Genomic DNA, 102420 nt, shown 5'->3' on the forward strand with positions numbered 1-102420 from the left:
AGCCTCTCAACCCCACCCACTCTGTAAAATACATTATTTTTGTGATGAAATAAAACGCATCCAACTCTGACCGCCGCTTATTTCCAGGTTGTCTGCGGTGGCTTGACGTGGATGCATTTTATTTCATGACAAAAATAATGTATTTTACAGAGTGGGTGGGGTGCTGAGAGGTTTCCCACCGAGGAGAATAGACTTTCAACAACGCAAAACTACCTTTGGTTAGGTGAGTAGCAAAGTAGTTTAGTTTATTTTGACTGAAGTTGAGCCCTCAAACAAGAAATCCTTGTCTAGTCTTTGAGTCACCCGCCTGTCAGAGCATCAGTGAGAATCGCTGACGCTCTGGACCAGAACTACACGTCCCAGACTCTTCTCACTTCTGGCTCCCAAACTGTAGAACGAACTTGCACCTCAGTCTTCCTTTTTCAATTATATTTATTGTATCCTCACCTGTATTACGTGATGTGCATGTTGTTTACATTTATGTTCATACAGGTGCTGTTGAAGCCTTCCACAGTGCTCAAATGCATGCGATTCTGCGCTTCCTGTCCTACATCGCAGTCCTGTCTACATCGCCTTCAGAAGAGATGCGGAAGAAGTGGAACTTACAGTTCCAACCTGGCAGCACACACAATCTTGATGCATACATCGAAATGATCTTGTTTAAAAAATATTAGACTACTAACACTACTCTAACCCCTCTTGCAAATTTAGTTTTGCCTCTGTTGAGAATTGATAGACTGTCATTTGATGGCCGGAGAGTATTGTGAGCTTGTTATTGAAATAAGTCAAATTGGGAAACAAGATGAGAATAGTGTGAGAATAATTGTTCCAATTCGTAGGACTAGGGAGCAAAATAATTATACTTTATCAAGAAGCGTGCCCTTCTGCAGACTAAGTTTCTGCTAAATTATATCAGCTAACAAGGAAGCTGTTCAAACCTTCCCTAATCCATCCAGGACAACGCTCCACAGGTCCTAGCTCTGGTCCATAGCGTTAGTGGAGTTCTCCCTAACGTTATGTTCCTCTACCTTCCGCTCCGGCTTGGCAAAACTGGAAAGCCGTCTCGTCTGGTCCCAAAATAACAAAAACTGTTTCGCCCATCACCAAACCAAAGGTATCAGTGGGGAGTGAAAGTTTACTCTCCTTGGTAGACGCAGTCTGGGCCCCCACCACGCACACTTAATACATTTCAAGGGTGAAATGATGAATATTCCACCGGATGGAGACACTCTTTATGGTTCCAACGTCGTAGAGCTGAATAACACCCAACGAGACTAATGCTCTGTTAAAAAAATAGAAATTATGTCTCCATCTGTTGGAATATTTTTCATTTCGCCCTAGAAATATATTTTAAGCGTGTGGTGGGGGCTCAGATTGCGTTCACTAAGTAGAGTAAGCTTTCAACACCCCACTGATACCTTTGGTTTGGTGAGGGGCGAAACAGTTTTTGTTATATTCTGACCAGACGAGACGGCTTTCCGGTTTTGCCAAGCCGGAGCGAAGTTAGGGAGAACTCCACTAACGCTATGGACCAGAGCTAGTGAGCTACACAGGTCCCAGACTCCACCTTAGCCCTTGCAGGCTTATGCAAAGGTTAAAATGTAATTTAGATAACATGGTATGGAACCTATGCCAGGTTCATTTGTAGACCTGGCATTGTGTGTATACTTTCAATGTAAAAATGTTTTTGATATATTATACTATTTAGACTGACCCTTACCTGTGCTATTTGAAGTGCATGTTGTGTACATTTATATGTTCATACACGTACCTTAATACATGCAGAGATCCTACTCATCCTACACTGGCATGAGAGAACGAGGCATGCTTGCAGTCAACACATTTTGTCCATGTCTTTGTCAGTAGTATCTATGAAGCTACCTTCCTTCTGTAAAGATACATCCATTCCATTCTACCTGTCCTTTGTATGACAGCACAAACTCTTAGAACAATAACTGTTTCAATTTCAGGTGGACTCCACACACCAAAAAGGCATACTACAGGCGAACAAAGAATCACATTGTGAATAAAAACAATATAGGCTATTACATTGTCATGAGCTTTTTTGGTTTAATCCTTGCAAACTGTCATATTTTAGATGTCATTCAAGTCTTTTTTTATGCCTGCCTTTATCACCCATTATTTGCTGGACTAGAGCAGTGGTTCTTAACCTTTTCAAGCCGTGACCCCCAAAGCAACTGAACTGGGGACCCCCACCCTGATAAGCACTTAGACTGTAGGAGTTGAGGTACAGTATTACATCCGCTTGTTTCCGTTCCACAGATAAATATTGTGAAACTAGCCGATCTACAAGCTCAAACTCCCAGACTCAAAGGTTGAGAACCACTGGACTACAGTAATGCTCTGAAACAGAAGTACTTGCCACTGTGTTTGTTAAACTGCACAGGCTACAATCGACAATTTGATTGTACTGTGTTTACTGTGTTACAAATAGCAGGTTCACACAGCACTCAATACAGTAAAAACAGAAAAGAAGGAAAATCAAATGTATTGAATCTATTTTATTATATATTATGACAAGGGAAGGATCCGATATTTTCACATCTCTATGCATTTGTTATGTATAATACAATATAATGATGCCAGGGTAAGAAGACGTCGACTCTCCACTTGCGACGACTCTCCAGGACACTCCAAACGATACTGCAGTGCCTGCAGTGAGAAGAAGAAAAGACTGTAACATGTTGCATTGTCTCTGTCACTCACAAAGGGTTCATCGCCATACCAGCTTAGCAATTAGTCACTTATCTCCCAGACTCCCTCCCCAGTCAGAGTTGTGCAGGATGTAATTTGCTGCAAATTAGGTGACTTCATTTAATTGACCATGTTTAAAATATATATTTGAAATAAAAATCCTGTCTCTCACACTTCTGCTAGTGTGCCCACCCTCCCCTGTGCCAATGTTGGCACTCGTGCCTAAGGTTACCTACCCCTGGTGTACATTTTTGTCATGCACATACAAATATTAAATATTACAAAAATATTACCAGAGACAGATCTGCTAGACCTAAATAGTAGCCTACTAGTGCTCTCTATTTTTTGAGAGCAGTGGTGTAAGCAGTACTTGTAAAATGTTGTACTTTGTACTGTATTTGTACTTTGAATATTTCCAGCTTTTAGTACTTGTACTCCATTACAATTATTTGAAAATGTCAGTTACTTTGCACATAAATGATTATATTATAAAACCTAATTAATCAACTTTAGCCCTATTTTATACCCACTTACCCAGGCTATCTGAAAATAGATGATCTACAAGCTCACAATGCGTTGATGCGATGTGTTGTGAGTTTGTGGATCTGCCATTTTCAAACATTTTGTACTTTTAAAGTATATTTTGATGCCAGTACTTTTACTTCTTACAGAACGTTTCTATATTGCAGTATTGATAGCCTACTTTTACTCAAGTATCTTTGTCCTTTTTCCATCTCTGTCAGAGTGTACAAATGGAACCAAATGGACACGTAGGAGGTACTAGAAAATAAAAGGTTTGAGAACCACAGTACTAGTGGACTCCTAATGTGAAATACTAGTAAAATCAGTGCCATCATACATATTCTAAAGAAAACGTACAGGCTTTACATTCAGTAATTGGGATTAAAATAAGAACGTGTATGCCAGGACACATTGATGATGACACACATACACAAACAAGTTATACATGAATGAAACATACCATTGTGTTTCGGTTGTCTCCTCCAGTTCAATTTAGGGATCCTAGCAGCAAGAAGTAGTAGTATTCTGCCCAACAAAGGTGGGCAGAATAACTTGGGTGCAGAGAATGGTCATACAACAGTGTGTCTGCATGATGTTAGCGTAGTGGAGTCCCAGCTGGCAGACGCACGTCTTTTCTCTCTGGTTCCCGTCGCTGTTTTTTTTTCTTCTTTTTTTTCCTTCTTCTAATCTAATGTATAGCCTACTCCAGTTCATATAAAAAGTAGTTCTAACGAAGATTCTGCCAGCAAGTCCCTATGTCAGTAGAAAACGTGTCTGAAACAACCATACTGTTTGTTGTTGTTGTGTTAATGCTAGCTAGTGTTGAGGGGGGGCTACGGCAACCGCACCGGGTCAAATCCCATTGTAGTTTCAGTAGCTTACGGACCATCGTCTAGCTACGTCATAGCTTCGGGAACCCAGGCTTTCCATTGGCCAAAATAGTCTATGACGTAGCTAGACGATGGACCCCTAGCGGCCACAGAACAGTAATGTAAGGAAATAGACGCATTTTAGCATGAACATAGCTGACTAAAAGAACACAGACTTGGTTGAAAACCGGCGAACTACTCCTTTAAGTACAGTAATTAAGTAGGCCTACATGTACTTATTTACTTTACACCACTGGCACACAGTAACCAACAAGCTGTAAAGGAAAGAAGTAGGCTAGTCTGCCAAGGTATCAGAGAGAATGCTTGGCAAAACCATAGAGTTATAGGGCAAAACAAAACATTAGCTATAGCTAATGCTAAGCTACTGTAATATTACATTATAAATCTTGAAACAACCTAACAAAGTAACCTAAAGCTAATGCATGAACCAATACATTAATCAAAATACAAAATGACTATACCTCTGCACTTGACATGGCCTGTGTGTCTGCTCACTGTGCTCAATGCTTCCCAACTAGCCTTATTCACGGCCCGCCCACCTACTTCCGTTTCTCAGTTTTCCCCAAGTGGGTTTGGCTGCAGACCACAGCAGATTAGGGGGCGGATTGTGTGAGGGATGCTATTGGATAGTATGTTAGGGGGCGGATTGTGTGAGGGATGCTATTGGATAGTATGAGAATGACTCAATCCGCCCCCTGGAATCTCAATCCACCCCCTATGACGTTGCACGGACGGGGCACCCTCCTGATGGAGGAAGTTCCCACTTTGCTCTGGAGAGTTTTTCAAAGGAGGGAGGGGGGGAGAGAGCCAGGGAGCCTGGAGCTCGGAGCTCCAGGGCCCAGGGGCCGGCCCCTCGCCGCTCGAGGCCGACCTGGGGGCACTCTCGGTGGGGCAGGCCGGCGACGGCGCTGCCCCCCCGGCCCTGGAGCTCCGGAGGTGGTCGAGTATGCTGGTGCTGGGCGGAAAGTGGCCCAGATGGGTGTCTCTACTCGGGTTTGGGATGCAAAAGGTGGTCCCTGGTTCTCTGGAGGTCCCGGGGACCCCCTGAGCTTGTCTCCCCTGCCCCTGCCTTTTAGTGTTAGTCAGTGCTTAAAGTGGGCACTGAGCCAGGGAGCCTGGAGCTCGGAGCTCCAGAGCACCAGGGCCGACCCTCCACACCCTCTAGGCCGACTAGGGGCTCCCTCCTCGGCCACACTCCACCCAGCGCCGGCCTCTATACCAGCAAGCTCCATGGGGACCTGTGGATATTCTGGACTTAGAAAAAATCTCGCATCTATAGCAGATACCCAAGCTCGCCAAACGCTTTAGGCTCCTATTCAACCGCCCTTTGGGCCTCGCGCTCGAGCCTGGTACCGTCGGAACCGGCTCGCCGCCCCGCACACGATGGTGCCATCGCGGACCCCCGCGGACCCCCAGGGCCGGCGCCAGGCCCCGAAAACCGGGCCTGGCGACCTCCAGGGACCACCGGGGACCACCAGCGGCGGTCCCCGGTGGTCCCTGGCGGGCCTCCGAGCACCGCCGCCCGGGGACCCCCTCCAGGGACCCCCCGGGCCCACCAGCCGTTTTTCTTCTAAGTCCAGCAGGACTCTGAAACATTTCCCTCACAAGCCGTTTTTCTTCTAAGTCCAGCAGGACTCAGAAGAAAAACGGCTTATCAGTTTTCTTCTAAGTCCAGCAGGACTCTGAAACATTTCCCTCACCAGACTTCCGCCCCGTCCGTGCAACGTCATAGGGGGTGGATTGAGATTCCAGGGGGCGGATTGAGTCATTCTCATACTATCCAATAGCATCCCTCACACAATCCGCCCCCCTAATCTGTGGTCTGCAGCCAGACATGTCTCGTTTTCCCCGGGTGCTGACTTCAATTTAGAAGGGGAAACTATACTGGACTTAAAGCCAACAAATCATTATTTCTAACAGTAAAGTAAATTATAGTGCTTTGTGCCGTTTAGTATCTTGTGTTCTTGATCATGCTAGCCGTATTTTATACTTTACTATTCGGAAATTGCATTAAATTTGCGATTTCTGTGCTAACTCCATAGGCTATGGTAGGATTTACCCCTTCAAAATGTGACTTCAGCACCCGTGGGATGCTTAGTGGGCGGGCCGTGAATTAGGCTAACACGTCAGACGTTCCGTTTCAATAAATAACACCAGGCGGCAGGCGGCGTTTTTCTTCCCTTGAACCTCCAACCTGGCAACACGCTACTGACATGCTATGCAGCATTCGGCCACTAGGGGCGCGCTTTCCTCATTACATAAAATGTAAATATTGAATATATATAAAAAATAGAAGAGATCATTTTTTTTTTTACTATTGCTCCTTTGAGTAAATGTACTTAGTTACTTTACTCCACTGGTAAAAAGAGAAAACAGCAGACACGCTCACATTTTGTAGATATGTGCCATTTTCGCTTTGCTAAAGTGGTAAACAAAAGCAGTTAGCCTACTGCTGCATGTCTACAGAAGCTAACCTTAGCTAGCTAACCTGAATTTAGTTTATTTAATACACAATATATCCTTGAGAGGACTTTTTACTTTGTTGTTTTTGTTGGTTTAAACTTTAAACTTGAACGTTTATCAGCGCCTTGATGGGGGCGTACACGATCACATTCACGCGACTTGAACGTGATCGTGACGTGGGTAGTAGCCAATCACAGACGTTGTTTTTCTCCACGAGCTTAAATTTTAAAAATAAACACGTTGGCGAGTATAAATCCGGCTGCCCGCTGCCAGTTGTTTAGTTGCTAATGATGGTGATGATGGAGAACACACGGAAGCAGCTCGACTCGGGAGACGTTGAGACATTAACCAACATGGATCAAATCTTCCAGTTAGACAAGCAGATGCAGATGCAGGAGTTCGATAACTTCAAGTTTGGCGTTCCGGATTCTTTCAAGTTGGAGGTTGAGAACTTTCAGCAGCCTGAGGAATCAGAGGAATCAGACGTTGCCTACGCTGAAGAGGTCAGTTGTGTGCTTCACAAGGAGTTGCTGCCTCAGGTGGTGCCCCCTTTGACAGACGACCAAAAGATGGAGATGGAGAAGAAGAGGAAGTCAGTCAAGTCAGCCAAGAAGATGCAGTTCATCATGGCTGAACTGTTAGAAACTGAGAAAGCCTACACCCGAGACCTGAAGGCGTGCCTGGATACATACTTGTGGGAGATGACCAGTGGAGTGCTGGAGGACATACCTGTTGGCATCCTCAACAAGGAACACGTTGTCTTTGGCAACATCCAGGATATCTGTTACTTCCACAGCAACATTTTCATGGAGGAGTTGGTCAACTGTCAGCTACCTGATGATGTGGGACAGTGCTTTGTGACCTGGGCTGACAAGTTCAACATGTATGTGAGTTACTTCATGAACAAACCTCACTCCAGTCAGCTTATTCGGGAACATGCTGGAAGCTACTTTGACCACATCCAGCTGAAACATGGTCTGGACAGGGCCAGTTCTATTGACACCTTCCTCATCAAGCCAGTACAGAGGCTCACCAAGTACCAGCTCCTGCTAAAGGACCTACTGTGTTGCTGTGATGAGGGAGAGGGAGGAGATATTAAGGCTGGCCTGGAGGTGATGTTGCGTTTTCTCAAGAAAGCAAATGATGCCATGACCATCGCCTTGCTGGAGGGTTGTGATGATGTGGATGTCCAGGGGGACTTGATGCTTCATGGCCGTGTTCAGGTGTGGAACCCCAACTCTGTCCTCCATAACGTCCGCACGTCTCTCAAGCGGAATAGTCACTACCGCCACCTGTTCCTCTTTGAGAGGTCACTGATCTTCTGCAAGGAGATCAAAGACTCCACTGACAGAACCAGATACCAGTACAGCAATAAAGTACTGACTGGTGACTTATGGGTGACTGAACACAATGAAGGGGACCCCGGTACGTTCATTCTGTGGGCAGGATCAGGAAGGACTCCACCCTTTCACAAGACTCTACTTAAAGCCTCCAGTGTGAAAGAGAAACAGAAGTGGATGAGTAACATCTGGGAGGTGAGCCAGGACAGAATGAAGTCACCTCTTCACCTGGAGGACACACCAGCACTGTCCAAACCCCCCAGGAACAGGACAGGACAGATAGCCAATCTGCAGCCCCAGGCCTGGCTCTTCTCCCGACACTCCAGCCAACCAGGTCAGAGGTTTTATGGATCACTGTGGAAATGGCTGACCAGCCGCAGTAGCAGACGAAATTAGCAATTCATTGACTGAAACACTTGTATATACTGTATATAATTACATTTGATTGTTGTATTGTATTATGCATTCTATATGGTCTTATTACCAGTGATTAATATTGTTTTCATTGTATTATTGTTTATTAATGTCATTATTTATAGTATTGTTGTATATAGTTGTGGTGATGGCAGTAAATAAACCAAGTTCAGTGAACTTGCCAGACTACACATTAAAACCCTGAATCTTAATTGAACTCCACCCATAGGGGTACATTTGCACCTGTATGACCCAGAGGGTCCTGTACATGTATTGCTAAAGTACATGGATTATAATTTCTGTAGTGCAGTAGTGGAAGAAGTACTCTGATTCTTTACTGGAGTAAAAGTAGTAATACCATAATGTGGAGGTACAAGTATACTTATTACAAGTAAAAGTCCTGTAATCAAGCTCACAACATCACAATGCAAGGCGCTGTGAGCTTGTAGATCAGCTATTTTTGAATAGCCAAAGTATAATATAGGGCTTAATTGGGCATGTTTTGTAATTATAATTTAAATCTGCAGAGCAACTAAATTTAGTAAAGCTGTCTGTCAAGTAATTGTAATGGCGTAATAGGTACCATATTTGATGGTACAGTATCTTCCACTTATTAGATTATTTCTCATTCTTATTATTTGAAACCTGTTGGTCACAATACTTTGTGATATATTTCGGCTATGGTGTAATTTTGACAAAATAGTTTTATTATTAAACAAACAACAAATCAAAATATCAATCAGCATCAATTAATCAATGAGTATAATAATAATATGACTGCTGTGATTCTTCAATTCCCTGCAGTTTCATTTATTGAAGGAAATCAGCTCAAGTTAGAAATCTACATTTCCTTACACAGGACGCTCAAGAAAACTGGACGTGCACCGTGGTCGACGACCCCCAGAATCCCTGGGTGATACTGGGGAGGGAGCCAGTGAAGGATGCCTCACCGGGAGAAGCATCCCAACAGCCACAGGTGAGTTGGTTTCCGTGTTTGACCGACGATTCAAACCGACTCCTCTTTTTCTCCTTCCCCAGTGCAGGTCACCACCAGGAAGAAGGTTACCGTTGTAAAGAAGAGCGAGGACCCATGATGGAGTAGTGGAAGTATGTAGGCTACATACATCTCTGTCACTTGTTCACTTCTCATGGTTCTCATGGGTTTGTTATTTTTAAATCATACATTTTTCTTGACCACAAATGTTTAAGAATGTTTTATTAGATATGATAGCATGTTGTATAAATAGAATGCTAGGTTCATTGTTTACCTGGAATTTCTTTGAGGCACTACATCAGGGTTCCCCAATTCGTTTTCCCCAAGGGCCGAATTATGTCTAGGGTACCAAGCCGGGGGGCCACAACATTGCAGGGGGCGACAGTGGCGTTCCCGCTACTCCAGCGAAAGTTCAGATATCGTCGTTGTCAGGTGAAAATCTTGTATGTCCAAAACCGTTTGTTTTGCATTTGTCATTTTAAAAATGATTTAAACTAGTGAAAACAGCCGATCTACAAGCACACAACGCCTCACACCGCGAGGCGTTGTGTGCTTGTAGATTTGCTGTTTTCACTGCTTTTGTGCGATGGCCTTGTATGCTTTGCAAAAGAACGTACAAATTTGGAGATACAAGCTTTCCACCCGACAAAGACGATACACTAGTGTTGTTGCTGCTCTTATACCACCATTATTACTGGGGTTGGTGTGGGCCAGACAGTAGCCCCCCGCGGGCCGCAAATGGCCTGCAGGCCGCCTATTGGGGAACCCTGCACTACATTGTTCTCTCTGTACTGTATTTATGTGACCATTTAACTTTAGTTTGCTTATTCCCATCTCACACTTTCTTGCAGGATGCAAGGCTTCCTCCAATACATCTGCCAAAGCACGGCGTTGGGCGAGCACGGGAGGCCAAAACTAAAAACCTGCAATGGAGAATGCCTGCCAACAGGAAAGGCCACCAACAGCCAAACACCACTTTCTGGTAAGTACACATTTATTACAGATCCAGATCTCTTTTTTCCCCCCTCTGCATTAAATCTCTTCATCAAAATTAGCCAATCTACAAGTTCCCAACGTGACACGTTGTGAGCATGCAGAATTTCTATTTTTCCTGAAAGCTTGCCCCATGCTCATCAGGACACTCAATACGGACACTCATTCATCCACACAAAGCCAGACATAGGAGCGGTTAGTACCGCTCAAACATTGTGTTGTTTGTTGAAGTGAACTGATTGACCAGTGATATGCAGGGTTCCCACGGTCATGGAATTCCTGGAAATATTTTGAAATTAGAAAAATATTTTTCCAGTACTGGAAAAGTTTTGGAATTGATCAAGGGTCCTGGAAGGTCCTGGAAAAAAATAGCTATGCATTGTCTTTGGTTATTGATTTTGTTAATACCTCTGAAATGACAAATTAAACATGGGCCAAATTGTCAAATATTAGAGGCAGAAATTGTGAAAATAGCCGATCTACATGCTCACAACGCCTGGCAACGTGAGGCGTTGTGAGCATGTAGATCTGCTATTTTCACAATAGAACCGTGTTGTACAAAATGTAATGCCTCAACTCTTAGTGCTCGTCAGGGTGGGGGGGTCCCCAGTTAAAACATGATTATTTCTGGGGTCACGGCCTGAAAAGGTTGAGAGCCACTGGCATACACTACCTGTCTTTGGGCATAAGCGACCTGTTATTGAGCTGAATTATTGTTATATAGTCCTGGAAATTGGGTTAAGTATTCTGGAAAAGTTTTGGAAATTAATTGGTAAAGATTTGTGGGAACCCTGGATATGGTATATGTGTGTAGCCTACATTTACCACCACCAACCTCCACCACAGGATGGTCCGGAGGCAAAATGTGCATATCGTCGTTGTCGAGTGGAAACCTTGTACAGTATGTCCAAGACCTTTCGTTTTGTATTTATCGTTTTAAAAATGAACTAAACTAGTGAAAATAGCAGATCTACAAGCACACAACGCCTCGCACCATGAGTCGTTGTGTGCTTGTAGATCTGCTGTTTTCACTACTTTTGTGCGACGGCCTTGTATGATGAAGCAGGGCTTTACTTTGCGAGATACGAGTTTTCTGCTTGACAGTGACGATATGTAGGTTCACTATAAGCAACATAGTTAATAGTTAACATTGTACTCAAATGGTGTATTCCAACAATGTGTCAATCACCCAATGCTCTAATTTGTTATTCATTTTATACTACAAATCAAAATTAAAAATTATCCTTGATATTTCTTTCTGTTTTTATTTCATTAAGGAGAGAGCTTACCGAAGTATACAGGCACCAGAAAAAAACATTATGTGATAGCCATAAGTATTATTGTTATGTATTGTATCTGCACATCTTGATCAAATTAAAATAAATAATAATGTAATAAGTATACAATAGCTTAAACGTTGAGTTGTAGTTATAAAATGAATAACTATTTTGTTTGAATACGTAATATGTAACTATCGTACTCTATGTATGCTTTATTCATGTGGTTTTAGTTAGCATGCTATTTATGTATTGTAGTGGAGACAGGGCTGGACATTGATACTAACACCTGTGTTTCTTCTCCAGGCATAGAGACCACCTTCTGCCTGCATCGCATTCGCCACCAAGAGACCTTGACCCTGCCGGCGATGAAGGTCGTCTGCCTTCAATCTTTCCTTCAATCATCGCTCAGCCTCTCCAGAATCTCCAACTACCTCGGGACTTCAGTACGTTTGTTTTGAGCCACACTGGCATTGATGGACAGTAACCACGGATGCTTACTTGTGTAGTGTACTCGAGTACTTTCTTTTTTTTTCTTCTTTTTTTTTTTGCCTGCACTCTTCTTTCACTCCACTATTTAAAACTGAAATGTTTTACTTTTACAGTTCTAGGAAGGGACTATTGGGACCCAATCATACAAAAATATATTTGAATTAACAACTTATGCTCCTTTTCCAAGACAATTTACACACATTCACAAAGAGTTGGGAGCTTTTGATCTGCTATTTTCACTATTTCTGAAAATGTACTATTTATATAGTTTGATTCTTTAAATGTTTTGGTATGCATTGGTCTTAAAAGAGAATGTACTTTGTAATTTGTACTTTTGAATACCGGTACTTAGTAGAATATTAGTAGCCTATTTACTTCACTACAAGGTTTAGATATTTTTGTTAAGTTCTTATCGGACACCACTGCGAGATGGGTCCTAGTCTTAGACAACCAGTCACCCTTTATTTTACAGTAATGTAAGTAATGCTTTCCTCTTTTGTTTTAAATGCATTTCAACAGTATAGTCATGTTTTGTACAGAAAGTATGCTGTCATTATTACACTCTAATCATCTTGACACATTCTTTGTTTATGAAACGGTTCAACGTTTTATTTTAAATCACAGCAGGAGACAAAGGTAAGAGTTTGTTACAACGTGCTCTCTTTGATGTATCTCCCAAGAATGTGTGTCCTCCATAGAGGTAATATGTTAAATAAATGGATTGACATATCCAAAAGGATACAACAGCTCTGGACCTTGAATTCCTCATGCACGTGTCTTGACTGAAGTCAACAGTTGCTCCTTGCAGTATAGTACAGGGGTTAAAGTTCTCAGTCCTGGGGACTGATTTCAGTCTTGAGGATTCCATAGGGGCTATGGATCAGTCCATGGCGTGAATGACAAAGTCGTCAAAACGCTTGTCAAGTGATCTCCAAACTAAAAAGCATTTATAATTTCAAGATATGACTTTTTTGACTTGAAGGAGAGAAAAAAAAGCACCAGAGGGGACTTTGGAATAGTGGCACTGGCGTTCGTGTTACATATAAGACAAACACACTTGGAATGGGAAACGGTGTGGGGAAAAAGGTCTTCATCCCATTGTAATTACGGTACTACAGACTCTTGAAAACAATGCCTTGCATTGGGTGGTTTGGTCAGTTTATCTGGGCTTAATTAAAATCTGATCATCTCAGATAAAGTATATTGGGGTAGTATCAAAACAAGCAACTCATTTTCTGTATTAAGTGTGTTGGAAGCAATTGTCCCACATTTGATTGCTAGACTATTCATAAGCAAACCTCAACTCACTAACCATCATGAATATTCATGTCATAGTTCATACTACTGATTGCAATGACTGCTGTATCCTAAAATCACAAGACACTCAATAAAAAATTCATTCAAAATATTTTATTGCAATTTTATCACTGCCTGAACAATGTGATTACTAACTAAAAAACGTAGCAAACACCTTGAGTAACAGAGATTCAGAGTTCTAAACTAGTACTACTACTTGGGGAGTTTCTGGTCAGATGATTGCAAACTAGTGCAATGAAAATTGGCTTTTCAACGTGAATAATAATACATCTTATTTATAAAGCGCCTTTCAGGGCACTCAAGGTCGCCGAACAACAATTTAAAAACAACAGAAATCACAGTTTAAGAACAAGGAAAAATGGTTTGCAGCAGAGCAACATCAGTCATATGCCTGTCTAAACAGGTGGGTTTTGAGATGGGTTTGAAATGTGGTGACTGAATTGCAGTTTCTGATGGCAGGGGGGAGGGAGTTCCAGAGACGAGGGGCAGAACGACTGAAGGCTCGTAACCCCATGTAGACCAGGGGATAATACTGATTATCTTTTACCTTTTTTTCCCTGTAATGTAAAGTTAAAGTTCCAGTTCCATATACCTTGACATGACATTCATAATGTGTGTGTATTGGTATAAATGTATATGGGCTAATACTGTAAAGATATAGTCTACAGTCAGATACACTTCCTTCCAAAACAGTAGCAGTACAGAAGTGCTGCTGGTAGCCAGCAAAAAAGCAACAAGATTGTGGTATAAAAGTGACCCTCCAACTTGTGAGCAGTGGCTGTGCATTGTGGAGGAAATATATGTGATGGAGAAATTTACACACAAACTCAGGATACAAGAAGAACTGTTCCTTGAGAAAAGGGAGAAATGGACTGAATATAAAACCCAACAGAATGACACCACAAATGTCTGACATGGACTAAAATGTGATAACCAAATGATGTAATAATGTTGATAAAAAAAAATTAAAAAATGGAAAAACCTTTGCAGAGTGAAAGTGTGCTTAAAGGACAGTCTCTCTCCAAACCATCAACATGCAAGGCAACAGTTATTTAAGCACAATACAATATTCTCTATGCACAGCAGCCATATTGGAAAGAAATGGGCTTCAGGGACACTCATGGTTCCTTTAGGAGGTTTCAAATATGGCCCTTACGGATGTGTAACTCAGGTACAATTGGTTCCATTGGTACACTCAGAGTTATGGGGGTCCTTGAAATTAAAATGTTTGAGAACCACTAAATGGAACAGAACCTGAGATAGTCGGGGGCCTTAAGGGAAGAAAATGTACATTTCCTGCAAATCAGTCTAAAAGCGCCCAATTTTGCACAGATGTAGCCCAGTACATGCTCATGATGAAGCTAGGGCGCCCGAGTTTGCAACCTTTGGGGTCACCACAGTGGCCAAATCAAGTTGGGCTCCTATCGACTTTCTATACAGGAGGAAAATACCCAGAGAAAAAAATCAGCTTTAAGTAGGATGTGAGGGTTCTAACTAGAGGTTTGTCATGATTCTGAATCCATTGCCTTTGTTTTGCACAAAAAACATTCCTTGTGCTACAAATGGCCCCACAAAACGATGGTTTAGTGATGAGTCATCATCTTTTCACAGTTTTGTGGGTGTTTTGTGGGGCCACCTCTTTGACAATAACGATGGGACCACAATTCTTATATGAGACGATTCTAAGATGACCCAATGTTATTCTCATAGAAAATGAACTTCCGTGACCCAGGGGATGAACCAGTGACGTCAGTACTCTATTAAGACCAGAGGTTGATTCTACAAAAGCCTAATAAAACGGTTTTCAGAAAAAACCTATGTTATATATCGTTGTTAGGCAGAAACCGTACCTCCATATTATTTTAGTTTTGTTTTCCATAAAATTAGCAGATTGCAAGCTTTTAGATCTGCTACTTTAGAATTATAATCCTGAGAAGTTTTGGACATGAGGTTTCCACCCATAGATGCTTTACCAGTTTTAATGGTTAATTAGTGTACTGTACGTGGTAAGACCTGTGAAGGAAATTAGTAAGGTCTCTGGGAGTGGGACATATCATCTGTAGGGCTGTGTGCTCTCTGGGGGCGTACAGTATGGATGATCTTCTCCTCTGTCACCACTGGGGTTTTCCGACATTAAAACAAAGACATGCATACTTGTTAACTGACATCTCCAAGTTTAAAACATCGCTACACTAAATTACACTAAATAATAAGTACACCGGATCCATTGTAACACAGGTTCTTTCCTTTCCTAAAAATTAAGTATTCTGGAGTTAAAATGCGTCCACCCGACAGCAACAATATCATATAATAAACTCAATAGTTATTACAGTGATAATATATCGAATTATCAGTACACATTTAATGCAAAAATAAAGAATGGCAATACCTCTAATGAACGTGGAAAAAATATCTTTCTCACATTTCAACTTAGTTAAAAGAGGTGTAGCATAAAATGTGTAAATGTGCAACTCTTAGATCCTATTTTTAATATCCAACCCTTGACAGCCATTCATTCAAATAGAAAAGCAGCTGTATTGAAAATCCTTTTTTTTCACACAATGCAGGACAACAGGAGGCAGCAGGACATGCTATTGAAAACGAGTGCTTCCAAACTCTAACACTTAAACAATAATCACCGTATCAAATTTTTTTGTCAAATACCAAGAGGATAATTAAAGGAGTAGTTCACCCCCAAAATGACTTTTTTTCTATTGATTAGTCACGCCATGGAGAGTAGAGTTCAATAATATTTTTAGTTTTTTGTCGCATTCCTAAGACAAAAATGTGATAACAATAAATGTACCCCCATTCGTTCCGGATGGGGACCCGTTTCGAAAAACGGGTCCCCATCCGGAATCAATGGGGGTAAATTTACTCGAATCAAATTTTTGTCTTAGGAATGTGACAAAAACCAACAAATATTATTGAACTCTACTCTCCATGGCGTGACTAATCAATAGAAAAAAAGTAATTTTGGGGGTGAACTACTCCTTTAAAGCTTTCCACACAGCTGCATGTTGGTGAGTTAAACGTTGTTTAATACAATCAGAATCTGACTTTTCTGTTTGCATATATGGGCTGTCAAGGGTTGGTATAACTCTATGGCCTATTCCAGATATAGGCTAAAAATAGGATCTAAGAGTTTCTTGCGGCTAGCCTTACATCACACACTCTTATGTTGGAGGAATCCTCTGAAAGCACGGGAGGCCAAGCATTTCTTCTGTTTTGGCTGTTTCTAAACACATTAACAGTATACATTAAGGTTTTCTTTAAAGTTCAAGTACATACATACCTCCCTCTGAAGACACTGCAGGACATTGGTCAGGTTCAACCTCTTGAACGAGTACGGGTACAAGTACAAAGTCATCTGCTCCGGGGACGGAGTCATCATAGACCAGACTCGGCAAGTTCATGATGGTGGAACACATGTGCAGTAACACTGGGCTCTTGGGGTCTTGGGGCAGGCATTGATGGTCCTAATCTCAGACAGTGCAGAAGGCATGGAGCCTCTTTTAGCTACACCTGTAAACATTTAAAGACATTAACATCTAAAGCCACTTTGTGGAGCAGCTGTTACAGACATAATGGCCTGTTTTATAAAATGTTCATTGAATGCATCTGACATTGGATCATCAAGTTGTTACCTCTGGGATCTGAAGAGCTTTGTGATTGGCTGTCACAACTCTCAAGAGCCGAAGCCGAGGGACATGTTCGCGGAAAAGCCTGGAAGAATATATTGGAAGATAATTGTGTGAAAATGGACAACACAGCTCTAGCTCTGGTCCATCGTGTCACCTCCCGGTGACGCTCTGACAGACCCGTCGGGAAATGGCTAGACCCCAGTATCTGAGCCCCTCCGAGCGCTCAACATCAGTCAAAATAAACAAAACTATTTCACTACTCACCAAACCAAAGGTAGTTTTGCGTTGTTGAAACTCTATTCTCCACGGTGGTGAACCCCTCAGCACCCCGCCTACTCTGTAAAATACATTATTTTTGTCATGAAATAAAACGCACCCACCTCGAGCCACCTAGCGGCCACCGCAGATACAATGGTTCACAACCCTGAAATAAGCGGCGGTCGAGTTGGATGCACTTTATTTCATGCCAAAAATAGTGTATTTTGCAGAGTGGGTGGGGTGCTGAGGGGTTCACCACCGCGGAGAATATAGTTTCAACAACGCAAAACTACCTTTGGTTTGGTGAGTAGTGAAATAGTTTTGTTTATTTTGACTGATGTTGAGCGCTCGGAGGGGCTCAGATACTGGGGTCTAGCCATTTCCCGACGGGTCTGTCAGAGCGTCACCGGGAGGTGACACGATGGACCAGAGCTAACGCAGCTCCTGCTAAGGCCATGGCTATACGGACCTGGATTTTTCGTATATCCTGTTTTTTCAGATATCCACATAGAAAAATATCTAGGTCCACACGAGAAAGATATCTATGTCTAAAATAATCTGAGTCCCCAGACCTCCAATGGGGGACAAGCACACACAGTAAAGTCTTAAGAGATATCCGGGTACCGTGTCTACACGGATCCAGTGAATCGGATAGTTTTCAATGTCTTCACTTATTTATCCGGTTTAAAAAATATCCAGCTTCGCGGCCGAACTATCCAGCTTCATGTGGCTGCAGCCCCAACAGCACAAAAAATGAATAGCTTCAGAAATATCCAGCTCCGTGTAGCCATGGCCTAAACCACTTGAACACACCCATTCTGGGGGGAACATTGCTAAAAATGGCAGATCGACAAGCTCACAGTGAGCTGCAATGCAACAAGTTGAGAACTTATATGTAATATTTTAGGCAAAGAAAGTTGGTGTAGATGGAAGAAAGCGGCCCATGTAGGGAAGTCTAGAGCAGGGGTCAGCAACCTTTTTGAAATGAAGTGCCATGTTTTTATTTTCTAGATAGTCAGTGTGCCATGTCAACATACATTTTAATGACACGCCATCAAAGATTCAGACACATTTTGAGTGTCAGGAAATTGTTATAATGATCATTAGACTCAAGCAATAAGTAACCCATCTATCTCCCGACTCCATCCCCCAAGTTCAGGGTTTTAGTGAATGTAGAATTATGTGCAGGATGTAATTTGTGCAAATTATGTGACTTAATTTAATTGACCACATTTAAAACAACATGTGATTTTAAAATAAAAACCCTCTCTCTCACACTTCTGCCAGTGTGCCAGTGATCACCCTCCCCTGTGCCATTGTTGGCACCCGTGCCTAAGGTTGCCTACCCCTGGTCTAGAGGGTTTAGGTGGTTACCTTTACACATTTCTGCCAGGAAGAGTTGCAGAGGGAACTGAATCACTGTTAATTGAGACAGACTGAATCAGCATGGCACTGCTGGTCTAGACTGACCTCTGAGAATATCCCCATCCTGGTTGGGGTAAAAGGCCAGTTTGAAGATGTGGTTCATAATGCTGCGTTCGATAGGCATCTGGACATCTTGCAACTGGTCCTTGCTAGTATACTGCCAGATGGCATCACGGACCATGGCACCATACAGGTAGTGCAGAAAACCCTCCACTGCTGCAGTCTTGTCATCAGCCGCTGTGCATCCCTGGAAGGCTGTGGGGGGAGGCAGGGAACAATGCAGTGAGCAATCAGTCTGTTGATTACCTTTAAAAATATATATAAAATAGAGAGAAAGTAGCCTATCTACAAGCTCACAATGCGCCGTATTGTGAGTTTGTAGATCGGCTATTTTCACTACTTTTGTGCAACACTTGTATGACGAAGTAGGGCAGTGTCTCTCAAATGGGGGTACGTGTTCCCCTAGGGGTACGCAGGGCTACCGCAGGGGGTACGTCAGAAAAACTAGAAAATGTGAATTTGTACTTTACTATTATGGTTAATGATAAAACATTGACAGAGTTTGTGTGAACCTGCTCATCTGTACATTTCTAAACCAAATAACATCAATACATTTACTAGTAGTAACAGTTATTGAATAGAAAGCCGTATTTATTTGCCATTATGCTGTTTTATTTTGAACATATTGGCATCGGAACTGGACTTTTGATGTCAATTTTTCAGTAGTCAGGGGAACATGGCTTCAGAAATCAGTATAAGGGGGTACTCCAGCCAAAAAAGATTGAGAACCACTGAAGTAGGGCATTCATTTATGAATACATAGCACGTTGAATACAAGGTTTCTGCCTGAGAGCAAGAATTAGAGAGGGTATGTGTACAAAAGAGAGGTCAGCATCAGATCAGCCTGTGTCGCCTCTACATAAGAATGTGAATGATGGCTGCATATATGCTGTGTTGTGAATCCACTATAGCCATTTGAAATGTGATGTCATTTTCTGTTCTGCTTGTCCTGCTTCCAAATGTGTAGGAGAAATCCTTACATTAGAATTACTCCAAGGAAAACAGTAAAATAGGCTACACTATACAGTACATAATAGCCTATCCTTTTGAAGACCAGCTTATTGCTGTTGATCTTGTTTGATCCAACAGATGTCTTGTATTATCATCTAAAATACTCTGCAGCACTGCAAATGAGAGAGGTGAACAAACAACAATAAATTCAACTTCCTCGCACAGTGATAAATAAACGTGCATAAAAACCATTGCAGTCCTACACACTTCCCGGCTTGATGGTGGTGATGTGTGTAATGTGTGCATGGCATGCAAAAACGACTTCCAAACTCAATTAATTCACTGAAAGTTTCGTCAGAAAGTCATGTTAGATTGCTTACATTCATGGTTATTTTCCAGTAGGCAACCTTATGTCCATTGCGAGTCCAGTCACAGAGGCTGACTGTGGCCATAAGGTGCTCTTTTCCCATAGTACATAACAAGACCTGGGTTAAACAAATCCTCTCTTAACCCTAATAAAACATAACCATCTCAACATAATGCATTTTTATGCATTTCTGACTAAAAGCCCAATGTATGCCAGGTCCATTCCAATATAATATCAAACTTATCCGCCAAAAGTTATTCGCGACCTACCTGTTGTTGTGAAGGGGGGAAAATACCTTATACAAAGCATTCACCATTCAAGCTTCTAGCGCCCTCTACTGTTGACCAGTGGTCACTACTCTGGAAGAAGCAAATGATCGGCGCAAATCCTACAAAAATACATTATTAATTATTAATTATAATTGTTACGTTTTTGGAAAATAGTATAGATCTACGAGGACATTTTGTGAACAAATAATAACAATAATAAGTACGTTCTTGCAAGTTTGGGAAACAGTGTTGGACCAGCGAGGATGTAACGATGTAACCTCGCGATACCAGGCTTTCTCACGCTGCTCGGCAGCGGACCAATAGGGACAGCGCTCGAGCATCCTTCCGGTTTAAACAGGTGTTCTTCGGATGATAACGTTAGAACGTTCAGTGCTCATCTGGACTTTATTGAGAACAGACGTGCATCTTAGCGGCTCCACCAGAGACGTTACTGACGAACCACTGCTGACTGCTTGTTTACATCGACGCCTGTCGTCCATCTGTTGCTGTTGTTTCACCGGTCATTTCAACTTTTAATTTGATATTTTTAAACATTTGATAATTATTTTTGGATCCCTAGTCTTCAGCTTGACCAACTGAACTGAGGTAAGTAAGTGTGCTCTTCTTAACGACACACACACACACACACACACACACACACACACACACGGACGTTGACGTTAATTTACACCGTGAGAGGCTTGTTTGCAACAGTTGTGGGTCATTTTCAACCTGTTTCGGTTTGAGTACACTGTTGTAGTTGTTTGCATAATTGCATTTGTAATCACTAACTCGGTCATCCTGTCGCTTTTTGAAATTAAGTGATACATTTGTGGTTTACATTTGCGGTTTACATTTGTTGTGGTGATTAACGTTTGACTGAGAGACGGGAAGCCGTTGTCGTTTAAATCACTGACTCATCCTGTCGCTTGGTGACGGTGGAGAGCAACGTTAACAACACTGCGCTGATCTGTGAAGACCAACGCTACCAAGAGCCTAACAACTACATTCACAGCACTTTGAAGAAGTACTTGACAATGAAGAACACCCAGCCACAGGACGCAGTCGCTGCCTACTCAAGGCTCCATGAACAACATCCATGCCAGCCTCTTCTGACAGACGACCAGAAAGTCGAGCTGCGCGACCGCAACTGCAACATGGAGGTCAACAAGAGGAAGGGGAAGGCAGCCCGGAAGATGAAGTTCATCATGGCCGAGTTGTTGCAGTCAGAGAAGGCCTACGTGAGAGATCTGCGTGGTCTGGAGACTTACTGGTGGGAGATGGCCAGTGGGCTTGAGGAGGTACCTGCAGGCATCCGCAACAAGCAACACATCATCTTTGGTAACATCCAGGAGATATATGACTTTCATAGCAATATTTTCCTGGGTGAGTTGACCAACTGTGAGGTACCAGAGGATGTGGGACGCTGCTTTGCTACCTGGGCTGATGAGTTTCACATGTATGTGAACTACTGTAAGAACAAAGTTGACTCCAGTCAACTCATACTGGAACACGCTGGAACCTTCTTTGATGACATCCGGCAGAAACATGGCCTGGGCTTCGCTAGTTCCATCGACTCCTACCTCATCAAGCCTGTGCAGAGAATCACCAAGTACCAGCTACTGCTCAAGGACTTGCTGTCTTGCTGTGAGGATGGAGAGGGAGGAGAGCTTGCGGATGCTCTTGAGTTGATGCTGAGTGTGCCTAAGAAGGCGAATGATGCCATGAACATCGCCATGTTGGACGGTTTTGATGACAACATGGATGTCCAGGGGGACTTGATTGTTCATGGCAGTTTCCAGGTGTGGAACCCCAAGACTCTAATCCGGAAGGTTCGCAACCACCATGTGTTCCTGTTCCAGAACTCGCTGGTCTTCAGCAAGGAGGTCAGGGACTCAGCTGGCAGAACTAAGTACAGGTATGTGAATAAAGTACTGACATCAGAGTTGGGGGTGACAGAGCACATTCGAGAAGACCCCTGTAAGTTTGCTCTGTGGGCAGGAAGGACCCCCGCCTCTCACAACCATACTGTACTTAAGGCATCCAGCTTGAAGGCCAAACAGGAGTGGGTTAAGAACATCCAGGAGAGAATGACACCCCTGAAGGAGCCTCTTCACCTGCAGCCTCAGGCCTCGCTGCAGTCCAGCCGTCCAGGTCCGATGCTGTGGAAATGGCTGACCAGCTGCGTACGGAGACCCAGCCGGTGACAGTTCTGGGCTCGCCAGGGAGATCCTATTTCTTAATATGCAGAAAGTTTGTGGGAAAGATCCCTCAGGATGTGGGTGAAGGCAGAGCTTAAATACAAAGTCTTTGAAGAGTGTAGGACTCAGCGAGGAGCCGAGTCTGGATAGCGGGAGCTGCTGAGACCGGGTTAGTGGAGTTGAGGCTTGCTGGAGTTTCCTCCTTGATGTCCATGTAGGGTCAGAGGTCGGTGTGTGGCGAACGGGTAAGAAACCACATGCATAAATGCATCTGTCTGTCTTGTCAGTCGTGTACCACACAGGAGGTTCCCCGGACTGGAGGTGGAGGTCCCCCCCCAGTCAAAGTTGGTCAGTCGAGCCTATCTCCTGATCGCTACTGTTGCGTGTGGACGCGCTTCTAGAAAGGGGAACGACTAACACAGGCTATTTGTGTAACCTGAGCTGAGGTAAGAACATTTACTTTTTTATGTTACCTTTATATGGTTTAAAGTTTAACATGAAGTAGTAATTGTCATATATTAGAAATAGTTTTTGTGAAGATAAGGGGAAAAAATCAACAAAAATCTGTCTGTTTGTTGTGGACTGTGCTGGAGTTTCCCTGGACTGGAGGTGGATGTCCCCCCCAGTTGAAGTTGGTCAGTCGAGCCTCCCTCCTGATCGCTCCTGGTGCGTGTGGAAGCGCTTCCAGAAAGGGAACGACTCTGAGGTAAGCATGTTTACTTTTTGTCTGTTTCTTTATATGGTTTAGGTTTTTTAACATCAAGTTGTTGTAGTCAATTTAGGATGCACCACTTGTAGGGGAGGCGTCATCAGTTTGTGATGTTGCTTGTGTGTCGTTAAATGCTAATGTTAAATTTAAAAATGCTGATGCTAATGTTAAATGACGCACACACTTAAAATGTCTTCTAGTTATTATTTTATTATTCTCAAGAGGGGACTTTGAAAGTTTGAACGTGTAGAGGACGCCTCAGTGCATTGTGATGATAGCATTGTTTATAATGTTGATGTTGATAGGTTGTTTAAGGTTAAGTTAAAGGGTGGTTGTTGACTTTTGTTCCTGTTGGCTGACTAGGCCTACTTGGTATTAGAAATAATTGTTTAAGATCTCATTATCATTTTTATAGCACTGAATTTCACCACTTTATAGGGTTTAGATTTTTAACTTTTTAACTAAGTAATAATGGTAGGTATTAGAAATATATGTATAGTTGTTGTTGTTGTTGTTGTTGTACCAAAAAAAATGAAAAAACCTATAAAAAAGAAAAACTAAAACTAACCAAAAAAAAAAGTGTCTGTCTATCTAATGTATTTTCACAGGTTTCTACTGACGTGGCTTCATCCTCTCCCTTTGGGGAGTCTGTCCTGCGTGCAGTATGTGTCATCACCACTCTGTTGGCCTGGCGGGCTCGCTCGAGCCGCCCTTCAACCCTGTGATGGTGACTGGCCTTGGCGTCTTGCGGGGCCAGGCTTTAGGTAGCGTCTTGCACCTGAGCCTGTCTATGGAGCACCAGGGTGTGGTAGAGATAAAAGCACTCTTCCCACCACCGCAGCAGTAACTGCGATGCCTCCAGCTTGGCCTGGCGCTCCATCAATCTAAACACAATTGGCCGTGTTTAGACAATTTACAATTGAGCATTTAGCAGACGCTCTTAACCCAGAGCAACTTAAAATTGGGGTGGAAAGCTGGCTGGATCAAGTGACCGTTCTTTTTGCTGCACTGCAGAAGCTACTGGCAAGTGTATATGGGAGGATGCACACAGTAGTTTATACATCCCCAGCGGTGGAGGTGTTGGTGCAGCAACAAGGACTGAAAGGACACTTGGGGACAGTTGGGAATTGACAACGACTAAATTGGGACTCCTCCGATGGATTGCCGCCGTGTAGTGGCGGGGGAGCTTAAATGACCCAATGACCCAAGCTTCTGGCAGGTGCTACCATCATGCCGGACAGCTCAAAGGGTATTAGGGATCAGACCAAGAGCAATCCATTGATAAAACTAACATGTTACAGAAATCACCACAAGAAACCAAAGCACTCCAGCAGACGTCCAAGGAGATGCCAGCCACAACAACTGTTGTGCAAGGTTGTATCCCCTCCAAAAGAATCCTTTAGAGATGGAGCCTGGTATGTAAGGACTATTATATAAACTGTTATATGACTCATTATACCAATATTCCCTTAGTATTGTTGATGGTGTGCAGACCACCAGAGCTCTGCTGTGAAGGAAACTGAGGTAACACTTTACTTAAAGGTCTATAATGCACTCATTTAAATAACTGGTTATAAATGTTTACAATTATGCATAACAACATATAAGCTTAGTGGAACAGCACGTTGTATTTTTCATTTCAAGGACCTCCAAATTGGCATGCATTTGGCTGCGAACCCTCATCTGAAAAGATTTCTGCCAAGGACCCCCATACATTTACGGTATTTATTAAAAAAAAATAACCTTTTCTCAAAACGGCAGATCTAAGCTCACAATACGTTGTGGTGTGAGCTTGTAGATCGGTTATTTTCAAACAGCCAATGTATTTAGGGTTAAAGCTATTTAAACTGTTTGTGATGCTAATATGAACTAATGTAGCTGGGGAGCCGTTTCAAGGATTCCTGGGGGTCCCCGGAGAACACTTTGAAAACCACTTCATTGTCTGCACTACCTTACAGTCCAAAATGTAGATCAGGCTCAGACTTTCATTGGTAACTAAATGAGTAAATGTCCTGGTTTTCTGTTCACACCACAGGCTAGAGGAGACCAACTGGAGGAGACAAAAAGAAAACGTCTCACTGAGCTGACCTCCACCCAGCAAAAGCTGTAGCCTACAACCGCACTGCAGACCAGGTGAGAGTGGGCAGCCGCCTATGGCTTTTAGCACTGTAGATTTAACTGACTGGGTTGCAGAGAAGAAAGGGGCAGTCAAGTGTAAAATGATCCTAAAGATTAGTAGGCGTTGGAGTATGTTATGAACTCTGGCGATTCTGTCTTGGAATGGAACAGCAGGCCTATTAAAGCAGATTTCTTTATACAAACTTTTTTCTTTTTCTTTTTTCACTTCAGTTTTCTCTTGATAAGAACAATCTCAATCGCTATAAAGAAAACTATGTTTGTTCACTACTGAGACATGTTGAAACTGAAAGGATGCAGTTGTATACATGAGCCCTGCTTCATCATACAAGACTGTCGCACAAAACTAGTGAAAACAGCCGATCTACATGCAAGGCGTTATGTGCTTGTAGATCGGCTGTTTTTACTAGTTTTGTGCATTTTATAGATTATAAATACAAAAGGTTTCCACCCGACAACGACGATATGCTATAAATTTAAGGTGATGGGAGTGAAAATTTTAATGTAGGGGTGCCTCGGATTAAAACAATATTTATGGGGTGCCCTGAGACAAAAAAGTTTGGGAACCCCTGATGTAGAGGATAGCGCTGTAGTCAAATGACCCTCATCTTGTGTTGTTAGATTGTGTTGCATTGCTTTTACCCTTTGCCTTTCAGTCCCCCCTCCCCTTTCACTCGATCATGTCCTTGCCTCCCCATCCATCTATCCACTTAACCATATTCTTTCCTTCCTCTCTGTCTGTTGTGCTCCAGGCTCCAGATCCTCTCAGTTCTCTCAAGGCGATGGCTGAAAGAGCAGTGCTAAGATCTCATCTGGATGAAGAGATCCCACGCTTACACCTACCAGACAGAGATCATCAGCCATCATCATCATCACACTCTGGGTACATTCTGTGGAGTCCTACTAGCAGACAGGGGTCAGCTAGGGCTGTCACAATTATTACATAAATAAATATATCGGAAATAGACGATCTACAAGCTCACAACGCGTCGCATCGTGACACGTTGTGAGCTTGTAGGTCGGCTATTTCCACTATCAATGTTCATTTTTAAGTATAAAGTTGTCAAATATGTCAGTATTGTCTATTTAGGTTGTGTCATGTCTACCATGTGCAACTTCAGTTCAAAGCCTAAAAGCCAAACAGAAATGTAATTGTCAACGACAAAAACACAATTGAATCGTTAATCGGAATTATTTGAGTGACAATTAATCGTCATGTAAAATGTCATTATCGTGACAGACTTGGGGTCAGCATGCATCCCTCACGTGTAACTCGGTATTAGCCAGTTGTCAAATAAGTGTGTGTCTCATTCAATGTGTAGTGATTTATGGCCGTTTTATTATCTCAAATCACTTTTCTGTGTGACACTAAACTGCTATGTGTGCACTGAACGTGAGGTGTAACGGTATGTCCTATGGTAATCTGTTAATCTGCTTTATGGTAATGTTGTACAACCAAATTAATGTCATCATTAATCTTTTGCCAGTATGGTTGTACACAGTACCTCTGTGGAAAACATAAACAACAGTCTATGCTGTTTTTAATGTGCTGCTTCACAAGATATTGTTTTTTAATCCGTTGAAAAATTTGTTTTGGGGCTTTTATGCCCTTATTGATAAGACAGTAGACTGACAGGAAATGGGGGGAGAGACAGACTGAGAGTGACATGAGGTCGTCCGGATCAGGAATCGAACCGGCGACGCCACCAGGCATCCATGCCTATGTGGCAATGCCTAAGTGGTATGCACCAGTAGGCCAGCGGGCACCCTTATTCTTTTATGAAGTGATTGATGTAAAAGAAGACTAAATGGGTTCAGATGGCTTTTGCCTTTCTGTGAGAGACATGTTGTCCTGCATTCATTCATCTAACATCACTTTTCTGTGTGTCTCTTATGTTTAAAGTGGACACTGTGAGGAAAGAGGACTGCTCATCGTGACTGGAGAACCCACTGCTTAACCCGCCTCTGTTTCCTTAGAACTCACCATTGCTCCCACTGCACACATGGACAACTTGGGTACTTCTATTCTCCTTTTTACTTTTAAGACTGAGAATTAAGACTGCTCAGTCTTACATTTATTTTCTTTTTTGGTTCAAGGGGCAGGTTGGATCTTTTGAAGGTTCTATAATCTGACAGTCCATGGGTCAATGTCATTTTGTATAGGCATATAAAGTTTCCTTTTCATGTAATGCTTAGCTACTCGGTTCTGAATTTGATTGTTCATTGGACTATGATATATTATTATTATTAGCATAAGTACTGCTTACATAGTGGCACTGAGAAGCATGACACTACATTTGATCTCCCGTCTCCCAGTTGTGTAAAGTTACTAAGTACATTTACTCAAGTGCTGTTCTTAAATATAATTTTGAGGTATTTCTACTTTAGTGGAGTATTTTCAATACTTTTACTTATACTCCACTACATCTCTGAGGAAAGTATCATACTTTTACTCCACTACTACTTAACTACTTGAAAACATAGTTAATAGTTACTTTTTAGATTTGTATTACTAAACATACATTAACCATTTAAGCTCTATATTTCGGCTGAAAACCGCTGATCTACCAGCTCACAATGCTTCACATCGCAGTGCGTTGTGAGCTTGTGATCTGCCATTTTATACATTTTGAAAACTTGAAATGGGACATTCTGCATATTGACAACTTTTACTTTTGGTACTTTAAGTATATTTCGATGCCAATACTTTTGAACTTGAGTAAACTACGTTTTTGAATATTAGACTTTTACTTGTAACAGTATTTTCTACATTGTGTTAAATCCTAGTTGTGACCTTTTAAGCCGTGTATAATTCATTGTACGACAGATATTAAAACATCCATTCCACAGGTTCACATCTTGTCTCTAGTTGCAACGTTTTGTGACCCTGTATATCAGCTATTGTAGCTACATTAGAACATTCTTTAAAAGGTTTGCCTACAATGATATGCCCAAAATAGAGAGGCCAAGTTGAAGGGGTTAGAATAGAATATACTGTTGATCACGTGTAACAAAAACAAACGTTTCAGTATTACTCGTATTGGCTCCAAGATTATTGGACTTCCCACACTTTCTGGTAGCCTTTGGAACAGACTGTAAAGCTGAATATCCCTGTGGGACGAATGGACTTTATTACTTATAACTGCTGCTGCTGTTTTAAGCTGCACTGCAATATTTTTCACCCACTGTTTTACGTGTAATTCATGTGCTGTGACAATAAAGTTCTATAGACGATAAAGACTTATTATTAACCAAGAAGTATTTCATGTTGTTTGCCTTGTATTGATTTGATCATTATTCATGTTTCATTATTACAAGCAGACTGTTGACATAATGATCTCAATTGTATCGTGTATGATATGTTTATGATATGTGCTCACGTATTGTATGAATTATTTTGAAGTGCATGTCCGGAATTGCTTGTTACAAGGACATAATGTGACTTGTATTTGATGAGTGAGTGAATAAACCTGCCTCCGTTACATTCTTGACTGAGTTCCAGCAACAGCTGATGCCTCCCTGTGAATTCTTTATTCTATATTATTCCTCTGTCAGTTTCATATTATTTCACTTTAGTATTTCTGGTCTACACGTGTTAACTGTCAACAGAGACAATAGTACTCTTCATGTGTTGTATCATATTCATGCCTTCCAGACATTTTTTACAATATTGTTGTTGTATGTTAAAGGTTAAAACGAGCATGTATTAATAGTATGTATCATTCTCACGTACCCCCATTTGAGAAACACTGCCCAGGCATTGACACTAAGGCTTGCCCACCTGCCCCTGGCAGGTAAATAAAATGTCAGGGCAGGTGAAGTTGGCTTTCAGGTTGCCCGATAGGGCAAGTGCTCATTTGAGAGGGGACACAAATGTCTATAAACACAGCACGAGATATCTGTCTAAACACCTGAACGTGGCCAGTGCGCTGTGTCTTCTGGTCTGTGGAATGTAAAATAAGAGCACTATTTACCTATAATGTGCTGTTTTATTTATTTTTTACTGTTGCTACATTTAAAAATATAAAATAACAAGTGTGAACCCATAGACATTCAATCATAGCTAAAGTATTTGGTATTTGGATTTGGAGGTATTGAGGTATGACATTTTATCGCACAGGCCCAGAAAGTAAAGAAATAAGTGTTAAATTGAGCGGTAATTAAAATCGTACCTATCATTTTATAAAGGACAATTTACTTTTCGGGCAAGTGGGCATTACCTTCGGGCAAGTAGAACATGACCTGTACTTGCCCGATGGGCAAGTGCCTCTGAGACCTTAGTGTCAACCCCTGCTGCCTTATAGGACCTCTTATCGGCCTGTTATAGCACCACTGTGGCTGATTTGAATAATGTAGGGTGATATTTCTTCCTTTTCCTAGTAGTGGGACTGTGTGTGCAAAGTTTCATGGCAATTGGACTCTCTAGGTCAGGGGTGCCCACACTTTTTTGACTTGAAGGAGAGAAAAAAAAAGCACCAGAGGGGACTTTGGAAATTGGAATAGTGGCACTGGCGTTCATGTTACATATAAGACAAACACACTTGGAATGGGAAACGGTGTGGGAAAAAGGTCTTCATCCCATTGTAATTACTACCGACTCTTGAAAACAAAGCCTTGCATTGGGGGGTTTGGTCAGTTTATCTGGGCTTAATTAAAATCTGATCATCTCAGATAAAGTATATTGGGTTATTGATTTTGTTAATACCTCTGAAATGACAAATTAAACATTGGCCAAATTGTCAAATATTAGAGGCAGAAATTGTGAAAATAGTTGCGAGGCGTTGTGAGCATGTAGATCTGCTATTTTCACAATAAAACCGCGTTCTACAGGAATTCCTCTTCAAATATGATTATTTCAGGGGTCACGGCCTGAAAAAGTTGAAAACCACTGGCATACACTACCTGTCTTTGGGCATTGCACATAGGAGTAAGCGACTCGTTATTGAGCTAAATTATTGTTATATAGTCCTGGAAATCGGGTTAAATGTTCTGGAAAAGTTTTGGAAATGAATTGGTAAAGATGTGTGGGAACCCTGAACTATGTAGTGCTATTGTTTACATCAAAGGCAGATTTCTTTTTTTTTTTTATAAATATACTGTATACAGGTCTTAAGTCACCAGAAAGAGAGGCCCTTTACTTTTATAAATGTAATGTTTTTATTCATATATACATGAATATATTAATCTATAACCAAGAAAGGAGAGAATGTACAATGCAAAACAAAATATCTATATACAAATCAATAAATAAGGACATAATTGCTGACAGTTCCATGTACTACATTGTTTTTGTGGTTTTGGGAGAGTTAGGAAAAAGTAAAACAAAGATAGACTGCAGTTATAAAAGTTTAAAATCCTTGTTAAAATGGAAATGGCACCAGAGCACAGTTCAGGAAAACACAAAGCAAGCTGGTTTCCAGTTTCTTTCTCTTCTTACACCCAGCTTTTATGATCAAACTCAAAAAGAATATTCAAATTATCATGGTCATTTATTTCAATACAGAGTACTATGAATAGCTCACAACAGGCCATTCCACCCCATCATCAACCTCTTACGTAAAGACATATGCCTGCATGATAATGAAATTAATTTCAATGTGCACATAGCAATGTTTATGTTCTTAAAAACTGGCGTGGAATAATAGCACACTCAAGGTAGTCGTTTCCAAATCATGGCTTAAAAGTTTGTGTGTGGGGTTACTGGATTCTCCATGGGGTAACAACAACACTGTCTTTCTGACTTTTCATCAACGGGTACTACATTTCTTTATTAGTGTTCAGATTTTTCTTATTTCTTTTCTTTAGAGAAAATGTGACAAAACAGTAAACATACAAATATTTTAATATTATTTTTCTTTTTTCAGTGTGAAAGGCAGAGGGCACATAAATCAAAGCGACCCTGCCCTCCGTTCTTTTGGCACATGAAGGGTAAAGCCCATTTGCCTTTTTATTCCCCTACTGCAGGGGTCTTCAACGTTTTCAGGCCAAGGACCCCTTGGCTGAGAGAGAGATGAAGCAGGGACCCCCAGATTCCATACAGTTTCGTTTGAACAATCATCACTTTGTGTTATCAGATATTTAACCACTTGAACCGCCAATACTTAATAAACTTGACCTTTCACTCTGTACTTAAGTGTGCTCTTTTTCCCCTCTACACCAAACCTCTTTGCAGAAAATAGCTGATTTTACAAGCTTTACAAGGTTGTAGATCTGCCATTTTTGGCTAAAGTTCTCAGAATATGGACGTTAGGGTTCAAGTGGTTAATATAAAAAAGGAGAACATTTTTTTCTATCACACAAAGATTTGAAGGACCCCCTGTAGTAACTCTGAGGACCCCCTGTTGAAGACCCCTGCCGTACTGCCTGTAAACAACTAGTCCAACAACTACTAATTTATTCTATGTGAGTGAGGATGGGTTTACATTAATTCACTATTGACACCATTACGGGAACAAGAAATTATTGTTCACACAGTGCTCAACATAACGTGCCAATCAGAATGATGGGCAAAGCGAATGAGTCAAAGGTGACGGTCACAGTGTTTCAAACAGCAAAGGATTAAAGCACACCACAATGACACACCCACACAGCAGAGAGAGCCAATGATGTTGTTCGTTTCCCTGCTGCTTAATTGCCACCATATTGCTTTCACACGTTCTGCTTTTTATCAAGTTGGTTTGTTCAATCGATCATAGGAGGATAAACATGCAGGTTAAACAAAACAAAAAAAAGAAAAGGCATACATGGTTTTTGCAGTGCAATATACGTAGGTGACTAGTGTTTTTGTTACCATGATATGAAAAAAAAAAAAAACGCGCACGCACACACATACACATACTTTAATCAACGACATCACAATGTTATTTATTTTATGTAATTGTAGTGAGAACAATTTGTTCCCCTCTCGTGGAGTTTGGCAGCTATATTGGGCATTCATCAGGCAGTTGTGAACCACAAGGCGAAGAGTTCCTACACATTCCCCCATTTCCTCCTAGACTTCAGTTTACGTGACATTTCCACACTTTTCCCAGACCTGCTTAGTGACCCTATAAGCATAAAGACATTCTTTAACCCATTTAGGCCTAGAATTATTGAACGCTTTAACCAGTGAAAAATAGCAGATATACAAGCTCACAGCGCGCTGCGAGCTTGTAGATCTGCTATTCTTTGAAAAAGTCGTGAAAATGTGTGCAAATCTTTGAATATATGTATTTCCAAAGCGAATGTTGGCAACTCAAATTTTGCCTCTGGGTGGTCCCTGGAACTAGATATTTTGAGATGTGGGTCCGTGGCCAAATGCATATCATTTTGGGGGTCCTTCACATGAAAAAGTTTGAGAACCACTGACATAGTAGTCTCTCAAGAACAGACTAACTGAGCTCCAGTTAAGTGAAAAGGACCTTTTCTTTGACGATGGCTGGCCAGATTGCTGACATAGAAACAGGGTTTTTCAAAAAATCTTAGAAGGATTCAAAAGACACTTATAGAATCGGGTCAAAATTAAGATTTTCACGATTTTTCAAAAATAGCAGATCTACAAGCTCGCAGCGTGGCACTCGGTGCCGCGCTGTGAGCTTGTATATCTGCTATTTTTCCTTAGTTAAAGCATTCAATAATTCTAGGCCTAAATTTTAATGACCCTATAAGCATAAAGACATTCTTTAACTACATGAACCCTAGTGTCCATATGACTCCCGTATTAATGGGCATGTCATAATAGGCAAGATCTACCGATCTGCTATAAGAGATTTGGTATAGAGGGGGGGAAAAAAGCAGATCTACAAGCTCAAATTGTATGGCATTGTGAGCAACTATTTCCAAAAATAGCGGAGCACTATTCTCGAAACATTTATAACATTTCCGTCTATAATAACATGCCCAAAATCAAGGTAAATAGGAGGTAGGGACATCACGTGACAACGGGGATGCGCCATGTCCGGCCATGAAGCTCACCATGGGTGCCAGTATCGCGAGACTATCCACCGTTTCCTGTCTGGGAACCAAATCTCGCGATACTTCAGAGACAGAAACGATTATTATTTACTGTTATTATTATTTCATTATGCACTGTGCACATCAAAAAGCAAGTGATACTTTGATATATTTTCTTTTATATTCCCTAAACAGATTATATGACAAACGTCTCAGTCGTTCATAAATAGTGTTTCTTCCAGGTTTGTTCATGAGGTGATCTCAGCTGATCTAGCCAGCTCCATTCACTGTCATGAATTTCATCACACTTCCGGTGCGAGTTCTGGCACCCATGGCCGGACATGGCGCATCCCTGTTGTCACGTGATGTCCCTACCTCCTATTTACCTTGCCCAAAATAGGGACACCAGGGTGAAAGTGATTAACTAGTGCTCAAGGTAAGTCTACACGTTCCCACTCCCGTACACCAAATTACTAATAGTAATATCATACTACCCACAACGGTCACATATTGCCTTCATTTGAATCCCAAGGTGCATCAACGTGAACAATGCTGCGCTCCCAGCGCAGTGCCGTTTAAAAAGACATGCATACTGTCATAGTATGTGTTGTCATGTACTGCGGGAAAGAATAAATGCAGTGCTGATGTATAAGTGCAGTTTTGTACGACCTCTTTGAGAAAGTAATAATTAGCAGCACCATATCAGAGCAGAGAAGTAAGTTGCAAAAAACATGTACAAAGCAAAAAAGAGTTACTATATGATGATTCTATTAACAAAAATGTGTATGGTACATTGCAAATTAATATACTGCAAAGTGGGTGATAATTGAAATGATTATATACACACAATTTTGCTGCCTTTTTGTTCTCGTCTCGGACATGTCTCGTCACCAGCTGACCCCAGGTCCGTTACCACATCTTTTCTGTGTAGTGTAGTGGTTATGATAAAAAAAAAAACTAAAGAAGAACGTAAGAACAGTGGCATGGGAGTCATGGCTGTTCCAAATGGATTCCGACTCCATTTTATACTTGGTTTTTCTTACACTTGAAATAGCACTGACCACTTAACTTGACCTATTTTTTGAACATGGCAGCTCTTGACGTAAACTGTTCAAGCTTATAATAGCTTCTCGACCCATGGTGCCATTGCTCCGCTTGTGGAAAGCGCCACATCACCAGAGTCCTGGCACAAGTAGTGTTCTGTGGGTTTCCCGTGTGCGTGGCGGCTCCTGTGCACTGGCTCGTTGACACAATGTTAAAGGAGAGCGTAAATGATTAAGTGTTCAGTGTTGTTCCCACGACGTGTCCCGTTGAACCATGACAAGCATGGCCCGAAAACCAGGAACTCGGGAAGGGTGAGAAGGGAAAACGAAGCTTCTGCTTGAGCTCTCCTGAACGCAGGAGCAACCGGCTGAGAAGAAGAAGATCTCAGCCTTTTTTAAGTACGGGAATCAGGTCCTGTTGACATAGCTTTTGTTAGTAAGCGCTAGCGAACTCCTTAGCTCCTGGATAGTCCACACAGGTAGGTTGTCCTTGGTCCTGTTTTCCGGCTCCTCTGAGCTCTTTCCCCTTCTCTCTCTATAATTCCATACTCTCATCCTTCAGGTTAGTCAGACTCCAAAGGGGGGGCGAAGAAGACATAGCCAGCAGACCTGAAGATAAAGTTGCGTTTTTTTTAGGGGAATGGGGGAATTGTGGGGATGTGGGGGTTCAGCCCCCCTCAGAAGATCCCTTTAGCAATTTTCAGCCCCTTCTGTTTCATGCGAGGCAGTGTTGAACTGGCCACGTTCTTGGCTCGCATCGGCCTGGCCGTGCCTCGCTTTTTCAGCACAAAGTCATAGTTGGCAGTGGAGTTCATGGCATAGAACACGTTGGCGTTGTCTGGGATCCGCAGCTCTGCAAAGCGAGAAAGAAACCTTTTTAGGCCGTGACCCCCAAAATAAACATATTTGAACTGGGGACCCCCACCCTGACAAGCACTTGGAATTGTAGGTATTACATTTAATGTGACTTGGTTCCACAGATAAATATTGTGAAAATAGCAGATCTACATGCTCACAACGCCTCGCAGCACAAGGCGTTGTGAGCATGTAGATCGGCTATTTTCACAATGTTCACTTACTTAATACTTAATTACTTGCTTACTTAATATTTGACAGTTTGGCATTAAAACATCTTGAAAGTCCTTAAATTGTCACTTTATAAATGTGCAGATACCCTGTATACACTTAAAGGGATATTACACTTTCAAAAAAACTTTTAGGTCTAATCAGGCTTGTATGAACACCCTGAACAGTTTTTAATTTGCTTCATTCAGTATTTAGATATTTGATGTAAATGTTACCAGCTCCAACACGCCCAGGCCCTCTCCACATACACACCCATTGTAACTTCAAACTCCATTTTAACCATGATAGATTCATTAAAAACACACATTATTTTTTCTGGTGACTCATAATACCCTCCTAATACGTGAGCAGACCGTGTTTTTTCAATAACCTTTTTCTTTTATTTTTAATAATTCTTTGGGAAAATGGAAAACATTAAATACAATAATATTTTATTGAAAATAAATGAAAAAAGTTATTGAAAAAACACGGTCTGCTCACGTATTAGGAGGGTATTATGAGTCACCAGAAAAAATAATGTGTGTTTTTAATGAATCTATCATGGTTAAAATGGAGTTTGAAGTTACAATGGGTGTGTATGTGGAGAGGGCCTGGGCGTGTTGGAGCTGGTAACATTTACATCAAATATCTAAATACTGAATGAAGCAAATTAAAAACTGTTCAGGGTGTTCATACAAGCCTGATTAGACCTAAAAGTTTTTTTTGAAAGTGTAATATCCCTTTAAGTAGGTTTGTTTACTGTTGAGTGAGATTTTTTATTTTTACATTAAGCTAATCATCTGGGGACCCCACAAAATAATTTGGGGACCCCAAGTTTGAGAACCACTGTGTTAAAGCATTGAGAGAGACAACAGGTTACAAATATCCTCAGTAATGGATAGGAAAATAACAGTGTGTTATCACATCTTGACAAAGCAAAAAGATAGCAAATACCAAATAACTGCACTGTGGTTTTTTACAGAATATCAAAGATAAAATTTTACAACAGGCCTTTATTGTGATTGATTGGTGGAATTACTCCTCTAGGACAGTGTTTCACAACCACTGTGGCTGGGGACCTTTGGTGTGCCCCTGAGAGGGGTCAAGTGTGCCCCTTGAAACTGCTTGAAAGACAGTATTGTATTTATCATTTTAAAAATGATTTAAACTAGTGAAAATAGCCGATCTACAAGCACACAACGCCTCGCGGTGCGAGGCGTTGTGTGCTTGTAGATCTGCTGTTTTCACTACTGTTGTGCGACAGCGTTATTGTATGATGAAGCAGGGCTTTACTTTGCGAAGAAACGTACAAATTTGAAACTTGGAAATACAAGGTTTCTTCCCGACAGTGACAATATTTACACCCCCATATTATGTTCTTGTGCCCATGGATTCTTGGGACATGAAAAGTGTGCCCATGCAGAAAAAAGTTGAGAAACACTGCTCTAGGAGATACTTCAATGGTTTCCTGTGTAAATAAGCCAAGTGCCTTCCTAGGATCTCCTTTTAGTTGACCTTGTACCATTGAACTGTACCGTCATGAAACTGTACCCTTTTCTATGCAAACTTCTAATAAAGTCTTCAATCAATCAATCAATCAGGCGTTAAGCACTACCTTTGTCTTCGGCGATTTTCTGCATCAATTCATAGTCCTCCGTTTTCTCGCGCTCCAAGTTGTGTTTGATCATGGCCTTCCTGATGACTGCTGGCGTCTTGTCCTGACTCGTCACCTGAATGGCAGAAACATTAAGCAGTTTTTAATGAATCTGAATAAGTTATCCTCTTGAAGGCAGTACAAAAAGCCCAGAATCACAAAAAATTTGTCAATGTTATTTCATTCTTAATTAATTCCAGATTTATTCATTTTTACTAATCCTCCAGCACATACCGATAGCTTTGTTTCGTGGTGTTTGATTGAATACGGACTGTGCCTTGCCCGTTTGTTCTGTAAATAATAAAACTACGACATCAGTCTTCTCTGCGCTATATCCTTCTGTATTCATCTCCCACACACACTCACAGGGGTTAAAGCCAAAAAAAATCCCAAGACTGAAATGTATTTTCAGACCATGTCGAAATGTGATTTTTGAAACATTTGGGGTGTTTTCCTGAAGTTCTGAACTGCCTTCACTGAATGTGTGTGTGCCATGCTTCATTTTATTAGAAGTATCTTCTGAAGTTCTGTTGTATTCTATGCTAGTCCGTCGTAATGACTGATTTTACACTTGATTGCGAGCTGAAAATAGCATGCAACACCTGAGAGCAACCAAACATAGAATGACTCTCTTCTCCACTAGTCCCTCCCTAAGGTTTTAGTCTAGTTTTTATTTTGTTGACAAAATTGTCAATACATTTAGTCTCCGTTTTAGTCGTCACAGCTTCGTTTTTTGTTCGTTTTTATTTAGTTGTCGTCAGGGAAAAAAATGCAGTCGACAAAACATTTTTCGTCATAGTTTTCGTCAACAAAATCAACACTGGAACGTTAACCCCCTGCACTCACCAGTATGCTCTTGTACAGGTTTCCGTTCTCCACGTCCAGGCTGACGCGGATGATGCAGCAGTCGTCCACCTGCTGGTTGTACAGCGGCAGGGACAGCGTGGAGTAGTTGGACACGGCCGACACCGACCGCTTGTGGGAGCGCTGCGACGCCGACAGGGGGGTGGAGGAGGAGACGGAGGAGGAGGAGGCACTGCTGGAGCCCGAGCCCGACCCGCCCGAGCCCATGCCCGAGGTGTCGAGGGACGACAGGGACGTACATTCCCAGAACTGGAGGGGAGGACACAGGAGAGGGAGGTTGGAACGGTCCGTTTTCCACGAAGCGGCCACTCTACCTCCCGAGCCATTGCAAGCCGTGTGCAGCTGATTGTGTGAACATTTTCAAAAGTTAGACCCCAAAGAGAGCATATACAGGTACATGAAAAGAAGAGAGCAGACATGCACATCCCTAACCCGAGTTGGGCAGGTGCTGAGCGACGACTATACTGGAAAGAAAGAAAAACGCGTCAAAATGTGCTTTAGTGGAGGGGTTTTCAAAGTGGGTGAAGGGGCACCCTGGGGTGCCACGACGGCAGTCCAGGGGTGCCGAGAGATAATTTGATAATGTTTGGAATTTATTTGGATACTTAAAAATATATTTAGTCTCATTTTAAACTTGAAGTACAAAGTTATTTTCAGTCAGTTCTAACCAAAATGGCTAGTATCTTGTTTTCCTTGCAACATAATCGCGAAAATATACTATAATAATATAAGGTGCTGGGAGTGAAAATTAGGAATATACTGTAGAGGTGCCTCGGATGAAAAATATATTTATAGGGGTGCCCCGAGCCAAAAAAGTTTGGGAACCCCTGCTTTAGTGCACCAAAAATAAGTGCCATTTCGAGCACACGGCTCTTCTTCAGACAGTTACAGCTGTCACTGTGTGCTCGAAACGCAAGTGTTTTTCTTTCTTTCCAGTATATACTGTATACACACACATACTGTATACTGTATATATATGTGTGTGTGTGAGTAATTTATTCTAACAATAACTTGCAGCAATCATTGTATAACTGAATCTGCTAGATAAGATTCAGTTATACAAGAATAGAAAAAATAATACAATAGTAAAAATAAGAAAAAGAAAGACAAATTAGCTTAAAAGCTGCACTTTGTAACTTTTTTAATGTTGTCAATTTTAAATTTTGTCCAATTTGTATGGTACAGTACTGTTATGTTAATACAATAAAAGCTATGCAATTGGGGTGGGTTTTGTCTTCCCGCTCTTCTATTGAGACAAACAAAGGTCAGGTCTCACTTAGACACAGGATCTGACACAATCCCCAATATCAAGCAGGCTGGCTCTATTAGCTCAATGGTAAAAATGTCAGCACTTACGCAGGAAACCGGGTTCAAATCCGGGGTAGAAGAAGAGGAAAGTTACATAGTGCAGCTTGTGCCACATTGCTTCTTTGAATTAAGGTCCTTTCCCACTGGGCCGCGATAACGATAAAAAAAAATATCGTTTTCAATTGAAGTGGATGGTAGTGTCCACACCGCAACGATAAAGCCGCCATAATTGATATGAACGATAGAACGCTAGGGCATTAACGAAAGTTGGAAAAAAATAAAATAAAAATGTATTGTGAAAATATTTGCGAGGCGTTGTGAGCATGTAGAACGGCTATTTTCACAATTTCTGCCTCTATATATTTGACAATTTGGCCAATGTTTAATTTGTCATTTTAGGGGTATTAAAAAGTCCTTAAATTGGCACTTTAGAAATGTGAAGATAACCCTCTATACACTTAAACATTATGTTGGTTTGTTTACAGTTGAGTGAGAAAACAATGTTTCACATTAAGTTAATCATCTGGGGACCCTCCAAAATAATTGGGGGGGTCGTGTGTGATATGATGACGTCATCAAACGATAAAGTCGACTTCAACTCAACTTTTTTACCGAGTCGAGTCGACTTGCAAAAATGACAAGTCGTTAATGCCCTAGTAGCCTCGGAAACCCAGACTTTTATTTTTGCCCTAGTGAACGCCGACATATCGTTATCGCTATCTTTATCACGCCCAGTGGGAAAGGGCCTTTAGCCTGGACAGTGGGAAAAGTGGAAAAGCATGAAAGTAAGCTACCGTAGAGGTGGTGTCGGCTACCTGGGCCTCTCTCCCCAAAGCAGAGACAGAATGTTTTACTGAGGGTGTGGAGGTCTAGAAACAGAGGGAAGGGGAAAAGAGAGACAGTCAAACCCAAAGCCCAAAGGGAGAACAACTGCGTTCAGAATGATAGTGGCCACATCACTGTATAGGGGCGAGTGGGGTAAAGTGAGACACATTTCCCATGAACGCTGGATGTTTCCTAACAATGGAAATGATCGGGTGTCAGATCACTTTACCTCAAAGCATTTGTCTCACTTTACCCCACGGCCACATTTTGGGGAAAAAGGATATCTCTTAGCAATTCAGGGTATCTTCAGCTAGCATCTATTACATGGATTTATATGTTGGTAGTTCATCAATTCAACATGTGTGATATAAGTTTTTCTACCTGAATCAATTTGCTTTGACACAACAGCTGAATAAGTTGACGGCAAGAAAACGTATTTTTACATGCAAAAAACATATTTTTGTGACCTACCACTTTTTGTGGTCACATGTTCAGATACTGGATTCTGATTGGCTTAAAACAGTGGTAAATCAGTCAACAACCTTGAGTTGGCTCATGGACCCCGCCCACTGTTGTGTCGCAGTTGTATGCAACTAAATAACCTTGCAAGTTACAACTGTGTTTTCTTTCATTTATATGGTAGAAGTGGTAGAAAAGCAATTTACCATTCGAAGGTCGTTGGCTGATTTACCACTGTTTCAGGGTTGTTTGGCACTCAGCTTCGCCTCGTGCCACAACCCTGAAACAGTGGTAAATCAGCCAACAACCCACTCCCTCTCATGGTAAATGGCTTACTTACCACATCACCATGAGGTCCTCCCCTTCATGGCAAGGTGGAATTGGAGGGGCTTGAAAATATAATGGTCACATGACCACAAATGTGTTCCATTGCCTAGATACAGTGGGTGTCTCACATTACCCCACTCTCCCCTACTGCATGTCCGACGACAATGAAACTAGAAGACTACTACCTGTCCTGGGGTAACCATTTGCTCCACAATAACAAACGAGTGAGACACAGAAAGGCTACTATATCGTCACTGTCGGGCAGAAACCCTGTATCTCCAAGTTTCAAATTTGTATGTTTTTTTCACAAAGTTAAGCCCTGCTTCATCGTATAAAGTCGTCGCACAAAGGTAGTGAAAACAGCTGATCTACAAGCACACAACGCCTCGCGTATTGGGCTTGTAGATCGGCTGTTTTCACTAGTTTTTAAAATGATAAATACAAAACAAACGGTTTTGGACCTACAAGGTTTCCACCCGACAACGACGATATACAATTTGCTTATGATGGATGATGCTGCGGTCAGCATCTCGGGTAATTGGTTATTGACATTACTGGTGTGAAAGCCGGTATTTCTGTCCTGTTCGGGGCCCCAGACAATACATCCCCAGGGCCATTCCCGAGTCAAAGTGGACGGCCGTGCTCACACAGACTATAAAAATAACACAATGGTGAAACGATATAGTTATCGTTATCTTTACAGCTATGGTGCCCGGTGGGAATGAATGGCGCTATATATTGTCGTTGTCGGGTGAAAACCTTGTATGTCCAAAACCGTTCATTTTGCATTTTCCATTTTAAAAATGATTTAACTAGTGAAAACAGACGATCTACAAGCACACAACGCCTCGCGGTGCGAGGCATTGTGTGCTTGTAGATCTGCTGTTTTCACTACTTTTGTGCGACGGCCTTGTACGCTGAAGCAGGGCTTTACTTTGCGAAAGAACGTACAAATTTGAAACTTGGAGATACGAGGTTTCCAACCGACAACGATGATATTCTTGTAAAGACGGAAGGAAGAGGAAGAGCCTTCCAGGAAAGGGAAAGGCTGAAAACTAATGGCTTTTAATGGCCGCGATCTCTCGCGCCGCGCTTCCTTCTTTTCCTCGTGGTCTCACCTTCCTCTCGTGTCCCTCGGGCGAGTCGGACAGGAAGCTGGCGTTGACGTCCTCCAGGTCGGACCCGCTGGAGCTGACGGAGGTGACGCTGAGGGCGTCGCCGCTGTCGCCCCCGCCACCGCCGCCCCCGCCGCCCCCTTGGTACGGCCTGTAGTGGGAGTGGTCAAAGGACTTGGAGTGGTGAGAGCCTGACGCACCGCTCGAGCCGGCCTCTGTCAGCTGACGACTAGAGAGAGAGAGAGAGAGAGAGAGACGTAGAAATGGGAGAGGAAAAAACGTGGGGATTCGTGAGAAGTTGGTTTGCGCAGTACTGGTTATGTTGAGGTTAATCTTCTGTTGGATATTATGATTTGAATATTAGGACTATTGACATAAAATGGGCACGCCCAGTGCTCAAAAGTGTGTGTCTACGTATGAGGAAATAAGATTTTGGTATTCATGATTTGCTTAGAATAAAGATGAATAAATAGTCTCTTAACCCGTTTAGACCAAAGGCTGATTCTAAAAAAAGTCTTCTAAATATTGACCTACAGTAGGTTTTCTGGCCTAGGTTTTCAAGACGTGAATCCAAAAATGGGTTCCCGTCTTGAAATAGTATAGTTACAAAATGGTTCCAGTCCAAAAATGGGTCAAAGGCCTGTCCGTAGTATCTCCGAAATGTTCGGTGAGTTGCGATTTCCAACATGCAAATTCAGTGTAATGCTTTTCAGAAGTCTCGAGTGATATCACTTTGTAGTCAAACCGGACTTCTTGACCGAAAAGTTTGGTTTCGGTCAAAGTATGGACAGGCCTTTAGACTACGGTACTATTTAGATTTTTCGGCCGTAGAGCAACACCATAAGGACTTTGGTGTGCGTAGCATTCTCGTGCACTGGGTCAGACATATACAGCACAAAGAAATCTCATCAATTGTCCATTCCTGTCATGGCGATTTGACCAGGCCGAGAACCTCCCGCAGGTCTATGACATATGACACTTACTCGCTCCACCGCTTCATGATGCCCCCGTTCTTCTTGGCCCGCAGGGTGTTGCTGGCCGACTCTGACAAAGGCTCGATCTCACAGGACAGATTGTAGCTGTGGGAAAACAACGCGTCACGTCAGATGATGTTTGAAGATACGGCATGGAGAACATTAGAATATTGACATCAGGAATAGAACAACCCCTTGAGACGCCGAGTCTCGTTTTTCGAAGGGGGAGCGCAAAGACATTAGACGTGTTCTGGAAGCGAAAGGTGACGTGGTCTGATACTCTTTAACCCATTTAGAATCGGGTACACATTATTGTGTATCATTATTTTATGCTTTAACTATTGAAAAATAGCAGATATACAAGCTCACAGCGCGGCACCGAGTGCCGCGCTGTGAGCTTGTAGATCTGCTATTTTTGAAAAATCATGAAAATTAGAATTTTGACCCGATTCTATACGTGTCTTTTGGTCCTTTTCACTTAAATGGAGCTCAGTTAGTCTGTTCTTGAGAGACTACTATGTCAGTGGTTCTCAAACCTTTTCATGTGAAGGACCCCCAAAATGATATGTATTTTGCCACAGAACCCCATCTCAAAATATTTAGTTCCAGGGACCACCCAGAAGCAAAATTTTAGTTAAAAACTTTCGCTTTGAAAATACATACATTCAAAGATTTGCACACATTTTCACGACTTTTTCAAAAATAGCAGATCTACAAGCTCGCAGCCGCGCTGCGAGCTTGTATATCTGCTATTTTCCACTGGTTAAAGCATTCAATAATTCTAGGCCTAAATGGGTTTAACAGCTAGTTAAAGCCAAAGAAAAAAAGGTCAAACTGTGCTCAGATTAGAGGAGGTATACTGCCACTCCATATTGAAACAGGTCATTATGTTGGGTTAGATGAAGAAGAGCGTATCTGCCAAATGTGTAATCTTAATGAAATAGAAAATGAGTATCATTTTGTTCTGTATTGTCCCATTTATTCGAGATCCAGAGGAGAGTTGTTTAATAACATTGACGGGGTTTATATGTTGGATATCAGTGACTCACAACTTATTAACTGTCTATTCGAAAAACATGTATTTAAACTGGCAAACTATCTTGAGAAAGCTTGGGACTTGTACAACCAGTAGGGGTTAAGTACTGTACCATATGTTCTGTTTTGCTTTTACTTTTGATGTATATAAAAAAATATATATTTACGAATATTGTAACCTTAACCGCAAAGTTGTCATATAATCCCATGAGGGATGGGCCACGAGGTGGTATGACACTTAAATAACAGAATTCATTCATTCATTCATTCGCTAGTGCCGCGTGTCCTGCCTAAGTGTCCCTGACACGTATCCCCCTCCTACACGCTGTCTCTGGATACCTTGCAGGCTTGTGCAAAGGCTAAAATGTAATTCAGATAGCATGTTATGTAGGTCATTGTTGATCTGATCTGGTGTGTATAGTTTCAATGTACATATTATTGATCCTTTGGCTATTATATTCTGTTAGGCTGATGCTAGGTTCTCAGTTTACCTGTGATCCGAGATTCTACTATTTTTTCTTTTTTATATAATTTTTATCACATGATTTTGTAACCCATTTTCACCCAGTGCCAATTGCCTATGTAATCCTGGGCTCTGCTCTCCCTCTGCCGCGCCTGGGGAGACAACGGACTGACCTCAATCATGCTTCCTTCTATACATGAGGAGTTGCTTCTTTTCACCTGACAGGGGGGTTTTCCCCGGTTTTGGACATAGCGCGTGGAAGGAACACGTTATTCCAACCAGTTTCTTTCCCTTCCATCAGGCGCCCCGGCTGGCCAGGGGGAGGCATTACAGAGACCAGGATTATTGCATGTTTTTGTGAGGGTATCAACCCTAGGAGACACGGGGAGAACATGCAAACTCCACACAGAAAGGCCCTATCGCCAACCCCACCTAGGGTGTGGGCGCTGATGACGTGGAGGAGGGAACACGCCCACAACATCCCCCGGCGGGAATCGAACCGAGGACAAATAGAAAAATAGAAGAAGTATAAATCATGATACTATTATTCATAGTTAAATAATAAACTACAATTGAATTAGAAGGAGAAACAACATTTACTGTTGTGTTTAATGATGACACTTGGAGAAACTTGTTGTGAGCCTGATAGTTGCCAACCCAAATTACATGGTACCAGGCAACTGTTATCTGTTTGAATGTTGTTTGAATGTAAGTTATTGACATGAAAACTGGACTGAAATGTTATGGCCACAGTGTTGTGAGGTTATATTCTTGAAAAGGGGGGTTATCATATACCGCTAGCTATATGGTTTTATTTGCAGTAGGGAAAATGTTGTTGTCGGGTAAAGGGGGTACTTGAATTCAAAAATCAGCGAAAATGTGTGCAAGTCTTTGAATATATGTATTTTCAAAGCGAACGTTTGAAACTCAAATTTTGCTTCTGGGTGGTCCCTGGAAGTAAATATTTTGAGATGGGGGTCCGTGGCCAAATAAATATCATTTTGGGGGTCCTTCACATGAAAAGGTTTGAGAACCACTGACATAGTAGTCTCTCAAGAACAGACTAACTGAGCTCCAGTTAAGTGAAAAGGACCTTTTCTTTGACGATGGCTGGCCAGATTGCTGACATATAGAAACATAGGTTTTTCAAAAAAACCTTAGAAGGATTCAAAAGACACTTATAGAATCGGGTCAAAATTCTAATTTTCACGATTTTTCAAAAATAGCAGATCTACAAGCTCGCAGCTCGGCACTCGGTGCCGCGTTGTGAGCTTGTATATCTGCTATTTTTTCAATAGTTAAAGCATAAAATAATGATACACAATAATATGTACCCGTTCTAAATGGGTTAATTCTAAGTATAAAATACGCTGTTCAAATCAAAGCGGAGGGCGAGACTGACCTCTCTGCTTCAGTGAGTTTCTCCACGCCTGAGAACCACTCTCTGAAATGGCTGTCCTGAGTGAAGCTGTAGTTGTTGGAAGCCAGCTGCAGCAACTTGATCTGTGCTATCACCTCAAACTCCTGCAGAGGACAGGCACGCAGAGAACACACATTACAGCTTTGTCTTTCTGGTTTGTTTCAAAGTTAGACATTTCTATCATAAGCCCCTTGGACTGTTCTTTCATTCAAACCTGTGTCGTTGTTTTATCATCTTTTGTTTACCATCAATATTAAATCTCTTACTATGATTAGGGCTGTCACTCAAATAATAACGATTTAAGTGTGTTTTTGTCGTTGACAATTACATTTCTGTTTGGCTTGTAGGCTTTGAAGTTGCACATGGCAGATGTGACACATAACCTAAATATACAAAGAAATGAAGGACATATTTGACAACTTTACACTTTAAAAAGAAAATTGATAGTGGAAATAGCCGATCTACAAGCTCACAGCGCGTCGCATCGTATTTTTTAGATGTTTGAACATGTATAAACATTTTTCAACATGTAAATGATTATGACGATTGTCCCAAAATAATTGTGATTATGTCAAATAATTGCGATTAGACGATTATGTAATAATTGTGACAGCCCTAACTATGGTGATTATAGATGGGGTGTTTAAATGATTAACAAAATACACCAAAAGGAATCACAATCTGGTCATGACTAGATAAACAGATCTTTTTATTTGAATAAATAGGAGATATTTAAAATACTGCCTATAATTGTAACTCATACGAAACAACTCATACGAGACAAAGTGACCATTAGCAGTTTTCAAACTGGATTCAACTCATTGATTAGTTCTACAAGTGCTTCCTTCTAACATGGTAAGTGCACACGTTTAAAAGAAAAGCCCAAACGGCCTTCCCTAATGTCAGTACATAAAGTAATCATAAATAAACAATAAAGCAGCAGAACCTACCTTTCGTCTCTTCTCAAAGTTAATCAGGCCTCCCTGCAACACAGAACGGCAGACAGTTAGAATCACGTAGCGTTAAATATGTATCACACAGTAAAATCCTCAGTGTCAATTTATCCATTTGTAACTCAAGAGGGTACAAATCGTACATGTGTAAGGGACACTTATGGGTCCTTCAAAGCGGATTTCAAAACCCAGTCTGTAGTATTATCTAATTCAGTGTTTCTCAACCTTTTTTCTGCATGGGCGCACTTTTCATGTCCCAAGAATCCATGGGCACACCAACATAACACAGGGGTGTAAATATCGTCACTGTCGGGAAGAAACCTTGTATCTCCAAGTTCCAAATGTGTACGTTTCTTCGCAAAGTAAAGCCCTGCTTCATCATACAAGGCTGTCACACAACAGTAGTGAAAACAGCAGATCTACAAGCACACAACGCCTCGCACCGCGAGGCGTCCGCCATCTGACCGTCCGTCTGTATGCTGACATCACTGATACTAAACAGTGATCGCCACCATGGTAACAGCCGCATGCTGAAACAATGCCCAACTGACATCAACAATGCCCAACTGACATCACTGACTGACATCACTACAGTGCCCACATTTGGAGATGACGCCACAGACTGGCCTGGACACGGAACACCATATATGGGCATAAAAGAGTGCCAGCCAGACAGACGGATACAACGGGTATTGCACAACTGGACATCAATGGTGACCATTCTGCCCAACGGGCAACCGTCTGGTTTCTCCAACATTACTTCTGAGACTCCTACATTCAATCCCTCATATCGTCGCTGTCGGGCAGAAACCTCATATCTCCAAGTTTCAAATTTGTAATTTTTCTCGCAAAGCAAAGACCTGCATCATCATACAAGGCCGTCGCACAAAAGTAGTGAAAACAGCAGATCTACAAGCACACAACGCCTCGCTGTGTGCTTGTAGATCGGCTGTTTTCACTAGTTTAAATCATTTTTAAAATGATAAATACAAAACAAACGGTGTTGGACATCCAAAGTACAACAACAATATATTGTAGGCTATGTGCACACCCCCGGGCACAGGACTAGCTATTGTTATTCTAAATGTGTCTTACCTCAGAGTAATCCTTCATAGCTGTGTCCATCATGACCAGGTCAGTGAGGAAGGTCCCCAGATAAGGAATGGTCCCCTGCATTACTCCCTGGGAACAGAGAAACCATGCAAGATTAAGAACACGTTGTAATGGTGACATGACTGAAAACAATACGCGGTTGGTGATTTGGGAGATGTAGTTTATTCTGTTGCGCTCATTGTATGTCTTTATAAGGATATATAATATGTTACTGTAATACACGCCCAAGACACGGCCAATTTACATCAAAGTGGGGAAGATAAATATCTTAGCCCTATGGAAACTAGCATAAAGACTCTTCTGTGGAATACATTTGCCTGCAATGGATTGACTTGCCACTAGATGGGGCTGCTGAAGGAAAGACTTGATAATGCATCTAGTCTGGTCCTAATGCATTGCATTCTGTTGGCATGCAGTGGTAATTAACTTGAGACATTTATTGTTGGAGCTGTGTGAAGCACAGGCTCCCTATACGTGGCTGTGTGGGTCTGTGTGTCTGTCTGTCTGTCTGTGTGTGTGTCTGTGTGTATGTAGCCTGAACTTCCTAAACTTCGGCACGCCACTAGTCCCACAGTTTTGCCACCACACACTCGCGCCATATGTCAAATCGACCGGCTTACTCGGGAATCGTGGGCTATTACTTTTCTAAGAGAAAGGTTCTATAGTTTAATTGATATTAATTTATTAGTGAATTAATTTTCCCCATTGACTTATAATGGGAATTGCAAAAACTCACATTCAATTATTTGTCTCTCGCAAACCATAGGGGCTAGAGTTTCAAGACTTGGAGAGGAGGTTCATAATGATTTCAAGGATTAAATAAAAAATAATTGTGTCATTTGGCCGCATGGTGGCGCCATAACACCCCACTTTACGTTTTGGCCTGTAACTCTTGAACCGTAGGTCGGAAAATTAAAAATATTTTTTCCCTGGATTCCTTGGGTCATGACGCATCTCCCCATATAGGCCACGCCCATTTGCGCCATGATAGATTTTCCGCCATCTTGAATTTTCTCCAAAACACACTTTTTGCTCCTTCTCCTACATATTTTCTTCAAATGTCACAAAAATCGGTACACATGATCCACACACACACACACACACACACACACACACACACACACACACACACACACACACACACACACACACACACACACACACACACACACACACACACACACACACACACACACACACACACACACACACACAGCTCCACTTCACACAGGTGTGATTTTTTTTAACAGAAGATGGGTCCAAATATTCTACAATTACAAGGTAAAAATCTTCAGACATTTTGCTCAAGTAACCATTTTTAATGGCTGGGAAATTCAGACAGTGGATAAAAGCGCAGAGAGAATCCCAGTTTGAAAATGAACAAATGCACAGGCAGTCATCCCTGGATATATAAACAATAATTCATGAATAAATAATAAACAGTAATAAAAAGTCACACACTCACCAATTCTCTCTGCTGTTGGTGCCTCCTCTGAGCTCGCTTGGGGTTTAATTCCAGAGTGGCGAATTTAGAAGTGCCCTCCTACACAGCAAGATAAATAGACATTAAAGTACGCACACAAGCAACCCTTGTGTAACATTTTCATATACTGTATACTATATACATTTATGAGATAAATGGTTATGTTTTAATAGACTTCAAAATCATTCCAGTTCTATGTGATCATTTGAAATCTACTGTATGACTTGACTTTGCATTTCTGGGAACAGAAAATAGAGCTCAACTGCCACCAACAACACAACACACCTTTTAATAAGGTCATTTCATATAAACAAAATGGTACACAAAACAAAAGCAGCGGAACATAACACTGTACAGTAAGTATATATAACTGCACTGACGAGAAAGCTGAAAAACAGTGAGTTTAGTTGAACTCAGAAAAATACAAGTGAGTGGAACACCCAGTGCTGATTGGTTCCAGCTGAATTCTTCACAATCCTGCAACGCCAAGGGGCTTCTTCAGCCCCCCATGTAACATGAGCCTGCTGCTTTGGAGCGCTGCCTGACACTGTGCAGATACTGTAGCAACCGTGGAAAGTGACTACGCACATTTAGTGAAGTACTGTATGTACAAGAGCAATTTTTGAGGTGCATTTACTTTACTTGAGTATATACATTTTTGTATACTTTTAACTTCTACTCCACTACACCTTAGAGGCAGATATTGCACTTTTTACCCAAAGACAATTATTTAACAGCTTTAGTTAATAGTTACTTTGCAGATTTTGATGGACGGGTACACTACATTAATGTGTATTACCCCCTCAGGCCGGGAACACATTTTTGTGTATTACAGTACATGTACAGTATGTAGTACAGTAATTAAAAAATCACACCCGTGTGAACTGAGCGGTGGTCGTGGAGGCTGTGCAACAGCACTACTGGGTGGGTGCAGCGGGGGTTAGTGTGCTTTACAATGCTGTAGTTTCTTCACACACTCTAATTTATTTGACCCTAAAACATTCAGTTTGTTAATAATAATAATAATACTTGACCACACATGCTGACCCACCCTTCCCCCGTGTGTGTGTGTGTGTGTGTGTGTGTGTGTGTGTGTGTGTGTGTGTGTGTGTGTGTGTGTGTGTGTGTGTGTGTGTGTGTGTGTGTGAGAACAACAGCGCCCCTCCCTTAACATGTGTGGTCAGAAAAGGTACTGCATGCTTGAGGCTACATACACGGACGGCCGGACGGACGGCCGGACGGATACCCACACACACGGCCACGTATAGGAGACGGTGTGACCACCGCTCAAAAAATATATAAATATATATATATATATATATATATATATATATATATATATATATATATATATATATATATATATATATATATGTATATAAATATGTATATATATATATATATATATATCTATATCTATCTAACATATAATTTAGCGAATGTCTGTCTGAGTGAGTGTCTGAGTGAGTGTCTGTCTGTCACAGCGTTTCTCCTCAGTGGCTGGAGCAATTGATCTGAAATCGCATCACCAATAGCATATGAACACACCTGACATAACTGTGAAGCCCGTTTGTCACTTTCACAAATCATATGCTGTATATTAGCATTTTTATGGTGTATCTATATCTATTTAGCCTACAGTACCTTTTGTGACCACACATGTTAAGGGAGGGGCGCTGTTGTTCAGGCCATGCACAATCACACACAAACCCACACACACACACACACACACACGGGGGGGGGGGGGGGGGGGGGAGTGTGTGTGTGTGTGCGGGCGGGCGGGCCCTGTTACAGATGTTGTCCAAAAATCATGCAGATCGGTACACAGTATCTCTGTAGCCGTTAAATGGAACGGGTATTTCTTACATTGATGCTCCTACATATTATCATGCAAGCACCAGTTAAAGTTACTTTCCATCCCTCATATACTGTGTGCACAGTGCACATCCCATAACCCACCCACTGCACATCATTTCAGAGCTCATATCTTTGAACGGGTAAGGGCTAGTATATATATATTTATTCAGCCAAAGGTGTAAGTGTTTCTAGCTGCTACAGAGGCTGAGTAATACACTTTCCAGAAAAACTGTGGGTAATTTTCAAATTGGACTTAGGCCTAAATGGGGTCTAGAGAACATCTTCCACCACTGTGCAGAGCGATAGAGCTGAACCAGAGCGTTACGCCCCTTGCAGAGGGGTGTCCTGTACAGTGGTGTGACGTGCCCAAGCGGGGGCAGGGCCCTTATCTGCACCTGCCAAAAGCTTCCGACTCTTGACGTCAACGGGGATTCCCTCGGGGCCCCGCTCTGGGCTATTCTGCCTACACTTGGTGGTGTCAAGTAGGCAGGCTGTTAGGTCAGCCGTACGGGTCAGGTTTCGCTGTTAACAAGTAACCCATAGTTCAAGTACAGGTTTCCCCAACACATTCTTCCACTTCCCATCAGTGTTGTTTTTGACAGCAAATTTTTATTTGAGTTTTAGTCGTAGTCATAATTTAGTCATCTGACTAATATGTTCCGCCCCAGGTTAATTATCGCGATAATATCGTAAGTCGCGATTTCATTTGTCACAATAATCGTGTTATGATATGTTCATATCGTCCCATCCCTACAGTGAAGTGAAGTGAAGTTTGAGGGAGAACTTCTGTAGCTGTGAACTGAACTGGCACATTCCCTGTGGACTCCATCAAAGAGAATGGAATCCGTCTCTGATCTTGAAAGAAGTGCAATGCCCGCCTGAATAACAGTTTGAAATATTTATAATAACTGGCCTGAACTACAATGCTGTTGGTTAGCAATGCCGTCATCTGGTACAGGGCTACGTATAATACAAAATAAAATCAACTCCAACCCTGAACATCTCTTGTTCCCTCCGTTCCCAACTATGAAGGTTAGTTTTGACCTCGATCCTTTTGAACCCAAACGTTTACATTTTCAGGACAAACTACAGATCATTCCCGCCACGTTTCATGAAATTCCACCCAACTATTGTCCAAGTAATTATGTTTAATTATGTTTATTCAGGGAGTGTATATAATACCTTTCCACGCCTTGCTGCAGTCTTTAATGACAAGATAGTATGTCACACTGCTTAGGCTGAATATTCAATGCTGATCAATCTCGAAAAATTTGAATATTGTGTAAAAGTACATTTTCTTGAAACTTTCATATATTTTTGGAAACTTTCATATCTTCGAGATACATTGCGCAGTGAATTATCCCAAACCTTTTTGGTCAATTTTTATGGCATACATACAGCTCTCATGAATATCAAAAGTCCATATTTCAAAATATTACAATATTACACGAGACCACTCAAAACAAGGATTTATAATAGCGAAATTTCAACCCTCTGAAGTCAGAGTTGCTTGAAGTAAAACATTTTAAAAAAGAACGTCTGCTAAATGCCTAGATTGTAAACTACTGAACTCATAAAATGCCACAGTCTTGTAGTAAATCAGTATCTTACATATCCTGAAGCTGGAGACGTAGGCCTACTGATATTCAGTGATTGGGTCTAATGATCAAAACGAGAACATTATAATGGTGTAAAAAATCTATGAAAAACTAAACATTTCCACGCTGTAAGGCCAGTAAGGGACAAGATAAACCCCGGCCACTTTCATTATCACTGAATACACCTTTAAGTTGTCATCACGTCCCTGAACACACGTCCTGTATATTTACCGTGCTCAGCAACTAAAGAGGTTTTAATTAGAGGATAACACAACTCTATCAAGTGCTCAACACCCACCCATGGTACAATGAGTGATAACCGACCACCGCGTTCCACGTTGTATCCCAGCAGGATACATGATGTTCTACAGCACAGGATGTTTTCCTTGTCAGTTATACATAATCGTCACTGTCGGGCACAAACCTCGTATCTCCAAGTTTCAAACGTGTACGTTTTTTCACAAAGCAAAGCCCTGCTTCATCATACAAGGCCGCCACACAAAGGTAGTGAAAACAGCAGATCTACAAGCAACGCCTCGCGCCACGAGGCGTTGTGTGCTTGTCGATCGGCTGTTTTTACTAGTTTAAATCATTGTTTAAATGATAAATGCAAAACAAACAGTTTTGGACATACAAGGTTTTCACCCCACAACGACGATTTATTCTTTCAGGCCCGACTACAGCTGTGCTTAGATAGATATGAAGGATATGCAATGACAGGTCATATTACAGTACAGTATGTTTCCTGTTATCTGTTGCACTTTCAGGGATTTCAGGTTTTACATAACGCATGCCAGGCTGATTAAACGGTTTTGGAAGAGTTTGGCTCGGAAACGCTCCTCCCGAAAAAAACGCGGGGGTGTATCCGGGATTGAGGCCCGGTAGGAAATAAATCATCTGCCCAGATGATCCCGTAGAGCGAGGAGGGGTTTCACAGATCCCATCTTATCTGTCTGATGTATCCCCCACCATACACACAGTTTGAGTGGCAGGTACACCCACGCATTCACTCAGAGACTTGTTCACATCATGAACTCGATGTGCCTCATGAACCCAACAGCACCACACTACATGTCATGATATATTAAGTACTAAAATGTCTTATAATCAAACAATAAACATGTTATACAATGCTGTTATTAAAATCTTTATAGCCATAACAACACATAAAGGTTACAAGGACTTATAAGTGCCTTATTAACTGTTAATTATTGCTTATTAACAGGATGGCATGTAAAGTGCTACATGTGTCAGGTTGGTACGATTGGTACCAATGGTTTAAGCGTGAGCTTAATGGTAAAGCGCTGTGCTCCATAATGAGCTGACCACTATTACATAAGAGTCCAACCTTACCTTGACCAGGAGTTCACGGCTGAGGGAATAGTTGTTGTCGTCTGAGAAGATCTCCGACAGCTCACGGAAGGTGCGGAAATTCTCCCTGTTGACAGAATGAGGCCAATGCATAAGAACATTTTTGTTTTTGACAGCACATTTTGATTTAGTTTTTAGTCATAGTCTTTTGAATAAAATGTCATTTAATTTTTGTATAATTTAGTCACCTGAAAAGTTTTAGTTTTAGTCTAGTTTTAGTCTAGTTTTAGTCGACTAAATATCATAAGATTTTAGTTGACTAAATCTACATTGATCTAGTCAACTTAGTCAACTAAAATGCATTTTGGCAGGCCTTGATGACATCGTAATGACTGATTTTACACTTGGTTGCATGCTGAAAATAGCTGATCTACAAGATCACAACGCGTCGCGAGCTTGTAGATCTGCTATTTTCAGCACGCAACACCTGATAGTAATTACTTTCTCCTCCACTAGTCCCTCCCTAACGTTTTTGTCTAGTTTTTATTTTGTTGACGAAATATTTAGTCTTAGTTTTAGTCATTACAGTTTCGTTTTTATTTAGTTTTTATTAGTTTTCGTCAGTGAAAGAAACGCAGTCGACAAACATTTTTCGTCATAGTTTTAGTCGACGAAATCAACACTGGTTCCCACACATTTTTACCAATGAATTTCCAAAACATTTCCAAAACGTTTCCAGAATATTTACCCCAATTTCCAGGCCTATTATATATAACAATCATTCAGCGCAATAACGAGTCCATTACTCCTATGTGCAATGCAAAGACAGGCAGTGTAGAAAAATTATTTTCTACACCACATATCCTAGGACATTAAATTAAGTTAAATTGCTTAAACTTCATCACTGACGATTCACTTGTTGCTGCACTGCACAGATTGGTGTCACGCCGCGTGACAAAGGAACAGATCTACAAGCTAACCACACGCTGCAGCACTTTGTGGGCTTGTAGATCTGTTCTTTTTGTCGCACACTTTAGTCTACAGCAATCATGCAGCCCGTTCAGTGAAAACGTACATATTTTGTGTAATGTTATACCATCCTGGAGAATCAATAGCCAAAAACAATGCACATCCAAATATTTTTCCTGGACTTTCCAGGACCCTTGATCAATTCCAAACCTTTTTTCAGTACTGGAAAATATTTTTCTAATTTCAAAATATTCCCAGGAATGTCATGACTGCTACGACACCTGAATTTCCCCAAAGGAAGGTAAATTATCCATCACTCCATTGTACCTTGATACTTCCTCCCAGGTCCTCTTCAGGCGGTGGATGGCATTGCACTGTAGTGCAGATAGGATGGCTCGCAACGAGGAGAAGTTCTTTAGGATCCGACACTCCTGGAAAACAATGAACAGGACAATATATTCAGAGAATATAGAGCGCCGTCGTCGTCTAACGAAAGTATTGCCTCTTTGACTGTCCTGCCAACTCTTTCAAAAATAGCAGATCTACAAGCTCGCAGCGCGGCACTCAGTGCCGCGCTGTGAGCTTGTATATCTGCTATTTTTCACTGGTTAAAGCATTCAATAATTCTAGGCCTAAATGGGTTAAGTTTTGGACCGCTACGGCAGATGACAACGGTAACCGGAAATGATCAGCGCTCGATAGATAAATCTATCGGCCATCGCAGCCGTCTGTACTACGGCAAAAGCTCCCTTTCCACATAGCATCTACAACGTCTGCTGCGTAGATGCGTCGCCACGGGAACCAAAGAGTTCAGTAAAAGGGGTGGGAAACGGCTGTTTGCTTAACGATTTTGACCGCTACGGTGATTACGTCATAGCAGCCGTAGTTCCGCCTTGCGAGGCGGTTGTAGAAACGGGCAGCTTAAATTGCCTGTTGTTGGCGTGTCCCTGCCTGCACCAGCGTCTCAAAGCATTTAGCTCATAAATATACTCGGGCATTAACGACTTGGGATTTTTGCAAGTCGACTCGACTCAGTGAAAAGTTGAGTTGAAGTCGACTTTATCGTTTGATGACGTCATTACATCACACACAACCTCCCAATTATTTTATAAAGTTAAAGTATATAGACTAGACTAGAGGGTATCTTCACATTTCTAAAGTGCCAATTTAAGGACTTTTTAATACCTCTAAAATGACAAATTAAACATTGTCCAAATTGTCAAATATATAGAGGCAGAAATTGTGAAAATGATCCAAAAAATGGATCATTCAGTCCTTGACAATAAGCAATCCTACTGTTTGAATGCTGTACAGACGCACGCATGGAGCAAAAATAATGATAGAAAAAATACAAAGGATTTTCTTTTCAACTTCGAAATTCGACTTTGTCTAGTGGGAGTCGACTTGTGTAATGAAGTTGACTCAGTCGACTTGTCGACTTATTCGTTAATGCCCTAAAATATACATATTGCCCTAAAATATACATATTCTGACGGACTGTTTAAGAGGACCCTGGTTGCGTAGCTATTGCGTACCCTGGCGACCTCTATCCAGCGCTCCAGGAGTCTGGCCCGCTGGTTGGGCTTCAGGGTGGGGTTGCTCAGGCAGGTGGTGATGACACAGTTGGTGACGGAGTTGAACTGGGCCACGGTGGCCCTGATGGTGGGAGCCAGGTGCTCCTTCCCCTTCTTGTCCCGCTGGGACCAGATCCCGCCCAGGCAGTGGTACGGCACCACCTTCTTGAACAGGTCCTAAAAGAGACATAGAGAGAGAGAGAGAGGTACAGAGGAGAGTCAAAAGAAGATTTGGATGCAAGAAGAATCTGTGCAAATCTGTGTCACTTTAGATTTGAGCCACTTTAACCGTTATTTTATGCTTTTAACCATTAAAAAATAGCAGATATACAAGCTCACAGTGCGTGCTGGAAGCTTGCAGATCTGCTAATTTTGAAAATTTGTGAAAATGTGTGCAAGTAGTATGACCCGATTCTATAAATGTCTTCTAAATCCTTCTTCTAAAATCAGTTGTTCTTAAACTTTTTCATGTCAAGGACCCCCAAAATGACATGTATTTGGCCACGGACCCCCATCTCAAAATATGTTGTTCCAGGGACACACCCTACCCCACCGGGGCAAATATTTTAGTTAAAAATGTTCGCTTTAAAAACATTTTTTAAATTTTATAGCTCGCAAGCTTGTAGACTTGCATAAAATAATTCTAGGCCTAAATGGGTCAACTACAGTATAAAGTAATGCAGTTATGTATGGGGAAGGGGAAATGTCTTACAGCGTCCATGAGTGTGAACTGCTCCGCCACCATGATGGGGTCAAAGGACAGGAAACTAAAAGCAGGAAGCTCGTCCTCGAAGCCACTCTCTTCCTGCGTGGCGAAAGGGCAGCCGATGTGGTCCCCTGTACATGATAGATAGATAGATCTTTTATTAAAGTGTCCTGCACCAAACGATGCCCAGCCCGCACAGGCTTACAAGACACTCAAAACATATACATAGAATTGACATACACCAAGATACACCACAAACAGAATACACAAAGAGAAAAATATTGATTAATTGTCCAAGCTGTGAGTTACGGATACAACGTTCTCCAGCACAACTTTCTCTATACATTTTGCCAAAACAAAAACTTCCTTATTGAACAGAAAGTTCATCAAATAACAGACATCAGACCTCCAAAACAAACCTGGATTCTTGTCTTGCATTTTTTTCAAATAAGGAATTTCTTAAATCATGGTACAGTGGACAGTGAAAAACTAATTGAAATTCATGCTCCACAACTCCCAGGTCACAAAGAACGCATAAACGCTATTCTACAATACAACAAACCCCTGATCAACATCTCCCTTGTCTGCTCACGTTGCAAACAGCGTTCCTGCGCCTACTCATGTATAATGTATATTGTTCATACAGTATTTTTTCTTTTCTTTTTTTCCCCCTGTTGGATTTGTACATCTCACTTGGCATTTTTGAATAATGCATGCTGCTTATAATAGCTCAGAGTTATATAATCACTCAATAATAACTAATCGAGTTATATAATGACTCAATATTGAGTTATATAATAATAATTCAATAGCTTATTCTTCCCAACGGCTTTTTCCTTCTCTTCCCTGTAAATGTATTTTTGTTAGACATGTGTGAGGAAACCTGACAGATGACCATCCACTTTATCCCCTTCACTCATTACTGACTCTCAAAAGCTACCAGTTGAAGCATGTCCTGCCCTAGCATTCATGATTAGTCTCACTACTTAGACCAGGGGTGGGCAACTTTGATGATGGAGAGGGCCACTATATTTTCACACTCACTCCAGAGGGCTACAATGCATATACAGTACAGTCAAAAAATAGCAACACATTTTTTGAATTGGAATCCTGAATTCTTTTTTAGCTATTTTTGAATTGGAATCCTGAAAAGTAACATTTTTATTTAATTTCGAATGCATTTATATCTTCTTATGTAGATCTTCTGAGTTCTTTATGAACTTGAATACAAATACATTGTGCATAAAAAAGACTAGTACTAGTCATTAAGCTACTAATATAGACTGAAGTAATTAAAGTGTTTGTTTTGCATGAAAAACATTCCTAGGGCAAAGTTTCAGCCCCCCAAAACTGTGAAAAGTGATGATTTTTTGATGACTCATCACTTTTCACAATTTTGGAATGTTTTTCATGCAAACAAATGCTTGCAATGGATTCAGAATCATGAAGAACCCCTAGTTTGACCCCTTCACATGCTACTTAAAGAAGACGTTTTTCTTTTTTGTTATATTTTTATTTTCCTGTATAGTGGAGTCAATGGGACAGTGAATATACTGTACAAATGGCCATAACTTTCTTTCGCGATGTTTCCGGCAGAGCAGGCCTCTCATTCTGTGGACCTTAATGACCAAACTAATAGATAAAACAGAAATGAAAAGTACGTCATGACATCACAGGTTCAACCCTATTCCTTGAGCTTTTGGGCTTGTGGGTCCCTGACTACTACCATTCATGATCACACTGCCCTACCATCATGATCAGGCTCACACTGCTGTCTCCGGTGGAAGTGGGCCAGGAGGTTGCGGGAGCGGCGCTCCAGGTCCGAGCCGGGGAAGTGGAGGTGTAGATATGACATGAGTTGGTGCAGGCAGCTGTAGTCTGGAGGAGTCCAGAAATCCTCAGAGTACTGGTCCAACCAGGCTCCCAAGATGGATGACACCGTGCTGCAGGAGACGGATGCAAAACAAAACACAAGGGATGGGACGATATGAAAATTTCATATCACGATTATTGTGACCAAAGAAATCGTGATTTACGATATTATTGCGATAATCGGAATCCATTATCCTGGGGCGGAACATGAGCCAGAAAATAGCAGATCTACAAGCTCACAACGTTGCGGCGCGTTGTGAGCTTGTAGATCGGCTATTTTTTGGCAAAGACATTTGATAGAGTGAAAAAAGATTGTATCAAATACGTATATTATAAGTACCCTTTACCAATTATAGAGGATTTAAGTGGTACCGGATATGCAGCTCGGCAAATAAAAGGTGAATTGATCCCAGTGCATGACAGAGGAAGATATCACGATAAATTTAATCTCCACGATACGATTATCATGAAAACACAAAAACTGCAACTAACGATTATTTTCATAATCGATTGATCGGTCGATTATTGAAACGATTAATCAATTAATCAGGCACTTGTTTAGCTATTACCTTAAACATTAGATTTGAGGTTCTTTTAGACATGTTTTAAGTAACAAAAATACATTAAAGATGAATAATTCATTCATAAATACATACAAAAATACGTTTTGCTCAGCTGCCAATTAGGTTGTTACTAAAAGACAAAAATAAATACATTTTTCTGACTGCACACTAAATCCATTATTACGTTATGCGCTCGTTTAAAAAAAAAATTACATTATGAGCTGATTATTACATTATGAGTTTTTATTACATTTTTCTTGTTACATTATGAGCCCTTATTACATTATGAGCCATTATTACATTATGAGTTGCTACACACACTGAAGAATAACTACACATTTGTCGGGCTAAAGAGTAACAGTACTCTTTTCAAATCATCATTTGAAAATAAATATTCAAGTCATATTCTTTGTTCTTGACTCTATAATCCTGCACGATACTAAGACAAATTCCAGCAAGTAGTTACTGATTTGATTACGATTACAAAGTTAGTTGGCAACTAACATGAATACTAATGGTTCCACTTAGTCTAGATCTGTATCCTGCAACTGGTTGCTATAACAACTGAATTTACGCTCAGGGATGATTCAGGTTTTATTTCATATCTTCTTATTTTAGCGAAACGGGAGGACAAAGGGAAGAGCGGGCTGGTGATCTCTCCTCCATTTCCTTCTGTGGTTCATGATTTGTGTTTTATGATTATACGTTAGCATTTTACTGTACATGTAGTTGTCTAAACTAATGGTGGGATTAATATCAAGTGACGAATGACAGCCAACTACAGATTGAACAGGTTAAAAGTGTTCCATCAACTAGTAAAATGACAAAGCTTTCACTTTGACCCTGAAGGCGGCGGGAGGCTTACTTTCTCAGCTCTGTGCATTCGTCCTGGGAGATTCTGTGTGCAGTGGTTGCGGGTAGATTTTGGAGCCTGGCATACCTATGGCATAAACAAGATCAGTTCAGCGATATACAGTAAATAGGAAGATGTATTCAATTTAGAGGAACATTCAGTACAAGCCTTTGTTTCTGGTGAATCCACAAAAAGTTGACGCTTATATGTACAGCATGTAAACACGTGTGTATATATTACATTTTCAACCTGCCGTATATATTTTGGGCATGTTCAAATTGTCTAAACCATACATGGGCAATACATACATACATACATACATCTAGCTTCATGTATGGTCATTTGGGGAAGGCGAGTCCTACGGTAAGTGCTATGGGCTTAGGTGAAGTCTGAAGAGGTGAGTCTTCAGGCCACGGCGGAAGCTATAGGGAGTTGAGTCTGTTGTTTCTAAGTACGACAGGGAGTTTATTCCACACTTAAATATGCATGTGTAAGCGTGCCGTGCACCAAGTTCTCTTACCTGTTGAGCAGGAGATCTAGCACCTGCTTGGTGGTGGCGAAGGAGCGGTACGTGCAGAGGAAGATGGTGACGTAGGTGGAGTCCTTCCCGCGGAACGCCGTCACCATGTACTCCACCAGGCGCTCCAGGGTGCCCGCCTTGATGGTGCGCACCTTGCAGGTCTCGTACAGGCTGAGGGCCGCGTCCGTCTCCACGCCCAGCCATCGCTGCCCCTTGCTGGCCGACTGGTGCAACTGCACCTTCCTCAGCGTGATTGTGAAGACGGCGCCGTCCTCCACCTCCTCGCCGATCTCCTGCGTCGAGCTCTGTGATACAAACATAGAAAATATAAAATTAAAACGTCAGAAAGACTTCAAGCACGGTGGCGCAGTGGTTAGCGCTTCGCCTCACAGCTAGAAGGTCCTTGGGTTCGATTCCCGCCGGGGGACGCTGTGGGCACTGGGGGCGTGTTCCTCCCTCCGCGTCATCAGTGCCCACACCCTAGGTTGGGTTGGCGATAGTGCCTTTCTGTGTGGAGTTTGCATGTTCTCCCTGTGTCTCCTCGGGTTGATAACCTCACAAAAACATGCAGTAATCCTGGTCTCAATAATGCCTCCCCCTGGCCAGCCGGGGTGCTTGATGGAGGGGAAAGGAACTGGTTGGAATAACGTGTTCCTTCCATGTACTACGTCCATCCCAGGAAATCCCCCGTCAGGTGAAAAGAAACAACTTGGACTACCCATGCATTGAAGGAAGCATGAGGTCAGTCCGTTGTCTCCCCAGGCGCGGCAGAGGGAGAGCAGAGCCCAGGATTACATAGGCAATTGGCACTGGGTGAAAATGGGATAAAAATTATAAGGAAAAAAAGAAAGACTTCAAGCTGCCACTATCTTTTAACTGTCAACACGTTGCGGAGGCATTGGCACAGGGGTAGAGTAACCGAACACGGAGGGTTCCCGAAGGGTTCCCAGTTCGAATCCGGGCTCCCCCAGAAGTTAGTGTGGAAGAGTCCTTGAGCAAGACTGTGAACCCCTATAGTTGCTCCCGGTGAGCAGGTTGGTGCCTTGCATGGTTTCCTCCGCCATCGGCGTATGAATGTGTGTGTGAATGGGTGAATGTAATGCGCAATCTATGTAAAGCGCATTGGATAAAGGCGCTATACAAACGCACCATTTCGTCGTTGTCGGGTGGAAACCTCGTATCTCCGAGTTTCAAATGTGCGCGTTCTTTCACAAAGCAAAGCCTTGCTTCATCACACAAGGCCCGTCGCACAAAAGTAGTGAAAACAGCCGATCTGCAAGCACACAAAGCCTCGCACCCCGAGGCGCTGTGGGCACAGTGTAAGTTTTGGACACACAAGGTTTTCACCCGACAATGACGATTTACCATTTTTCCCATGTTTTGTCGTCACAGCGTCACTTCATTGCCCAAAAGTATAGACATCACATTTACCAAATTCCAAACCTCGCGGTGGCTGGCACTCCTCAAATACTAGTTCTGCTGCCTGTGATGCCGGCCGCCGACAAAGAGACAGCGTCAGTCACCACCACAGAGACAATGTACTCATTCTGGTCCAGTCCCCTTCTTCTGACTCATACTTGGTGAATACTGCATGTCACTATGAACAAACAGAAATCGCATTGTCGCCGACCAGAGCTTACTGGATAGCTTGGCAGCACAATGCAGGCTAAAGCCTGTATTATAGCAAACCAGGGAATTAAAACAAGCTGCTTGCCCCCTGAATGAGAGCTCTGTGCCTAATAGGCCTGTCACAATTATTACATAATCGTCTAAAACGTAATTATTTGACATAATCGCAATTATTTTGTGATAATCGTCATAATCTTTTCCATGGTGAAAGATTTTCATATGTTTTCAAACATTTAAAAAAAATAGTGGAAATAGCAGATCTACAGGCTCACAAAGCGTCAGATCTGCTATTTCCACTATCAATGTTCTATTTTAAGTATAAAGTTGTCAAATGTACAGTCATTTCTTTGTATATTTAGGCTATGTGTCATATCTTCAAAGCCTACAAGCCAAACAGAAATGTAATTGTCAACGGCAAAAAACACAATCAAATCGTTAATCGCAATCATTTGAGTGACAATTAATCGTCGTGTAAAATGACATAATCGTGACAGCCCTACAACTTTTTCATACAAGTACATTTTGAATAATTAACAAATTTCCCTAATTATACTGTATCTCAACGTCCATGTCACATCACCATGACTAAGTTAAGGACAACTGAACGTCCATTCATAAAACAAAACTCGTCTTCTGGGATTATTTTTGGCAAATACTTTTAAAAATCAACCCGTGGCCAAGTCAGAAGGCTAATATTTAAAAAAAACAAAGACAAAGAAGTAGTGTTCGAAACGACGCTAGGAAATCGTCGCGTGATCCACTGTCCCCACTGAAGCACGTCAACGCTCTGTCAAAAACATTCCTGAGAGTCATAGGGTTTTGTGACATTTGTCATCGGTGTGTGTGTGATTGGTTTGTCTGAGGAAACACCTGACAACACCTGACAACGCTACTCTAGTGCTCTCCAATAAGGAGAAAGAATCCAACGCAAAACATAACATGACGCTGATGACAAAGCCACTGGTAGGGCTGTCACAATTATTACATAATTTTGTGTTAATCGTCATAATGCTGAAAGATGTTTATATGTTCAAACATTTGAAAAATAGTGGAAATAGCAGATCTACAAGCTCACAAGTGAGCTTGCAGATCATCTATTTCCACTATCAATGTTCTTTTTAAAGTGTTACGTTGTCAAATATGTCCTTCATTTCTTTGTATATTTAGGTTACGTGTCATAATTGCCAGGTGCAACTTCAAAGCCTAAAAGCTAAACAGAAATGTAATTGTCAACGACAAATGCACAATTAAATCGTTAATCGCAATTGTTTGAGTGACAATTACCGTATTTTCCGGACTATAAGGCGCACTTAAAAGCCTTTAATTTTCTCAAAAAACTACATTGCGCCTTATAGTCCAGTGCGCCTTATATATGGATCATTCATTGACATTGACATTCCCTTTAGCACAGCTCCATCTGTTGGATGCATAACGCAACGGTAGCGTCTATTATGTGCGCCTTATAGTCAGGTGCGCCTTATATATGAAAACAGTTTGAAAATAGACCATTCATTGACAGTGCGCCTTATAGTCAGGTGCGCCTTATAGTCCAGAAAATACTGTAACCGTCAACAGCCCTAGTTATTCTAAGCCCGGTCCTAATTTAACCCCAATAGGTCTTTGATGACTTGAATTATTACACATACTGTTAGGCCCTGGTCAGTGATGGAATGTAATCTGGAATGACACAGGCATCTGTCATGGCCCCAGTTGTATGACCTTAATAGTGTGTTTAGTCACTGCCACTGGTGTCCATTTCCACAAACGGATGTGCCTCCCCTGGGCCCTGACTCCACTGCTTGCTTTCACTGGGTCTACTCTCTACTCCGTAACCTCACAATCACCACTCGGTTGCTCTGTTGTGATTGGTTGCCACGGCAACCATGATCACACAGATGAGAGCAGCTGTGGGTTAACTGCTGGCCATCTGCAAAAAAGCAGAACCGCAGGCTGTTCTTTTAAGCTCACTTTTTGGTCCACACAGAATCAGAAAACAGATTTGTGGGATTTAGCTTGTTATAAAATAATACATTTACTATACCAGTGTTTCTCAAACTCAAATTTCAAGGTCTTCGGGTTCATTTGGTTCCATTTGTACACTGTCAGAGTTACAGACTTATATGGGTTAATTTAGACCCCCCCCCTAAAGGAACCCACAGAGTTCCTGGAATCCACTTTGAAGCAACTTGGACTCCTCATGCATAGAAGGAAGCATGAGGTCAGTCCGTTGTCTCCCCAGGCACGGCAGAGGGAGAGCAGAGCCCAGGATTACATAGGCAATTGGCACTGGGTGAAAAAATGGGTTACAAAATTGTGGGATAAGAATTTAAAAAAAAAAGGAATCTACTTTGAGAACCACTGTACTATACACAGACTTGAGCAACTGCTGAAAAATATGCCATATCATACTTAGCTGTCAGGCGCAAACCTCCTATCTCAGTTTTTAATTTTAATTTTATTTTAAATCAGAGCTATTGAACACCTTTTTCTATATTTTGGACATAGTTGGTTTCCCACCCCCTGACAGCAGAGATATGATGATGATATATTATAGAATATGATGTGTTAGGTTCAATTAAATTCATTTCCAAATATTATCAAATTATCTCGCAGCAACCCTGGACTGCCGTCACGGCACCCCAGGGTGCCCCGTCACCCACTTTGAAAACCCCTGGTATAGAGGGTATACGCATGTTTCTGAAGTGACAATTTAAGGACTTTTTAATACCTTATAAAATGACAAAGTAACATTGGCCAAATTGTGAAATATTAGAGTCAGAAATTGTGAAAATAGCCGATCTACATGCTCACAACTCCTTGCGTTGCGAGGCGTTGTGAGCATGTAGATCTGCTATTTTCACAATAGAACCGTATTATACAAAATGTAAGTGCTTGTCAGGCTGGGGGGGGGGGATCCCCAGTTAAAATATGATTATTTTGAGGGTCGCGGCCTGAAAAGGTTGAGAACCACAGGAGTAGACCAGCCTACTAGTTATACACTCACAAATATACCAGTGTTTGGCTGATGATGGTTGGGTGCAAAGTCTCCCTCTCCGTCTGTAAATCATGTATGGTATGGATGCGGGGAAGACTCGGCTGCGGTTCTGTGAGAGAATGCAGATAGCGAGGAGAGGGCCTTGGACAGTAGAGAGAGCCGCTTATCAGCTACACAGCAAAGAGGCCGGCCCGCTATCAATCCACACACAGAAAGAGCCACGACTCAAGGGCAACCTCCCTCTCTCTCTCTCTCTCTCTCTCTCTCTCTCTCTCTCTCTATCCATGGAGTCAGTCCTCACACAACAACGATCCCATTCATCGTTTGAGTGATATGTGAGCGATGGGGGGGGATGCAGAGCCTAAAAATGGAAAGCCTCCATTTGTGGTGTGTGTGTGTGTGTGTGTGTGTGTGTGTGTGTGTGTGTGTGTGTGTGTGTGTGTGTGTGTGTGTGTGTGTGTGTGTGTGTGTGTACAGCAGCTTCCCTTGTGTCAACTCTGTTAGTGGTGGAAAAAGTACTCAAATGTTTTACTTAAAGGAGTACTTCACCACTTTTCAACCTATCTTCATATAACTGGTCCTCACTAAAAAATAGCTTTTTTTTCCTCAGAGGAGGGTTGTATGCAGGTCAGAAACCCATCGTCTTGTGACATCATCGATTGGGAATCCAAGCTAATAGAAAATAATGCAGGCTTTCTACTCCTGAAAAGGTGCAATGTTAAAGTGGAAGCCATTGTTCTCGCGATAATAAAGTATTTTTTTTTACTTTTTTTCAAAAATATTGATTCATTTTTTTTGGGGGAAAATGATGATGTCACAAGACGATGGATTTCTGAACTTCCCACAGCTCTCCTAAGAGACTTGGACCGAGTAGAAAAGTGTTTTGCTATTTTATTATGAACATTAGTGAGGACCTATTATATGAAGATGGGTTGAAAAGTGGCAAAGTCCTCCTTTAGTTACTTTACACCACTCTGTGTGTGTGTGTGTGTGCGTGCGTGCGTGCGTGCGTGCGTGCGTGCGTGCGTGCGTGCGTGCGTATACAGCAGCTTGCCTTGTGTCAACTCTGTGGTCAGGCTGCCACATAAGGGAATTTTATTCAAAAGGTGGTGCTTCAACGTTGGGGTATTCCAGGGCATACGTCACCATAGCGACGAGAAGGGACTTCCTCAAAACTATCAAAGAAGGATAAATAAACAAGAAAAGGGGGAAGGAAACTTGACTGTAAGCAGTGCCGCTTCCTACTTTAAACCACAGTAACCATGGCAGCCCTATTCTGGGCATGTCAGTATAAGCAAAAAAAACTTCTGAGATTTAAATGAAATACTAGATCTACAAGCTCGCAACACATCGCAATGAGATAGCTTGTGAGCTAGATCAGATATTTTCGCCATTAGTTGTGCAATGAAGTATAATATAGGGCTTAAAGGAGTAGTTCACCCCCAAAATGATTTTTTTCTACGGATTACTCATGCCATGGAGACTTATTGTGTTCAATAATATTTTTAGTTTTTTGTCACATTCCTAAGACATTTACCCCCATTGATTCCCAAATGCATTCAGGTCCCCATCCAGAATCAATGTGGGTAAATTAAAAATAATCATTTTTTTGTCTTAGGAGAGTGACAAATACAACAAAAATATTATTGAACTCAAGTCTCCATGGCATGAGTAATCAAAAGAAAAAAAGTCATTTTGGAACTACTCCTTTAAGTGGTTCATTTAGGCTCATCACACATTCACTTGGCCTGACTCACTGCTTAGTCAAATGGCTCTCTGCTAATTATGTAGGCTCTAAATAGGCAGAACTATACAGGAGGTTGCCAAAGGAATGGGTAGCTTTGTCAGCAAACACTCACGTGTACTAACAGCAGGCCCTGGGTTCACATAGCATTTGCAAAATACCTACTTAATTTGAACGCTAGGGTTTAAGTGGTTAATATAAAAAAGGAGATTTTTGTTCTATAACACAAAGATTTGAAGGACCCCTGCAGTAACTCTGAGGACCCCCTAGGGGTCCCGGACTCCCTGTTGAAGACCCTTGGTCTAAACATTTTGCCTCTCATTTCATAATGCACACTACCCATACGGTTAGGTCTAAAAAAAAAACAGCATTATCTGAAGTCTGTCTGAGGGCCAAAGTAGTATTTGCAAGCCAACACGTTAAGGAGATGATGAAAGTAGGTGTTCTGTAAACCAAGTGCTGCTAGCACCTAATAACACTGTAACTGCCGGGAAGAATAACCATGAGAAGCAAACACTAACAGTCACATGCTGTTAACACTTATGTTGCAATGATTTTTTCCGGCCAATGTCCCGCGTTGCCATGGTTACCATAGACTTCCATGTAATTGTGCAAGTGTGTAAAAAGTGCACGCCCATGCCTAGATGATGCACCACGTGTGTAGATGCTGTTCACAGCTTTCAAACAAAAAAATCCGCTTGGAAATCCGTGCAGGCATTCATGATTTATCAGCCATTATGTTTTCTTCAGATGTAAACAAACATGGCTGCCATGTTTGAAAGAATGGGTTGGTATGGGGGTTAAACATGCAATTTCGCGATCGCGATCATGCCTAATACATTTCTGGAGGTCCAAAACATTTTTTTGAAAAAGAATTTTTTGAAAAAAAAATTTAAACGGCCCAAACTCGGGAAACTCGGGGTTGGCACAGCACTAGTACCAATACAAACTCTGGAAACTCGGGGTTGGCACCATATGTGTTAAGTGCAATTACTAGGGCTGTCATGATTATGACATTTCACATCAAATAATTGCGATTTCACTGTGTACAGTATTTGTCGTTGACAATTACATTTCTGTTTGTCATGTAGGCTTTGAAGTTTCACATGGCAATCTTGACACATAACTTAAATATACAAAGACATTACTGACATATTTGAAAATGTTATACTTAAAAAAGAACATTGATAGTGGAAATAGACGATCTACAAGCTCACAACGTCGGCTATTTCCACTACTTTTTGAAAGTGTTTTAACAGTTCTCAACATGGAAACGATTATGCAAAATAATCGCGATTACCTCAGAAAATTGCGATTAGACGATTATTATGTAATAATTGTGACAGCCCTAAGTGCAAACTAAGCTACTCTGCTGAGCATCCACAAAGGAATGTCAAACCAAACAAAACATTCAGAAGAGAATGTGGAGGAACTAGAGAGAGAAAAGAGAGACGGGAATTTTTGCAAAGAAGGGAACGTGTACTTTAAGCCAACGGGCCAGAGGCTGGTTCTAACCTGGTTCAACAAGAAGGTGTGCTTCAGATTCACTGGGACAACAGATTCTGGTTTTTCCAAACTCTATATCTAATATCTTATCTTTTCCATGCTGACCCAGGGCAAAACACTGGGATACGGAAGTTCCAGTGACCTGAGAATGTTTCCTATATTCGTACAAAAAAGGTACCTGGCTCATAGCCTACACAAAATACTTAATAACCTTTGACTTCTGACAACAGGAACCTAACAGTGACTATGTTATGGGTTAGGGTTGCATGATAAAAACCAAAACAAACAAACTACTCAAAACCTCAATTGAACACTTAACCCATTTAGGTCTAGGATTATTGAATGCTTTAACTATTGAAAAATAGCAGATATACAAGCTCACGCGAATTAGAATTTTGACCCGAAGTGTCTTTTGAATCCTTCTTAAGGTTTTTTGGAAAAAACTATGTTTCTATGTCAGCAATCCGGCCAGCAATCGTCAAAGAAAAGATCCTTTTCACTTAACTGGAGCTCAGTTAGTCTGTTCTTGAGAGACTACTATGTCAGTGGTTCTCAAACCTTTTCATTTGAAGGACCCCCAAAATGATATATATTTGGCCACAGACCCCAACTCACAAGGGGTCAAACTAGGGGTTTTTAATGATTCTGAATCCATTGCAAGCATTTGTTTTGCACAAAAAACATTCCTTGGGGTAGAAACAGCCCCCATACAATTATTGTTTAGTGATGAGTCATCACTTTTCAAAGTTTTGTGGGAACCGCCTTGACCCCAAGGAATGTTTTCCATGCAAAACAAATGCTTGCAATGGATTCAGAATCATTAAAAACCCCTAGTTTGACCCCTCACATGCTACTTAAAGCATATTTATTTTGGTGTGTTTTATCCTGTAGCCCGCCACCTCAAGCTGAACCCGGACAAGACGGAGCTACTCTTCTTCCCAGCTAAGTCTTGCCCCATGCAAGATCTCACTATTTCCATAGATAATGCATTGGTGACTTCAGTTCCGACTGCTAGAAACCTTGGTGTGGTCCTGGACACCCAGCTATCATTTAAGGCACATATTGCATCAGTCACCCGGTCCTGTAGGTTCACACTCTATAACATCCGTAAAATCAGACCGTTCCTCACCCAGGAGGCAGCGCAGCTCCTCATTCAGACATCTGTCATATCAAAACTCGACTATTGTAACTCTCTCCTCACTGGTCTCCCGGCATGTGCACTTAAACCTCTCCAACTGATCCAAAATGCCGCGGCACGACTGGTCTTCAACCAGCCTAAGTTCTCACATGTCTCTCCCCTTCTCCGCAGCCTCCACTGGCTCCCGGTTGCGGCCCGCATGGAATACAAAACACTGATGCTGACCTTCAAAGCAGCCAAAGGTATGGCTCCTCCATACCTCCAAAAGCTGATCAACCCCTACACCCCTACTCGTTCACTTAGATCAGCCAACACAGGGATGCTGACCGAACCCTCGCTAAAAACTCCAGGGCAAAAATCCACTCGTCCGAGACAGTTTGCCCTCTTGGCTCCCAAGTTGTGGAATAAACTCCCTGTCGCACTTAGAACAACGGACTCACTCGCTACCTTTCGCCGTGGACTGAAAACTCACCTTTTCAGACTCCACCTAAACCCTTAGCACTACAGTAAAATCAATGACCATACATGAAGCATTTGTTTGTTAGGTTTCTTTAGAACTTGATTATATTGTGTTTTTCTCTAGATAGATATCCATTTACATTGTTATATTGCTGTTAATGTACTGACCTATTATCTTGTTTATTATTGCGATGTTGTATCTGCTTATTGTAAGTCGCTTTGGATTAAAAGCGTCTGCTAAATGCCTAAACTGTAAACTGTAAACTGTATATATAGTTAATTTAATGGGACTCCAACTTCCATCAGCTGTAACTGATTCTGCTAGGGAAACTGAATTTCAGTCTTTGTGGGATGTGTTACTAGACACCTTTACAAACACATTGGTGAAGATTTTTTTTGGTAAGGAATATATTCCAGGATATGACACTATTTCTGACAATATTCTCTTCTTACAATATAGCAAGGAGAAGAGAATCCCACACAATGGGCAATATAATAACACTACTACAGTAATTAGCACATGAAACTGCCATCCTGCCATTGTCTATTTCAGCTGGTTTTGTGTCCCTGCAAGCCAAATGACATCATGATGACGTTATGATAACGTCCTCCGGTGACGTTCAGAACTAGGCCAGATCACAGGCCATATGAGGATGATCTTGACATCATTACCAGGACGTCATATGGACCTTTTTTAGTTTGACAGGATTATTGTTATAGTTTGTAATGTTCGTTAAAATATGAGCATGTAAGGTTATATTCTGGGACATATCTAACTAGTTACGAAATGTATCTGGCCTCGATCGGACCCTCTCCAGGAGGTCCGTTTTCAGGTGATATTCTAGCCTAGGCCAGATCTGACTAGTCATGGTTTGACTTGATCTGGCCCCAATCGAGACGTAACTGATTGGTCCAGGTCCTGACCGTGCTTGCTGGGGTAACATATCCTTGAGTCTCTGTATTACTGTAGGCAGAGAGAAGTTATAACAGTCCAGATTCTAACGAGCAAAACATTTGCAGCACTTCATTTGCTTCTCCTGTCAAGCCAGTCTGAAAGTCTCTCATTGGAAACCTGCCCATCGTCATGTGTTTGACTATGTGCGGACTGCACAAACACTGTCACCTGGTTCAATAACAGACCAAAGACTAACACAACACACATATAGGCTAAACTAAACACAGAATACCGGCCAAATCCCCAAGGCCAAACTCTTGTTTTGGTGGGAGTGCATTAGTAGTGTGCCAAGTTATGATGCTTATGATTACAGACACACGGTCACAAAACAGCCTCCCAAAAACACACACACACACACACACACACACACACACACACACACACACACACACACACACACACACACACACACACACACACACACACACACACACACACACACACACACACACACACACACACACACACACACACACACACACACACACACACACACACACACACACACACCTGTTTTGAGCAGTGGTGGAAAAAGTACTCACATAATTTACTTAAGTAAAAGTATCAATTACTGCAATATGGAAATACTCTGTTAAAAGTAAAAGTGTACTTGAGTAAAAGTACTAAATGTCGGCATCAAAATGTACCAAAAGTAAAAAGTACAAAATGTTTGAAAATAGCAGATCCACAAGCTCACAACGCATCACGTCGCAACGCGTTGTGAGCTTGTAGATCGGCTATTCTAAAATAGCCACGGTATAAAATAGGGCTAAAGTGGGTTAATGTGTGTTTTATAACATTATAAATTACACCTGCAAAGCAACTAATAACTAAAGTTTTCAAAATAAATGTAGTGGAGTAAAAGTACAATATTTGAATCCAAGATGTAGAGAGGAGTAGAAGTAAAAGTATTGGAAATTGGAAATACTCAAGTAAAGAACAAATACCTCAGATAGTGTACAGTACTTACTTTACACCACTGGTTTTGAGAATTACCATCCAGGTGTTGACAGAAAATAAAAAGAACCCTTAGAAAACCCCTTAGAGCGATGTTCCAGTTATGGTGAGGGGGGGAAACTCCCACTTTAAAGCGAAAACCTGCCACGAACCAGTCAATATTGCAAACAAAGCTCACAATAGCGTGCATCCACCATGACCCCTCTAGCACAAGCCACTGGGTTCCTGTCCTCTTGCTTACAATAACCAGCGACGACAGTGCCACGAGATCATGTTTATCATGAGAGTTTATGACCGCAAGTAATTTATGGTACAATACTGCTCTCGTATGTACTGTAATACCTTGGCCTAATTCTCGAGGCATCACAGTGACCTAGTGTCTGCTGCACTCAATAATCAACAAAAGGTTTGATCATAACTTCCGTGGAACATCCGTAGTGCCTTTGCACTACGGATCTCCATATATGGGCATGGAAGAGACAAGGACTGACACAGATCTCCATACTGTATATCAGGGGTTTTCAAAGTGGGTGACGGGGCACCCTGGGGTGCCGTGACCGTGACGGCAGTCCAGGGGTGCCGCGAGATCATTTGATAATATTTGGAATTTATTTGGACACTTGAAAAAATATTTTATATAATTTTATACTTGAAGTACAAAGTTATTTTCAGTCAGTTCTAACCAAAATGGCTATTATCTAAATGTTTTCCTCGCAACATAATCACTAAAATATTGTCACTGTCGGGCAGAAAATGTATCTCCAAGTTTCAAATGTGTACGTCTTTTGGTAAAGCAAAGCCCTGCTTCATCATACAAGACTGTCACACAAAACTAGTGAAAACAGCCGACCTACAAGCACACAACGCCTCGCAATGCGAGGCGTTGTGTGCTTGTGATCGCTGTTTTCACTAGTTTAGTACATTTTATAGATGATAAAAATACAAAACAAACGGTTTTGGACATACAAGGTTTCAACCCGACAATGACGATATGCTATACACATAAGCTAGGAGTGAAAATTATAAAATTACAATATAGGGGTGCCTCGGATTAAAAAAAATATTTATGGGGTGCCCCGAGACAAAAATGTTTGGGAACCCCTGCTGTATATGACCATTAATTTAGTTGTGAATACATGTCCCCATTGACTTGAATGGGGAAAATTCAAATGGCAAGACAAAATTAATTTGCGAAATTTGCGTCACAGCAACCGCACTTGAAATTCTTTCTGGTTATTTACTGTATTTTCACCGGTGGTTTTGTGCACTCATTTCCAAATACAGAGTTAAATTCAAAAATATATATTTTCACTTTCAACCTGGCATTTTGGCCATGTTGAATTTTTTTTACTTACAGTATATACTCTAAATCACAAATGAAAAAGTGAAATGGAAAAGAAATAGATGATTTACAGGCTCACGACGAGTCGCATCGCAATGCACTGCGAGCGTATAGATCTTCTATTTTCACTATGAATACAGGCGTGTGTCGAGATTATGACTTGAAGGGCCATCTTGGGGACAAACATTTTGAAAAACACTGATGAGAGGTTGAGAGTGTTAGTTACATGAAAAACATGATAAAATCATTGTGGGTTCCCAACATGACTTGAGGGATAGATAGATAGATAGATACCTTTATTATCCCAAGGGGGAAATTGAACCCACAGTACATACAGTACATTAGGGGCGATATGGAAAAATACAATATCACAATATTTTTCCAAGCTGTATCACGATACACAATCTCATCACGATTCTTTTTCATGTTGGTTTTTATGGTTATTATTTACCTACAAGGTAACAAAAACTAAAAGAAAAGGAGTAACAGAACATTTAGACCAGTGGTCCTCAAAGTGGGGTCCAGGGACTCTCTGGGTTCTTTTGGGAGGTCTAAATTGATCCTTACATGTCAGATTTTCAAATACGTTTTTTGGGTCTCGTCGCGGCCTGAAAAGGTTAAGAACCACTGGATTAGGCTATACCCACGGCTAAAAGACATCTTTATTATTTCTTACATGTCCCTAAAATGAACAAACGTTTCGGCTATCCACGTTTGTTGTATGCTACAAATTACTTGCTGTCTTAAAACTCTCGTGACAAACATGATGTCGTGGCACCGTCGGTGCTTAAGTGCGACCCATTATTACTTGCAGGGACATGCTGGGCCCCTGATTCAGCCCGGGAAAAAGAGTTGGAGAGGCCCTCATTGCTGCGCGCTATAGAGAGATCTCTCTCTATAGCGCTGCTGCTACTCAAAGATTTGCCATTTCAGATCATGACAAGTGACAAGCCAGTGGGCCAATTACTGTACATGAGTTATATTTCGTCGTTGTCGGGTGGAAACCTTGTATGTCCAAAACCGTTTATTTTGTATTTATCATTTTAAAAATGATTTAAACTAGTGAAAACAGCCGATCTACAAGCACACAACGCCTCGCGGTGCGAGGCGTTGTGTGCTTGTAGATCTGCTGTTTTCATTACTTTTGTGCAACGGCCTTGAATGATGAAGCAGGGCTTTGCTTTGTGAAAAAATGTATACATTTGAAACTTGGAGATACAAGGTTTCTGCCCGACAGTGACGATTTACTTTGTTGGCCACCCAGCCCCCAAAATGGAACGAAGGCCGACATTTTAGTTTTATTTTTTTCCTAATGGCCGGCCTGGACAGGCCGTTCGGGAGTTGTCCCGCTTTTCCCAATGGCCAGCGCGTCCCTGATTACTTGTATAAATGTTGATGACTCAAAAGTGGGTCACCAGCAGGCGGGTTCTCACTGAAACTAGTAATGTACACCGGCAACTAAACTGGCTTTGTCAGCCTTTTACGTGCCACTAATATCAATTTCAATATTAGAATACAGAATTTGAATACCAATGGAAAGATGAAACGCTCCCATGTCCCTTGAGCTAAACCGAGTAACATCGAGGTCACTGGGGCACTCGGTGCGGAACTAGCCACGAGACAATTCACTCACCTGTCTCCTGTTTAACGCATTCAGAACGGGCACACATTATTGTGTATCATTATTTTATGCTTTAACTATTGAAAAACAGCAGATATACAAGCTGCAAGCTTGTAGATCTGCTATTTTTTTGAAAAATCGTGAAAATTAGAATTTTGACCCGATTCTATAAGTGTCTTTTGAATCCTTCTAAGGTTTTTAGAAAAAGCTATATTTCTATGTCAGCAATCTGGCCAGCCATCGTCAACAAAAAGGTCATTTTCACTTAACTGGAGCTCAGTTAGTCTGTTCTTGAGAGACTACTATGTCAGTGGTTCCAAAATATTTAGTTCCAGGGACCCCCCAGAAGCAAAATTTGAGTTACAAACGTTCACTTTGAAAATACATATATTCAAAGACTATCTGCAATTTTTCACTGGTTAAAGCATTCAATAATTATTGGCCTAAATGGGTTAAACCGCATGCCTCCCCTTTCTCTGGCTGCTGCTAGACAAACATGCCAAACATTTGACCAGTATCATGGTTTCTCACCCTAGCTGGAGTTGAGAATAAGGTTTCAGAATCGCCTGCGACAACATGAATGGCTTTGTTCATGTACAGTAAGTACAAACTGCACACAAAACACTTCGTTGTTTCTCTTTGGTAACATTACTTTGTTGAGTCACTCTGGATAAGTGTCGGATAAATGTCTAAATTGTAAATTGCATTGTGTTTTCTTAAAGAACAACTTTGTTTTTTTTACAAGGGTTCATATTTTAGATAGTCATTAGAGAAAAGAAAAGATGAGTGTTGAAATGTTTTAATTTACTTCTTTCTATCGTTTTAGTGATTTTAACTATTTTGATTTGCATGCATATGCAAGAGGCTAAATATCTCTTAGACACAGTAGGCCCATTCCCAAGATGCACCACAATCTTTCATGGGCAGATGACTTATGGGGGCTGGTGTAAGTAGTAGGCCAATATAGAAATTGATAGCTTATTGTGTCTAAATAGCCACTGAAATCAAAATACTAAAATCGCTAAAACAATAGAAAGCAGTACATGAAACACACACTCAACACTCAACTTTTCTTTTCTCTAATTACAACACTCAACTTTTCTTTTCTCTAATTAAAATCTAAAATATGAATCTTTGTAGTTAAAAAACAAAGTTGTCCTTTAAGCACTTTGTTGACAAAGACCGGAAATAGCAGATCTACAAGCTCATAATGCACTGCACCATGACAGTGGTCAGGCGCAAGTTCAACGCATTGTGAGGTTGTAGATCGGCAATTCTTTGCTATTTTGAATTGCTTTCTCATTTCCCAAATAAGTAGCCTGGGCCCAGCAGCAGCCCCTGAATCACTATAACCACAGCCATTAAAACATATTTGTGGCGATTCAAGGGTGGGGTGTGCCGGTCGAAAAGCTAATCGGCCAATCGGCGTCCTTTCAGTGCGAAGACGTCAAACAACCACGCAGACAGTTGTTTTGTTCCTTTCTCTGTATTGTCCATGTCTTTATGAAGTGAACACACAGGACCACAATGGATAAAAGCCCTTGCCCCAAGGGCTTTTTGTGTTATCCTTTTAACTAGGGCTGTCACGACTCACGATTATGACATTTTACATGAAGATTAATTGTCACTCAAATAATTGTGATTAACGATTTAATTGTGTTTTTGTCGTTGACAATTACATTACTTTTTGGCTTTTAGGCTTTCAAGTTGCACAAGGTAGATATGACACATAACCTAAATACACAAAGAAATTATGACATATTTGACAACTTTATACTTAAAAAAGAACATTGATAGTGGAAATAGCCGATCTACAAGCAAACACACTTTACGATTGGTTAGAGGATGAACCGGGATGAACCTATTGAACCTCCCTATTTGGCAAGGACCATCTCAGAAAACGGCTGCAGTGGGAAGCACTTTCAGACTGAATAATGGAGTGAATTAAAAAAGTAACATGATACAGTTCAGGATATGTTATAAATGTCATTTGAATCTGCAAATGGTCTCCATTATTTGCACATTGTTTGTCGAACACTGGAGCTCGGTGCATACATGCGGTCACACAGTTGCAAACACTGTACTATTAACAACCAATGCACTCACAACACAGGGTTTTAAATATCTAGATACTAGTAAAACGCCTCAGGGCGACATCTCTTGGCCATCTGGCCAGTGATGTATATCGGACCAGTTACCCATATATGGAGACCCCTGCATGATAGTCAACAATGTCCCAGCGTAAGAAGAAAGCTCTAACAACCACTGACCCGATATATATTCTTATTTTATACAATAGCAAGATGGGAAATTACCACCACCTGCCAGCCCAATGCAGGGAAAAATGATGACTGCGTCTGTTAACTTTATATACTCTACCAGCCACTTGGCCAAGTCATCAATCTTCTACTGTAAAAGTGTAGATGGAGGGTAAAAATGTGAATGTGGGGAGACATTAACTAGCAACTATTGTGACTGGTGGACAAAACTGACAAAACATCTTGGTAACCTGCATCCAAGACAAGTAATACCATATACCAACATACCTACCAAAAGGACAGTTTGATAGGTCCTTCTAGAGTAGCCTTATCCAAGTCAGAACAGTACTGTTTAAATCAGGGGTTTTCAAGCCAAGGACCCCTTAGTCGAGAAAGAGATGAAGCAGGGACCCCCACAACCCATAGATTCCATATGGATTCATCGTTTGGCGGCACAATCATCAGTGTATTTTGGATTCATGTCAAATTTGTGTTTTCAGATATTTAACCACTTGAACCGTCAATACTTAATAAACTTGACCTTTCACTCTGTACTTAGCCTGCTCTTTTTCTCCTCTACACCAAACCTCTTTGCCGAAAAATAGCAGCGCGAGGCGTTGTGAGCCTGTAGATCTGCTATTTTCGGCTAAAGTTCTCAGAATGTGGACGCTAGGATTCAAGTGGTTAATATAAAAAAAGGAGAAAAGCGTTTCTATCACACAAAGATTTGGAGGACCCCCTGTAGTAACTCTGAGGACCCCCTAGGGGTCCCAGACGCCCTGTTTTAAGACGCTTGGACTAATCAGTTCGATCATACAGAGACAGAGAGTATGGAGTACTAAGTGGCTGTAACAAAACTAGTGATTTAAGAGAAATAGTGGTTTTCCAGGCGCTGGCTTGGGCCCTTGGCATTCCAACCACTGTCTGTTTCTCTCATTGGAGCTTCCTGCTCTCCTTGGCTACTCCAACGAGTCTCCCAGGAGTGTCACACCTAATTCTGGGCCCTGGGTACAAGGATCCACTCACATTTTGTGCTTTGACTAATATTGAAAAATAGCAGATATACAAGCTCACAGCGCGGCACTGAGTGCCGCGCCGCGAGCTTGTAGATCTGCCATTTTTGAAAAATGGTGAAAATGTGTGCGGAGTCTGAATATTTCAAATCCTTCTAAGGTTTTTTTTTTAGAAAAACCTATGTTTCTATGTCAGTGGTGCTCAAATATTTTCATGTGAAGGACCCCCAAAATGATATGTATTTGGCCACGGACCCCCTCCATCTCAAAATATTTAGTTCCAACTTCCAGGGACACCCCAGAAGCAAGATTTGAGTTACAAATGTTCGCTTAAAAAAACACATATATTCAAAGATTTGCACACATTTTCACGACTTTTTCAAAAATAGCAGATCTACAAGCTCGCAGCTGTGAGCTTATATATCTGCTATTTTTCAATAGCTAAAGTATAAAATAATTAAGGCCCCCTCCACCTCGGGCCCTAGTAACTCAGTCCCACTCCCCCCCACCCCCCTTGTGACGCCCCTGGAGTCTCCATTTGAAATGAGCTTAAAAGCTGCAACAACAAAACAAAAGCTCCTCTGTCTGTGTCTCCAGTTTCTCACTAGCAGGACGAAGCCAAGCTTCCGCCTGCAACGTGAAGGATGAAGATGGAACCGAACAATGCGAGCGCGTCATAACATACCTACTTTCACTCCTAAAACTAGGAGACATGTGTCACCTACTTGAGAGAGTCCCAGCCGCCTACATTATGTTATAGACCTAGTTATAGCAGACAATAGAGAGGCTCCGATTGCAATTTTTGGGGCCGATACCGATCACTGATCAACTGGAATCAGTATCTGCCGATACCGATATTCCCGATCACAGCATCAAATCCATAAATTCCTCTATTTATTGTGTTACTGTAGCAGCATTTATATAATTTAATGATTCTTCTTACAAAACATTGACTATATTGTATATTAAGTATAAACATTAAGAGATTGCAGGCTGAGGTCCTTTAGTATCCAATTCAACTTGTAGGAGTTGAAGCTGAGGTTACATTCAGTCCCACAGATAAATATTGTGAAAATAGCTGATCTACAGTAGCTTGTAGATCGGCAAAGCCGATACCGATCAAAGCCGGTAGAGGCATTATCGGCCGATCACGATCACTCACCGATCAATCGGCAGACACAAGACAAAAGCATTCCTCAGGCTAGAAACTGACTCCCAAAACTATGGTTTAGTGATGAGTGTCATCACTTTTCTGGGGTCAGCTCAGTTTTGTTGTGTCCCTTATTAGCCCGAGGAATGTTTTTCGTGCAAAACAAATGCTTGCAATGGATTCAGGATCATGAAAAACCCCTAGTTAGACCCCTCACATGCTACTTAAAGAAGATTTTTTTGGAGGTCTTTTTTTCCTCTATAGTAAGTGAAGGGACCCAGATTTGAACCCCCTGAATTCACCTTGATCCACTAAGAATTAAATGGAAGATTTTTAACATGTTTTTTGGATGACTCTAAGGATCATAAAAAACCTTGAACCATTACTATTGCAATTTCTTTTGGGTCAAACCTCAGATTGACTAGCCTACAAGCCAAACAGAAATGTAATAGTCAACGACAAAAAACACAATTAAATCGTTAATCGCAATTATTTGAGTGACAATTAATCGTCACGTAAAATGTCATAATCGTGACAGCCCTAAGAGCCTCATCAAGCGAGCAGGCCAGCTGTAACAACAAAACCCATTTTAGCATTGGACGTCTGAGTCGATCCCACGCAGATGACTGGCAATGCTGGCAATGAATGACATCATCCCTAGCACAGCACATCTCCTCTTCAGCCCGTCAACCCGGGTCAATAATCTCATTGCCATGTGTGCGGTGATACGAGTGCAACGTATGCATCCGTCTATAACTAATATAACTCCACGAGGTCATTCGATCCCAGAGCGAACTCCCATTTCAACGCCATCTGACCTTCTCTGGCTATATGATATATATAGGCTAACTGCTTGCTGAGGGGCTAACACGGAGCCCAAGGGATCAACACATGGCTTAGGTTTCCTATATCACTAACCCAGTTGGACCTCTGCCTAGTAACTCAGCATAACACAAGCTAAAGCATCAGAATCTTGGATACTGTAATAAGGTTCAACAAGCAGAACTGGGCAGAGGGGGAAAGAAAGGCTGCCATTGTTGGGAGGGAGGTAGCTGCTTTGCTTATGAAGGAGTGGGGATTAGGCATTAGGTAATTGTGTTAGTGGAGAGGATTAGATTAAAGGAGAGGGAGAGAAAGGGTTGGCAGCAGAGAAGAAAGCAACACGGCCATCTGAAAGCCACAGAGAAGCACAGAGAGAAACACAGACATGTGCACACATAGACATCAATCCGTCTGTTATCCGTCTGTAAAAAGTGCCCTCTCCTGACCACAAATGCAATTTTTACTATGGTGAAAGAAATGCAAATGGCCTCTTTCCATGCCATACCCGAAGGCAGCATTCAAGAGAATTGCCTCGTCCAAACTCTCCTAAATTTGAATGAAGCATCTTATATTGAAAGAATTGCCCTCTTTGTGTAGAAATCCATGCCTTCACGCCACATATCGTAGGCCTATTGACTTGATCAAGCTTAGTTCAGTGTGGTATCAAGCATTGAAAATAGCTGACCCCCAAGCTCCCAACGAGCTTGGAGGTCTGCCATTTTTGATATTTTCACCAAAAGGCCCTTTTGGAAATGTCAGCCCCTGCCTCTCTAACATTCTCTGCACGTCCCTGCAGGCGTTAACAATGTGCTTGTTTGTGATGTCCAACCTGCTCACAAGGTTGATTATGTTAAGAAACAAACACTGGCCAAAAAAAGGCTCATAAAAGGATGAAGGATGCGTCCAAGTGCGCAACAAGCTGGACACCATGTGGTATCAGTTATCGTCCTAGCCTCATCTCATCCGGGCATTACGTAAGACCACCAAATGTGATTACTCACCCTCCTCGCTTTGAGTGGCAAAAACTGTACACGCAATATAAACAGTGTTATGTGAGGAATTCATATGTGCTTATCGAAACTCATCAAACTAATAGACTAAGCCCATACCTACCACCCCTTTCTCACTGTATATATATCTCCTATTTCTTTTTATTATTATTCTTTATGACTGCTTCCCCCCCCCCCCCCTTTGTTAGTGATGTTTTCCTACGTAAAGTACTGTGTTCTATCTGTCCGTCTTTCAATGTTATATGAGATACATAAGTGTAAATGAGCTTGCTGGGATCTCATTTAGTTGACCGTGTACCAGTGATTTGTATTTTGTACTGTCATGAAACTGTACTTTTTCCAACGCAACCTTCTAATAAATTCTTCAATCAATCAATGGACGAACAATGATTTGTTCCTGAAGAAGGGTCCCCTGTAGATATCATATCGTCGTTGTCGGGTGGAAACCTTGTATGTCCAAAACCGTTTGTTTTGTACCTAGCATTTTTTAAACGATTTAAACTAGTGAAAACAGACGATCTACAAGCACACAACGCCCGTTGTGTGCTTGTATATCAGCTGTTTTCACTACTTTTGTGCGATGGCCTGGTATGATGAAGCAAGGCTTTACTTTGTGATAAAATTTACAAATTTGAAACTTGTTTCTGCCCGACAGTGACGATATATGAACATACAGAGGCATAAAAGAAACAAACTGGCATAGCAGAACGGCTGAGAGCAACTAGACTGTTTGGGAGTAGGCACCGGGCAGGCTCCACTCTATAACCAGCAATCATCATTTCTAAATATGAGGCCCACTTGTAACATGAGTTCCATCATGAATCATCACTTTCTTTGCAACGTAGGCTACTAAGCAGCGGTCCTGATGGCTTCCATCACTGGCCACCATAACAACACTATAGCGTCAGTAACACACAGGCATCATCACAATCCAACAACAAGTGACATTTTGTCTGTGGTGGAAAAAGTACTCACATTTTCTACTTGAGTAAAAGTATCAATACTGCAATGTAGAAATACTCTTGTTACAAATAGAAGTATGGAATTCAAAATGTGCTTGAATAAAAGCACGAAAGTATTCTCATCAAAATGCACTTAAGGTACCAAAAGTAAAAGTACAAAATGTTTGAAGATAGCAGATCTACAAGATACGGCGCGTTGTGAGCTTGTAGATCTGCTATTTTCAAATGGCCAAGGTACAGAATAGGGCTAAAGTGATTAATGTATGTTTTATAGCCTAATATTATAATTTATATCTGCAAAGTAACAAGTAGCCTAACTAAAGTTTTCAAATGAATAGTGGAGTAAAAGTACAATATTTGGATCTGAGATGTAGTGGAGTAGAAGTTCAAGTAGAATACAAATGCCTCAAAATTGTACTTGAGTACAGTACTTAAGTAAATGTACTTGGTTACTTTATACCACTGCAATCAAACAAGTGACACATATTTGCTTGGATTGTGATGATGTGTTATAAAAAATAATTTTAATAAGAATAAAAATAAAATCTATTACTAAAAACATCTAAGTACATTTACTTTAGCACTATTTTATACCTTGGCTATTTGAAAATAACCGATCTACAAGCTCACAACGCTTGTGAGCTTGTAGATCTGCTATTTTCAAACATTTTTGTACTTTTACTTTTGGTACTTTAAGTACATTTTGATGCCAACACTTTCACACTTTTACTCAAGTACATTTTGAATTCTGGACATTTACTTGCAACGGAGTACATTTACAGTGCAGTATTGATACTTTAAGTACAAAATGTGAGTAAGTTTTTCCACCTCTGATAATTGTTCAAATAAAATCTACTAAAAACATCCTCCATCCACCCATCCTCACTATAGGCTATTGGAAAATAGCCGATCTACAAGCTCACAACGCGTCGCATTGTAGATCTGCTATTTTCAAACATTTTTTGTACTTTTATTTTGGGTACTTTAAGTAGACCTATATTTTGTGTTAAATCTATGACTAAAAACATCCTCCATCCATCCATCCACCCATCCATCCTCACCTCCAGCTGGGGCAGGTCGGGGTCGAGATGCGTGAAGCTGCTCAGTACAACAGGACTGTCGTCCTCGGCGACCTCCAGCCTCACCCCATCCCAGATACTGCGCACCCTCCACGAAGAGTCGAACATCTCCTCGAGGAAGCCCGACGAGACGCTCAGCGACTCGGTTTTCATCCCGACAACAAGCGGAGCATCGGTGCAAATATAAACCACCACCACCAAAGACTGGGGGAGGCTGATCACTTGGAACGCTGTCGGACATCCATGATGTTTGTTTACCCCCCGCACGCAGCAACAAGGCACAGTACAGTAAGCTACCTACCGCTGTGTCTCTAATCTCAGACTGCACTGTGGGGATGTACTGTGCTGTGCCTGTGCGTGCTCTTGCATGCGCGCCGTGGGCAGCCAGAGTCATTGAGGTGGGACGTTCGAGAACGAATCGAGTCTTTTGAACGGCTCTTTGAAATGAACGATGGTGGGATCCGGTTCGCAGTAGCTGGGAGCCGTTCCTTTTTGATTGATTGATTGATTGATTGATTGATTGATTTATTGATTGATTGAAGAATGTTAGAAGATTGCAATAGAAAAAAAGTACAGTTTCAGTACAAATCACTGGTACAAGGTCAACTAAAAGGAGATCCTAGAAAGCACTACAGCTTATTTCCACAGGAACCACACTTTATATCTACTGCATAGTACTGTGTTCTATCCGTCTGTCATTCAATGTTATATGAGATACTTCAATGGTTTCCTATGGAAATAAGCTTAGTCTTTTCTAGGATCTGCTTTTAGTAGACCTTGTAACAGTGAACTGTACCGTCATGAAACTGTACTTTTTCCTATGCAAACTTCTAATAAAGTCTTCAATCAATCAATCAATTTAAGTGTCTCATATAACATTGAAAGACAGACGGATAGATAGAACATAGTACTTTATCTAGGATAACATCAATTTCAAAATGTCTACATTTCTAAATGAACAGTTGTGAAGTTTGGAATTAAAATGCACTTGAGTAAAAGTACAAAAGTATTGGAATCAAAATGTACTTAAAATAGCCTACCAATAGAAAGTACTCATTACGCAGAATGTTCCATTTCACAAGTTTTCCAATTAATAAAATATAGAAAAATAATTTGAAAATAGCAGATCTACAAGCTCACAATGCGTCGCATTTGCGACGCATTGTGAGCTTGTAGATCGTCTATTTTCAAATGGCCGAAATGTATATAGGGTTGAAGTGATTTGTAATTATGATCAAAATCTACAAAGTAACTATGAGTATCTAAAATGAGCCAGTCTTTTGAACGGCTCTTTGAAAGGAACGGATCCCAGAAATCAGGCTCACTTCAAAGAGCCATAAATCCCATCTTCAGTAGGCAGCCACTGAGTCACACTGGTCTGGTTTGGTTTGGGTTTGGCCCCTCCTTCAGGGTGACGTCACGCATTGGGGGAAATGATGCTGGTTCCTGTGCTAATTCTTTTCACAACTCTATGTTTCTTTTCCACCACAAAGCAACAACAACACTAAGAAATCTACAGATGGAAATGCATCCCATACTGTCAGAATGCTGGAAATAGAGTATATGTTGAATAACTGGCAGGATAGATAGATCATCTATTTATTCATATTGGTTGATTGATTGATTGATTGGTTGATTGATTGAATACTTTATTAGCAGCTGGCATAGGGATGGATGGATGGATGGATGGATGGATGGATGGATGGATGGATGGATGGATGGATGGATGGATGGATGGATGGATGGATGGATGGATGGATGGATAGATAGATAGATAGATAGATAGATAGATAGATAGATAGATAGATAGATAGAGATAGATAGCCAATACCAAATGTGCCTATACTGAATGTCAAATCTCCAGGATTTCCTCAGAATATGTATGACAAATGACATTGGTTTACTATACAGAGTTTCCCAAAGTGGGTGCCATGGCACCCTATAGGGTGCCGTGATGCCAGTCTAGGGGTGCCTCAGAATACTTTGATAACATTTGGAATCACTACATAAATGTCACTTCACTATGCTTAGTAAAACCGTCCTGATTTGCACTGTACTTGCATGATGAGTTCTTTTTCCATCTATGGCCAACTCTCTTTAGCCAAAACATTTTTGGTGAACCTTCCCCTTTCTGTCAGTTCTGATGGAAACGGATATTTCTTCAATATGATGTAAAGATTCAAAAAGTTAACAGTGTAATTCAGGGGTGCTGTGGATGAAAAGGTTATTTACAAGAGTAGACTCTTGTCTAGAGCAGGGTCATTTATGTTTTTTTTTTAAAAAGCACTTTTGACAAAAATGTCCACCACAGGCCAACATGGTAATGACCCCTGAGATCGATGGATCGATAGATCAATAGATCTATAGATCGATAGACAGACAGACAGACAGACAGACAGACAGACAGACAGACAGACAGACAGACAGACATTTGGGAAGCTAGATAGACCCACCAGACAGAATTTACAGTACAGAATTGAAACATGAAACCACACTAAACCAGAAATCAAATTTTGCTCCAGCATTAGTATTCCACTGCAAGGTACCTTTAATGCTTTTCAGGATCAGATGTGAATCACCCGTCTCCAAGGGGAAGTACTGTCAAGCCATTAGTTGGTTAAGCTGCCTAAGTATAGTCTATGGTAAATTATATTATACAGTATACCATCCATCACTATAACCACTTGAAATATAGTGCCTTAAAAGTATACCCCCTTACAGGCCCTTAGACATAAGTATGTTTACCTGTATGTCTCACTCTTTTCTCACACAGTGGTTTACTCAAGTACTCAAGGGTACTTTACTTGTTATTTTTTGAAAATATCGATTTACAAGCTTAGCACTAGCACAACTGTTACAGAAAACAATAGGCTACTTACATTTTCAACATATTGACATAAAAACTGTATTTTCTGATCAAAATATTGTTGTCGATTAAAGGGGGTACTCAGGAAAAGGGGGTAGGTATTGAAGCCCAAAATGTTTGAGAACTACGACATAGAGTATTTCTACATTGTGGTATTGTTAATTTTACTTAAATAAAAAAGTCTGAGTATTTATTCTATACTGTTTCTAACTGTTCTCACGGCATGTTATGTGTGCATTGCCTTCTATATCTAACATAAAACCAAAGAGTTCTTTTCATAAAACATTGATGACAGCCTAAAAGCAGTCAAGCGCTCCCATGCATTTTTCATGTAACATCGCCCCCTCTTGGTCAGTACTGAGACGAACAATCTATGTTAATTTGAATTACTCATGGAAAAGGGACAACGCCACAACAGGTGTGACAACAACAGTGGTGGAAAAAGTGCTCAGATGTTTGTAAAAGTATCAATACTGCAATACAGAAATACTCTGTCACAAATAAAAGTCCAGAATTCAAAATGTTCTTGAGTAAAATTACGAAAGTATTGGGATCAAAATATAGGCCCCAAAAGTAAAAGTACAAAATGTTTGAAAATAGCCGATCCACAAGCTCACAACGCGTCGCATCTGTGTGTGTTTTATAATTTTATAATTTATACGTAACCTGCAAAGTAACTAGTAACTAAAGTTTTCAAATAAATGTAGTGTAGTAAAAGTACAATATTTGGATCTGAGATGTAGTGGAGTAAAAGTGAAATGATTGGAAATTGGAAACGAAAAACGAAAAAAAAGTACAGATACCTCAAAATTGTACTTAAGTACAGTACTTAAGTAAATATACTTAGTTTCTTTACAACACTGGACAACACATGAAGTTGACATCTGCCTGAACAGCAGGGCATGTCCTCTTCCTAAACACGCCTGACCTCACTGACCTTTCTCATCATTGTGCAAACTCTTCCATTCTATCTGCTGCTGCTACGTTCCATATTTCACACATCTGCAGCTGTTGAGAAATAAGGCTCTCTCTCTCTCTGTGTGTGTGTGTGTGTGTGTGTGTGTGTGTGTGTGTGTGTGTGTGTGTGTGTGTGTGTGTGTGTGTGTGCGTGCGTGCGTGCGTGCGTGCGTGCGTGCGTGCGTGCGTGCATGCGCGCGTGTGCGTGTGTGTGTGCGCGCGAAAAGGGCACATCGGTAAAGGAGAGTAAGACCAAACAAATGAGAAAGAGTGAGAGAACGAGAAGCAAAAGGCTCTTATGTCATTGTGAATACTGAAAACAAAAGAGCAACTATGCTGGAGATAGATAAACAAAGTTGTGCAAAGAACATAGAACACATTTAGCCAGCCGATATATTCAGAGTGACTTAGCATGACTTAAGAGCAAGCTCTTGAAAGAGTCAGACTATTTATGGGTGCAACAGTTAATTCAAGGGAGAATTACATTCAGCTTTTCTTCTTAAAAGATAGCCTAGCTACAAGCTCACAACGCGTCGCAATGTGACATGCTGTGAGCTTGTAGATCAGCTATTTTGTCTATTTTGTGTGACAATATTGAACGATGAAGTATACAATAGGGCTTAAAGGACAACTTTGTTTTTTTACAACAAAGGGTTCATATTTTAGATTGTAATTAGAGAAAAGAAAAGATGAGTGTTAAAGTGTTTTCATTTACTCCTTTCTATCGTTTTAGCCATTTTAATGACTTCGACTTCAGTGGTCCGGGGCATGCGTACAGGTGGCTAAATGTGTCTTTTTAGATACAATAAGCCCATTCCCAAGATGCACCACAATCTTTCATGGGCAGATGTGACTTATGGGGACTATTAGTGTTACTGTAAAGAAATCGCGGGCTTATTGTGTCTATAAAAGACATATTTTTTTGAATGACCCTGAAATCAGGGTCATTAAAATTGCTAAAACGATAGAAAGAAGTAAATGAAAACATTTTAACACTCATCTTTTCTTTTCCCCAATTACAATCTAAAATCTGAACCCTTGTTGTAAAAAAGTAATTTGATTACCTAATCAAGCTCAGTCAGCTCTTGCCTTTGGACCAAAGGGTCATGGGTATGATCCTGGGCACTGCCAGTGTATGAGTAGCACAGCTTGGGTGCGGCAAGTCGTGCGGCAACTACTGAGAGCTGATGGTAAGTGTGGCACTCCTTCTCGGCTTCTCCCAGGGGTCTAGCGCATTGTAACGGGGACAGACTCCCGCATGTTACCAACTGATGGCAACAAATAATCCACTCCTGACCTATCAGATTAATCAATTTAGTTTTTTTTAAATGCGATGATTTGATTTGTTCAATTGATTTGCTGATATATAAAAATTAAACGAATGATTATATCAATTATTCAATCGGTTGCAAAAAGAATCAATCACTAAGACGCCTCGCAGCGCGAAGCGTTGTGAGCTTGTAGATCTGCTATTTTTGGCCCAAGTTCTCAGAATATGGACGCTAAGGTTCAAGTGGTTAATATAAAAAGGGGGGAAAAAACAAGTTTCTATCACACAAAGACTTAGAGGACCCCCTGTAGTAACTCTGAAGACCCCCTAGAGGTCCCAGACCCCCTGGCCTAGACTAATTTTGACTGAGATTTGACGAAGCAGGTGGTTGTTGTTTTTTTTTGTTTTGTGTCAGCTCACAGGTGCCCGAGGCAGGGGGATGCAGGCATTGCTCAGAGCGAGAGGAGGACTGCCAATGTTTTAGCTTGGCTTATGGGGATTTAACCAAAGCACCATGCGTCCATCTGCTGGCCTTTCGCTGGAAATCAATAAAGTTGGATGTTGTTATGCTGCTGAGGCTCTGGCAGTTTTACTGCTCTCCGAGGAGAATGACCAGGGGTGTCGCACCAAAGTCTGGGCCTGGGGTACAAGGATTCACTCACGTTTTGTGCTTTAACTATTGAAAAATAGCAGATATACAAGCTCACAGCGCGGCACCGAGCGCTGCGCTGCGAGCTTGTAGATCTGCAATTTTTTGAAAAATCATGAAAATCTGTGAAAAAGTCTTTGAATATTTCAGGGGCGCCCGCTGGCCTGGTGGTCAAGGCGCATGCCACATACTGGGCTGTGATGCCTGCTGGCGTCGCCGGTTTGATTCCCGATCCGGACGACCTTTGCCACATGTCATTCCCCTTCTCTCTCCCCATGTCCTGTCGGTCTGCTATCCTATCAAATAGAGGCATAGAAAGCCCAAAAACAAATCTTTAAAAAAATAATATTTCAAATCCTTGTGTTTCTGTGTCAGTGGTGCTCAAACCTTTTCATGTGAAGGACCTCCTAAAATGATATGTATTTGGCCAACGGACCCCCATCTCAAAACATTTAGTAAAATTTGAGTTACAAATGTTCGCTTAAAAAAATACATATATTCAAAGATTTGCACACATTTTCACGACTTTTCAAAAAATAGCAGATCTACAAGCTCTGACATAGAAACATACGTTTTGGGCTTGTAGATCTGCTATTTTTCAATAGCTAAATAATGAAGGCCCCTCCACCTTGGTCCCACTTCCCCCCCAGTGTGGCGCCCCTGAGAATGACATCATCAACACTCTAATTGTCTATCGCTCGCTCACACACACACACACACACACACACACACACACACACACACACACACACACACACACACACACACACACACACACACACACACACACACACACACACGCTACATACAGATAGATCATGTGATCATAAATACTATGACTTTTCGAGTGCACATATGTAAACAAAAACACATGTATACATACGCTGTATGCCATACACAGAGATGCCTGGTAATAATCGTTTCCATGTTGAAAACTCTTCATACATTTTCAAAAGATAGCGGAAATAGCTTGTGGCGTGATCAGCTATTTCCAGGATTCTAGAAATGATACAATAATTAATAATCATTATTTCGCAATTATTTGTATGTCAATTAATCATCAAATAAAATATCATGATCCATTCCAAACAGATTTCATCTCTGGATAGTGGAAGTGTGTCCTTATTTTGGGCACATTTTCTAGAATATTCAAACATAAAACAATGATTTATTGCGAAAATACCAAATCTACAAGCTCACAAGGTGTCACATTGTGACGTGTTATGAGTTTGCTTACTTTGCTCTTCATCATATGATGAAGTATATAGACCGATTTCTCAGACTGGCAACCATAGCTGCGGTGCCGGTGCACAGCCGCACGCACATAGGTCTATAGGGCTTAAAGGGCAAGTTTACCTCAACACAATCCTGAGTTATTTTTTGTGTTCAATCTGTGTTGAGATATTTTAGTATTTCAGCATGAATGATGATGCATTTTGCATCATATGATGCATCATGCTGCATCATATGATGCAAAATGCATCATCATTCATTAAAATAAGATCTGGTTGTCCCAGAGGTGAACTTGCTCTATATGTGATTAACACCAATAGGTGATATATGACACTGATAAAGGTGTTTATCCACCAGGGTGCTCCAACAGGGAGAGCTGATCAGTGAGCAACAGACAGCAGGGAGAATGCTGTGGTTGTACATGGGCATTGGGCAGACAGCAGGGAGAATGCTGTGGTTGTACATGGGCATTGGGCAGAACCCACGCACTGTTATGCAAGGTGTTTCTGAAACACAAGACATAAATACATAACCACAAGACATACAGTAGCTACAGCTTCTTCTCAGCAGTCAGCATCAGCATTACAGGTATTTGTCCTCACTCGGTGCCGCGCTGTGAGCTTGCTGCGACCGCCAGGTCGCAGTTACTATGAAAAGCTCCACCGGCTGTCAGTCAGTCTGTCAGTCAGTCAGTCACGTTACGTCACACTTATATCCTACTCATATCCCCGCCACAGTTGGCCCTATCAATGCCGGGCCTAAATGGGTTAAAATATTTGTTATTTGACTTCATGGTGGATTCAGGTTTCCTCCTGCAAGAGCCAATGTTTACTTTCCTGCTCTACTAGAGTTGACAGCTCTCTGTCAGACAGCGCCTCTATGAGGTAACAGAACAAGACAGGAGAGGTCACCATAGGCTTTCTGACAGCTACTCTCTGCTGTTTGGAGGGGGAAGTGAGTCCATTCCCCCAAGTATTGTGTTTTCACCTGAGAGAGTAGGAAGGAATGTCATAATGAGACAGACCAATGGGGTTAGACACAGGGGAGAAAGTTCTAATGGGATTTGAACTAAAATAGACCAGGGTATCAAATAATTTCCCAATATCGAATTGTGATACCAAAGAGCCATTGTGTAAGACTGGAAACCCACAGTAAAAAACAACACAACGTTGATTTTGTCTCTGATGGACACATTTTTTATGTAAAACATTGTTTTTTTTACAACAAGGGTTCATATTTTAGATTGTAATCAGATAAAATAAAAAATGAGTGTTAAAATGTTTTAATTTACTGCTTTCTATCGCTTTAAGGACTTTGATTTCAGTGTTTGGGGGCATCCATGCAAGTGGCTAAATATGTATTTTTAGAACAAGCCAATTCCCAAGATGCACCACAATCTTTCATGGGCAGATAGTAATAAAGAAATCGCCGGCTTATTGTGTCTAAAAAGACACATTTAACCACTGAAATCAGTCAAAAACGTATTAAAATCGCTAAAACTATAGAAAGAAGTAAATGAAAACATTGTAACTCTCATCTTGTCTTTTCTCTAATTACAATCTAAAATATGAACCATTGTTGTAAAAAAAACAAAGTTGTCCTGTAATGTACCGCAAATTATTTTTGTCCAATGATGACAAACTGCCAATGAAAGTAAAGATAAGTGCTTGATATCAGGCGAACAGTAGGACACTGAAGTAGTACTGTGTATTTCTAAAGTTGTCCTGACTTCAACCACAAATCGTATGAAAGAAAGCAGTTCATTATACATTAGGAATTGGAAGTTGGCTTAAATCGACTGTTCTGTAACCCAGTGGTTCTCAGCCTTTTCAGGCCGCGACCCCCAAAATAATCATATTTTAACTGGGGACCCTCCCACCCTGACGAGCACTAAGAGTTGAGGCATTACATTTTGTATAACACGGTTCTATTGTGAAAATAGCTGCGCGAGGCGTTGTGAGCATGTAGATCGTCTATTTTCACAATTTCTGCCTCTAATATTTGACAATTTGGCCAATGTTTAATTTGCCATTTTAGAGCTATTAAAAAGTCCTTAAAATTTCACTTTAGAAATGTGCATATACCCTCACTGACTTAAACGTTATGTTAGTTTGTTTACTGTTGAGTGAGAAAACAATGTTGCACATTAAGTCAATCATCTGGGGACCCCCCAAAATATTTTGTGGACCCCCCTGGGGGTCCCGACCCACAGGTTGAGAACCACTGCTGTAACCCAAGGTTCACAGCTTTAGTCTGCACAACAAGCTCAACAAGTCTTCTCAGAGTGTCTTTGAACAAGAACGCTGAGCTATATAATATGCCGCACATGCAGGTGTTTACAAGCTAAACGCGTTCAGGTTTATATCGACTGTTCTGCAACCCAAGGTTCACACTTCGCAGGTTTAGTCTGCACAACAAGCTCAACAAGTCCTCTCAGAGTGTATTTGAACAAGAACGCTGAGCTATATAATATGCCGCACATGCAGGTGTTTACAAGCTAAACGTGTTCACACGTTCAAATGATAATTAAGGGGTATAGCACCGCAAAGCCTACCTGTCTCAGTGTCGCAACCTGCTTCACCAGCACAGCCCGGTAAGCAGACTCACTCTCCCAGTAGTGGCCCGGTCTCCCCAGCAGTCCACAGGTCCACCGGGCCCTGGACCCCATTACTTGCTATTCTCTTTAGAAACTGGGACGAGACACTTGGGATCAGGACAGTCTGTCCCGGGAGTCCGCTACTATACTGTCAGCGCCTCCCCTCATTACAGATTGGATGAGCCCCTCAAAACGCTTCCCGTAATAGATGTTTACTTAACAAGCTGTGTCCACATACTGGGGAACAACACTAGAAAACATTAACTTTAGCGGGGGAAAAAAACCCAAACAAACAAAAAGAAAACGTCCAGCTTCTTCTTCTGCCGCGTGTCCCGTCCATATAGGCCCGTCCACGTCTGAAACAATAGTTGTCACCCAACACAACATTCAGCACGGTCGGGTAGAGATAGTGTAAACAGAAAATGAAACCGTGTGTGCTTTGAATTCTCAAGGGAATTCCAGATCCAGCGGGAATGTGAAAACGCACTGTGAGAAAGTAATGCCATCCGGCGTCAGGTGAATGCTGGTGAATAGTGGCGGCTCTAATAGAAGCACTTTCAAATAACACCACCGACGTTCAGGGGTGACACAAGGGGGGGAAGTGGGACTGAGTTACTAGGGCCCAAGGTGGAGGGGCCTTAATTATTTTATGCTTTAACTATTGAAAAATAGCAGATATACAAGCTCGGTGCCGCGCTGCGAGCTTGTAGATCTGCTATTCTTAAAAAAGTTGTGAAAATGTGTATCTTACATATATAAATACATATCATTTTGGGGGTCCTTCACATGAAAAGGTTTGAACACCACTGACATAGAAACATAGGTTTTTTTTAAAAAAACCTTTGAAGGATTTGAAATATTCAAATACTTTTTTTTCAAAAATAGCAGAACTACAAGCTCGCAGCGTGGCACTCGGTGCCGCGCTGTGAGCTTGTATATCTGCTATTTTTCAATAGTTAAGGCACAAATGATATGTTCCCAGTCTAAATGGGTTAAACCCCCCCCCCCCCCTATGAAGAACATTCACGGGGGCCCCCGCAGTGAATCCTTGTACCCAGGGCCCAGGATTTGGTGCGACACACCTGCCCGACGTTACAAACAACCATCAGTAAGGAGTGCAAGGTTCAGAGTCCCAGTGATCTGACATAGAGACAAGAGAGAAAACAGCCCAGTATAACCCCACGGGCAAGGAGTAATTACAAGTGAAACGAAAGTGCTAAATAAATAAGATCTGAGGCCAATAGGTAGAACCTTTTGGATTTTTTCTTTTTTTGTTTATTTTCTTACCAAGGAAGAACATTGTTGTTAAGATAAGAACAATAACAGATAAGAACAATAAGTGGGCACTGGGGGGTCGTGTTCCCTCCTCCGCGTCATCAGCACCCACAGCCTAGGTGGGGTTGGCAAAAGGGCCTTTCTTTGTGGAGTTTGCATGTTCTCCCCGTGTCTCCTAGGGTTGATACCCTCACAAAAACATGCAGTAATCCTGGTCTCTATAATGCCTCCCCCTGGCCAGCCGGGCACCTGATGGAGGGGAAAGGAACTGGTTGGAATAACGTGTTCCTTCCACGCGCTACGTCCAAACCGGGGAAATCCCCACTGTCAGGTGAAAAGAAGCAACTTGGACTCCTCTTGTATAGAAGGAAGCATGAGGTCAGTCCGTTGTCTCCCCAGGCACAGCAGAGGGAGAGCAGAGCCCAGGATTACATAGGCAATTGGCACTGGGTGAAAATGGGTTACAAAATCGTAGGATCAAAATTATAAAAAAAAAAAAAAAAAGATAAGCATGTAAGCTCATGTTATCATGGGAATTATTGTTATTTTCAAGACAGGAGAATAATTGATCAAGTGAAGTATTCAATAAATACATAACTGCCTCTTGGCCAGTTCATTCTTGAAAAAGAGATCATGTCTCAATGTTTTTTACTGGTTAAATAAAGGTTAAAAAAAATAAAAAAATAAAAATAAGAACAGGGACAATAGGTAGAGGCTTTGTCGAGTGTCAATACTAACACACTTGGCCCAGTGACGCCGGGCATGGAGGAGGGTGATATTTCATCGCTGTCGGGCAGAAACCTTGTATCAGGGGCGTCAATTGGGTATGGCAGGGGTATGCAGCTGCCATACCCTGGGTCCAGGGGGGGAAATAAAAGCTACTTTTAAATATAAATCCATGAATGTCTCTTTGTCTATCTGTGCTGGTTATTATGTTGTTAAATTACAGTAAAATAACTATAAATGCAACATTTTACAAAATGGTCACTTTAACAAGGTATTATAATGATATTCTCCACACTTGTATTCTCCCCATCTTGACAAGATGGTATACTCCCAACTAAGTACCGCAAGTCAGCTGTACAGGTGCAATTCATTATTGTTAATTGTGGCACGTTTACTAACATGCCAAGTTTAGCTACACTTGAATTCCAGGCTGCCATATCCAGCCCAAGAAACCGTAGAAACGGGGGAAAAGAAATGTACTTCTTAAAATAAATGTATCATGCCTGTTCTTCGCGCGCGTGCAAGACACCAGTCATGTTGCCATACCTTAGCATTTTTTTTTTGGGGGGGGGGGGCTTTTATGCCTCCACTGGATAGTACAGTAGACCGACAGGAAACGGGGGGAGAGACGGGGAGAGACACGCGGCAAAAGTCGTCCGGATCGGGAATCGAACCGGCAACGCCGCCAGGCATCAATGCCTATATGGTATGCACTCCGACCAGTAGGCCACCGGGCGCCCCACCTTAGCATTTTCTGAACTGACGCCACTGCCTTGTATCTCCAAGTTTCAAATGTGCAATTTTTTTCGTAAAGTAAAGCCCTGTTCACCATATAAGACAGGGTTAGTTGCACAGAACTAGTGGAAATAGCAGATCTACAACACCCAGACAAGGGCAAAAAAAGCGTCATTTTTGCACCCACCCTCCAAACCCCCTCCTATTATGCACTGGCCTTGTACAGGCCTTGCTATGGTTACGGTGCAAGCCAAGGCGAGCATACTTTGGTCTTCAGGTACGTGGGATAATGTGGCCTGCACACTTCTATCACACTCAAACACACAGCAAACAATAAGGGGTACGTATCAAACACTGTGGTGTTATTATCCAGCTCGGTCCACTGGAGAGGTTAAAGGGGAAGACCACCCATTTTCAATATTGAAATATGTCATTAATATACCTTAGAGGAGTTGTGTGGAAATAGAAAAAAAGTTCCCGCTCTTCTGTGTTGCCTAGAACTGGAGGATTGATTTTGGGGTTTGTATTGTAAAGTACAATGTGTGATGTCATCAAGTTGTAATTTACAATACGAACCCCAAAATCAATCCTCCAGTTCTAGGCAACACAGAAGAGGGGGAACTTTTCTCCTATTTCCACACAACTCCTCTAAGGTATATTAATGACATAGTTCAATATTGAAAATGGGTGGTCTTCCCCTTTAAAAACATGTTTCCACAGACAGAGACTCCCGAAAGAAGACTTCCATTCACAGACACCCCAGAGAGTTCAAACCCTCCTGACTACTAAAAAGACAAAAATAAAGGCCTGCTCTCAAGGAGCGCCTATAGATTTTTATTCACTTCCATTATTTCAGATGCACATCCATTCAAGGTCCAACTCCTCTTTGCTCCTCCGAGCTCTTGGCATTTAAAAGTGCTTTCTCATACCGACGGCAGCCAACTGCACAGATCATTTGGAAAGCAAAGGCTCTATGCAGGGGTGTCGCACCAAATTCTGGGCCCTGGGTACAAGCATTCACTCACATTTTGTGCTTTAACTATTGAAAAATAGCAGATATACAAGCTCACAGCGTGGCACAGAGTGCCGCGCTGCGAGCTTGTATATCTGCTATTTTTGAAAAATCATGAAAATCTGAATATTATTAATATATTATATTATATTATTGTGGGCTCGCCTATAAGGCGAGCACACTTTAGATATTGTCATTATTTATTTATTTATTTATTTATAGTAGACGGGATCTTCGGTTCCTTTCTACTCCTACATACTTAGTGAGAAAATGAAAATAAAAACATCAATGTGTTCAGTTTACAGTGGCGAAGTGTGCTATTATTTTCTATAGCAATCGGCCAAATGGTGGCGCTGTAGGAAGCCTTCGAAAGTGCGAACTTTGAACAGGTATAGCTCATGCTGTGTTTGAGGTCCAGCCATGAAACCTGTATACACGTATGCGTCTCCTCATGCCGAACAACTTTTACCCTCTAACTTTTGACCTCTGACCTTTAGGTCTCCCACAATTTGGAATTATATGATAAACAGTAAAAATCTATCTCCTCCTGGGATTTTTGCGTTAAGCGCACAAAACTTTTTTCAGATGAACTTTGGACCAATACGGTCAGATTGATCAACCAGATTTTTTTTAAAGTGAAATATAATTTTTTAATAATTCAATTAATATTGCGGTTTTATGCTAATTATTCTTCGGCCTCTAAATCATACATGCAAAGTTACACGTTCATGGCATTTGGCAAAGATGTGGAGGGTTAGTCAAAGTATCACTGAAACCAATTTTATTCCAATCGGCCAAAGGGGGGCGCTATACGAAGCGTCTGAAAATTCAAACTTCAAACGGGCATAAGTCATGACTCGTTTCGTTTGAAGACATGCAACTTGTTACACGCGTGCTTTGACTCAAGCGGAAGACATCTGTGACGTTGTTAAGTAAGCTCCGTCCTTCAATTTTCCGCCATTTTGAGCAGTTTGTAAAACGCGTAAACCCGCTTTTATTCTGGAATTTTCGCGTCACGTGCACAAAACTTTTTTTACGTGAACTTTGGACCAATATCTAAAGATCTGTCAGATCGGATTTCTTTAACATTGAAACATGCTTTTTTAAATAATTCAAACAATATTGCATTTTTATGCAAATTATTCTTCTGCCTCTAAAACATACAAGCAAAGTCACATTTTCATGACAAAATAGTGTAGAGGGTTAGTTCAAATATCACTGAAACCAATCTTACCCCAAATGGCCAAAGGGGGGCGCTATATAATTTTGAGCAGTTTGTAAAACGCTTAAACCCGTTTTTATTCAAGGATTTTTTTTGCAATTTGCATGAAACATTCTACACGCAATCTAAGGACCTTTATCTAACATGCCTATGAAGTGCACACAAAAAAAATATAAAATAATAATAATAAATATAGCTGCAAGCAGCGATAAAGTGTCCAAAGCCAAAAACACCTCAAATCATGAACACAGCCTGGGATGTGCGTGAAATCTTGCAAGCACATTCCCAATAGGTCAAGGAACAGATACCAACCTTCTCACATTGGCCTGTTATAGCGCCACCAGCGGGTCAACTTTTGCACAACACATTTTTGGAACAAAATGGATCAATCTTTGACGTCAGTAACGTCAAAGAGAGCACTGCCTGCGATCTTGACATTTTGTGCTTTTATAGCCATTGTTTTCTGGCTTGAAGCGAGCCCACAATTGTTTCGAAGGAACAATATTTTTCTAGTTAATATTTCAAATCCTTCTAAGTTTTTTTGAAAAACCTATGTTTCTGTGTCAGTGGTGCTCAAACCTTTTCATGTGTATGTATTTGGCCCACGGACCCCCATCTCAAAACATTTAGTTCCAGGAACCCCCCAGATGCAAAATTTGAGTTACAAATGTTTGCTTAAAAAAATACATACATTCAAAGATTTGCACACATTCTCACGACTTTTCAAAAATAGCAGATCTACAAGCTCGCAGCGCGGCACTCGGTGCCGCGCTGTGAGCTTGTATATCTGCTATTTTTCAATAGCTTTAAGGCCCCTCCACCTTGGGCCCTAGTAACTCAGTCCCACTCCCCCCCCCCCCTCCCTTGTGACGGCCCTGGCTCTCTGAGGCAATGTAACAATGGCTTCCAGAAGCGGCCCAATATATGTCCACAGAAGGAAGAAAGCGCTGCCTGTCAGTTTAGAAACCCACTTTGTTGGCGAAAGAAAGTCACCCCTGGAGCAACAACGTATCAGCAGAGTGATAACTAGGCTATACATAACCTGCAAAACTAGGGTACGTTCACATTCAATAGCACAGTTGTGTCGTATCTCAGCACTATTTGGATGACAAGAAATGTAATAAAACTACGGGGGTTGAGTGTCATGAAGGCAGGGGCGTCAATTGGGTATGGCAGGGGTATGCAGCTGCCATACCCTGGGTCCAGGGGGGGAAATAAAAGTTACTTTTAATTATAAATCCATGAATGTTTCTTTGTCTATCTCTGCTGGTTATTATGTTGTTAAATTACAGTAAAATAACTACAAATGCAAAATTTAACAAAATGGTCACTTTAACAAGGTATTATAATTATATTCTCCACACTTATATTCTCCCCATCTTGACAAAATGGTATATTCCCAGGTTCTGCAGGTCAGCTGCACAGGTGCAATGCATTATTGTTAATTGTGGCACGTTTACTAACATGCTAAGTTTAGCTGCACTTGAACAACCGTTCCAGGCTGCCATACCCAGCCCAAGAAACCGTAGAAACGTGGAAAAAAATAAGATGTACTTCTTAAAATAAATGATACATCATGCCTGTTGCTAAGGTATGGCAACATGACACCAGTTATGTTGCCATAACTTAGCTTTTTCTGAACTGACACCACTGCATGAAGGTCTTATAGAGAAGGAGGCCACAATGAGGCATAGTAGTAGGGTACAATGTGGGCAAGATGCTAACAGGAAAAAGGATGGCTTTGGCTGATGATAAAAGAAGCCTGCTGTATGTGTTTAGGAGATAAAGTACCTAGAATAGCTCAGAGTGGAATATATATATAACGTGGCAGAAATAGATGCAAAAATAACAGGAAACAGGCAAAAATGTTTTTGGAATGACAGTAATGACAATGTATTCTACATGGAATGATGGAATACAATAACCTACCAGGCTTAATTGTTATAAGCACATAGGCCCTATGTGTGCAGTTGATAGCACTGTGTAGAATGAACAAGGCCTATATGGCACAATAGGGCTGTATTTAAAGATGCAGTGCCACCATTTATTTCCTCCCTAACACATGGATTATCAGGTATTATGATTATACTAGGAGGAGGATTTTTTTTCCCAAAAGAGTGTACAGAAAGAGTTAAATTAGGTTCATTAAAATTAGTTTCATTAAGTATGCCTGCATGGTTGTCATGGTGGGTGGTGACCCAGCCTGAAGTTAGCCAATGGTTAAAGGGGAGGGGATGATTATATGATGTCATTTTATCTGTGTTTTTGGATCGGCACTTTGACCCACAAGGTTGTCAGCCTCAGGATGAAACCCCAAATACAAAGGGAATACATAATTGCTCATAACAACCACACCAGGGGGGGTCTAATGAAGTACTGTCAACCTCCTAGACACATGAAGACCAGAAAAAGAACAAAACTATGTCACCACCTCTTTAAGAAATACAATAAAAAAGTAGAATACCTTGGTTGACCATAACAGCAACGCAGGCAAACATAAATAGGCTACAACAGCCTACAAGGCAACAAGAGCAGAACGAGAAAGCGGTAAAGGGGTAGATAGAATCTACAGTGCAGGCACGTGCACACATAGACATCAAAGGGGGCTTGAGCCCCTGCCCTTTTACCCGTCTGTAAAAACGTGCCCTCTCCAGACCATGAATAAGTACAGAAAATAGCCGACCTCCAAGCTCACAACGCGTCGCACTGCGTCGCGTTGTGAGCTTGGAGGGTCTGCTATTTTCAATATTTTCACCAAAATGCCCTTTTAGAAATTTCAGCCCCTGCCTCTTTAACCCATTCAGAACGGGTACACATTATTGTGTATTATTATTTTATGCTTTAACTATTGAAAAATAGCAGATATACAAGCTCACAGCGCAGCACCGAGTGCCGCACTGCGAGCTTGTAGATCTGCAATTTTTGAAAAATCTTGAAAATTAGAATTTTGGACACGATTCTATAAGTGTCTTTTTGAAAACCCTATGTTTCTATGTCAGCAATCTGGCCAGCCATCGTAAAAGAAAAGGTCCTTTTCACATTAACTGGAGCTCAGTTAGTCTGTTCTTGAGAGACTACAATGTCAGTGGCTCTCATACCTTTTCATGTGAAGGACCCCCAAAATGATATTTATTTGGCCACGGACCCGCATCTTAAAATAATTAGTTCCAGGGACCACCCAGAAGCAAAATTTGAGTTACAAACGTTCGCTTTGAAAATACATATATTCAAAGATTTGCACTCATTTTCACGGACTATTTCAAAAATAGCAGATCTACAAGCTTGCAGCGTGGCACTCGGTGCCGCGCTGTGAGCGTGTATATCTGCTATTTTTCACTGATTAAAGCATTCAATAATTCTAGGCCTCTGCACGTCCCTGCTACAGAGTATAGTAGTGCAGAGAAGTGACCGTGTGTGAGAAATAGGCTCAAGGCCAGAAGTCGCCGGGCCAACAAGAGATTCAGCTGTCGTGAGGTGAAGAGGGGAGATTGTCAGAGGCTCTCTCGTCCTCATAGGCAGAACACAAGAGATTCACATTTCCATAACCACATTTGCAACGACAACTACAGCTAAGTGGTTCTGGGCGATACCGACAAATTCAAATAATCTCGGTATTTATTACCGTACCCTTTTGGGATGACTATTTTTGCTTTCATTGGATATTATATTGGACATCATAATTACACATTTTAATAAAAGATCATTAGTAATGTGTACATGTTGAACAAACAGGTACATTAGAGTAGTGGTTCTCTTTGGGGGGGGTCCCCAGATGATTAACTTAATGTGCAACATTGTTTTCTCACTCAACTGTAAACAAACCAACATAAAGTTTAAGTGTATAGAGGGTATCTGCACATTTCTAAAGTGACAATTTAAGGACTTTTTAATGTCTCTAAAATGACAAATTAAACAAATATTGTCAAATATTAGAGGCAGAAATGTG

General features: G+C 41.4%; 1 protein-coding gene and 1 long non-coding RNA gene across 5 annotated transcripts in view; one reads left to right on the forward strand and one right to left on the reverse strand.

The window, feature by feature from the left end:
- LOC308295959 overlaps positions 1-2037 on the forward strand; it is a 4876-nt gene extending 2839 nt beyond the window's left edge. The window contains exon 3 of the long non-coding RNA XR_013962596.1: positions 493-2037. This is a non-coding gene — a long non-coding RNA (uncharacterized lncRNA). The remainder of the gene's footprint in view (positions 1-492) is intronic.
- Positions 2038-30586: 28549 nt separating this feature from the next.
- LOC308296374 (ral guanine nucleotide dissociation stimulator-like) lies at positions 30587-94002 on the reverse strand. 4 transcript variants are annotated; one of them, XM_080739636.1, is made up of 18 exons: positions 93463-94002; positions 61294-61598; positions 60786-60860; positions 59235-59428; positions 57492-57616; positions 56741-56956; positions 55533-55636; positions 54279-54363; positions 49453-49530; positions 47970-48056; positions 46872-46904; positions 45904-46025; positions 43013-43108; positions 42033-42258; positions 40098-40172; positions 37978-38244; positions 37093-37207; positions 30587-35265 (listed from the first exon to the last, which is right to left on the reverse strand). In XM_080739636.1, the coding sequence occupies exons 1-18, from the start codon at positions 93574-93576 to the stop codon at positions 35090-35092; spliced, it is 2493 nt and encodes an 830-aa protein (XP_080595762.1). In that variant the 5' UTR covers positions 93577-94002; the 3' UTR covers positions 30587-35089. The 4 variants fall into 4 exon arrangements, with proteins under 4 accessions (XP_080595762.1, XP_080595760.1, XP_080595761.1 ...); XM_080739634.1 differs by having other exon boundaries at positions 37978-38337; XM_080739635.1 differs by lacking the exon at positions 40098-40172 and having other exon boundaries at positions 37978-38337.
- Between the last annotated feature and the right edge of the window lie 8418 nt (positions 94003-102420).

The sequence above is a fragment of the Nannobrachium achirus genome (assembly GCF_963921795.1).
Source record: "Nannobrachium achirus genome assembly, chromosome: 12".
Taxonomy (NCBI): domain Eukaryota; kingdom Metazoa; phylum Chordata; class Actinopteri; order Myctophiformes; family Myctophidae; genus Nannobrachium; species Nannobrachium achirus.

Bases quoted from the DNA above. Each gene is read 5' to 3' on its own strand.
- LOC308296374 (XM_080739634.1), bottom strand. From the start codon at position 93,576: ATGGGGTCCAGGGCCCGGTGGACCTGTGGACTGCTGGGGAGACCGGGC. The intron at 49,531-54,278 runs GTAAGGTTGGAC...CTTGCTGTGTAG, and splicing joins GCCGTGAACTCCTGGTCAAG to GAGGGCACTTCTAAATTCGC. The intron at 43,109-45,903 runs GTCAGTCTCGCC...GTTTTCCCACAG, and splicing joins AAACTCACTGAAGCAGAGAG to CTACAATCTGTCCTGTGAGA.